Here is a 144,179-nt window from a genome sequence, read left to right on the forward strand (position 1 = left end):
ACCATATGAACAGGCAGTATGAAATAAGTACTCCCAAGGTAGTAGCTGATTCAGAATTGGTAGAAAAGCAATGTGGTTTGTTTTCAGAATAAACGCACAGCAAGTAGAAAACAGACACGCTTCAGAGCTAGTCTAGAAACTTAATAATTAAGCACCTGTCTGCTGTCAGCTGATGCCTTAAGTACAGGTAAGGCTGAGGTCAGGTGAGTGGGAAAGGCATAGGTAAAACATGGAGCGGAATCCTTACACCTTTACACCTCCCTTCTCTCTCCCCTTCCTGCCCTCTTCTTCTTCTCTCTCACTGTCGTCTTTTCACTTATGCACTCATCTGAGTGCAGTCATCAGGTATTCAAATATACCCAGCTCTGTGTAAAATTTATGCTGGGTACCCTCAGTGATATCGTTATATTAATGCCTGATGTATAAATTGTTAGCTTATACCTTGTCTGCATCACTGGACTCTTAATGCAGCTAACATTACTGATCGAGGGGACAAGCTCAAAATCGATGGACCGATATAATGCAATTAATGACAAGAGTAATATTTGCTGTGATACTATTCAGAGACTCATTTCCATTACCCTAACCTCTAACGATCACTGTGTAGTGATTTAACCTTACGATAAGGTTAGGACTCAAACAGTATGTATTAATTTATGTTTATGTTGTTCTAGTTCCATCACGCTGCAATGCTCAATGTTGTATAACTCTTGTCATCAAATAAAGCTTGTTTGAAGGGAAAAAAAAAATTGTGTTGGTTGTTGCAAAGAGTTGTGGATCTGGCCTTTAACTATTAAATACCTGCCTTCAGTATCTGCAATTCTAGATTTGTGAGTGAAGTTTACCGAGGAGTGAATGAGAATGTGTAGTGAATTGTTTAGCCCAGTACTTAGGGATTTGAGCTTTAACAAAGTGGGTCTCTTGGAGGAATATAATATTTGCTCGTAGTGCGTTGTATTGAAACATAGCTGTTCGGCTTTTCATATTGATATTTAAACCCCTTACATGTGTGAGATTATATGTAGTTTAGGAATCATGGTGGGAGTGTGTGGTAGTGGCAGAAATTCTAAATAGTATAAAATTGATAACCGGTGTGAGGTTTTTAAGTCTTGGTCTCTTATTTTCCTCTCTATTGACCATGTATGGATATCTACAAAATGAGGAAGAAGGGAAGCTGAGTCTTGGAGTCAATGAACAAGTTTATTTCGGAGCAGGCTTCAGGATGCAAGGTAAGCTCCTATCTTACGCATTTCACGCATGGGCACATGCGCTTCATTCATGTATGGATATCTGTGGGTCTTGGCATCCTTAAACAAAGTGCATAATAAACATAATAAAACAATTTGTGTATAAAACAAACAAGAAAAATTAGAGTCCCATAAGAAGGGATCCTTGATTAATGCATAAGGTTGCATTTAACAATTGGGGAGTGTCACAACAACAACAACAATCAACTTGAAAGATAGCTAATGGTGGGAGAAAATATGAATGATGAGTAGAAACTAGCATTACACATTTTACCTCATAAACATTTGATAGACATATAACCCATGACATAGTTTCACATTTTGGACAGATGAAGCATAAGACATTGTGCTCATGGGTTATAAGACAATAAAGAATACAAGTGGTGAGAGTGGTCAGTAAGGTTCTCAAATTAAGTGTGCCAGACCTTTATGGAACATTTTTATATGTCAGTCTCAATCTCTTTGATTTTTTCGATTCTTAGCTCTTTTGCCTTTTTCAATTGATCTTTGTCCATTTAGTAGCTGTAGATAGCTGCATCCGTTTTGGAGATTCTGAAGGTGAAGATAAGAAGACCGGGTAGGTAGCGTTGGAGTCTTCAATACCAGAATTTTTCAAACCTCGGGAACATCCTCTACTTCCCTGAGAATTATAATTCTGGTGTCTTTCTTAATGTGGAAGGCAAATGGAAAGCCCTATTTAAATTGTATCTGAGTTTTGGCAGCAGTGTCGTTAAAGGTCTCAAGGAGCTTCTACGCTGAAGTGTTCTGAGGCTAAGGTCCTGGTAGAACTGAACGTAGGGTTGTTCCGTGCTGCCTGTAGAATTTTTTCTTTGTCTTGAAAGAGAACCAACTTTATTATAACGTCCTTAGGGGGTGTTCCTTCTTTGGGTTTAGGTTTAAGGGCTCTGTGGGCTCTCACTATACCGATAGTAGTGTCTTTGGCACTTCCTGTTTTGTGGGTGAAAAGTTGAGATATATAGGAGATCTTTGGTGGAGATAGATTCTGGTTTAAGTCTGATGTTGTTTCTCCTACTCCTGTTCTCTAAATCCTTTAATTTCTCTTGCATGTCTGAGAGGAGTTCGTGCTGGGTTACTACAGTTTGAGATACTGCGTTTAAATCTTCTGTAAGGGTTTTATTATGTTCTTCCAAGGTCTCAATCCTGCCTCCCATATCTGCTATGTCTTTTTTGATCTCAGATAAGCTATTTGTTACTGCAGTTTTCATAGTATCTATCTTGTCCCACAATTATTCGAAGTTGGACGAGATATCTTATTTGGAGACCAAAGATCTTAGGTCATCTCTTGTCACAGGTGTCTGGTCATCCTCTGGGTGTAATGTCCCAGCCTCTGAATTCTCATCCTCCTCTGTTTCAACATTAGCCATGTTTGCAGACTTGTGAGTTTGAGGGGGTTTAAGAAAGGTTGACATAGTAGCTCCTTTGTAGGATCTATCCCCTTTTGTAGGTTTTCTGGCAGACATGACTCAAGTCTAAGGCTCTTTATAGTTGCAGATAGTTAGGTTATGTAGTATTGTCTTCGAGGAGTTGTGTCTTCCTTGGAGATATTATGGCAACTCTGAGTAATATGGGTGTTATAACAGGGATTGGAGTTTTAAGCAAGGAGACTCCTGTAGCTTGAAGGTGTTCATTCTAGGTCAGTCTCCTGCTGTTTATTTTTGGAGATAATTAGCTTTTTATGGGAGCAAGGAATCTTTTTAGGATCATTTTACCCTGAGCATCTGTTATATTCAGAATAGCTAAAGCAGGGGATCTCAGAAGGGCCTTTCGGGTGTTCTGCTCAGCTCAGATCAAATGTATGTGTTGTATTTCAGAACAGTCCTCAGCTTTGTCACTCTACTGTAGCTTTATTTCAGCATTTTTTATCCTTTTGGTCTGTAGATATTTTCAGATTATTGATATCTTTGTCTCATAGTAGATCACAGTGTGAAGCATGTAAATTACTTATTTTTTCTGTGACCTAATATATCAGGTATTGTTTACAGGCTGTCCATCTTCCCACCGTGGGTAATATGAGGCTTTATAAGCTATGGTGATATTTACTCACCATCAGCGAGTTGTCCATAATGACCTCTGGGTTGTCTAGTATTCCTGTAGCATTATTATACATAGGGAAAGTGTGGGCCGTTTATCTTTGACAGGTACCATGTTAGGTGTGGGTCAGTATACAGTTTTGGCCTACATGGTGTCTGATCTGTCCAGTAAAGCCCTGATGAGGGAGGCCTCCCTCAGTGTAGCCTGTGTAATCACCCTGTCAGCTTTTTCCTTCATCTAACATGACGCAATTTGGATTCGAATGTCGTCTGTTGGTCCCAGGCACTTTACACTTACGTCTTCAGCTCCTTTCCCCAAATGGGTCAGCGTGGGATAAAGGCATCTGGTGGGGTAAAGCTTAATTTTTTGAGAATTGTTGTGCAGAGCTTAGGATTCACACCGCCATCTCTGAGTTTGGTTAGGCCACACACCCCTCTGTTTCTGTTTAAATGTATTTTGGGCAAGTATTTCTCTGAAATTTCCGATATTGAAGGGGATAAAATGTAATTGTAATAGCCTCTAATGATAGTAACGATGCAGCGATTACTTAACAGTTTTAATTTACACAGGCCTAGATTTGGAGTTTGGCGTTAGCCGTGAAAACCAGCGTTAGAGGCTCCTAATGCTGGTTTTAGGCTACCGCCGGTATTTGGAGTCACTCAAAATAGGGTCTAACGCTCACTTTTCAGCCGCAACTTTTCCATACCGCAGATCCCCTTACGTCAATTGCGTATCCTATCTTTTCAATGGGATCTTTCTAACTCCGGTATTTAGAGTCGTGTTTGAAGTGAGCGTTAGAGATCTAACGACAAAACTCCAGCCGCAGGAAAAAAGTCAGTAGTTAAGAGCTTTCTGGGCTAACGCCGGTTTATAAAGCTCTTAACTACTGTGCTCTAAAGTACACTAACACCCATAAACTACCTATGTACCCCTAAACCGAGGTCCCCCCACATCGCCGACACTCGAATAATTTTTTTTAACCCCTAATCTGCCGACCGCCACCTACGTTATCTTTATGTACCCCTAATCTGCTGCCCCTAACACCGCCGACCCCTGTATTATATTTACTAACCCCTAACCTGCCCCCCACAACGTCGCCTCCACCTACCTACACTTATTAACCCCTAATCTGCCGACCGCAAAGCGCCGCCACCTACGTTATCCTTATGTACCCCTAATCTGCTGCCCCTAACACCGCCGACCCCTATATTATATTTATTAACCCCTAATCTGCCCCCCACAACGTCGCAGCCAGCTACCTACATTAACCCCTAATCTGCCGACCGCAAAGCGCCGCCACCTACGTTATCCTTATGTACCCCTAATCTGCTGCCCCTAACACCGCCGACCCCTATATTATATTTATTAACCCCTAATCTGCCCCCCACAACGTCGCCTCCACCTGCCTACACTTATTAACCCCTAATCTGCCGACCGGACCTCACCGCTATTCTAATAAATGTATTAACCCCTAAAGCTAAGTCTAACCCTAACACTAACATCCCCCTAAATTAAATATAATTTTAATCTAACGAAATAAATTAACTCTTATTAAATAAATTATTCCTATTTAAAGATAAATACTTACCTGTAAAATAAATCCTAATATAGCTACAATATAAATTATAATTATATTATAGCTATTTTAGGATTAATCTTTATTTTACAGGTAACTTTGTATTTATTTTAACCAGGTACAATAGCTATTAAATAGTTAAGAACTATTTAATAGCTAAAATAGTTAAAATAATTACAAATTTACCTGCAAAAGAAATCCTAACCTAAGTTACAATTAAACCTAACACTACACTATCAATAAATTAATTAAATAAACTACCTACAATTACCTACAATTAACCTAACACTACACTATCAATAAATTAATTAAATACAATTCCTACAAATAACAACAATTAAATAAACTAGCTAAAGTACAAAAAATAAAAAAGAACTAAGTTACAAAAAATAAAAAAATATTTACAAATATAAGAAAAATATTACAACAATTTTAAACTAATTACACCTACTCTAAGCCCCCTAATAAAATAACAAAGCCCCCCAAAATAAAAAAATGCCCTACCCTATTCTAAATAACTAAAGTTCAAAGCTCTTTTACCTTACCAGCCCTGAACAGGGCCCTTTGCGGGGCATGCCCCAAGAAGTTCAGCTCTTTTGCCTGTAAAAAAAAACATACAATACCCAAGCCCCCCAACATTACAACCCACCACCCACATACCCCTAATCTAATCCAAACCCCCCTTAAATAAACCTAACACTAAGCCCCTGAAGATCTTCCTACCTTTTCTTCACCTCACCGGGTTCAACGATCTGTCCAGAAGAGCTCCTCCGATGTCCTGATCCAAGCCCAAGCGGGGGGCTGAAGAGGTCCATGATCCGGCTGAAGTCTTCATCCAAGCGGGAGCTGAAGAGGTCCATGATCCGGATGAAGTCTTCTATCAACGGCATCTTCAATCTTCTTTCTTCCGGATCCATCTTGCAGACCTCCGACGTGGAACATCCTCTTCTCCCGACGCCTACTAGCCGAATGACGGTTCCTTTAAGGGACGTCATCCAAGATGGCATCCCTCAAATTCCGATTGGCTGATAGGATTCTATCAGCCAATCGGAATTAAGGTAGGAATATTCTGATTCGCTGATGGAATCAGCCAATCAGAATCAAGTTCAATCTGATTGGCTGATCCAATCAGCCAATCAGATTGAGCTCGCATTCTATTGGCTGTTCCGATCAGAATATTCCTACCTTAATTCCGATTGGCTGATAGAATCCTATCAGCCAATCGGAATTCGAGGGACGCCATCTTGGATGACGTCCCTTAAAGGAACCGTCATTCGGCTAGTAGGCGTCGGGAGAAGAGGATGTTCCGCGTCGGAGGTCTGCAAGATGGATCCGGAAGAAAGAAGATTGAAGATGCCGTTGATAGAAGACTTCATCCGGATCATGGACCTCTTCAGCTCCCGCTTGGATGAAGACTTCATCCGGATCATGGACCTCTTCAGCTCCCGCTTGGATGAAGACTTCATCCGGATCATGGACCTCTTCAGCTCCCGCTTGGATGAAGACTTCAGCCGGATCATGGACCTCTTCAGCCCCCCGCTTGGGCTTGGATCAGGACATCGGAGGAGCTCTTCTGGACAGATCGTTGAACCCGGTGAGGTGAAGACAAGGTAGGAAGATCTTCAGGGGCTTAGTGTTAGGTTTATTTAAGGGGGGTTTGGGTTAGATTTGGGGTATGTGGGTGGTGGGTTGTAATGTTGGGGGGCTTGGGTATTGTATGTTTTTTTTACAGGCAAAAGAGCTGAACTTCTTGGGGCATGCCCCGCAAAGGGCCCTGTTCAGGGCTGGTAAGGTAAAAGAGCTTTGAACTTTAGTTATTTAGAATAGGGTAGGGCATTTTTTATTTTGGGGGGCTTTGTTATTTTATTAGGGGGCTTAGAGTATGTGTTATTAGTTTAAAATTGTTGTAATATTTTTCTTATGTTTGTAAATATTTTTTTATTTTTTGTAACTTAGTTCTTTTTTATTTTTTGTACTTTAGCTAGTTTATTTAATTGTTGTTATTTGTAGGAATTGTATTTAATTAATTTATTGATAGTGTAGTGTTAGGTTTAATTGTAATTTAGGTTAGGATTTCTTTTACAGGTAATTTTGTAATTATTTTAACTATTTTAGCTATTAAATAGTGCTTAACTATTTAATAGCTATTGTACCTGGTTAAAATAAATACAAAGTTACCTGTAAAATAAATATTAATCCTAAAATAGCTATAATATAATTATAATTTATATTGTAGCTATATTAGGATTTATTTTACAGGTAAGTATTTAGCTTTAAATAGGAATAATTTATTTAATAAGAGTTAATTTATTTTGTTAGATTAAAATTATATTTAATTTAGGGGGATGTTAGTGTTAGGGTTAGACTTAGCTTTAGGGGTTAATACATTTATTAGAATAGCGGTGAGCTCCGGTCGTCAGATTAGGGGTTAATAATTGAAGTTAGGTGTCGGCGATGTTAGGGAGGGCAGATTAGGGGTTAATACTATTTATTATAGGGTTAGTGAGGCGGATTAGGGGTTAATAACTTTATTATAGTAGCAGTGCGGTCCGCTCGGCAGATTAGGGGTTAATAATTGAAGTTAGGTGTCGCCGATGTTAGGGAGGGCAGATTAGGGGTTAATACTATTTATTATAGGGTTAGTGAGGCGGATTAGGGGTTAATAACTTTATTATAGTAGCGGTGCGGTCCGCTCGGCAGATTAGGGGTGAATAAGTGTAGGCAGGTGGGGGCGACGTTGTGGGCGGCAGATTAGGGGTTAATAAATCTAATATAGGGGTCGGCGGTGTTAGGGGCAGCAGATTAGGGGTACATAAGTATAATGTAAGTAGCGGCGGTTTACGGAGCGGCAGATTAGGGGTTAAAAATAAAATGCAGGGGTCAGTGATAGCGGGGGCGGCAGATTAGGGGTTAATAAGTGTAAGGTTAGGGGTGTTTAGACTCGGGGTACATGTTAGGGTGTTAGGTGCAGACTTAGGAAGTGTTTCCGCATAGCAAACAATGGGGCTGCGTTAAGAGCTGAACGCGGCTTTTTTGCAGGTGTTAGGTTTTTTTTCAGCTCAAACAGCCCCATTGTATCCTATGGGGGAATCGTGCACGAGCACGTTTTTGAGGCTGGCCGCTTGCGTAAGCAACTCTGGTATCGAGAGTTGAAGCTGCGTTAAAAATGCTCTACGCTCCTTTTTTGGAGCCTAACGCAGCCTTTATGTGGACTCTCAATACCAGAGTTGTTTTTATGGTGCGGCCAGAAAAAAGCCGGCGTTAGTTTTTCGGGTCATTACCGACAAAACTCCAAATCTAGCCGACAGTTTTTAATAAATGGTAAATAGCTGTAAAATGTACTTCACATTCACATGAGAATTCTACAGAATATTTGTGCTTATAATAGTCTCATTAAATTTAGAAAATTCAGAGATTGATGATAATAAACATGTAGCACCATTTGACTGTAATTAATGAATTGTTGTATATTAGTGAAAACATTCATGCAAAAATGCAACATTAAAGGGACACTAAATCCAAATTTTTTCTCTCATGATTCAGACAGAACATGCAATTTTAAGCAACTTTCTAAGCAAGTGCTATCCAGGGTGCTGAAACTAAAATGGTCCGGGTCCTAAACTTTACATTCCTCCTTTTTAAATAAAGAAACAAGAGAACAAAGAAAATTGATAATAGGAGTAAATTATAAAGTTGCTTAAAATTGCATGCTCTATCTGGATCATGAAAAAAAAATTGGGTTAATTCAATAGTCCTATGTTGGAGTGCTTCCTGGGTTGTAACTGCAGCTTGCATAGTATCTATCTTGTCCCAAAGGTCCCAAAGAGCAACCAAAAGTTCTGTCCTCCTTTATTATAACTTTGCAAGGACAACCTGTTAATATTATGTGCCATTAAGAACTCTGGGACTTTTTGCAAGATTTTTCATGCACTCTTTAATAAAATATAGTATATTTCTGATTTTATCTTAGCATATTTAGGATAAACTTTATATAATTTTATATTTTATTGTTTGACAAGTTTGCTTTTCTGCTACTACCCTTCATTTATTGATAACAGAACAATTTGTTTTGTTTTTTTAGATTATTTACAATGATTGCTTGTTATATTTTGCAGCCCACTCTTGTGAAAACTAGAGTATTTACAAGCAGTTAGATTACGAGTTATGTGCGCTATAGGGAAATGAAAAAACGCAACAAAATACAGGGAGTGCAGAATTATTAGGCAAATGAGTATTTTGACCACATCATCCTCTTTATGCATGTTGTCTTACTCCAAGCTGTATAGGCTCGAAAGCCTACTACCAATTAAGCATATTAGGTGATGTGCATCTCTGTAATGAGAAGGGGTGTGGTCTAATGACATCAATACCCTATATCAGGTGTGCATAATTATTAGGCAACTTCCTTTCCTTTGGCAAAATGGGTCAAAAGAAGGACTTGACAGGCTCAGAAAAGTCAAAAATAGTGAGATATCTTGCAGAGGGATGCAGCACTCTTAAAATTGCAAAGCTTCTGAAGCGTGATCATCGAACAATCAAGCGTTTCATTCAAAATAGTCAACAGGGTCGCAAGAAGCGTGTGGAAAAACCAAGGCGCAAAATAACTGCCCATGAACTGAGAAAAGTCAAGCGTGCAGCTGCCAAGATGCCACTTGCCACCAGTTTGGCCATATTTCAGAGCTGCAACATCACTGGAGTGCCCAAAAGCACAAGGTGTGCAATACTCAGAGACATGGCCAAGGTAAGAAAGGCTGAAAGACGACCACCACTGAACAAGACACACAAGCTGAAACGTCAAGACTGGGCCAAGAAATATCTCAAGACTGATTTTTCTAAGGTTTTATGGACTGATGAAATGAGAGTGAGTCTTGATGGGCCAGATGGATGGGCCCGTGGCTGGATTGGTAAAGGGCAGAGAGCTCCAGTCCGACTCAGACGCCAGCAAGGTGGAGGTGGAGTACTGGTTTGGGCTGGTATCATCAAAGATCAGCTTGTGGGGCCTTTTCGGGTTGAGGATGGAGTCAAGCTCAACTCCCAGTCCTACTGCCAGTTTCTGGAAGACACCTTCTTCAAGCAGTGGTACAGGAAGAAGTCTGCATCCTTCAAGAAAAACATGATTTTCATGCAGGACAATGCTCCATCACACGCGTCCAAGTACTCCACAGCGTGGCTGGCAAGAAAGGGTATAAAAGAAGAACATCTTATGACATGGCCTCCTTGTTCACCTGATCTGAACCCCATTGAGAACCTGTGGTCCATCATCAAATGTGAGATTTACAAGGAGGGAAAACAGTACACCTCTCTGAACAGTGTCTGGGAGGCTGTGGTTGCTGCTGCACGCAATGTTGATGGTGAACAGATCAAAACACTGACAGAATCCATGGATGGCAGGCTTTTGAGTGTCCTTGCAAAGAAAGGTGGCTATATTGGTCACTGATTTGTTTTTGTTTTGTTTTTGAATGTCAGAAATGTATATTTGTGAATGTTGAGATGTTATATTGGTTTCACTGGTAAAAATAAATAATTGAAATGGGTATATATTTGTTTTTTGTTAAGTTGCCTAATAATTATGCACAGTAATAATCACCTGCACACACAGATATCCCCCTAAAATAGCTAAAACTAAAAACAAACTAAAAACTACTTCCAAAAATATTCAGCTTTGATATTAATGAGTTTTTTGGGTTCATTGAGAACATGGTTGTTGTTCAATAATAAAATTAATCCTCAAAAATACAACTTGCCTAATAATTCTGCACTCCCTGTATTTATCCCCTTATAGCGCAGCCATTACAAGTTTTTAAAAACCCGGCTTGTGTGTGCTCGATATGGTGCTTTTAAGCTCCATACCGCACAAAAAAACAAGCACTGTTTTGATATGCTCGTGCACGCTTTCCCCATAGACATCAATGGGGAGAGTGGGTCAGAAAAAAGTCATCTGCGATCGCGGAATGAAAAGCTCCATAACGCCGCCCCATTGATGTCTATGGGGATAAGAAAAGTTACGTTTAAACATAACACCCTAACATAAAACCTGAATCTAAACCTGAATCTAAACACCCCTAATCTGCCCCCCCACCGATATCGCCGGCACCTACATAATGTTATTAACCCCTAATCTGCCGCTCCCGATGTCGCCGCCACTATACTAAAGTTATTAACCCCTATTCCCTCGTACCCCAACATCGCCCACACTATAATAAATCTATTAACCCCTATTCTGCCACTCCCCGACATCGCTGCAACTAAATAAAGTTATTAACCCCTAAATCGCCAGCCCCCCACATCACAACAACCTAAATTAAACTATATTAACCCCTAAACCTAACCCTAATGTAACCCTAACCCTAAACCTATCCGTAACCCCAACGTAACCCTAACCCTATCATCCCCTAACTTTAACATAATTAAAATATAGCTAAATTAAAGTTACAATTATAAACTAAATAATACCTATTTAAAACTAAATACTTACCTGTGAAATAAAACCTAAGCTAGCTACAATATAACTAATAAATATATTGTAGCTAGCTTAGGTTTTATTTTATTTCACAGGTAAATTTGTATTTATTTTAACTAGGTATACTAGTTAGTAAATAGTTATTAACTATTTACTAACTACCTAGTTAAAATAAATACAAACGTACCTGTGAAATAAAACCTAAGCTGCCTTACACTAAAAAAATTAAAAAAACTACCATTACAAAAAATAACAAACGAAATTATCCAAAATAATAAAAATTATTCCTATTCTAATACCCTTAAAAAACAAAATTAAAAAAAAGCCTAATCTGAAATAAACTACCAAGGGCCCTTAAAGGGCTTTGTAGGGCAGTGCCCTAAAGTTAACAGCTCTTTTGCTAAAAAAACAAACAAACACCACCTAACAGTATACAAACCCTCACCCCCCTAACCCACAAAATAAAAAAAAAGTAAAACCTAAGCTAACCATTGCCCTGAAAACGGCATTTGTATGGGCATTGCCCTTTAAAGGGCATTTAGCTCTTTTTCCTGCCCTTAAAAGGGCATTACACAAAATAACAAACAAATTATCAAAAATAATAAAAATTATTCCTATTCTAATACCCATTTAAAAAAAAAAAAAACACCCCAAAATAAAAAACCTAATCTAGAATAAACTACCAATAGCCCTTAAAAAAGCCTTTTGTAGGGCATTGCCCTAAGTTAAACAGCTCTTTTACCTGAAAAAACTAACATTACAAACCATCCCCAAACCCACAAAATAAAAAAACTATCTAACAAAACCTAAGCTAACCATTGCCCTGAAAAGGGCATTTGTATGGGCATTGCCCTTAAAAGGGCATTTAGCTCTTTTACAAGCCCGAACCCTAAACTAAAAAAATCATCCAATAGAATAAGAGCTGCTTAAATAATATTGGCTGATTTGAACAGCCAATATGATTTAAGCAGCTCTAATTCTATTGGATGATTCATCATCCATTAGAATGAGAGCTGCTTAAATCCTATTGGCTGATTTAAACAGCCAATAGGATTTTAGCAGCTCTAATTCCTATTGCCTGATTCAAATTTTTCAGCCAATAGGAATGCAAGGGACGCCATCTTGAATTGTGTACCTTGCATTGAAGATTCAGTGTACGGTGGCGACCGTATGAAGAAGATGCTCCGTGCCGGATGTCTTCAGGATGGACCCGCTCCGCGCCGCCGGGATCAAGATAGAAGATGCCGTCTGGATGAAGACTTCTCGCCACCTGGATGAGGACTTTGCTGCCTGGATGAAGATAGAAGAGGCCGTCTGGATGAAGACTTCTCGCCGCCTGGATGAAGATCGTTCAAGCGGGACTTCAAAAACTGTAAGTGGATCGTCTGGGGATAGTGTAAGGTTTTTAAAAGGGTTTTTTGGGTGGGGTTTTTTTTAGATTAGGGTTTGGGCAGCAAAAGAGCTCAATGCCCTTTTAAGGGCAATACCCATACAAATGCCCTTTTCAGGGCAATGGGTAGATTGTTTTTTTTTAGAATTAGGATTTTTATTTTGGGGGGTTGGTTGGGTGGTGGGTTTTACTGTTGGGGGGACTGTGTATTTTTTTTTCAGGGAAAAGAGCTGATATGTTTGGGGCAATGCCCCACAAAAGGCCCTTTTAAGGGCTATTGGGAGTTTATTGTAGGCTAGGTTTTTTTTTATTTTGGGTGGGCTTTTTTATTTTGATAGGGCTATTAGATTAGGTGTAATTCTTTTTTATTTTGGATCATTTAGTTATTTTTCGTAATTTAGTGTTTGTTATTTTTTGTAATTTAGTCTTTTTTATTTTTTGTAATTAGATAGTTTGTAATTTTTAGAGTAGTGTAGAGTTTTACACAACAGATTTGTAACGTAAAACTCATAACTACTACTTTTAGATGGTGTTACGGATCTTGGCGTTTTAGGCTATAACGCAGTTTTTTTAGCCTCACCGCAAAACTCGTAATGGCAGCGCTATGGGACTCCCATGAAAAAACGTCATTTTTACGAGTGCGGTACTGACGTTGTGTTACAGGCTAAATGGCTTGCGGTACACCTATACCGACAAGACTTGTAATGGCTGCGGTGCTGTTTTAACACTGAAAATGCCATATTTTCAGAGTTAAAAGACGAACGCACAAACTTGTTATCTAGCTGAAGGTACCAGTAATTATCCAGACAAAGAAAAGCCCACTATGCATATATAAATATATTTATTTATATACACTTGTGTTCAAAAAGTTTTGGGTCTCTTAGACGTTTCTTTTTTTCCCCATGAAAACATACATGAAATTAGCTTGAATAGAAAATATAGTCATTGACAATGTTAGAAATAATGAATTTCAAGTGAAATAATAATCGTGTCCTTCAAACTTTGCTTTTGTCAAAAGCATGTGCAGCAATTACAGCCTTGCAGACTTTTGGCATTTTAGTTGTCAATATGTTGAGATAATCTGAAAAAATTTCACCCCATGATTCCTGAATCACCTCCCACAAGTTGAATTGGCTTTATTAGTATTTCTTGCTTACCATATAGTCAAGCTGCTCCCACAACAGATCAATAGGGTTGAGATCTGATGACTGTGCTGGACATTCCATTAAAGACAGAATACCAGCTGACTGCTTCTTCCCTAAATAATTCTTGCATAGTTTGTAGCTGTGCTTTGTGTCATTGTCTTGTTAATCGTAGGAGGACATTGGTTCTAATCATGCTCCATCCACAGGGTATGGCATGGCATAGCAAAATAAAGTGATAGCCTTCCTACTTCAAGGTCCCTTTTACCCTGTATAAATCTCCCACTTTAACACCACCAAAGTAACCTCAGATCATCAAATTGACAGATTGCGTCAAGCACTCCTCCAGCATCTTTTTATTTGGTCCGCGTCTCACAAATGTTCTTCTTTGTGATTCTAACACTTTAAACGTAGAGACTGGTGTTTTGTGGTAACTATTTAATGAAGCTGCTAGTTGACGACCTTTGAAGCGTCTGTTTTTTAAAACTATAAACTCTAATGTATTTGTTCTCTTGCTCAGTTGTGCATCAGCCCCCCCCCCCCCCCCACTCCTCTTTCTATTGTACACTTTGCGCTTTTCTGTGAAGGGATTTTCAATTTCTTGGCAATTTCTCAAATGGAATAGCCTTAAATTCTCAGAACAAGAATAGACTGACAAGTTTCAAAAGAAAGTTCTTTGCTTCTGGCCATCTTGAGCCACAATTGCTGATGCTCTAGATACTCAACTTGTCTAACGAAGGCTATTTTTATTGCTTATTACCTTTTGATCAATTACCTTTTACAACCCCTTAACAATCGCAATGTACTATGTACGTTGCTGGTCGTTAAGGTTAAGGGTATTCTTGTCTATAATAGCGAGGGTCCCCCTGCAAACAGTTCCTCCTTCCTGCTGGTCACCAGAAATAGCGAGACTGCGCTATTAATAACTCAATCCCCATAGAAAGATCAGGGGTTAAATGATAAACTTGGATTAGCAAACACAACATGCCATTGGAACACAGGACAGATGGTTGCTGATGAAGGGTCTTTGTATGCCTATGTAGATATTCACACTAGTGTATGTATATATATATATATATATATATATATATATATATATATATCCAAGATGTATGTTATATGCACTCTCACCAGCAAACATCAACTTGGGTGCTTTGATAAGGTATATGAAGTATCGAAAAAATTAAGCACTCTCTGGACTGCAGACATCAGTGACAAATCCAATATTTATTGAGTGACGTTTTGGTACAAACAGTGTTTCTTCCTCTGACAAACAACAAGTGTACAAGTGAAACATTTATAGACCTTCCTATTCAAGGCTACCAATCAAGGAAAGCCGTGTGCAAAAGCACCAGCAGTCGTGTGCAAAATATCGTGTACTGCTTAATTGGTACTAATATGTGATATATAAAAACAGTATATGTAACTGTGTGAGGTAGTGATAAAAATAATAAATAGATGTACATTACCTTGAGTTGACGATTACGCAAACATCACCGATCGTCATAATAATGATAAAACTGTTCTTGCTACATAATACTCGCATGGCAATCATAACAAATGCTCCCATTGGTACCAACTGATACCTCCCATCATCCGGATTGGCGGAGGGGTTTTAAACACACCCTCATTCAATGACTCACAACAGAGACGTCAATTGCCTCACTACTCAACAAACAGTAAAGGGGCATATCTTATTATCACAGTCATCTGTCATTAATGATTAGTCCGGAGCGATAATGCTTTCTCCCAAGGTCCGGGACCGATAGGGCTATAGGGCGCATAACCAGGGCAACCTCTGTAAACATGCCTACATACCCGTTCTATATCAGTAATCTTCCATCAATATATGTACGTCCAGAACCGTATAGACCAGCCACATAGTAGACCCCCACAATCTTAGCCCTAAAAACCTATCCAAAATATTTGCTAAGTTACAGTGCCATATACTCACAAAATGTTGTGTGACAATCACGCCCCCTCCCAGGGGCACCAACCAATAGAATCAGAGATATCATAATGAGCAACTATGGTAACCAACATAAACAAACTAATATGTGCCGACTGATTCAATGCAACCATCCATAACCACCAAAAACAAAATAACATGAGCATCATCTATCCAACTATCACATAGTTGTACCAAGATGACTAATCAACTAAAATAAATATATCTTAAATTATGAAACTCAAACAATCCACTACATTACAGTGCCAATACGCTCACACAGTGTCATGTGACAATCACGCCCCCTGCCAGGGGCACCAGCCAATAGGATCAACGTTATCGCAATGAGCAACCATAGTAACCAACACCAACTACCTAATATGTGCCAACTAGTTTAATATAACTATCTATGACCACCGCAAACAACATAAGCATAACCCATCCACATATCACAGTATTCTAAACAGAACAACTATTATATTAAAATAAATCCGTCATGAACCATGAGATCAAGAACAATTTGATCTCTCATCTGTGTACAGTCTGAACCAAAAAAAACAAACAAAACAAAATATGGTTGTATATAATGTAAATGTACATCTTTGAACCAATCTATTCTATTGGACGTATATCCTATCATTAAACCTTCTTAGATCAAGTGTCTTCTATGCACCTATATCGCTAGTTATGACAGAGTCCACCATTCCTATCCACCACAGATGGACCGAAAGTGACTCGATATATATTACTTACCGTAGCTTAATCGACATAGCAATCTTCTTTAGAACAACTAGAGACACCGGAGATAAACCACAGAGTGTATGTGCCCATATGTCCACAGGAACCTCCTATTGGAGATAGAAATCATTCAACAGAGGGGAATGGCATCATATCATATAAGTGTTGTGTTAATGTGATTCCATGAGTGTAAAGACACATATAGACAAAACCTGATTAAAAACCTCATATCACATGTATCATCCAATATAAAATATAAAATATGGATATCCCACCATAGATATACTGAATTGGGTAACATTATTCAGAATGCATGCACAAATGTAGTCAGGAATAAAACTGATATGGAGATAGTGAATGTATCCAAGGTAAACTAAAATAGTAAATCGATGGACTCTCATTACTCATAGGTATGCATCATACCACCATAAGAGGAAGGATGAGATCACATATTGCATAATATGAGAAAGTAGACTCTCTGGCAAAGAATTAGATCTGCATTCTATGCTCACAAAAAGCATTGCCAACCAGTCTGGACATTAAGACCCCTTGGGGCGAGGGTACACAGTTCATGTATCCATCTGGCCTCTTTTTGTAGAAGCATTTTGGCTCTGTTGCCTCCTCTTCTTGGGATTGGTTCGTGATCTATAATCCTGAAGCGTAGATCACTCACAGTGTGACCAGCCTCCAAAAAGTGGCGAGCCACTGGTTGTTCAGATTTGCCCGTCTTCAGAGCTGTCCTGATGCTGGATCGATGGTTGCCATCCTCACTCTGGCATCATCATTCGTCTTGCCTGTATAGAACTTGCCACAAGGGCAGTTGAGAAGATAGATAATATACTGTGTAGTACATGTCAAGAAGAATTTGATTTGATACTTCTTCCTACGTTCAGGATGTTGAAAAGTCGAGCCAGTATGCATGCTATTACACGTTACACAACTAGTGCATTTGAAGCATCCAATTTTCTTCCTGAGCCAAGATTCTTTTTCACTCTTAGGGGTTATATCTGTCTTCATCAACATATCCCTCAAGCTTCTCCCTCTGTGATATGCAAGTCTGGGCGCTATCCATTGGTTGAAAGGTAATGTAGGATCAGATTGCAGTAATTTCCATTCGTCTTTTATTGCTTTTGCAATGTGATGTTGTTCCGGGCTGTAGGTGGTAATGAACGTGAGCTGTGGAGCCCTCATTCCTTCTTGGGTGTTTCGTACCTCTCGTGGTTATAATGCTTGCTATTGTTTTTCCCGTAGATCATTCTTATTATATCCACGTTGTATGAAACTCTGTGTCATCTCGGATAGTTGTATCTTGGATTTATTCTCATCCGTGTTGTTTCTAATCACACGCTGGAATTGCGCTTTTTGAATATTTTGAATTAAGGCTGGTTGGTGACAGCTTCTTGCATGTAGGATAGAATTACGGTCAGTGTTTTTCCTGAATAGGGTAGTACCCAACCCGTCTTGGAGCTTGAACACCCTGACATCGAGATAATCTACTGAGTCAGCATTAACCATATATTGGAATCTAATGGTGCTTTCCATCTCATTCAGAGTGTCAATCCATGCTCGTAAGGATGTTTCACCATCTCGCCAGATTAGAAGCAAGTCATCTATATATCGACAATAGAATTTGATGGACTGTGACTCGTAAACCTTCATCTGTACAGACTCATATTCAGCCATAAAAAGATTTGCCAGTGATGGGGCCATATTCGACCCCATCGCTGTCCCTGCTATTTGCAGATAAAAAGTGTTTTTGAAACAAAAGAAATTATTTTCAAGACATATATTCAGAAGATCTACCAGTACATCTTCGGGTGGACCCACATAGGGCACCTGTCTCAGGTGATTAGTAACTGCTGCAATCCCTGATTTGTGTGGTATCACCGTGTACAGGCTACATATGTCCAAAGTGACCAACAGGTCAGTCGGTGTAATGTCACGTAGTTGGGTGATCAATTGAATACATATTTCGCAAGATTCACAAGGACGCAGCACAGCCCCCAGGAAGACCAATAGTCTCAGCCAGGGGATCATTACTTCAGCCACTGGCTGAATTTTTTGATCATCACTTGCAGCCTCTGGTGAAACAAATGAATTTCCTATATTCAGGACTCCACAGCCTTTATTCAATTGATCACCCAACTAAGTAACATTAAACCTACTGACCTGTTCATCAATTTGGATGTATGCAGCCTGTACACGGTGATACCACACAAATCAGGGATTGCAGCAGTTACTAATCACCTGAGACAGGTGCCCTATGTGGGTCCACCCGAAGATGTACTGGTAGATCTTCTGACTATAAGTCTTGAAAATAATTTCTTTCGTTCGAAAACACTTTTTATCTGCAAATAGCAGGGACAGCGATGGGGTCGAATATGGCCCCATCGCTGGCAAATCTTTATATGGCTGAATATGAGTCTGTACAGATGAAGGTTTACGAGTCACAGTCCATCAAATTCTATTGTCGATATATAGATGACTTGTTTCTAATCTGGCGAGATGGTGAAGCATCCTTACGAGCATGGATTGACACTCTGAATGAGATGGAAAGCACCATTAGATTCCAATACACTGTTAATGCTGACTCAGTAGATTATCTCGATGTCAGGGTGTTCAAGCTCCAAGATGGGTTGGGTACAACCCTATTCAGGAAAAACACTGACCGTTATTCTATCCTACATGCAAGAAGCTGTCACCAACTAGCCTTAATTCAAAATATTCCAAAAGCGCAATTCCAGCGTGTGATTATAAACAACACGGACGAGAATAAATCCAAGATACAACTATCCGAGATACAACATGGATATAATAAGAATGATCTACGGGAAAAACAAGAGCAAGCATTACAACCACAAGAGGTACAAAACACCCAAGAAGGAATGAGGGCGCCACAGCTCACGTTCATTACCACCTACAGCCCAGAACAACATCACATTGCAAAAGCAATAAAAGACAAATGGAAATTACTGCAATCTGATCCTACATTACCTTTCAACCAATGGATAGCTTCCAGACTTGCATATCGCAGAGGGAGAAGCTTTAGGGATAACCATCGATCCAGCATCAGGACAACTCTGAAGACGGGCAAATCTGAACAACCAGTGGCTCGCCACTTTTTGGACGCTGGTCACACTGTGAGTGATCTACGCTTCAGGATTATAGATCACGTACTGATCCCAAGAAGAGGAGGCAACAGAGCCAAAATGCTTCTACAAAAAGAGGCCAGATGGATACATGAACTGTGTACCCTCGCCCCAAGGGGTCTTAATGTCCAGACTGGTTGGCAATGCTTTTTGTGAGCATAGAATGCATATCTAATTCTTTGCCAGAGAGTCCACTTTCTCATATTATGTAATATGTGATCTCATCCTTCCTCTTATGGAGGTATGATGCATACCTATGAGTAATGAGAGTCCATTGATTTACTATTTTAGTTTACCTTGGATACATTCACTATCTCCATATCAGTTTTATTTCTCACTACAGTTGTGCATGCATTCTGTTTAGCTGCACACACAAATAATGTTACCCAATTCAGTATATCTATGGTGCGATATCCATATTTTATATTTTATATTGGATGATACATGTGATATGAGGTTTTTAATCAGGTTTTGTCTATATGTGTCTTTACACTCATTGAATCACATTAACACGACACTTATATGATATGATGCCATTCCCCTCTGTTGAATGATTTCTGTCTCCAATAGGAGGTTCTTGTGGACATATGAGCACATACACTCTATGGTTTATCTCCGGTGTCTCTAGTTGTTTTTAAAGAAGATCGCTATGTCGATTAAGCTACGGTAAGTAATATATATCGAGTCACTTTCGGTCCATATGTGGTGGATAGGAATGGTGGACTCTGTCATAACTAGCGATATAGGTGCATAGAAGACACTTGATCTAAGAAGGTTTAATGATAGGATATACGTCCAATAGAATAGATTGGTTCAAAGATGTACATTTACATTATATACAACCTTATTTTGTTTTGTTTGTTTTTTTTGGTTCAGACTGTACACAGATGAGATATCAAATTGTTTTTGATCTCATGGTTCATGACGGATTTATTTTAATATAATAGTTGTTCTGTTTAGAATACTGTGATATGTGGATGGGTTATGCGTATGTTGTTTGCGGTGGTCATAGATAGTTATATTAAACTAGTTGGCACATATTAGGTAGTTGGTGTTGGTTACTATGGTTGCTCATTGCAATAACGTTGATCCTATTGGCTGGTGCCGCTGGGAGGGGGCATGATTGTCACATGACACTTTGTGAGCGTATTGGCACTATAATGTAGCGGATGGTTTGAGTTTCATAATTTAAGATATATTTATTTTAGTTGATTAGTCATCTTGGTACAACTATGTGATAGTTGGATAGATGATGCTCATGTTGTTTTGTTTTTGGTGGTTATGGATTGTTGTATTGAATCAGTCAGCACATATTAGTTTGTTTATGTTGGTTACCATAGTTGCTCATTATGATATCTCTGATTCTTTGATTCTATTGGTTGGTGATTGTCACACATCATTTTGTGAGTATATGGCACTGTAACTTAGCAAATTTTTTGGATAGGTTTTTAGGGCTAAGATTGTGGGGGTCTAGTATGTGCCTGGTCTATATGGTTCTGGACGTATATATATTGATGGAAGATTACTGATATAGAACATGTATGTAGGCATGTTTACAGTGGTTGCCCTGGTTACGCACCCTATAGCCCTATCGGTCCTGGACCTTGGGAGAAAGCACGATTGCTCCGGACTAATCATTAATGACAGATGACTGTGATAATAAGATATGCCCCTTTACTGTTTGTTGAGTAGTGAGGCCGCAGGTATTTCATTTGCGGCTTGAGCTCCCGAAGGTTACAACTGTCATTGAATGATGGTGTGTTTAAAACCCCTCCACCAATCCGGATGATGGGAGGTATCAGTTGGTACCAATGGGAGCATTTGTTATGATTGCCATGTGAGTATTATGTAGCAAGAACAGTTTTATCATTATTATGACGATCGGTGATGTTTGCGTAATCGTCAACTCAGGGGAATGTACATCTATTTATTATTTTTATCACTACCTCACACAGTTACATATACTGTTTTTATATATCACATATTAGTACCAATCTGGCAGTACACAATATTTTGCACACGACTGCTGGTGCTTTTGCACACGGCTTTCCTTGATTGGTAGCCTTGAATGGGAGAGTCTTACAGGCCTATAAATGTTTCACTTGTACACTTGTTGCTTGTCAGAGGAAGGGACACTATTTGTCCCGAAACATCACAAAATAAATATTGGATTTGTCACTGATGTCTGCAGTCCAGAGAGTGCTTAATTTTTTCGATACTTTATATATATATATATATATATATATATATATATATATATTATATGGGTTTAAGACAGAGAAGAAATCCTGAGCCAGGTATATCAGGATGAAAGACAGGGAATTCAGCACTCTTTTCAAAAAGTATTTTATTTAGCTCAATAAAGTAAAATGGGGAGTATCCAAAAAATAAACTTACGTGGCCACAAGAGAGGACAATCTCTAGCATTTATTTATTTAGCGAGACATATTGTTTAAAAAACAGATACAATATGTCTAAATACTATGGACCAAAAATTGTACATACAAAAGAAAAAATATAAACACAAAATTATAATACAAACCTGACCGGTCAGGGGTTAGTGTGAATGCTTGAACATAGTACATATACTGACAAAGAGTTTCAAAAGGTATACCAATATTACAGCAGATAGCTTAATCTGCTGTGTTTTATCATGTCAGACAGAGATATCTCATTGTATGAACCGTTGAGTAAATGTATTTCATAGGAAGCCTTTGTCAGACTACTACACCCTGCTGCGAGCGGCACCTTCAAGTATAAGGTTAATTGCCGGGCAGGTATAAGAATGGGATCTAAGTAGATACTGACATTGCGCCCAAGAAAATATAGTGTAACTATGGGCAGTACATATAAGGCATGTGAATGTCGTGTACATACATTTATATGAGCAGTTATATTAGTGAGACACACTTATTAAACTACTACACCCTGCTGCGTACGGCACTTTATTATGTAAGGCTTAATGCCGTGCAGGTATATTAATGGGATCTAAGTAGTTATTAATAATGTATCTCAAAATATGTACATACGTCTGTTAATAAGCAAGTAGCAAACAGTATAAGCGTAAGCATAGAAAATAGCTCAGCAGAAATGAGTAACGGACAGATAGTAGCATATATTTCTGTTAGTTGCTAGGCAGTCTCGTGCAAGCAGTCTTAAATACATGAGGATGAAAAGTTCATGATAGGAATGGTAAGCATAAATGCAAAGTAGAAGACTGCATAGTAGTTTTGCATAGTGATGGTGTTGTTTAGAGACTTGCAGTTTTACCCTTACAACCGGGTAGCGATATCCAGATCATATGTGCCTATTTATCAGGCAAAAGTTATAGTAGCATACGACCTGTTTCCTGCACATTCCTGCACATTCCAAGGACTAGTAGATGATAAAAAGTCCTTTTTGGATCCCCACAGTCATCTTACAGGAGATCCTTCGTTAGCGTTAGCGTTTAGTTTGCAAAGCGTCTATGTTCAGTGGCGTTCACACAGACCACATGTTCCGTGTCGGCTTGTCCAATGCCGACGCGCGTTTCACCCGCTGGGTGTGTCGGGCTTCGTCAGGGCGTAATGACGTAGGGAGCTTCTCCTCTCCCTTTTAAGCTTAAGGGAATGCACGCCCCTATTGAAAAGCTATAGAGTTCAATAGTGCTAAACAGGATAATTAAAAACATGAGGACTCACTATATAATATTCAGATTCTGATATTGGTAATATTGAAAACATAGCAAGCCTAACTTTTAACCTAAGTGAAAAATTATATAAAACAAAATATGTACAAAATAAGTCATGATTTGGTCATGCATATTATATGAAAAATACAGAAAAGTTACCAAATAAAATTTACGCCAATAGGGGCCCTGAATTCAAAAAACTCAATTGAAAAATTGTATTATATTACAACAGTGTAATACTACTATGAAATTAGTACTCAATTGAGTAATTTTATTATATCACTGTATGGTAAACGAATGTCTGAAAACGAGAATGACAACCATGCCTTATAAAAAGCAGGCCATGTCTATCCTGTCATTCAACCCATTGGGTATCTGGGTTTGTAGGATCGTGATCCACCTACATTCCTTCTGGAGGAGGACTTTATCGTTATCACCCCCTCTGTTATTAGTAATACCTCTGTCAATACCAATGAATGAGAGGGAGTCAGGATTGCAGGCATGAATTTCTTCAAAATGTTTTGCCACATTACTCTTGGGATTTTTGTATTTAATGTCATCCCTATGTTCAGTTATCCTGTCCTTTATGGCTCTCCTGGTTTTACCCACGTAAAAACGTGGGCAACTGCAGGAGAGGAGGTAAATAACCCCTTCAGTACTGCATGTAATGTGGTGTTTTAATTTGTATATTTTGCCTGTGTGGGTTGAAAACACTTTAGTTTTTATCATGTATTTGCACGCCACACATCTTCCACAGGGATGATTTCCAGTGGACCTATGTGTGGTAAGCCAATCTGTTTGTTTTTTGAGTGATGTATATTGACTTCTCACGAATTTGTCTCTCAGATTGGGTGCTCTTCTGGCAGTGATTGTGGGGTGATCTCCTACCTCTCTAGATACCCCTTCATCACTCGTTAAAACGTGCCAGTTTTTCTCCAGTATCTTTCTCAGGGTTTTCCAGTGACAATTGTAGTCCGCTATTAATCTAATTGGACCCTGTTTTGCTTTTTGCTTAGGTATAAGAAGTTGCTCTCGATTAGAATTGGCTGCTTCATTTAGAGCTATATTGACAACTCTTTTAGAGTACCCCCTATTTAAAAAACGTTGGTGCATCTCTTTAGCATGCTCGTAGTATTTTGTTTTAGTGGAGCAGTTACGACGTAGTCTGAGGAACTGCCCCTTAGGTATCCCCTTCTTCAGATGGTCAGGATGATGGCTTGTCGCAAGAAGCAAACTATTAGTTGCAGTAGTTTTGCGAAAGTTCTCAGTGACAATAGAGCCCTGATTGAGGATAATCTTGATATCCAAAAAGGATATTTCCTCCTTACTGCTTTGCAGTGTGAGATAGATATTTTTGTTATTTTTATTCAGAGTTTCTACAAAAGCAGAAAGGCTGGTTTCTGAGCCCTCCCATATGAGGAAAATGTCATCCACATATCGAAGCCATATGTGGATGTTTTCCTCAAAGAGAGGGCTTTGATATACATCTTCCATCTCCCAGGCTCCCAAATGGAGGCAAGCGTATGTGGGGGCACATGTTGCCCCCATGGCTGTCCCCTGCTGTTGAACATACACTTTGTTGTCAAAAAGAAACACATTGTTTGTCAAAATGAACTCCAACAGTTCCATGACAAAATCAGTGTGCTGTTGTGTTTGTGTGCCTCTCATAGCAAGAAAGTGATGGCATGCCTTCAAACCAACATTGTGTGGGATGGACGAATATAGTCCTTCCACATCTAGACAAGCCATGATAGCACCTGGAGGGACTGACAGGTTATCAATTTTTCTCAAGAAGTCTGCCGTGTCCAGGATATAAGATGGTAATGTACTCAAAAATGGCCTAAGAAAGTAATCTACGTAATTGCCTAAATTTTCGGTTAGGCTGCCAATGCCAGCAATTATTGGACGGCCAGGCGGATGGTTGGCATTCTTATGTATTTTAGGAATACAATAGAAGACAGGTGTTATTGGATGCTCAGGGTAAAGATATTTCTGTTCATGAGTAGTGATCAAGCCATCATTCTTTGCTCTTTTCAATATATTAAAAAGTTTAAATTGTAGGGAAGATGTTGGATTAAATGTCAATGCTTTGTAATGCTTCTTATTCAGAAGTTGACGTTTTGCCTCTAGGACGTACATATTTTCATCCCACAGGACTAGGTTTCCACCTTTGTCCGCGGGCTTGATTAGGAACCCTTTTGCCGTGATGAGATCGGTGAGTGCTTTACGTTCAGGTTTTGTCAGATTATCATCAACAATTCCTGTAAAAGACAATCGATTCACCTCTTTCTCAACTTGTCTTACGAAAATATTGACAGCTGGCACCATTGATAGTTGCGGCATATATTTTGATTTTGCTCTAAAGTTAGAGGTGGTTTTGTTGAAATGAGGAAGATCCTTAATCTGGGTAGAAGCATATTGGCTTCCTTCATTCTCTTCTAATAGGCTTTGTAAATTTTCTAAAGTGGACTTATCCTCCAAAGTAATGGCGACATCGTCCACTAGGTGTTTGCTTTTGCCCTTCATTAATTGTGACAACACAATTTTACGGGCAAACAGGTGGAGGTCTTTTATAAAATTGAACTTATCAAGGTTATTCGAGGGGCAGAAAGAAAGGCCTTTTTTAAGTACCTCTATATGAGCGAGGTTTAACTTAAAAGAAGATAGATTTATTATCTGGAGGCCTTCTTCTGCTGATTTTAATATCCCCTGCGTCCCCGGAATCGCTGGGGTCTGCCCCTCACAAAATTCCCCCGATTTTGTTGTTGCCTCCGTTGTCTGGAGGGATATCTCCTCTCTCGTGAGTCTGAATTTTTCCCTCCTCCACCTTCTCTTCCTACCTCCTCTCCTCCTTCCCCTAAAAAATCATGTGATTTTTCTGTAGCTGATCTATGATGGTCTGATTCTACATCAGACACATCTGTGCCAGAGTCATAAGTCCCCCTTACTGCAAGATAGTTGTAAACTTTGTTGTTCTTGTAGTCATCATTGTCTCTGGACAGTTTCCTGCCTTTCCTTAGTTTAATGTCATTTTGTAACCTAGCAATCTGATCTTTGATTTCTTCATTAAGTTTTGCAAAGTTGTGATTATTAGAAAAGGTGTTCACTATTTTTAGGCATTCCTCTGCCTGTGTAATTGTCTTGTCCAATCTTTCTTTGTTACGTTTAACCATTTTACCCATCAAAATGATGGAGCACTCTGTAAGGCTGGAGTTCCAGTCCTCCATGAATGCTTCTCCTCCTTCATCTTCCCTTAGGTTGGTCCCGGGGTCTAGTCTCAATCGTAAACCCCTAGGTATGATGTTATTTTTGATGTAGTTCTCTAGGCTGGAAGTTTCAGCCCTGAGTTTGACCTGTTTCACTAAGAGTTTCTTATAATTCTTAAATGCCCCATATATATTAACTGGTGCATTATTCTCTACCTGACTCTCTTCCAGACCTGACATAGACAGTGATGCTGTTAGCTCAGCCTCCCAATTCTCATCAGATAGTGTAAAAGCCATATCAGTGATATAATTGAAAAACAGGGCTTAAATGCCAAATGATTCTCTGTCTCCTGTAGCCACGTAAGTATAGGATGCACCCAAGAGTTGTAAGCTCTTAGAAAATTAGTAATAGCAATATATGGTCACCTCTCCGGAAACCTATAGCTTGGTCATAAGACCCAGTAATATAGGTATTGTAATTTGAAAAAAATAGGGGAAATGACGGAGGGGACGCAGCTGCTGTGAGCTAATATAAAGTGACCCACCAGTTCATAATCAAATACTGGTATGGCCTTAAATATAACAGTAATGTGGTGCAGACCCTTAGAATAGATTATATGGGTTTAAGACAGAGAAGAAATCCTGAGCCAGGTATATCAGGATGAAAGACAGGGAATTCAGCACTCTTTTCAAAAAGTATTTTATTTAGCTCAATAAAGTAAAATGGGGAGTATCCAAAAAATAAACTTACGTGGCCACAAGAGAGGACAATCTCTAGCATTTATTTATTTAGCGAGACATATTGTTTAAAAAACAGATACAATATGTCTAAATACTATGGACCAAAAATTGTACATACAAAAGAAAAAATATAAACACAAAATTATAATACAAACCTGACCGGTCAGGGGTTAGTGTGAATGCTTGAACATAGTACATATACTGACAAAGAGTTTCAAAAGGTATACCAATATTACAGCAGATAGCTTAATCTGCTGTGTTTTATCATGTCAGACAGAGATATCTCATTGTATGAACCGTTGAGTAAATGTATTTCATAGGAAGCCTTTGTCAGACTACTACACCCTGCTGCGAGCGGCACCTTCAAGTATAAGGTTAATTGCCGGGCAGGTATAAGAATGGGATCTAAGTAGATACTGACATTGCGCCCAAGAAAATATAGTGTAACTATGGGCAGTACATATAAGGCATGTGAATGTCGTGTACATACATTTATATGAGCAGTTATATTAGTGAGACACACTTATTAAACTACTACACCCTGCTGCGTACGGCACTTTATTATGTAAGGCTTAATGCCGTGCAGGTATATTAATGGGATCTAAGTAGTTATTAATAATGTATCTCAAAATATGTACATACGTCTGTTAATAAGCAAGTAGCAAACAGTATAAGCGTAAGCATAGAAAATAGCTCAGCAGAAATGAGTAACGGACAGATAGTAGCATATATTTCTGTTAGTTGCTAGGCAGTCTCGTGCAAGCAGTCTTAAATACATGAGGATGAAAAGTTCATGATAGGAATGGTAAGCATAAATGCAAAGTAGAAGACTGCATAGTAGTTTTGCATAGTGATGGTGTTGTTTAGAGACTTGCAGTTTTACCCTTACAACCGGGTAGCGATATCCAGATCATATGTGCCTATTTATCAGGCAAAAGTTATAGTAGCATACGACCTGTTTCCTGCACATTCCTGCACATTCCAAGGACTAGTAGATGATAAAAAGTCCTTTTTGGATCCCCACAGTCATCTTACAGGAGATCCTTCGTTAGCGTTAGCGTTTAGTTTGCAAAGCGTCTATGTTCAGTGGCGTTCACACAGACCACATGTTCCGTGTCGGCTTGTCCAATGCCGACGCGCGTTTCACCCGCTGGGTGTGTCGGGCTTCGTCAGGGCGTAATGACGTAGGGAGCTTCTCCTCTCCCTTTTAAGCTTAAGGGAATGCACGCCCCTATTGAAAAGCTATAGAGTTCAATAGTGCTAAACAGGATAATTAAAAACATGAGGACTCACTATATAATATTCAGATTCTGATATTGGTAATATTGAAAACATAGCAAGCCTAACTTTTAACCTAAGTGAAAAATTATATAAAACAAAATATGTACAAAATAAGTCATGATTTGGTCATGCATATTATATGAAAAATACAGAAAAGTTACCAAATAAAATTTACGCCAATAGGGGCCCTGAATTCAAAAAACTCAATTGAAAAATTGTATTATATTACAACAGTGTAATACTACTATGAAATTAGTACTCAATTGAGTAATTTTATTATATCACTGTATGGTAAACGAATGTCTGAAAACGAGAATGACAACCATGCCTTATAAAAAGCAGGCCATGTCTATCCTGTCATTCAACCCATTGGGTATCTGGGTTTGTAGGATCGTGATCCACCTACATTCCTTCTGGAGGAGGACTTTATCGTTATCACCCCCTCTGTTATTAGTAATACCTCTGTCAATACCAATGAATGAGAGGGAGTCAGGATTGCAGGCATGAATTTCTTCAAAATGTTTTGCCACATTACTCTTGGGATTTTTGTATTTAATGTCATCCCTATGTTCAGTTATCCTGTCCTTTATGGCTCTCCTGGTTTTACCCACGTAAAAACGTGGGCAACTGCAGGAGAGGAGGTAAATAACCCCTTCAGTACTGCATGTAATGTGGTGTTTTAATTTGTATATTTTGCCTGTGTGGGTTGAAAACACTTTAGTTTTTATCATGTATTTGCACGCCACACATCTTCCACAGGTAGAGGTACTTAAAAAAGGCCTTTCTTTCTGCCCCTCGAATAACCTTGATAAGTTCAATTTTATAAAAGACCTCCACCTGTTTGCCCGTAAAATTGTGTTGTCACAATTAATGAAGGGCAAAAGCAAACACCTAGTGGACGATGTCGCCATTACTTTGGAGGATAAGTCCACTTTAGAAAATTTACAAAGCCTATTAGAAGAGAATGAAGGAAGCCAATATGCTTCTACCCAGATTAAGGATCTTCCTCATTTCAACAAAACCACCTCTAACTTTAGAGCAAAATCAAAATATATGCCGCAACTATCAATGGGTTGAATGACAGGATAGACATGGCCTGCTTTTTATAAGGCATGGTTGTCATTCTCGTTTTCAGACATTCGTTTACCATACAGTGATATAATAAAATTACTCAATTGAGTACTAATTTCATAGTAGTATTACACTGTTGTAATATAATACAATTTTTCAATTGAGTTTTTTGAATTCAGGGCCCCCATTGGCGTAAATTTTATTTGGTAACTTTTCTGTATTTTTCATATAATATGCATGACCAAATCATGACTTATTTTGTACATATTTTGTTTTATATAATTTTTCACTTAGGTTAAAAGTTAGGCTTGCTATGTTTTCAATATTACCAATATCAGAATCTGAATATTATATAGTGAGTCCTCATGTTTTTAATTATCCTGTTTAGCACTATTGAACTCTATAGCTTTTCAATAGGGGCGTGCATTCCCTTAAGCTTAAAAGGGAGAGGAGAAGCTCCCTACGTCATTACGCCCTGACGAAGCCCGACACACCCAGCGGGTGAAACGCGCGTCGGCATTGGACAAGCCGACACGGAACATGTGGTCTGTGTGAACGCCACTGAACATAGACGCTTTGCAAACTAAACGCTAACGCTAACGAAGGATCTCCTGTAAGATGACTGTGGGGATCCAAAAAGGACTTTTTATCATCTACTAGTCCTTGGAATGTGCAGGAATGTGCAGGAAACAGGTCGTATGCTACTATAACTTTTGCCTGATAAATAGGCACATATGATCTGGATATCGCTACCCGGTTGTAAGGGTAAAACTGCAAGTCTCTAAACAACACCATCACTATGCAAAACTACTATGCAGTCTTCTACTTTGCATTTATGCTTACCATTCCTATCATGAACTTTTCATCCTCATGTATTTAAGACTGCTTGCACGAGACTGCCTAGCAACTAACAGAAATATATGCTACTATCTGTCCGTTACTCATTTCTGCTGAGCTATTTTCTATGCTTACGCTTATACTGTTTGCTACTTGCTTATTAACAGACGTATGTACATATTTTGAGATACATTATTAATAACTACTTAGATCCCATTAATATACCTGCACGGCATTAAGCCTTACATAATAAAGTGCCGTACGCAGCAGGGTGTAGTAGTTTAATAAGTGTGTCTCACTAATATAACTGCTCATATAAATGTATGTACACGACATTCACATGCCTTATATGTACTGCCCATAGTTACACTATATTTTCTTGGGCGCAATGTCAGTATCTACTTAGATCCCATTCTTATACCTGCCCGGCAATTAACCTTATACTTGAAGGTGCCGCTCGCAGCAGGGTGTAGTAGTCTGACAAAGGCTTCCTATGAAATACATTTACTCAACGGTTCATACAATGAGATATCTCTGTCTGACATGATAAAACACAGCAGATTAAGCTATCTGCTGTAATATTGGTATACCTTTTGAAACTCTTTGTCAGTATATGTACTATGTTCAAGCATTCACACTAACCCCTGACCGGTCAGGTTTGTATTATAATTTTGTGTTTATATTTTTTCTTTTGTATGTACAATTTTTGGTCCATAGTATTTAGACATATTGTATCTGTTTTTTAAACAATATGTCTCGCTAAATAAATAAATGCTAGAGATTGTCCTCTCTTGTGGCCACGTAAGTTTATTTTTTGGATACTCCCCATTTTACTTTATTGAGCTAAATAAAATACTTTTTGAAAAGAGTGCTGAATTCCCTGTCTTTCATCCTGATATACCTGGCTCAGGATTTCTTCTCTGTCTTAAACCCATATAATCTATTCTAAGGGTCTGCACCACATTACTGTTATATTTAAGGCCATACCAGTATTTGATTATGAACTGGTGGGTCACTTTATATTAGCTCACAGCAGCTGCGTCCCCTCCGTCATTTCCCCTATTTTTTTCAAATTACAATACCTATATTACTGGGTCTTATGACCAAGCTATAGGTTTCCGGAGAGGTGACCATATATTGCTATTACTAATTTTCTAAGAGCTTACAACTCTTGGGTGCATCCTATACTTACGTGGCTACAGGAGACAGAGAATCATTTGGCATTTAAGCCCTGTTTTTCAATTATATCACTGATATGGCTTTTACACTATCTGATGAGAATTGGGAGGCTGAGCTAACAGCATCACTGTCTATGTCAGGTCTGGAAGAGAGTCAGGTAGAGAATAATGCACCAGTTAATATATATGGGGCATTTAAGAATTATAAGAAACTCTTAGTGAAACAGGTCAAACTCAGGGCTGAAACTTCCAGCCTAGAGAACTACATCAAAAATAACATCATACCTAGGGGTTTACGATTGAGACTAGACCCCGGGACCAACCTAAGGGAAGATGAAGGAGGAGAAGCATTCATGGAGGACTGGAACTCCAGCCTTACAGAGTGCTCCATCATTTTGATGGGTAAAATGGTTAAACGTAACAAAGAAAGATTGGACAAGACAATTACACAGGCAGAGGAATGCCTAAAAATAGTGAACACCTTTTCTAATAATCACAACTTTGCAAAACTTAATGAAGAAATCAAAGATCAGATTGCTAGGTTACAAAATGACATTAAACTAAGGAAAGGCAGGAAACTGTCCAGAGACAATGATGACTACAAGAACAACAAAGTTTACAACTATCTTGCAGTAAGGGGGACTTATGACTCTGGCACAGATGTGTCTGATGTAGAATCAGACCATCATAGATCAGCTACAGAAAAATCACATGATTTTTTAGGGGAAGGAGGAGAGGAGGTAGGAAGAGAAGGTGGAGGAGGGAAAAATTCAGACTCACGAGAGAGGAGATATCCCTCCAGACAACGGAGGCAACAACAAAATCGGGGGAATTTTGTGAGGGGCAGACCCCAGCGATTCCGGGGACGCAGGGGATATTAAAATCAGCAGAAGAAGGCCTCCAGATAATAAATCTATCTTCTTTTAAGTTAAACCTCGCTCATATAGAGGTACTTAAAAAAGGCCTTTCTTTCTGCCCCTCGAATAACCTTGATAAGTTCAATTTTATAAAAGACCTCCACCTGTTTGCCCGTAAAATTGTGTTGTCACAATTAATGAAGGGCAAAAGCAAACACCTAGTGGACGATGTCGCCATTACTTTGGAGGATAAGTCCACTTTAGAAAATTTACAAAGCCTATTAGAAGAGAATGAAGGAAGCCAATATGCTTCTACCCAGATTAAGGATCTTCCTCATTTCAACAAAACCACCTCTAACTTTAGAGCAAAATCAAAATATATGCCGCAACTATCAATGGTGCCAGCTGTCAATATTTTCGTAAGACAAGTTGAGAAAGAGGTGAATCGATTGTCTTTTACAGGAATTGTTGATGATAATCTGACAAAACCTGAACGTAAAGCACTCACCGATCTCATCACGGCAAAAGGGTTCCTAATCAAGCCCGCGGACAAAGGTGGAAACCTAGTCCTGTGGGATGAAAATATGTACGTCCTAGAGGCAAAACGTCAACTTCTGAATAAGAAGCATTACAAAGCATTGACATTTAATCCAACATCTTCCCTACAATTTAAACTTTTTAATATATTGAAAAGAGCAAAGAATGATGGCTTGATCACTACTCATGAACAGAAATATCTTTACCCTGAGCATCCAATAACACCTGTCTTCTATTGTATTCCTAAAATACATAAGAATGCCAACCATCCGCCTGGCCGTCCAATAATTGCTGGCATTGGCAGCCTAACCGAAAATTTAGGCAATTACGTAGATTACTTTCTTAGGCCATTTTTGAGTACATTACCATCTTATATCCTGGACACGGCAGACTTCTTGAGAAAAATTGATAACCTGTCAGTCCCTCCAGGTGCTATCATGGCTTGTCTAGATGTGGAAGGACTATATTCGTCCATCCCACACAATGTTGGTTTGAAGGCATGCCATCACTTTCTTGCTATGAGAGGCACACAAACACAACAGCACACTGATTTTGTCATGGAACTGTTGGAGTTCATTTTGACAAACAATGTGTTTCTTTTTGACAACAAAGTGTATGTTCAACAGCAGGGGACAGCCATGGGGGCAACATGTGCCCCCACATACGCTTGCCTCCATTTGGGAGCCTGGGAGATGGAAGATGTATATCAAAGCCCTCTCTTTGAGGAAAACATCCACATATGGCTTCGATATGTGGATGACATTTTCCTCATATGGGAGGGCTCAGAAACCAGCCTTTCTGCTTTTGTAGAAACTCTGAATAAAAATAACAAAAATATCTATCTCACACTGCAAAGCAGTAAGGAGGAAATATCCTTTTTGGATATCAAGATTATCCTCAATCAGGGCTCTATTGTCACTGAGAACTTTCGCAAAACTACTGCAACTAATAGTTTGCTTCTTGCGACAAGCCATCATCCTGACCATCTGAAGAAGGGGATACCTAAGGGGCAGTTCCTCAGACTACGTCGTAACTGCTCCACTAAAACAAAATACTACGAGCATGCTAAAGAGATGCACCAACGTTTTTTAAATAGGGGGTACTCTAAAAGAGTTGTCAATATAGCTCTAAATGAAGCAGCCAATTCTAATCGAGAGCAACTTCTTATACCTAAGCAAAAAGCAAAACAGGGTCCAATTAGATTAATAGCGGACTACAATTGTCACTGGAAAACCCTGAGAAAGATACTGGAGAAAAACTGGCACGTTTTAACGAGTGATGAAGGGGTATCTAGAGAGGTAGGAGATCACCCCACAATCACTGCCAGAAGAGCACCCAATCTGAGAGACAAATTCGTGAGAAGTCAATATACATCACTCAAAAAACAAACAGATTGGCTTACCACACATAGGTCCACTGGAAATCATCCCTGTGGAAGATGTGTGGCGTGCAAATACATGATAAAAACTAAAGTGTTTTCAACCCACACAGGCAAAATATACAAATTAAAACACCACATTACATGCAGTACTGAAGGGGTTATTTACCTCCTCTCCTGCAGTTGCCCACGTTTTTACGTGGGTAAAACCAGGAGAGCCATAAAGGACAGGATAACTGAACATAGGGATGACATTAAATACAAAAATCCCAAGAGTAATGTGGCAAAACATTTTGAAGAAATTCATGCCTGCAATCCTGACTCCCTCTCATTCATTGGTATTGACAGAGGTATTACTAATAACAGAGGGGGTGATAACGATAAAGTCCTCCTCCAGAAGGAATGTAGGTGGATCACGATCCTACAAACCCAGATACCCAATGGGTTGAATGACAGGATAGACATGGCCTGCTTTTCATAAGGCATGGTTGTCATTCTCGTTTTCAGACATTCGTTTACCATACAGTGATATAATAAAATTACTCAATTGAGTACTAATTTCATAGTAGTATTACACTGTTGTAATATAATACAATTTTTCAATTGAGTTTTTTGAATTCAGGGCCCCTATTGGCGTAAATTTTATTTGGTAACTTTTCTGTATTTTTCATATAATATGCATGACCAAATCATGACTTATTTTGTACATATTTTGTTTTATATAATTTTTCACTTAGGTTAAAAGTTAGGCTTGCTATGTTTTCAATATTACCAATATCAGAATCTGAATATTATATAGTGAGTCCTCATGTTTTTAATTATCCTGTTTAGCACTATTGAACTCTATAGCTTTTCAATAGGGGCGTGCATTCCCTTAAGCTTAAAAGGGAGAGGAGAAGCTCCCTACGTCATTACGCCCTGACGAAGCCCGACACACCCAGCGGGTGAAACGCGCGTCGGCATTGGACAAGCCGACACGGAACATGTGGTCTGTGTGAACGCCACTGAACATAGACGCTTTGCAAACTAAACGCTAACGCTAACGAAGGATCTCCTGTAAGATGACTGTGGGGATCCAAAAAGGACTTTTTATCATCTACTAGTCCTTGGAATGTGCAGGAATGTGCAGGAAACAGGTCGTATGCTACTATAACTTTTGCCTGATAAATAGGCACATATGATCTGGATATCGCTACCCGGTTGTAAGGGTAAAACTGCAAGTCTCTAAACAACACCATCACTATGCAAAACTACTATGCAGTCTTCTACTTTGCATTTATGCTTACCATTCCTATCATGAACTTTTCATCCTCATGTATTTAAGACTGCTTGCACGAGACTGCCTAGCAACTAACAGAAATATATGCTACTATCTGTCCGTTACTCATTTCTGCTGAGCTATTTTCTATGCTTACGCTTATACTGTTTGCTACTTGCTTATTAACAGACGTATGTACATATTTTGAGATACATTATTAATAACTACTTAGATCCCATTAATATACCTGCACGGCATTAAGCCTTACATAATAAAGTGCCGTACGCAGCAGGGTGTAGTAGTTTAATAAGTGTGTCTCACTAATATAACTGCTCATATAAATGTATGTACACGACATTCACATGCCTTATATGTACTGCCCATAGTTACACTATATTTTCTTGGGCGCAATGTCAGTATCTACTTAGATCCCATTCTTATACCTGCCCGGCAATTAACCTTATACTTGAAGGTGCCGCTCGCAGCAGGGTGTAGTAGTCTGACAAAGGCTTCCTATGAAATACATTTACTCAACGGTTCATACAATGAGATATCTCTGTCTGACATGATAAAACACAGCAGATTAAGCTATCTGCTGTAATATTGGTATACCTTTTGAAACTCTTTGTCAGTATATGTACTATGTTCAAGCATTCACACTAACCCCTGACCGGTCAGGTTTGTATTATAATTTTGTGTTTATATTTTTTCTTTTGTATGTACAATTTTTGGTCCATAGTATTTAGACATATTGTATCTGTTTTTTAAACAATATGTCTCGCTAAATAAATAAATGCTAGAGATTGTCCTCTCTTGTGGCCACGTAAGTTTATTTTTTGGATACTCCCCATTTTACTTTATTGAGCTAAATAAAATACTTTTTGAAAAGAGTGCTGAATTCCCTGTCTTTCATCCTGATATACCTGGCTCAGGATTTCTTCTCTGTCTTAAACCCATATAATCTATTCTAAGGGTCTGCACCACATTACTGTTATATTTAAGGCCATACCAGTATTTGATTATGAACTGGTGGGTCACTTTATATTAGCTCACAGCAGCTGCGTCCCCTCCGTCATTTCCCCTATATATATATATATATATATATATATATATATATTTATATATATAATGTAACCTCTGTAATTAGTACTAGATGAGCAAAAGGGGATGAGAAGGGCCATCCCTGATATCCCACTTCCGGAGGCATGTAGAGGCATACAGATATAGTGCGGTCTTGCCAGCAAGACCTGCGCTATAAACAAGCCTGATGAAGAGGGCTTGTTAAAGACCGCCAATGTACCCTGTATATCGGTGGCTGTTAAGGTATTAATTTAGTTTACACAAAGCTTAAGCACACTGCTTACTGGAAAAGGACATAAACGTTACATATATATGCTGTTTTGCAATCAAATTATGATAAAAACATGTCTACTACCTACACAAATGTTTACATGATAACAATATACAGAGTAATATAATATAATATTATATATATATATAGTTATTCTGTAGCTTTTATTTACATTATTATTATATATATCAAGTAAAACGTGTGTGTCTCTGTGTAAAACAGGATGTTAGAGCATTGTTTTCTGCTAACTACAAGCTTTTCTCAGAGGCGCTAATGCTGTTTAGGTGCCACTTGAGACTTATCATTCAAATGCTAATGTCGGTCTTGACTCAAATGAGATTTTCTATTTTTTTTCATAATATATTTGCTAGAAATGAAGTTTCAGGTGACGTGAAGTCCATGTAGATTATGTTTTTCTCTCAGTAATTCAAGTAGATTCTGACGTAATAGTACACATAACAGAGAAAACATTGCATCAAAATGTTTCAATAGGCTTTCTCTGAATGCAAATTGGAAGCAATGGCTGCATATTAAAGGGATGTTCCAAAGGAAATATTATAAGTACAAACTTGTTGTCTAATGTCATAAACATTGCAACTCCTAAGCAGAACACTGTGGAATGATCTCTCTGCTGTGCAATTGTTGCAGCTCCCAAAAACATGGTAGGCTCCAATCACTAATGCAAAACATGTCAGATGTTCTTACTTTTGCACAGTTTCATATGAGACCTCTTCAACTTTTCCTCCTTAGACAATGGTGCAAACAGTTTCACTCAACTATCTCATTGAAACCTATGATATCAGAATCTCTCTTCTCTTGGATAGTTTTCCAAACTGTTTCACTGGGGGCATCCTTTATTCCATCAACTTGGGAAATAAAGTCTGCAGATGCCATTCTCTTGGATTGGGGTTCAGTCTTGGGGCCCAGGAGTTTAGTTTCCTCATGAGGCAAGGTTACCAATAATTATCTTGGACATGTAATCTTTATGTCAATTTAAAGCTATCCTCCTTTGAAAGCAGAAACTTAACCCAGTTTTCATTAAAACAATGTTACAGCAGTTCCTTAGCAATGAAGGAAGTCTGAAAGTTTTTTTATTGGTCACAGAAACACAGCCCTTGCTAATATAGCCTACGGTGCTTGTACTATCTGGTAATAACTCTGTTAATTACCAACATGATACAAGCCCCACTGGTGCACAGATCAGCTGTAGTATTTAAAATGCTGGTACACTGAGAATATCTAGCTATGCTTTACATGCACATGCAGAGAAAAATGTTAACACTAAAACAGTGATAACTTTTACTAGAAGCATTTTTACCAAAACATGTATATTGCAAATGCTTCTTATCAGATGTGTAATTCATCTATGTGCATTTACATTTTGACCCTTTAACAAAAAAACGAATCATAAAAAATGAGGTAGCCTTGTCAGCTATAAAATAGTGAGACGCGAATGTGAGACAAGGTACTTCACAGGGAAATCTTGTCTTTATGAATTCTGCATGCTTTAAAAAAGGTGAAAAACCTTAAAGGGACACTGAACCCAAAATTTTTCTTTTGTGATTCAGATAGAGCATGCAATTTTAAACAACTTTCTAATTTACTCCTATTATCAATTTTTCTTGGTTCTCTTGCTATGTTTATCTGAAAAAGAAGGTATCTAAGCTAAGGAGACAGCCAATTTTGGTTCAAAACACTGGACAGCACTTGTTTATTGGTGGGTGAATTTATCCACCAATCAGCAAGAACAACCCAGGTTGTTCACCAAAAATGGGCTGCATCTAAACTTACATTCTTTCTTGCTTCAACTTACTTGCTTTTCAAATAAAGATACCAAGAGAATGAAAAAAAAATCTGATAATAGGAATAAATTAAAAAGTTGCTTAAAATTGCATGCTCTATCTAAATCACGAAAGAAAAAAATGCGGGTTCAGTGTCCCTTTAAGCACATCTCTAGAACATCCTCAAATGCTCATGGTCAGCACCTTCTCATGTTTGTGAGGTTTTCTGACACAATTCTTGTTCTATCCAGTGAGACTACTTTGCCATAATAAAACAAACATTTTACAAATACCAACATTTACAAAACATGCTTTGGAAATGTGTATCCTGAGTGTTGCCTTTGCAATTATTGTTTTCCTGCGTTTCTAAGTAGCTGAAACAAGGCTCACTGAATTTTGAACATGATCTCCTCTGAACAAAGAGGCCCATTTGGCGGCCTAACGAGCACCTGTGAATCAATCCCAATAAATTAAAAGATTTGAGCCAATAAATTGAAAAAGACATGATTTCATATGCTTTCAGCTTTCGTGATTAAATGGACAGTGTACTATAAAGCTGTTTTTACTTTTGCATGATGTACCAAGTCCACGGATTCACCCTTACTTGTGGGATATTGTCCTTCCTAACAGGAAGTAGCAAAGAGAGCACCACAGCAGAGCTATCTATATAGCTCCCCCCTTAACTCCACCCCCCAGTCATTCTCTTTGCTGGCTCTAAGCTGGAAGGGTAAAGAGAAGAGGTGTTAAACTGTTAGTTTTTATTTTATCTTCAATCAAGAGTTTGTTATTTTTAAATGGTACCGGTGTTGTACTATTTGCTCTCAGGCAGGACATAGATGAAGATTTCTTCCTGGAGGATGATGATCTTAGCATTTGAAACTAAGGTCCACTGCTGTTCCCACAGAAGCTGAGGAGTAAAGGAAAACTTCAGTGTGAGGAACGGTTTCTTGCTTTACAGCAATGAGGTATGTTCAGTCATTTTTTCTGCAGAGACTGTGTTAACTCAGAAAGGCTGACAGTTTTCCCGTTAGGGGAAGGGTAAAGGAAAGGAAAGGCATTACTAGTTTACATACAGGGCTAATCTTATGGGCACTCAGTTTGTGTATAATATATTGGGCAAACGTTTGTGTCTTCTGGGAGTACAGTCTTTATTTTTATGGGACTTATGTTTGAGGGTACACTTGGCTTATTTAAGGGGTTTTATAACCCACATGGCTTTCAAGAAAAGCTTTTTGTGTAGGCCCCAGCAACATCGAGTGAGAGGGGCGGGGCCTATTTTCACACCTCAGTGCGCACTTAGTTGATGCAGGCAAGCAGCAAGCAAAGTCCTCAGAGGTCCTGGAACTCTTCTGGGGCCCAATCGAAGCTTTATTCCCACAGAATCATTCCCTAAGGGCAGGTAGGGCCACAGCAGAGCTGTGGCAAGGTGCTGACAGGTTTTTTTGTACCGGTTTTAGACATTTGTCATTCGGTTTTTTTCATTTGGGGGTATATTGCTTAGATATTTGTGGTGCAATCTTACTATACCTTAGTGGGTGTACTGTAAAAATTTCGGAAAATTTGAGGCAATTTTAAGCATTTTTGCAGTTTCTGTATGTCTTTTTTTCTCTTAAAGGCACAGTACCGTTTTTGAAAATTGTGTTTTTTTCATTAAATAAAGTGTTTTTCCAAGCTTGCTTGTCTCATTACTAGCCTGTTCAACATGTCTGACCTAGAGGACACTCATTGTTCAATTTGTTTAGAAGCCATTGTGGAACCCCCTCTTAGAATGTGTCCCACTTGTACTGATATGTCTATGAATTGCAAACAGCATATTTTGACTTATAAGAGTTTGGCATTGGATGATTCTCAGACAGAAGGAAATCTGGTTTTGCCATCTAGTTCTCCCCATGTGTCACAACCAATAGCGCCCGCTCAAGAGACGCCAAGTACTTCTAGTGCGTCTAATTCTTTCACCTTGCAAGATATGGCCTCAGTTATGAATACTACCCTCACAGAGGTTTTATCTAAACTGCCAGGGTTGCAAGGGAAGTGCAGTAGCTCTGGGTTAAGAACAAGTGCTGAGCCTTCTGATGCTTTAGTTGCCGTATCCGATACTCCCTCACAATGTTCTGAGGTAGGGATGAGGGATTTGCTATCTGAGGGAGAGATTTCTGATTCAGGAAGGTTACTCCCTCAGACAGATTCAGATATGACGGCATTTAAATTTAAGCTAGAACACCTCCGTTTTTTGCTCAGGGAGGTTTTAGCGACTCTGGATGATTGTGACCCTATTGTAGTTCCAGAGAAATTGTGTAAAATGGACAAATATCTAGAGGTTCCTGTTTACACTGATGTTTTTCCGGTCCCTAAGAGGATTTCGGACATTGTTACTAAGGAGTGGGATAGACCAGGTATTCCGTTCGCTCCCCCTCCTGTTTTTAAAAAAATGTTTCCCATTCCTGACACCATGAGGGACTCATGGCAGATGGTCCCTAAGGTGGAGGGAGCTATTTCTACTTTAGCTAAGCGTACAACTATACCTATTGAAGACAGTTGTGCTTTCATTGATCTTATGGATAAAAAATTAGAGGGTCTCCTCAAGAAAATTTTTGTTCATCAAGGTTTTCTTCTTCAACCCATAGCGTGCATTGTTCCTGTAACCACTGCAGCTGCTTTTTGGTTTGAGGCTCTAGAAGAGGCTCTTCAGGTGGAGACCCCACTAGATGATATTCTGGACAGAATTAAGGCTCTTAAGCTAGCTAATTCTTTTATCACAGACGCCGCTTTTCATCTCGCTAAGTTAGCGGCAAAGAATTCAGGTTTTGCCATTTTAGCGCGTAGAGCGTTATGGCTTAAGTCCTGGTCGGCTGATGTGTCATCAAAATCTAAGCTTTTGACCATCCCTTTCAAAGGTAAGACCCTATTCAGGCCTGCTCTGAAAGAGATAATTTCAGACATCAGGTCATGCCCTTCCCCAAGATAAGTCAAATAAGACAAGGACCAAACAAAATAATTTTCGTTCCTTTCGAAAATTCAAGAGTGGTCCCGCTTCCTCTTCCCCTGCTGCAAAGCAAGAGGGGAACTTTGCCCAATCCAAACGAACCTGGAGACCTAACCAGGCTTGGAACAAGGGTAAACAGGCCAAAACGCCTGCTGCTGCCACTAAGACAACATGAAGGGGTAGCCCCCGATCCGGAACCGGATCTAGTAGGGGGCAGACTCTCTCTCTTTGCTCAGGCCTGGGCAAGAGACATTCAGGACTCCTGGGCCATAGAAATTGTAACCCAGGGGTATCTTTTAGATTTCAAAGATTCTCCTCCAAAGGGGAGATTCCATCATTCTCAATTGTCTGTAGACCAGACCAAAAGAGAGGTGTTCTTATGCTGTGTAGAAGACCTTTTTACCATGCAATTGATCTGCCCAGTTCCAAAAGCAGAACAGGGACAAGGTTTCTACTCCAAAAGAGGGAACCTTCAGACCAATTCTAGATCTCAAGATCCTAAACCATTTCCTAAGAGTTCCATCCATCAAGATGGAGACCATTCGGACTATTTTACCAATGATCCAGGAGGGTCAATATATGACCACCGTGGATCTAAAGGATGCGTATTTCCACATTCCTATCCACAAAGATCATCACCAATTTCTAAGGTTTGCCTTTCTGGACAGGCATTACCAGTTTGTGGCTCTTCCCTTCGGGTTGGCCACGGCACCAAGAATCTTAACAAAAGTGCTAGGGTCCCTGCTGGCGGTCCTAAGACCGCGGGGCATTGCAGTGGCGCCTTATCTAGACGACATCTTAATTCAAGCGTCGACTTTCCAACTAGCCAAGTCTCATATGGGCTTAGTGTTGGCCTTTTTAAGATCTCATGGGTGGAAGGTGAACGTGAAAAAGAGTCTCTCTTATTCCTCTCACAAGAGTCCCATTCCTGGGAACTCTGATAGATTTGGTGGACATGAAAATTTTTCTGATGGAGGTCAGGAAATCAAAGACTTTAACCACCTGCCGAGCTCTTCATTCCATTCCTCGGCTGTCAGTATGGAGGTAATCGGGCTTATGGTAGCGGCAATGGACATAGTTTCATTCACTCGCTTGCATCTCAGACCACTGCAACTGTGCATGCTCAAACAGTGGAATTGGGATTATGCAGATTTATCTCCTCAGATAAATCTGGATCAAGAGACTCTCTTCTTTGGTGGTTGTCACAGGATCACCTGTCCAGGGGAATGTGTTTCCGCAGGCCAGCGTATGTTATAGTGATGACGGACGCCAGCCTACTGGGCTGGGGTGCAGTCTGGAATTCCCTGAAAGCACAGGGTTTGTGGACTCAGGAGGAGGCCCTCCTACCGATAAATATTCTGGAATTAAGAGCGATATTCAATGCTCTTCAGGCGTGGCCTCAGCTGGCTTCGGCCGGATTCATCAGGTTTCAATCGGATAACATCACGACTGTAGCTTATATCAATCATCAGGGGGGAACAAGGAGTTCCTTGGCGATGATAGAAGTTTTCCAGGATAACCTGATGGGCAGAGACTCACTCTTGCCATCTATCAGCGATCTACATCCCAGGGATAGAGAACTGGGAGGCAGATTTTCTAAGTCGTCAAACTTTTCATTCGGGGGAGTGGGAGCTCCATCCGGAGGTGTTTGCTCAACTGGTTCAGCTATGGGGCACACCAGAATTGGATCTGATGGTGTCTCGTCAGAACGCCAAACTTCCTTGTTACGGATCCAGGTCCAGAGATCCTCAGGCAGTACTGATAGATGCTCTAGCAGTATCCTGGTCATTCAACCTGGCTTATGTGTTGCCACCATTTCCTCTCCTTCCCCGTTTGATTGCAAGAATCAAACAGGAGAGAGCTTCGGTGATTTTGATAGCACCTGCATGGCCACGCAGGACTTGGCATGCAGACCTGGTGGACATGTCATCTCTACCACCATGGACTCTGCCACTGCGACAGGACCTTCTAATTCAAGGTCCGTTCAAGCATCCAAATCTAATTTCACTGCGACTGACTGCTTGGAAATTGAACGCTTGATTTTATCAAAGCGGGGTTTCTCTGAGTCGGTCATAGATACCTTGATTCAGGCTCGAAAGCCTGTCACCAGGAAAATCTATCATAAGATATGGCGTAAATATCTTTCTTGGTGCGAATCCAAAGGCTACTCATGGAGTAAGATCAGGATTCCTAGGATTTTGTCCTTTCTTCAAGAAGGATTGGAGAAAGGATTGTCAGCTAGTTCCTTAAAGGGACAGATATATGCTTTGTCTATCCTATTGCACAAGCGTCTGGCTGATGTTCCAGAGGTTCAGGCTTTTTGTCAGGCTTTAGTTAGAATCAAGCCTGTGTTTAAACCTGTTGCTCCGCCATGGAGTCTAAATTTAGTTCTTAAAGTTCTTCAGGGGGTTCCGTTTGAACCCATGCATTACATAGATATTAAGCTTCTATCTTGGAAAGTTCTTTTTCTAGTTGCTATCTCTTCAGCTCAAAGGGTTTCTGAACTATCTGCATTACAATGTGACTCGCCTTATCTTGTTTTCCATGCTGATAAGGTGGTTTTGCATACCAAACCTGGGTTCCTCCCTAAGGTTGTTTCTAACAGAAATATCAATCAGGAAATTGTTGTTCCTTCTCTGTGTCCTAATCCTTATTCTAAGAAGGAACGTCTGTTGCACAACTTGGACGTGGTTCGTGCTTTGAAGTTTTGAGGTCAAAAGGCTACGACTACCTCTCTTTCCTTTTGGCTGAAAAGCATCATCCGTTTGGCTTATGAGACTGCTGGACAGCAGCCTCCTGACAGAATTACAGCTCACTCCACTAGAGCGGTGGCTTCCACATGGGCTTTTAAAAATGATGCTTCTGTTGAACAGATTTGTAAAGCTGCGACTTGGTCTTCGCTTCATACCTTTTCCAAATTTGACAAATTTGATACTTTTGCTTCTTCGGAGGCTATTTTTGGAAGAAAGGTTTTGCAAGCAGTGGTGCCTTCCGTTTAGGTTCCTGTCTTGCCCCTCCCTTCATCCGTGTCCTAAAGCTTTGGTATTGGTATCCCACAAGTAAGGATGAATCCGTGAACTCGGTACATCATGCAAAAGAAAACAAAATTTATGCTTACCTGATAAATTTCTTTCTTTTGCGATGTACCAAGTCCACGGCCCGCCCTATCTATTCAAGACAGGTGGTAATTTTTATTACAAACTTCAGTCACCTCTGCACCTTATAGTTTCTCCTTTTTCTTCCTTTGCCTTCGGTCGAATGACTGGGGGGTGGAGTTAAGGGGGGAGCTATATAGACAGCTCTGCTGTGGTGCTCTCTTTGCTACTTCCTGTTAGGAAGGACAATATCCCACAAGTAAGGATGAATCTGTGCACTCGGTACATCGCAAAAGAAAGAAATTTATCAGGTAAGCATACATTTTGTTTTTTATTAATGTGTTTCCAAATATGTGTTAAACCAGCTGCAGAGTATAAAACAAATGGGGGCCTATCTATCAAGCTCTGTATAGACCGCTGCTCCTTAACCTGTCCGCCTGCTCTGAGGTGGCGGACAGACATCACCGCAATTCAACCCGATCGAATACAATCGGGTTGATTGACATCCCCCTGCTATGGCCGCGAATCTGAAAGGGGTGGCGTTGCACCAGCAGTTCACAAAAGCTGCTGGTGCAATGCTGAATGCGGAGAGCGTATTGCTCTCCGCATTCAGCGAGGTCTGTCGGACATGATCCACAATGTTGGATCATGTCCGACAGGCCTTTCATACATAGGCCCCTTGATCTCCTTTAGATTTATTTTTGTATATTAAATAGTTGTCTTTGCACTTTGACAAATAATGACAAAATAAAGGTAGAGGAACTATTTGTAAATATTTTAATACACTCTTTCAGGTAAAATGGAACATTGGGAACACAGTAATGGAGAGAAAATTAAGTGCACTGTCCCTTTAAACTGCTTCCCCATAAATTGTTCATCTTTTAACATCTATATCACACCGGCAGGGCAATATACAAGGACGATAAAATGTGTCAAAGACTGCATTTGCACCCATGTGTAGATAGAATCCTAATAATCTAGTGTGAGTTGTTTGTAGACTGGAGCTCCCAGGATAAGAACGCCTACACAATTACTATTAATATTTCAGTACTTTGCATGTTGAGCCTTTCTATGTGCCTGCTCTGTGGTGAAGATAATTGTCTTGAAATCTAAAACAGGTTTTTACTCTAAAAACAGTTACACCTACGCAAAATACAGTCATCATCTCATTAAGAAAAAGAGGCAAACTGTTGTTTTTGTTAATATTATTACTACTAGTGAACTAAGTATCATTTACAAAGCTCCAACATGCCTGTAGAAAGGTACAGTACAAAACAGTTACATAGACAAAGGTTATGAGATTAAAACAAAAACAAATGCTGTGAGGACCATTTTACTATTGTAAAAAAAAATAATGGTCAATGTGTTGTTTGTACACAGACCATCTGCAATATATTGTTTAATCACTAACGTATACTGTACATACATATAAATATTATTTAATGTACTTTTGTCATTAAAACTGAACTAAGTAAATATAACAATGTTTCTGCTTAATATTAAATCTTATTTTACTCGTCAGGGAGCTCCTAATTGTTCTCATTGCTCTCTTCATAACAACAGTTTAAAGGGTAAGAAGCATTTCATTATATAGAGCTTATATATAGTAGATGGTTGGTAGTAAGCACTGGTATTTGATCTTTATATACTGTATGTGATGTTTACAGATTTGGTCATGTATCTCTGTAGAACAACCAGTTCCTGAATGCCATTTATGATTACTATTAAAAATTATAATTATAACATTATGCAGATTTATATGAAATTATTCATTACAAATCTCAAAATCCTGTATTCAATCACATTATATAGTCACCATCCATACCTGCTTGCTGGACCTTCTAACGGTTCTAGATTGTCTAGGACCTCCTAGTTATGCCCCTTCTCTGCATTCTCCCTTTACACTCTATTTGTCTCAGCCTTGTCCACTCCCAAAAAGCTCCACCATGATTGAGTGTAACCCACCCATAATTTGCCACAACTCCACCCCATTTCTCCCTAACTAAACCAACAGCCCCAAGCCGTATAGTCTCTGGGAATTGTAGGGAGTTATGTAACTCATAGATAATTTTGATTACTTATTGTGACATATCATCCGGCAACTGGTCCGAAAACTATAAACGTGTAAGAAGTACATAAAGCATTTAAATATTTAGCGTTTGTTAGGAGCAAAAATGTCCGCCAGGCTCCACCCCCTATTGCATGTATATTTTTCTACTCGCACATGTTGATTTGTGCATGTGCGATTTTAAATAGTTAACTGAAAAATATTAAACATGCACTGCTAAACTGTCATACAAGAAAACACATAACTGGACAAGAAGAAAGCTGTGGGCGGGACTTGGCGGCCATTTTCAGCTGCGAACAAATGATTATTTAAAAGTTTCATGTACTTCTTACAAGCTTATTGATGTGGAACCCCTTGCAAGATGGTTGTCTGTAACAAAAAGTAATAAAGGATATGTATTGGGTCTAGACTTTAAGATATTTTGCATCCATGTGTGTGTTGCAGAGACTTACACCCTGAGAAACACCTGCTTCTTGTAGTTTTGTGTGTATTTGAGTGTAAGAAATCCAGATCTGTTTGTTTGTCACATTTGAGTGACTCAAGTAGACATGCTTTTAATTATTACCATAGAGATGTAAGATAAAAAAAACTGCTTGAGGTTTAGGGGCCGATTTATCATGTCCGCCGCACATTGATAAATGCAGACAGCGTATTTATCATTGCACAAGCATTTCTCGTGAAATGCTTGTGCAATACCGCCCCCTGCACATTCACAGTCAATCCGCCGATAGCAAGGGGTGTCAATCATCCTGATCGTATCCGATTGGGATGATTGCTGTCCGCCCCTTCAGAGGTGGCGGACGAGTTAAAGAGGAGCGGTCTTAACGTCTGAAGGCTAGCACAGAATTAGCAGCTTGACGGGTTGATAAATTGACCCCTAAATGTTCTGATGGATAAAACTGGGGCCACTATGTGGAAATGTACCTGATAGGAGATTTTCTTTCCCTCTAGATTGGTTAAACAACGTTCTGCGGCATAAGATAATAGAGGCTGGGGCTAACAGGTGCCATCATGAAAGATTTACAAACAACGCGTCACAATATTCCACCATACTCAATGAAGAGGAAATGCATTTTATTTAATTTTGCCTATCATGAAATGACAACATAAGCATAGGTAAGTGATCCATTAAGTCTGCTGTAGACAGCACCATAATATAAATGCAACCAAATAATGAAAAAGAATGAGCTATTCGGCTTTCTTTATTCAGCCTATAATACATCAAACTTTTCTAATGCAGATGTATTTATAAAGAGCTTTAGCTGATATAAAGAATATGCTTGTGAGACTTGCAAGTCATATTTAATACAGAGAAGCACATGTTATAGAAATGAGCTGTAAATTCCGGCACAGCTCCCTCTTTATCTATAATTCCTGCACAAAGCTGCACATAAATACATTACATGCAGGCTAAATATATAATTCATGCAAATCTTCATAAGAAGGGTAAGGCTTCTTTAATATGACAGCCCTCACAATAGAGTCAGTCTTTGGGGCAATAAACAAATACATGTTATAGAATAATAAAATTAAAGGGACAGTGTACTGCAAAATAGTTTTTTTCCCTTACTGTGTTTACAGTGACTTGTGATACCAGCTGCAGAGTATAAAATGTATGAGAATGCTTTTTGTATATGAAATAGCTGTCTTTGTTCTGTGAACCTGCAACCATTAAAATGGGTTGAGCTTGCAGGGAAATCAGATCTTATTTTATCCCTTTCTGTACACACACATGTTTCTTTATATTATCTTTGTCTGTCTGTATACCAAAGCCCAATAATTAGAGAGAACAATTGAAAAATAACATTTTATTACTAATTTCTTCTTCCTTCCACTGAGAGTGTAATATTTGTCTGCTGGCAATGTTTAGACAGCCTTTCTTTAGCTTATACTTAAGTATAGAAACTTTCAGTACAGGTAGGGTTACCACAAGCAAAATCAGCTATTTCAAATGCAGATAATGATATGAAGGTAGATCAGCTATTTGTAAACAATTTAATACACTCCATCAGGTATAATGGATCACTGGGAACAAATCAAAGGATAAAAAATAGGGTATTCTGTCTGTGAGGGACTGAAGGGCAGTATAATCTATCATACATAACTTTGTCAAACCTGAATCCTTCCACAAATAATTTTAATGTAACTGGAAAATATTGGCAGGTGAAAAAAAATTAAAAAGTTGTAAATTTATAAAAAGAGAATAAAGAACGTCTACTACAAAGGAAAGTGCCATCTGGCAAGTGCCATAAACCCCCCCCCCCCCCAAAAAACATAACACAACAGAGACACACAGCACATCACAACAAAACACGTGTGTGACAACAAAAAACATGTCAGTTCCCCCACAAAATAACATGCAGCACTGACATTGTGTCAAAAATGCCCCACAATACTGACCCATAGCATATTACATCAAAACTGGTGCAGGAGGTTGGTCAGTCACGGCTCACGATTACAGAAGAGCACTAAGCTACAATGGTGGCATAAAATTCCATAATATTTCACATTGTTATTTTAACCCCTCCTCTTCTTTATCTCATTTTTGTAAGTGGAATCCTGTAACACATAAAAAAGTATTATCTTACAAATTCTGTCAGGTGACACCTTTGAGCTTTGGTGGTCATAGCATCCCCAGCACATGCTTAAACTACTCCCAAAGAGGTTTAGGATTTGGGTTTCTATCTGGTGAGTGCTAACCAAAAAAAAAATCTTGAATGATCTTCTTTCATAATGAGCAAAGAAGAATGAGCAACTGTCCCTTTAAGCATAAAACAGGTGATTTGTATCTAGGTTCTGAGTGATCACAAAGGATTACAACATCTAGTGAAAACTACACACATGCAGATCTCACGTCAACTAACACATTCCTAAACCACAAAAGTCTTCTCTAGTCTAACACATTTCTCCACCTTTCATAATTAAAGGGTCATTGTAAAAAAAAACACATGCTCTAATTTATTATAATATATCATTTTAAAACAAGCAACCCTGCATCTCTATGTGTTTAACCCTCGCAAATGAGTTAAACACATAGTAGAAGTTACACTCTGGACCTGCAGAGCACTGCTGGTCCTGAGCGGAAAAAGCCACCGGCCCAATCAGCAGCACTTGTCTCACGACCCTGCTGTTTAACTAGCACTGCTAATTGGTTCAATGGCACTTTCTGCTCTGTGAGTCCCAAGTGATACTTCTACTCTATGTTGAACCCTTTTTCGGGGTTAAATACATAGATGTGCAGGGTCAAATAGTCTTAGAATTACATGTTTTAATTAATTCATTTTTTTACTATAATGGCTCTTTAAGTGTACATTAATAGGAAAAATATTGTATTTAAATGAACAGAAATATGTGCAGCCTTAGCACAGTAAGTTATATATCTCTAAATTACAACCATAAAAACAGGTGTCATATTATATTATATTATATAAAAGACACATTAGCATACAAGGCACATAGATCATAGTGATCACCATCCTGTTTTTATTGTCTTTTATACCAAAAATACAGATTATAAATGATGTTTGAAATTAATTAGTTATGTATGAAGTATTAGTTAACAGAAATGCATTTTCAGTTTATTAAAAAAAAACTTCATATAAATATATTTATTTTTCTCAGTTAAACTTTTATTCAGAAAGAATAGATGTGTTGGTAAATTCTGTTAAGTCTGCAACAAAGAGAGGTCTTTAGTAATATAACACTTTTACATAATCAGTGAGAGCTAGAATACATGTGGTGTGCCAATTGTTGCGCGCGAGCAATGTCAGGTTTTTGCGCACAACAGAAATAGCGCTCGTATTGCAAGTTAAAAGTAAACATAGTCACAAGATTTAGGTCTAACGCGGTGTCAGCTTAGCACAGATTAATTATTTGTAATCTTAAAGTTCTTAAAATATTAAATATAAATATATATATATATAATAATAATTTTTTCATAGTTTATATTTAATATTTCAAGAACGCACTTTAAGATGACTAATTCTTCATGTGTGCTAACCCAACACCGCATTAGACCTAAAGTGAGAAACATGAAGCACATTACGCAAATGTTACATTCCTATGTTTTTAAAGGGACACTAAACCCAATTTTTTTCTTTCATGATTCAGATAGAGCATGCAATTTTAAGCAACTTTCTAATTCACTCCTATTATCAAATTTTCTTCGTTCTCTTGTTATCTTTATTTAAAAAGCAGGAATGTGATGCATAAGAGTCGGCCCATTTTTGGTTGAGAACCTGGGTTATGCTTGCTTATTGGTGGGTAAATGTAAGTCTCCAATAAGCAAGCGCTATCCATGGTGCTGAACCTAAAATGGGCTGGCTGCTAAGATTTACATTCCTGCTTTTAATATAAAGATAGCAAGAGAACGAAGAAAAATTGATAATAGGAGTAAATTAGAAAGTTGCCTAAAATGTCATGCTCTGAATCATGAACGAAAAAATTTGGGTTCAGTGTCCCTTTAACATAGAAAAAATTTAAAAAACATGTTAATGTTAAAAATATATCTATACCTATATATCTATAGGAATAGATATATAGATATAGGAATAGATATATAGATATAGGAATATATATATAGATATAGGAATAGATATATATATATAGATATATATATAAATATGTTTAAAATAAAAAAAAATTCTATATGTGAAGAACATCAGGTTAGCACAAAAACGATATGTGTAATGTTTTTTCTTCTGCACGCTGCATTGAAGTCTATGGGGAGACTAAGTTAACAAGTTCATGATATTCAAAGACCTTTGGTTAGCGCATGTCGCGTTTCGCTCATGCACAAACTTTTCACTTTCAACTTGTAATGTCTGCGCTACTCAACACACGTAAAAAGCTTACTTCTAGCGAAGCTTACACTCGATTGAAAGCACTAAATAGTGCACCACGTGTAATCTAGCTCTAAATGTGTATAAATGAAATAAAAAATGATTTTCCATTGCAGATATAGCTAAATGTAAAAAGTTGCAATGCAAAATACATTTGTAATGTGCAACATCTTTTGAAGCATGACATTGCAGCAGCTTGATATATATTTTAAGGCATTTTATGTGTAATATGGCTATCAGATAGCAAAACATGCCATGGAATACTGTATATTCAGCTCTGTAAAAATAATGTTGCATAACAGAACTGTAGAACAAAAAGAAAAAAAAACTATTTGGACCACTAAGACACAGAATCTTTTTTTTTTTTTTTACTATCACTTCCTATTGTGCTGGAGATTGGTTTGGCTGAAAGTCAACACCTACTTTCTGTTTGAGCTGCTAAATATATATATATAAGGACTAACATTATTCACCATTCAGTGCAGGGACTGAGGCACGTACAATCTGACACCACAAGCAAAGGTAAGAATATTTCATCAGGGGCTTATTATTCTGATATATATATATATATATATATATATATATATATATATATATATATATATATATATATATATATATATATATACAGTATATATATATATATATATATATATGTATATAAAAAACCTCTTATGTATATTTATTTATATACTATGTAATACTTTATTTTTCAGATATATAACCCCATATGATTGCACTTTAAAGTGTAGTCAAAATAGAGTTTTTTAGCTTCACTTTATGTGTTGTCTATATAAGCAGTTTATCAGAGAATTAAACTTTGCATACTTTGATAAATAGGCAAAAATACAAACCCGAGTTTCTAACTCCACTATTTATTTATTTTGAAATGATCTCTTGTCATATTTTACAGTAGTAAAGATAATCAAATCTAATAAAATAACTGAGTATAAAACTATTATCACAATGCATGCATTTTAATGATTCCCTGGTAGGGGTAATTCAAGGGTGTTAAGATTAAATATAGCAGAAATAGGATGTTCGCTTGCTAGGCAGTTTGTTTTTGTTTGAACGTTGCCATAAAAGGATGATAGTTTGTGTTCATTTACTAAAATGTAAAGTCAGTGCTGTTAGAAAGATTAAAATGACAGAAATAGATTGAACAGCTTTGTCTATATAAATTGGTTATCTTAAGTATAAGCATTTTCATGATGACTTATTGAGATGAGGAAGTGTAGCTACGTGACACTACACACACCAGCAAGGACGCTTGTCCATAACCTAAGCCTACAAAGAAAATTTTACTAACAAAACAGATAGGTTTGAGCCTGTGCAGTATAATTAAGAGCCTCAGGGTTTCTTGCACCATCACACAATGACTGGGTTACATTGTGGCTTTTTTTCTCTTATTTCATGGAAAGAGTAAGGAAGTATCTGCATATGTCACACCCTCACTCATTTCGTGCAATAGGAATTTTAAATATTTATCTTTTTCTAGAAAAAAAATTTGGAAACATTTTACCTCAAGAGTTGATTGATCACATGATAAATAAATGAAATTGTGGCAATGTGTGTAAATGCATAACTTGGTTAGCAGTGTGTAAAGCTTAATAGTAATATGATAGAAAGCAGTATGTGCATTTTTTAATGACTACAAAAACATAGTCTGAGCATGGGCTTCCACAAAAATGTTTTTTTGAAGGGAGGCCAAAAACATGTCATGAATATAATATCAGCACAGACAAACTTTGCCTTGGTTTATTTTTGGTGGAAAGGATTGTACCATTTTCCTGTCTACTTAATTTTATTTATCTTCACTTAGTCTCCAGTGGCTTATTTAATTATTCAACATGTTATATGCCATCTAGATGGTTTTGTTATCTCTCATTTGTAAGATAAAGCTGTTATCTTTTTAATAAAGTCTCATGGGTGCATACATTCCTTTTTACAGACAAAGACACAAAGATTCATCACCCTTCCCCTTTTATTTCTCTAAACATGGTGTTTTAAAATGACATAGACCATGTGATAGGTGTATAGTGCAGCCCTCCTAAGTGGAAACAGTAATAGGATAGTGGCTTGTGTTCTGACACCAGATACAATGCCTAGTGATTTTGCTGTTAAAGACTGCCTCTAATGTCAGTGCATTTTGACAGTTTTCAAGTTAGACACTGCTAGTTCATGTGTGCCATATAGATAACGTTGTGCCCACTCCTGTGGAGTTATTCAGCACTGATTAGCTAAAATGCAAGTCTGTCAAAACAACTGTGATTAGGGGGCAGTCTGCAGAGGCTTAGATACAAGGTAACCACAGACCACAGTAAAAAGTATATTAATATAACAGTGTTGGTTATGCAAAACTGGTGAATAGGTAATAAATTGATTATCTATTTTTTTAAACAATATCAATGTTCAAGTAGACTGTCCCTTTAAGGGACACTTCATTTAAAGGACTGTTAAATATAACAGATCTGCATAATCAACACACTCATAATAAGAACCAGTTCAACTAAATAACCTCCCTCTAATTAGAGGTGCTGCCATTTTGGAACCTAGGTTTCACTGCAGGTGTCTAAACTTGTCAGCACTGCAATATAGTGAAAGCTAGATTTCAACATGGCAGCACCCATGACTAAAGGGAGGTGGGGAAGAGCCTCAAAACTTATAAAATACATTTAGTGTTTAATATCCCTTTAAATTGAATTTCAGATGAGCAGTAATTTATTTTCTGACAAATTTAAAAGTTTCTGTTTATTTCCTTGCCCACAATGACAGACTCATACACATATATACTGTAAACTCATGCGCATGCTTCGAATAAGCTGGTGCCGGAGAAACTGTGAACATTAAAGGAATGCATTTATTACCCTAAACTTGGTTAGAAACGGCCAATTATCCTTCCAGCTGAAAGTGGAAATTGTCCTCTTCGCAATAAGAGACCACATGCCCCTCTATGTTCTAGACATGACAATGTCATAACTGCCCCTATCTGGCTTCAGAGGATATAAGATAAGGACTACAAGCTTTTGAACCAAGGATAATTGAGGTTACAACATGACTGCACCCATTACTTTATATAGCTTAAAACTTTACACTTATTTCTTCAATAATTAATTTTATATATATATATATATATATATATATATATATATATATATATATATATATATATATATATAAAATCACAAATAGCAGGGAAGGCACTCTCCGTCTACAACCACCTTTATTTTGGTATATATATATATATATATATATATGTGTGTGTGTGTGTTCATTTGTATGATACAATAAACTATTCTTTGCTTTTCATGCATCCTTATATTTTGCATTTATTTAGTATTTATTTTCACTGCTTATGTGCAGATATAAATGAATGTTTGCCATGAAAAGTGCATAAAATCTCTAAAACATAGTTATCAGTACATAATAACACCTACTGAAATACTTGAGCAAGTTGTATTATCATTTAAAATATAAAGATTAGAAATTCTTTAACCAACAATTATATATCTAAATAAATGATATCCGGCTGTAGATCTGTGGAATTTTCTGTTGTCCTTTTTTTTTTTTTTAAACTACATGATAGCTAGATAGATTAGATAGATAGATATACTTAGATAGGTAGGTAGATAGAAAGAATTAGATATATAGGTAGATAGATAGAATTAGATAGATAAATAAATAGATAAAATTAGATAGAAATATAGATATAATTTGATAGATAGATAAATAAAATTAGATAGATAGATAGATAGATAATAGATAGATAGATATTTAGATGATAGATACTTTGGATAAAAGAACAATTACATAGCTTATTCATTTATAATTGTATTTCCTCTCATTCTCTGTCAGCTAAATAAAGAGACAGCTGTTCTTTGGAAGCAGAGTACCATATAAAATTCTGGCGTAAACAGGCACTGCATATACTCACCTATTCCCTGCTAAAGTCAAGTTAATCATCAACATCATTTGTATGGAGCCTGCAATTTAGTAAATGTGTTGCTGCCATTACACTAATTAACACACCTTGTAAAATGACTGAAATATGAACCTAGTTCAAAGTCCTAGCGCTTTGTTGATTTCTGGGATAGGTTTTATCAGATGAGTTATGTCAGTAGTCTATATTCACTACACAAGATTTGCCTCAAGCTTTGGTGTTTCCTTAAAACACACCTGTTCAGGGCTGCATACACCCTGCATTAACCCATTTGTTTAATGTATCATCTACAATCATTTACCTTTTCTTAAAGTGTTACTAAACGTAATTTTTTTCTGTAATAATTCAGAAAAAGCATGCAATTTTAAGCAACTTTCTACTGTACTCCTACTATCAATTTGTCTTCATTCTCTTGCTATCTTTATTTAAAAATCAGGAATGTAAAGCTTAACAGCCAGCCCATTTTTTGTTGAGAACCTGGGTTGCTCTTGCTTATTGGTTTGCTAAATGTAGCCACCAATAAGAAAGTGTTATCCAGAGTGCTGAACCTAAAATGGGCTGGCCCCTAAGCTTTAAATTCCTGCTTTTAAAATAAAGATAGAAAGAGAACGAAGAAAAATTGATAGTAGGAGTAAATTAGAAAGTTGCTTAAAATTGCATGCTCTGTCATCTGAATCATTAAATACATTTTTTTCGGTTTAGTATCCCTTTAACAGTTTCCTTTTAACTGTAAATCATACACCTAGAGTCATTAGTGCTGTGGCGTATGTTGATGCATAATAAATAAATGATAATACTAATGACAGCTATATACTCTCCATAGTCAATAGGAACCAGTCGAGTGAGTTGCTAAGTTCCCAGTATCCAGTATCTTGCAGACAGTATAAAAAGATCTGCTGCAGCTCAAACCTGTTTTATGAGCATGTGCAACATTTTAATAACTTATATTTCCGTCTAGTTGTTAAAAACATTTGGACTTTTTTGACACTGATCAAATTATTGTTTTTGAACTATTGCCACTAGCTAAGAAAAAACCCAATAAACTCAATAATGTTTTATTGTTCATAAAAATAATGTAAGTAAAAGATGTTATATTGGAAATAACAGGAAATGCATATTTGTGCACAATGGATACTCAAGGATCTTTTGCTCATTGGCTGATGACAACTGCCAGAATACTGTTGCTCTGAGTTGTAGGGTTCTCCTGGATGCCTTAAAGGGACAGTCAAGTCCAAAAAAAGTTCACCAATTTTGCTTTGTTCTCTTGGTATTCTTAGTTGAAAGCTAAACCTAGGAGGTTCATATGCTAATTTCTTAGACCTTGAAGACTGCATTTTGACCACAAGAGGGAATTAGTTTATGTGTTTCATAGAGATAACATTGAGCTCATGCACGTAAAGTTACCCTGGAGATAGCACTGATTGGCTAAAATGCAAGTCTGTCAAAAGAACTGAAATAAGGGGGCAGTTTGCAGAAGCTTAGATACAAGGTAATCACAGAGGTAAAAAGTGTATTTCTATAACAGTGTTGGTTATGCAAAACTGGGGAATGCGTATCTTTCCTTTCAAACAACAACAATTCTGGTCTTGACTGTCCCTTTAATGTGAGAATCAGGTAGAACGTCTTTGTATAGATTTGGTTGCACATTTTGGTGACTGAGATTCTTGATCTTTACATTAAAACAGCAGAATAATAAAATAATAAATAAATCTTGGTGAACTGGCCTCTGTGAGTCTCTTGCAGTTCACAGATAAGATTGAATAATAGCATATTAAATATTACTACATACTATTTGCGATTTACATTAGGTGTTTAAGAGTGTAAAGTAAAACTGTTGATTAGGGTGGTTAATACTCTAATAAGCTGATTGTTTAGCTACTAAATGTCTGACAACAATTAGAGACAAGCCTAATTTGTTAGAGCATGTCATTTTATCACTAATGATGCAGCAAAGCTATTGTTTAACCCCTGCAAAGGTGTTAAACACACAGTTAAAAAGTAGTATTCAGGACGTGCAGAGCACTACTGGTCCAAAGCGAAAAAAAGAATCTGATCAAATCATGTGACTCCGATCCAAAAGAGTTGTGTGACTAGCGCTGCTTTGTCGCATTGCTAGTGATAAAATTACATGCTCGGGTGAATTAGAGCATTTAATTTTATTATTATAATGGCCCTTTAACATAAGATACATCAAGTACTGAAAAGTAAAAATGATTTGATACAAATGCAGCCTAATTAGTGAAATTAATATCTTGTGGGGGGAAAAAATAATATCTTGTGGGGAAAAAAACCCTTGTGAAATTCAAAAAGACCTTATACCCACTCATCATCACAGCCACTAACTGCAAGTTCAGATCCCATATAATCAGTGAAGTTGTATCTATTGTAACCAGTCAGTAATCACCATGCAGAACGCGTTCCATTGTCAAGTTGACTTCCATTACAAAAATCAGTTCAAAACACACAATTTAAACAGGAAAAAGTACATCCTCAATAAGTACAGATTTGAAGGGGCAGCACTTTGTTGTGGCTATATTTGTAACAAGCTTACAGTTATTTTAGAAGTAATTTAGAGGTATTTAATGGAACATTTTGCTAGGGGACTATAATAAGAGACAGCCAATTGAGCTTACAGTTTAGAGCAGAGCTTTCCAAACTTTTCATGTTGGCGACACACTTTTTAGACCTACATCATTTCGCGACACAGTAATTCAGTTGTACTAGCAAACATGAGGTTAAACTAACTTGTTTTAAGAGATATGGACACATACATAACGTATATAATAACAAAATTTATATACAAGTAACAGTATGTATGTGCAAGAATGGAAAAAAAAGTTTAATAACACCAATAGCTACTTACTATTTTAATGGAATGTATGTGGGTTATGGCTTGAACAGTTTCTGAATATTTAGTGGAATATTAGATAAAGACACTCACATTACATCAAGCATTTTTAAACTTCCACTTCCTATCCATATATCAAGAGCAGGAGCAGCAATGCACTACTGGGAGCTAGTTGCATAAAAAAAAAAACACTTTGACTTCTGACTTCCGCTCAGCGTTTAAGCTGCCACCCTCAGAGCTCTGTGAGTCTGACTGACTACTGCCCACGCTGCAAACACACTGCTGTCCCACTCACTGACTACACGTGCAGTCACGAGCCAATTGAGGAGACTACACGTGCAGTCAGGAGCCAATGTGCCGCCAATGGGAATAGTTTTAGTTCCCGCTAAGCTGCGCCAATAGGTTAAGATGATCTGTGACCCACTAGGTAATCAATCACGTGTCAACTACATGTTATGCATAGCAGATCTGTTGTCTTTAAGCACTTAGTATATATATATATATATATATATATATATATATATATATATATATATATATATATATATATATATATATATATATATATATATATATATATATATATATACAGTATCTCACAAAAGTGAGTACACCCCTCACATTTTTGTAAATATTTTATTACATCTTTTCATGTGACAACACTGAAGAAATGACACTTTGCTACAATGTAAAGTAGTGAGTGTACAGCCTGCATAACAGTGTAAATTTGCTGTCCCCTCAAAATAACTCAACACACAGCCATTATTGTCTAAGTGGAAGTGTCCAAATTGGGCCCAATTAGCCATTTTCCCTCCCCGGTGTGTCATGTGACTCGTTAGTGTTAAAAGGTCTCAGTTGTGAATGGTGAGCAAGTGTGTTAAATTTAGTGTTATCTCTCTCACACTCTCTCATACTGGTCACTGGAAGTTCAACATGGCACCTCATGGCAAATAACTCTTTGAGGATCTGAAAAAAAGAATTGTTGCTCTACATAAAGATGTATTGGTGTGTTGGGTTAATAAACTATGCGCTGTGGGGGTAAAAGCTAGGGAGTCTCGAAGAAGTAATCTCACAAACTTCAAAGTGGGGTTAAAATCTGGATTGGATGAGACTCTTAAGCGCTTGTGCTTAATTACCCAATAAGGAAAGATAGTCTTACTATGTAGTTGGATTCAATGAGATCTATTTATTTTTAGAATTATAAATACATACAATAAAATTTAAAACAATAGAAATTGATTCTTAAAACAAATCTAACTGGTTGGCCAACCATACAGTGTGAATAAAATGATATAATATGTTTTCCAATCCCTGTTACTTAGTGTGTTATACAAACATATCTGTATATTTGAATTTTTGAATTTTGGTTTAATTGCAGATATTTTTTATGGATTTGATATAGTGGACTTGTGAAGAAGTATGGTATCCACAAAGAATATTCGCAATATTAATTCTTAATTACCATATTTACCATATTCGTTTGTTTAAAGCTGAACATACATAATTAAAATAGCGTCAATGGTATCAACAATATAATTAAAATAGCGTCAATGGTATCAACAATAGTAACAAATAATAAAAGTGAAACAAAAATAAAGTGATACAGTAAAAATCGTATAAGTTATGAAAGATAAAGTCTTTCTGCCGTGATCGTTAGAGTAATTGTTAATTGCTTTTTGTTAAAAGCGCTGTTGTTAAGTCCTCCGTGGGGATAGTATGTGCGGGCGTGCTGCAACACGTTTTTATCTAATTGCTATATATATTGCGATTATAAGTCACTGTTAAGTAGTTTTGGTTATCTGTCCTTCACATTAACTTCCTTAGTTGGTGTAGGTATAATAAATCTTACCCGTTGTTTCTTTTGGGATACTTTGTTTCTGGTCTAGTTTCTTTTTGTACCCAATTCAATCTTTACTGTGATGAATGTGGATCGGAAGCCGGGATAGCCGCTGCCGGTGTTGTAGTGGTTTCAGTATGTCGAGTTGGTTTGTCTCTGCGATTACACACACTTGAAGAAGTAGATGCTGGGGTATTGTGGTAGTGTGCTTTAACCGTTAATCCTTTTGTCAGATGGCTGGGCTTTTTGCCTGGTTCAGGTTTTCAAAACCTCTTGAATTGTTGCGAATGTGTTCTGTTTAGATCCGTACTCTATTTGTTTCAGAGTATCCGATCTGCAGGTGTCCACAGGTTTCTTTAGGCCCAATTATTAGGTAAGGTATTTCAGTTGTTCTTGGCGGTCCTTTGAAAGGAGGACTAGGTGCTTTGAAGGTTGTTCTTGAACGCTTCAGAATATCTTTCAAGCGTATTTGTTGGTCCGTGGTTTCGGAAGAGAAACCCAACAGATTGATACACAACTATTAATAATGGATGTTTTATATCCTTGAACCAATACAATTGAAATGATGAATACCAAAAGATTAACCTGCTCTTCAACAAAAGATTATAAAAGAACGAACACTAAAAATAAATAAATTACAAAAATAGGAATAAAAATTCCAGAACCAATAATGCATGTTTCATATACTTGCACCAAAGCAATAATAATGGAAATAACGATTATTAATAAAAAAACTGCTTTTTAACAAACGATTACTAAAGATCAAACAAGAACACGCAAAATTGAAATTTCCCATTCCACTGTTATATTAAATTGCATCATCAAAACAAATGACTAAACCTCTAATTTACCAACCCTAGAATTGAACCAACAATAAAATATGAATTCTTGCACTAAAGGACTAAATAGAACATAATAAATATTCAAATTGGCATATACCAAAAACCTTATACTGACTCACAAACCCTGTAAGGACAGATTCTCTGACGTACAAAAAGTTATTTATGTTTTTATTATAACAATACATTCGTATTTGTGTTTACTACTGGAACAAGTTTTCATAACGTTTTATGCATTTACTTGGTCATCTGATACAAATAAGTGAAAATTCCCCCATCACCGTGATAAACTGAACCATTAATAGGTCACATGCTAAGGAATGACCAATCAAAAGCACCGACACAACAACCAATAGGATCACCAGATTGTAAAGATACAACTACCTAGGGGATCCAATAGAATCAAATCACAGAATACAAAAACCCACTGTTTACAACTGCAAGGATATGCTTGATAAAGGCTGTATTAATCAGCTGAAACGCGTTGCCTACTCCTTGCTACACTGAACATTTTCATAGTCCACTTTCGAAGTGGACCGCCAAGACTACATCAAACCACGGACCAACAAATACGCTTGAAAGATATTCTGAAGCGTTCAAGAACAACCTTCAAAGCACCTAGTCCTCCTTTCAAAGGACCGCCAAGAACAACTGAAATACCTTACCTAATAATTGGGCCTAAAGAAACCTGTGGACACCTGCAGATCGGATACTCTGAAACAAATAGAGTACGGATCTAAACAGAACACATTCGCAACAATTCAAGAGGTTTTGAAAACCTGAACCAGGCAAAAAGCCCAGCCATCTGACAAAAGGATTAACGGTTAAAGCACACTACCACAATACCCCAGCATCTACTTCTTCAAGTGTGTGTAATCGCAGAGACAAACCAACTCGACATACTGAAACCACTACAACACCGGCAGCGGCTATCCCGGCTTCCGATCCACATTCATCACAGTAAAGATTGAATTGGGTACAAAAAGAAACTAGACCAGAAACAAAGTATCCCAAAAGAAACAACGGGTAAGATTTATTATACCTACACCAACTAAGGAAGTTAATGTGAAGGACAGATAACCAAAACTACTTAACAGTGACTTATAATCGCAATATATATAGCAATTAGATAAAAACGTGTTGCAGCACGCCCGCACATACTATCCCCACGGAGGACTTAACAACAGCGCTTTTAACAAAAAGCAATTAACAATTACTCTAACGATCACGGCAGAAAGACTTTATCTTTCATAACTTATACGATTTTTACTGTATCACTTTATTTTTGTTTCACTTTTATTATTTGTTACTATTGTTGATACCATTGACGCTATTTTAATTATATTGTTGATACCATTGACGCTATTTTAATTATGTATGTTCAGCTTTAAACAAACGAATATGGTAAATATGGTAATTAAGAATTAATATTGCGAATATTCTTTGTGGATACCATACTTCTTCACAAGTCCACTATATCAAATCCATAAAAAATATCTGCAATTAAACCAAAATTCAAAAATTCAAATATACAGATATGTTTGTATAACACACTAAGTAACAGGGATTGGAAAACATATTATATCATTTTATTCACACTGTATGGTTGGCCAACCAGTTAGATTTGTTTTAAGAATCAATTTCTATTGTTTTAAATTTTATTGTATGTATTTATAATTCTAAAAATAAATAGATCTCATTGAATCCAACTACATAGTAAGACTATCTTTCCTTATTGGGTAATTAAGCACAAGCGCTTAAGAGTCTCATCCAATCCAGATTCTACATAAAGATGGCCTAGGTTTTAAGAAGATTGCCAAGACCCTGAAACTGAGCTGCAGCACGGTGGGCAAGACCATACAGCGTTTTCACAGGACAGATTCCACTGAGAATATTCCTCGCCATGGTCAACCAAAGAAGTTGAGTGCACGTGCTCAGAATCATATCCAGAGGTTGTCTTTGGGAAAAAGACGTATGAGTGCTGCCAGCATTGTTGCAGAGGTTGAAGGGGTGGGGATCAGCCTGTCAGTGCTCAGACCATACGCCGCACACTGCATCAAATTGGTCTGCATGGCTGTCGTCCCAGAAGGAAGCCTCTTCTAAAGATGATGCACAAGAAAGCCCGCAAACAGTTTGCTAAAGACAAGCAGACTAAGGACATGGATTACCGGATTCATGTCCTGTGGTCTGATGAGATCAAGATAAACTTATTTGGTTCAGATGGTGTCAAGCGTGTGTGCTGGCAACCAGGTGAGGAGTACAAAGACAAGTGTGTCTTGCCTAAAGTCAAGCATGGTGGGGGAGTGTCATGGTCTAAGCCTGCATGAGTGCTGCCGGCACTGGGGAGATACAGTTCATTGAGGGAGCCATGAATGCCAACATGTACTGTGACATACTGAAGCAGAGCATGATCCCCTCCCTTCGGAGACTGGGCCGCACAAAACCTAAATATGCGACTGCCTCAAAAGAAAATAGAAATGAATAACAAGGCATCCTTGCCAGCTTTTAAATAACAAGACAAGACGAAATGAACAATTAATCCTTACGCATCAATTGTGCCAAAATGCATTTCCTGCTATTTCAAATCAAAATCAGTTGAAATATTTATTGAACATTTATTATGAACTGTTATATTAAATATATGAACTGTTTTTTTATATATATTTTTAACATGTAAATGGACAAATGACAAGAAAAAACACAGGGACTTTATGAGAATGATGTTCTTTATATATATGCTCTATATGGAGCAAAGAACAAATTACATATGTAAATGAAAAGCACAGATTTGGTTCAGACTAAACCTATGTCATTCCCACTCCTAAGCAAATTGGTTGGTGCAGGAGCACAATCTGTTTTAGCTTATATAGGTACCACCTAGATCACCAACTTTAAAACCTGCTGTAAAAATTAAAGTATTGTAATTATTCTAATAGGCTGCCTTGATGTAACCCAGGGTAAATATAATACCAATATACCTCACAGCATTGAATCAGACAATTTGAGTGTGGCTTAGGCCCTGATGTTCGAAAGTTCTACAAGACGGCAAAATATTCAAAAGGGATCCATCGCAATGTTGAGAAAGCCGGAAAAGTATTCCAAGTGGCTGACATCAGTGTTTAAAGGCATCGCTGAGAGGCATTTTACTATACATCGCAATGGGTGGCAATGCAGACTATATATATATAGCAAGCAGCATCGCCATCTACATTGACAATGTAAAGTAAAGGATCCCTTTTATATATATCACTCAACCAAGTAAACGTACAGTAGCCTACAAGAATTATCACTAATCTGCCATAAGCCACCATTGCTCTTAACACCCTACACTATTAACCCCTAAACCACAATAACCCCTACACTATTTAACCTCTAAACCGCCATTACCCCCACCACAATAACCCCTACAGTACTTAACCCCTAAACTACCATTGCCCCCACCGCAATAACCCCTACACTACTTAACCCCTAAACCGCCATTACCCCCTTCACTACTTAAAGGGACAGTCTACTCCAGAATTTTTATTGCTTATAAAGATAGATAATCCCTTTATTACCCATTCCCCAGTTTTGCAAAACCAACACTGTCATAGTAATATACATTTTACCTCTGTGATTACCTTGTATTTAAGCCTCTACCAACTTCCCCCTTATTTCAGTTCTTTTGACAGACTTGCATTTTAGCTAATCAGTGCTGACTCCTAGGTAACTCCACGGGAATTAGCACTATGTTATCTATATGGCACACATTAACTATCATTGTCTAGCTGTAAAAAACTGTGAAAATCCACTGAGATTAGAGGCGGTCTTCAAGGGTTTAGAAATGAGCATATGAGCCTACCTAGGTTTAGCTTTCAATAAAGGATACCAAGAGAACAAAGCAAATTTGATTATAAAAGTGTATTTGTTTAAAATTGCATGCCCTATCTCAATCATGAAAGTTAAATTTTTACTTTAAACCCTAAACCGCCATTGCCCCCACCACAATAACCCCTACACTACTTAAACCCTAAACTGCCATTACCCCACCGCAATAACCCCTACACTACTTAAACCCCCCCTATTCTAAGACTCCTTAAGTTATAAAAAAATAAAAAAACACTACCAGTAAAAAAAACAACCTAACCTGTAATTTAGGGGGTCTTAGGTTAGAGGTCTTAAGGGAGGTTAGTTGTTAGGGGTTTAAATAGTGTAAGGGTTATTGCGGTGGTGGTTTGGGGGTTTATTGCTGTGGGGTTGTGGTGGTTTAGGGGTTAATAGTGATGGGGTTATAGCAGGTTTAATAGGGTAGATTGCGATGGGGATGTGGCAAATTATGGGTTAATACCGTGGTTAGGTTGAACTGGCGGTGAGGGCAGCTATATTTTTACTAGGAATTTTTTTTTTGCCTTTATAATCAAGGTAGTTCACAGACATGATGTAGATATAGGCGTTCTGTAGGAGTTTGCTGGGTGTTCCACTGGAGCAACCTGCATTTTAATGGGGTAACTTTGCCAGTAGTGCAATATATTCCAAGCCCTGCCCTGCAGGTTACGTACAGGTTTTCATCCATACTTTTGAGTGTTGATATTTTTCAGCGTGAGGCATGTAGTGTAGGTATAGTAAAATTACAGACACTCTATGGCAGTAGAATTTTCAACTATGTTTAACATTGCTTTAAATTTTGTTGCAAACACTGCTGCCAGTAACTCATCTGGAGTTACTATTTAACAAAGGATACCAAGAGAACTAATCAACATTGATAAAAGAGGTAAGATGGAATGTTGTTTAAAATCTCATGTTCTATCTGAATCATGAACGTTTAGTTTTTACTTTACTGTCCCTTTAATTGTGTGACTTAACTTCTTAAAGTGAGAAACAGTGTGGAAAGATATCTTAATAAATTAAAGGTAAATATTGTACCTTACCCAGATATAGTATCAGATTAATAGGTACACATTGAGATTGTAAAAAGTTATCTCCTTTCCTTGTAATTTTATTTTAGAAATTGTGGACTTTCCAATTTCTGTTAAAAGTCGAAGTGCAGAATACAGACTTCCTGCACAGTCATTGGCTGCACACTCTAGTAACCTACTTCTAACTGTCCTTAATTTGCCTCAGTTGAGAAGGAAACCTAGGTTGCAACATGGCAACACCAACTTTACACTTATTTTTTACTAATATAGATTTTAAAAAAAATACATTTGCATACTATTCTCAGGCTAATCTTTGCTGTAAACTTTAATTTTCTATGGCAGCAGTGTTTGTAACTATGTATAACATTGCTATAAACATTGTTGCAAACACTGCTGCCAGATGGCTAAAGGATAGCAAAGGATACCAAGACAACTAAGCAAACTTGATAATAGAAATAATGCCAAATTTATAAATGTTAAAGGGACACGGACTTCATGGACTGAAAACAGAAGTATGGACACATTTATACATGTTAAAGGGATATGGACTTCAGAAATGTAACTTCATGATTCAGATAGATCATACAATTTAAAATTTACATCTGTTATCAAATTTCCTTTTTTTCATTTGGTATCCTTTAGAGTAACTTAGCTCCCTTTCGCAAGAGTATAAAGAGGTTTATTTAATAACACCAGTAAATTAGATTTTTTTAAAACTGTAAGCTCTAGCTGAATCAGTAGGGATTCATTTTGGCTTCCATGCCCTTTTAAATATATAAAGTACCAATAATGAATCAATATGAAAGATGTCTGTGGCAGCCACACCCCTTTAAATCATCCCTGACGAAGTGCCTGCGGGCATGAAACGCGTAGGATTTATCTGACCTGCTGTACCACGTATGATGTGTTGCTGTTTACCCTGCAAAATAAATTGCGCAGCTTGATGATCACACAATCGTTTTTGTTTCATTAACCTTTAAATATACATACTGGTTTAAAAAGTTCAAATGAAATTTGCAACGGCTAAGGCCTGCACTATAACTCTTAATGAATGCTAGGCAATGTTTAACCAAATACAAACACATATCCCAATAATATTCTGGGGGACTTTTCACTGGAAGGGTGAGCTCACAGTTATTTGCTATATAGGAAAACACACTTCATTAATGATTAGACAAATGAAGGAAGTACAAAAATGATGAGAACAATACATGTTGACAGACAATAACATTTATGCAATAATGTTTTTATTAAATATTTTCTTGATATGTTCTCCCACTGCAGTATTATTAAGAGCACTGTGCAAGTATCTATGAATATAGCTTCTCTACCCAAAATTATTTTGTCTTCTGAAATAAATACTGATAACATGATGTATAAATGGTAATATTTAGTTCAGTAGTGGGAAACCTTTAGCATTCAAAGTGTCCAAAACTTCCCAAGCCCTGCACTTTACTTTTAACCCTTGCATTTGACCTATAGTAAAAGTACTTTAAATCCACTGCTTTGTATGTCTGTGTGTGAGTTGATCACTAGTGGGCAATCTGAGCCTCAGGGGCTATATGAGGCCATTGTAGATTTCCCTTGCAGCTACCACTTTTGTCTTGGAAACAGAGAAGAATGTCCCATTCCATAAAACACAAAACAGATGCCACCCTTTGATAGATGCCTCTTTTTTTTATAACTGAAGTAGATTAAATAAGTAAAATAGAGTGGAAAGGACTGTGTTGTCTGTTGTCAGGCAGTATTGAAGATACTTGTGTTCTGGTGGTAAGAATGCAGGACCTTAAAGGGACATGAAATCCAAAATGTTTCTTTTGTGATTCAGTTAGAGTTTACATTTTGAAGTTGAGCCTCTATTATATAATTTGCTTCATTCTCTTGGTATGCTTTGCTGAAAAGCATACCAATGTAGACTCAGGAACAGCAATGCACTCTTGGGAGTTAACTACCGATTTGTGGCTGTACATATATACCTCTTGTTAGTGGTTCAAACAATGTGTTCAGATAGCTCCCAGCAGTACATTGATGCTCCTTCAACAAAGGATACTAAGAGAATGAAGCAAATAGAAGTTAATTGTAAAGTTGTTGTTTTTTTAATTGTATGCCCTATCGGAATCATGAAAGTAAAAATTTGTGTTTCATGGCCCTTTAACACTACGTTAAACCCAAAAACTGGGTTCTCCCTATAATATTATTTTGTTTAAAGGTAATGATTAAATTGTGCATTTTGTAGTATAAATTTCACAGGCTATGCTCTAGATAGAATTTTAAGAATTTGAGAGTGTTTTCAAAGCTATTGTATGGTGATATGTACAGTATATTGCACAGAAAGAACTGTGCTTAGAGGCAAGTTAAAAAAGGCCCTGTAAAAATGGGACATTCTTTCACTGCTTTTAATAAACCAATGTGACCCCAAGAAAAGCCATTCATAGATCTATTTATAATGGCACTGATATTACTCCATATAAGGCATGTTGACTTGTTTTGTCACCAATATCGTTAATGTGCCTTATTTATTTTTACTATAAGCTATCTATACTATAATTTGTTTTGTAATGTCCGTCGCCATCGGCAGTTGCGCACTCATCTTCAAAGGAATGTTGGATGTGCGCACAGCCACCTCGTGGCGACGAGACCTGTAACATAACAGCTGAGACCTGGAGTTTCTGAAGCTTCAGGCATCAGCCGCATATGGAGCCAGAGCACGATCGGGCGGCTCAGCAGGGAAGGGGAGGCAGTAGGAGTGCCCTAATAAAAATAAAAAAATTTAAAAAAAAAGGACAGGGGGAGAGAGAGCAAAAGAGAGGGGAGAGAGAGCAAAAGAGAGGGGGAGATAGAGCAAAAGAGAAGGGGAAGAGAGCAAAAGGGAGGGAGAGAGAGAAAAAGAGGGGAGAGAGAGCAAAAGAGGGGAGAGAGCAAAAGAGAGGGGGAGAGCAAAAGAGAGGGGGGAGAGAGAGCAAAAGATAGGGGGCAGAGAGAGCAAAAGAGAGGGGGCAGAGAGAGCAAAAGATAGGGGGAGAGAGAGCAAAAGAGATAAGGGAGAGCACAAAAGAAGGGGGAGAGAGAGAGTAAAAGAGAGGGGGGATAGAGAGCAAAAGAGAGGGGAGAGAGAGCAAAAGAGAGGGGAGAGAGAGCGCAAAAGAGAGGGGGAGAGAGAGAGCAAAAGAGAGGGGAGAGAGAGAGCAAATGAGAGGGGGAGAGAGCAAAAGAGGAGGGGGAGAGAGAGAGCAAAACAGAGGGGGGAGAGAGAGGAAAAGAGAGGGGGAGAGAGAGCAAAAGAGAGGGGGAGAGGGAGAGCATACGAGAGGGGGGAGAGGGAGAGCATAAGAGAGCGGGGAGAGAGAACAAAAGAGAGGGGGGGGGAGCATAAGAGAGCGGGGAGAGAGAGCAAAAGAGAGGGGGGGAGAGAGCAAAAGAGAGGGGGGGAGAGAGCAAAAGAGAGGGGGGAGAGAGAGCAAAAGAGAGGGGGAGAGAGAGCAAAAGAGAGGGGGGAGAGAGAGCAAAAGAGAGGGGGGGGAGAGAGAGCAAAAGGGTGGTGAAGGAATCCACCTAGATGGATTCTTTCACCACCCTGCCTTTTTCGGAATCCACCTGGATGGCAGGGTGGTGAAAGAATCCACCTGGATGCAGTTCCTTTCACCACCCTGCCATTTTCGGAATCCACCTGGATGGCAGGGTGGTGAAAGATTCCAAAAATGTCAGGGTGGTTCCGTCACCACAATAGACTGCCCTTCTGAAAATGGCAGGGTGGTTCTCTTTCCACAATAGACTGCCCTCTGGGCAGACTTTCCCACTAGTATTAATATAAGCTGTTTCATGGCTGACATTTAAATAGGATAGCATAGTTAGGCTCTTACCATTTAAGTTGTTTGATTTGAATAGAAAAAAAAGTCTAAAAAACAATCAATATTATCATATAAAAATCTACTGATTATTCAAACACTTTGATGCTCTTTTTGAAAACAATGAATAACTATTTTGCTTTGTTGTTTTGTTTTAATAAGGCCTACTCTAACCCAACAACGGTTTAAATAACACGATGTGTCATGCAGATATTATTCAGTATGATGTTGCATGAGCTCCAATGTTATTTATACTTTCTATTTAAAGTCTTTAATATAACATTCAGTCTTTCATATGTCTCTTGTTCCCTAAAAATAAAGTAGGTTGCACAGCTATTTTTATTACTTTGAATTACACGTCTTTGCCTTGATAAATGTATTATTATTGATACTGTCCCTTGTATTGTACATGGGCTACATACAGATGCATATTAATTCTAATAAAGCCACATAAAGGTGAACTATGCTACATAAATACATAATGTTCCATACATTAAAGTTTAAAAGTGTATTTTAAACACAGTGCTTCATAATTCTAACATAGTAATATTTATCCATATGGATAGATTTAACAATGAGAGGTCAGACAAGGTTTACATGTTGTGAACCTGTCCTAATTTCATCCAAATTGTGGATGAATTTGCATTTGTTCTCCCTGCTCTTGTGCAACCAATTGCGTGAGAGCATGTCTTGTCAATCATTCCAGTCTAATGAGTCTGGACTCCGAGTCAATTTTTATCTGCCAACCTATGTTGGCAGAGAGGGTTTAGGAAGAGTTTAAACTGCTGCTCCTTACATATCAGTTGCAGGCTCAAATGAGCGAGCGAGCGAGCGAGCCTGCAACTGATTGGGGCAGTCACATCATGATAAATAAAGCCCATTATCTACCTATAATTTAAATTTGCTTACACTTGCCCTCCCTTGTCATTGGTCTAATACTTACCTTAACCCTATTTTTATGTCTTTAAATCCTAATCTATCTTACCCATATCTTGCATTATTTTACACTTTAATATGTACCTTACAGGCACATGTTAGTGCAATAATAATATGTTCTAATTTGTGATTTACCAAGGACAGGAACATTAGTGTAAAATTTAGGCCTGTACATTCGGCAGCTTCGTTAGCTGCCAAATGCAGAAGAAGGTGGCCACTCGCGGCCTTTGTTTTTTTTTTCGAAGACAGAGTTATTCTTGTGAAAGTGAAATACACTAAGATCTGTGCAAACCCAGATTTTAATGTGTTTCACTTTCACAAGAATAAATCCGGCTTTGAAAAGAGCCAAAGGCTGCAAGTGGTTGCCTTCTTCCACATTTGGCAGCTAACAAAGCTGCTGAATGCACATGCCTAGTAAAATTCTCTAAGAATGCTTTATGTTTTAACCACTGCAATGGGGTAAAAAACATACTTAGTCTTGATACCAAAATGTTGAAGCAAATAAAAGTGATTTAGTATAACGGTAATCCACTGTCTAGAAAATACCACCTGAATGTTTTCTGTAGCCACATCCCATTGTGAAAGAAACTTTAAGCAGCCAATCAGAAACCTAGTCCCAGGACTTGCAAGGGCAAGTGTTATTACCCTCCTCCAAGGAAGTTTACTATGACATTTTGCAAGAGTTCAGTGAAATTTTATGAGATCACAATAAAGCAAAGTATAAATTCAGTAGTGATGACACTTATTGGCAGTTTTTTTCCTACATGCAGCTGACAGTAGCTGAAGAATAACTGTTCATATAACACTCATATGAGCTAAATACATTTTGAGGTAAAATGTCATCCTTGTTTACATAGAGATGTTCATGTCATATTTTCTTTTCAGATTTTTACAGTTATGCTGCATCATTTTCAAGTGATTTAGCATATGAGTATTATGCCCCTTTAAACTTGAACACCAGGCATACTGCTAAGCCTATCCTAAGCAGGACACTACTACTGAATGGCAGTTGCCAGAGTCTGCCACTCCCGTTACACTAACATGTCCCTTTAAGGAACCTAACTCTCAAATATCTGTTCATAAACAACCAGTAATCATTAAGAGCATTAAAAACATTTTGGGAATAAGTAACAAAAAAAAAGATTAGTTTCATTCATTTCTAGTGCATTGTAAGTAACAGACTGTTAAGTAAATTTTAATGTGTCATAAAATAGTACATAGATCTGTTTTATTACTTGTGGAGACAAAGCAATAAAATAAAACCAGTATTTTGTATGACTGGTTGACACACTCAGTACCACCTGTAATATTGTCATTGTTTGTGGGGTGAAATAGTTGAATTGTCTGTATATTTATGTTCATAGAAAGATTTATTGTTTATTTCAATAAAATAAAGGTTTTCATTTAACGTTTGCTGTATTTACATCCTGTAAATGACCAATATATATATATGAGTTTCATTTTTACATTTAGATGTACTTGTTTTTAAAATAGAGACAGATAAATGAGAATTGCAAAACTATATATATTATTTGTACTTTATAGTAGTGTGCTAATGGGGTCTGCAGTGCTATAAAGGGGGCACAAAACCTAATGATAAAACAGAGAGAGAAAAACTTGGGATGTAGTTCCATAACATATCATCACACTAATAGGTCAAATCTATTTTTGTCAGAAAAGCCTATTATCATTAATTATTAAGTCATTTACAATATTCCACTGGAGTTAAATGGAGAAGTTTTCCTCTTTAATAGAATCTACTCCATATTGCTTATGTCATTACAGTGTATGGGAATGTCACTAAAATGCACATTTTTATAAAAGTTTGCCCATTTTTATAGATGTTACGCAGTGTTGCACGTGCCATTGGAGGAACAAGAACAGTTGCCTGGAGGAGTCTCTCTACCTCTAGTTCTCTGTCAGCCCATAAGGGATACGGTGAGTAATTAAGTCACATGTCACTGCCTTCCCTATTACACACATGTAGCTAAGAGCTCATTGTAAAAAAAATTCTCAGGTATCTATATCCATTTTTTTTGTTTTTACAACCTATTTGTTTTACTGCCCATTAAAAGAAATATAATCTCAAGAATTCACATAAAAGATATTCATTTGAACTTTGACCATAACTTCAACTGCGAAATGCTGTGTTTACAAACCCATTATAGAATGAGACAGTAAAGATGAAGCTTTGATTACAATAATCTGACTGCTGCAGTGGGAAAAAAAACATGAAGAGAGAGATTTTGATGATAGCTTCACAAAAGTGTGATACTATTTTTTTTATTTGGTGTTCCTTCTAGCAAAGATATCTTAGTTCTTTTTATTTTTATAAAGCATACCTTTCTATACTTTTAACACTGGATGCTGTGATCTAATATGGTAATTTGTGCTATTTCTCTTTAGATGTTCCTAGTACCACCGTTATGGATTTTACAAAACCCCAATATTGTGACCGCCGTGAGTACCCCCTGCCGGATGTACCATTTGTTTCTAACTTAACCCCAGAGCAAAAGGCCCTGAGACAGAAGGAAACTGGACCTTGGAACCAGCTAACCAAAGAGGAGAAACTTGCATGTATGTCATATATATTTTTCACGTGTACTATACACAATGAGGACTTTGCTCATTACTTTAACCCTTTAAGGACACAGCTTTCAGTTTGCTCAATTGTTTTATGACGGAAAAATTCTGTCATATGTCCTTAAGAGGTTAATGCAGTATGTTTTGTAGAGAAGATTTCTTTTATTGTTATTGTTGTCTACCAGCAGATATCTGTTTACCAGAAAATATATAGATTGTTTTATCATTTCCTTGTTTCCCTGCAACCAATAATGAAAATATGTCCTCAAGCTAAAAACAAATCTATAAATGTATTTTGTGTAAGTTTAGTCTGCACACAGAAAACAGGTGTTATGCATGAGTAGTTATAACATTTACTGTACAATACGCACACAAGTAGACAAACCTCACAAACAAGTAAACCTGCCTCACTATTGTCTGAGCTCCCCTGCTTTAAGGTGTTGTTTCAAGGCCGAAATTACAAACCAAATTTATCCATGAAATTATTAGTGAAAAAAATCAGAAGTAGATTAACTGGCAAGTACTAGTAATGATTAAATGGCCATAACAGTCCAAACATTTGCAGGGGGTAAACACACAGTAGTGCAGGGTCGATAGTCTTAAAATTACATACTCAAACAAAATAGAGCATATCATTTTTTTACTTTTATGGCCCTTAAAATAAGTAGTGGCCAAAGTGGGAAATACAACTGCAGATAATTAAAGATTCCAAAACCATAGTCAGAAAATCAACTACATAGATTTGAAGCTCAAATCTAACATTTGTTATACATAATACAGTTTATTGTGGGGGGGGGGGGGGAAACAAACATACCATAGTTTAATATCTGGTAATAAAAAAGCTGCAAATATATAATTTTGCAAGGGATTTAATAACTACTTGGTAAACATCATAGAGAGTTAGACTTTTCCTTAGTTACATGACTTGTGAGACCTGTTGTTCCCTTTTTCAGTGTATCGTCTCAGCTTCTATCAGTCCTACAGTGAGATGACAAAGGGATCTGGTAACGAGTGGAAAACCATTGTCGGAGCTGTGCTCTATTTCTTGGCTTTTGGAGGAGTAATGCTTTGGTGGCACCGTATATATGGTTAGTTTTACACTTTATTTCATTCTAGTTATAAATAATTACACGATAAGGAGAAGACATTCTAAAACGATTTATTGACTCTAATATATATAGGCTAGAGGAGAGAAGTTAGAGAGGTTACATAACAGAAATATCCCAGTATATTTAATGGTTTAATACAGCTTTTTCACAAAAACAACAATGATAGTCCTCATGTTCTGAAATTGAGTAGTATTGAGGAGTAATTTGTGGAAGCACTTCTTCTTTACAGAAAGGTTGGTTGATTCATGGAACGTCAAACTGTAGAGGTGATAAGTATGAAGACAGTAAGGAATTCAAGAATGTCTGGAATATGCATGATCGTCCTCAGAATTAATTCAATTTACATTTTATAAAGAAATATGGGCAGACTTGACAGCAGCTCTGTTCTTATATACTGACAAAATCTGTTTCTGTTTTTAGTTTATTTTTTTCTGATTTTGTAAAAAATAACATAAACAACAACATTACAAATACTCATTATAGTATCTACAGTGTGGGCTAGATTTATCAAGCTATGGCGAACAGGGCGTACATATGCGCCCCTGTCCGTTGCAGCTCACCTCTGGTGGCTGGCGGAATTCAGCATTGCACAAGAACGCTATTTTACGCTCTTGTAAGCAGGCAAAGCGTTTGATAAGTCAACCCCTATAAGACCCCCGTGTGTGCGCTAATTAGGTATGCTCCCTATCAAATGGTTATTCCCCTTAAAAATATCCTATGTGAAGGTTTAATAGGACAAACAATAAGAAAAGAGAGTGCTTACGCAGCTAAAACCTAAAATAAATATTAATTTGAAACATATTCAAACATCATATAAAGAATATTTATTGTATTAAAAATAAATATTCAGAGTGAAAGTAAAAAACTTAAGTAAATCAAACATTTAAAACAGTCAGATGTAATACCTAAAGTTGTCAATAACAGTAGAATTGTACCACCTATACAGTTTAAAATGAAAAACAAAAAGGTGTAGAGGTCTTCTACAAAAAAACTACTCTAAAATAACATACAGTTCCTTTGCTTAGTTACAATAAAAAGATATTGTGTATGGGGAAATTTCTTCAGAGTACTCATAATTAAACAATTGATTTGGATTTAAAGTTTCACGATTCAGATAAAGTACGCATTTTAAAAAAAAACTTTTAATATACCTCCATTATGTTTTTATATGCACACTTTCTGAAGCTCCAGCTACTACTGAGCATGTGCAAAAGTGTGCAGTACAAATGTATATGCCTTTTGTGATTGGCTGGTGGCTGTTACATGATACAGATGGAGGTAAAATGGGATTAGCTTTGAAATTTGCAAGAAAATATTCTACTGCTCGTTTCAAATTCAAAGTAAGTGCTATTGCATTGTCTTTTTATTGTGTCTGCTCTGTATCAATTATTCAATTCTACTGTAGTTAGTGAGTCCTTTAATTTAGTATTGATGTCCTTTTCTAGAATACAAAACACAATTCACATTGGATTATCATTGAAGGCAGATAGACAATTTCAAGATATAAAGAGTAGAAAGTAAACTAAATAGAAAATAAAATCCTTGAATCATAATGTGCATATTTTTTATAATTAAGTAAACTTTGATAAGATAACTCAACCGTTCATTTTTTGGTAGCTGATAATACACCATTATCCAGTGTAACTAACAAATACTCAAACAGTTTTAGATAAGGAGGACGAGGGGAAAAAAGTTACAAGCCCCAAATGAATTCTCAGAACATGTTTTTATAGAACAATAAATTGTTTCACTTTACTTGGCAGCTACATCAAAATCCATTTTAACAAAGATGTTAAGAGCTAGAAAACCATGTGCTAACAATATAAAGATCATATAATGTGCTCACACTACTGGCCTATTTCCCTGTCATTTAGAGCAATAGGATATAAGGAACATTCTCAGTAATATTTTAGCATATTCTATACAGGCTTATTAGCTCTCAGCAAATAATTAATAAACTGACAATGCTTATCTACTTATACCCACATTCTGAAAGGGACATTAAACACTGTAAAAAAAAAAGGTTTATATGTATATATTAAAATACTTTGCAATATACTATTTTTTTTAAAAATATGTAACCTAATATAACTGGAAAAGTACATCAACATATTATTTTCATTCTAAACTTTGCTTTGAATAAACAGTTCTATCTAGCATTTATTTTATGCGTGCAACGTATTCCTAGGAGCAAATTAAACATGGACTGATAAGGACATAAAACAAAAAATAATTATTTTTTTCCAGCAGCAATCATTCATTTATGTATTTCATTTTGAAATGTATTTTGTTCAGTTTGGTGGTGCAAGACATAGATGCCTCATATCCTTCTAAATAATAACTTTTCCATTGTGGCAAAAAGTATTCAGTCACAGACACCTTTGGGTTCCAGAGTTAAATAGATAGAAATATATAAGATGCAATTATTTGCTGACATGATTAACTGTTTATACAGTTTTGGAACAGTTTGCCTGACTTTTTTTTTTTTAAAACTTTCTAAAAACTTTACCTTACCTTGACCATGAGCATCTTGTAGGTTAAATCAGTCTAGGAACTCAAGAGTTCTGAATCAGAGGGGCAGAGCAGTGTTATTGAACCTGGCAGTTCCTACCAGACATGTGCGGTTCGATTCGTTCCGAATCGAAATTCGGACGAATTTGTTAAATTTGGAGATTTGGATCGATTCGAATTTCCGAATTACGTCAGTACCGAATCTACCGAATAAATCCGAATTAGTTCGGATTTATTCGTTACATTCGGATGGCCATGGATTACACTAGTATTGTACAGTATATTAGGTTATATCACTCTGCTATGGGTTACACCTAATAAACAGTACATAATACTAGTCTAAAACACAGCATATCCCACCTAACACATACCGAAATTCCGAATTTCTAAATCGAACCGAACCGAATCCAGCCGAATTTATTTGAATCCGAATGAATCCGAAATGAATCCGAAACAAATTCATTCAAATTTTTCCGAATTCGAATCGATCCGAACCGAAATTCAAAAACATCCAAATCGATCTGAACCGAACCAAAACAAATTTTTCCGCCGTGCACAAGTCTAGTTCCTACACCACTTGTATTAACTGATCCATGACTTTTTCACGTTAAAATAATCTACAGTCCATCTCTACTCTGAAGTTGTACAAATGTATTTCTTATTTTTAACCCAAATCCCACACTTATTCTCTACTTTTACCTCATCAGATATGCCAGAAGTGACCAAACTCACTACATCACTATTGTGAGAGGGGTGAGGGGCCTGTGCTCATCTAATCCTCTTGCCCTATAACCTGTAGAAAGTGGAATTAAGCAGGTGGCAGTAGGTGCAGGAAGACAATGGCCAAAACCAACATTATCAGTCATCTATGTTATGTAGTTTAATTCACTGCTGAAGGAGGAAGAAGGCAGACACTTGCGGCATTCAGATATTTTAGGAGCCGGTTTTCTACATATGAAAGTGCAACACACTAAGATCTCGATTTGCACATATATTAGTGTGTTGTACTGTCACACAAAGAAATCTGGCCCCCAAAAAGAGTTGAATGCTACAAGTGTCTGCCTTCTTCAACATTCATTAGAGAATTAAACTTCCAAATGCAGATACCTATTATTTAGGCTTTTTGGCCATCTTTATTTCCTTCATCTGTTGAGACTCAAACCATAAAGTCTAGAACAACTCCTGTTTGTGTCTGCTTCCTAAGGCCTAGTTTCCATTGCTGTTATAATCTGTGAAAACTGGTGGTAACATAAAACATTGCCGTAGACTTTGATGGAGATACTTGTTTTCACCAACAGCTGTTTACAACAGCAATGGACACAAGGCCTAAAACTCTTCCTTCATTATACTTATAGTCCTTTTGGGTCTGCAAATGTCTAAAGGCAAACAATACCCATAGCTCTGCCCTTTGACCCTATTCCCCTATGTACTAAGTACATAATATATGGTGCCTCTGTTATTACCACAAAAAATATATTAGGATCAAGTTCAAGCTTAAAGGGTCATGAAACCCCCCAAAAAAATTATTTAATGATTCAGATACAGAATACAATTTTAAACAACTTTTTAATTTACTTCTATTATCTAATTTGCTTCATTATCTTGGTATCATTTGTTGAATGAGCAGCAATGCACTACTTGTTTCTAACTGAACACATGAGTGAGCCAATGAAAATCGGTATATATATGCAGCCACCAATCAGCAGCTAGAACCTAGGTTCTTTACTGCTCCTGAGCTTACCTAGATAAACCTTTCAGCAAAGGATAACAAGAAAAGAAAGCAAATTAAATAATAGAAGTAAATTGGAAAGTTGTTTAAAATTGTATTCTCTATCTGTATCATGAAAGAAAATTTTTGGGTTACATGTCCCTTTAATACCTTCTTTCACATTTTTAAAAGGCAATGAAACCCAAATTGTATCTTCTGTTATTGAGACAGAGCAAACTTTCTACTTCTATTATTAATTTGTTTTCGTTCTCTTGGTATCATTTGTTGGAAGCAAGGACGTATGCTTAGGAGCCTGCCCATTTCTGGATCAGTATATGGCAGCAGTTTTACAAGAATGTTATCTATTTGCAAGTGCACAAGAGCGTAGGACTCCAGATGCCTGGAGCCCTCCCTACATGTTAGTAAATAGTGTTTGGATTTCATATCCCTTTAACATTGAAAATATTTCTCACCATGGATTTTTGCACTATAATGCTGTTTTGCAGTTACATTTGAATCATCTCTCACACAAACTTTTGCCACCTTACCACATGGATTCTTATTAATCCCCTTATGTTACAGTTTGACAAATGTAATATCCTATTTGGCCTACTACTCACATGACTTCATTACTCCAATTTATTTTTGAATGCTATGATTAGACCCATTGTACACCCCTATACAAATAAAATATTTCCTAACCTTGCATTTGCCATGAAGCTTTTCATTGAGGAGGGATTTTTTTTTTAATAAAAGAGGAGAAACTAAATTCTGCTGAGAAATATGATCAATGACCTGTATTTTAAATAGGCCTGTACTTAATAATAAATGCTTTCACAGTAGATAATTAATTCTGCATGTAAAACTAATAAATATTATATTTATTAGTTAGTTTGCAGTGCAGATTGCATGTCTCATTTCTCATAATTTTTAAGGGTTGTGTAATGTTTTAGTACTAAATGAAATCTATGATGTAACCTTACAATGTTTTCATTAAATGTATGCAACCTACTATGACTAATGCAGGTTATATAACCAAAATGTTATCTGTCTTTATACAAGATTGCCTTTGGAGAAAGTGCTAACCTTTATGAACACAAGATGGCAGTATAGACTTATGTTCTCCACTCAATTTAAAAAGCCTTTTTTCAATGGTATACTAGGTCCTGTTCAGTAATTGCTATAGGAAAAGTGAAAGTTAATGCTGTATGGCTATCAACAACGTCAGAAATATTTTCACTCAGCTATGTGATGCTCTATGGTAATATATGTGTCTAGATTTTCAGGACACAACTTCTTATTAATATAAAATATAATAATTAAAGTGGTATTCAATTCATTATTTTACCATTTAGTGAGCAAAACAAATTTTAAAGGGACATTAAACCCATTTTTTTTCTTTCATGATTCAGTTTCCAGTTTACTTCTGTTGTTGAATTTGCTTTGTTCTCACAATATTGTTTCTCACCTTGTCCTTTGAAGAGAATACAAAGGCAGGTAGTGTCTAGATTATTGTATGGCAGCAAACACTGCTGCCATCTAGTGCCCTTGCAAATGTATAACTATGTTATAAAATCACTACCATATATTGCTCCAGACATATGCACTTTCCTAAACATTCCTACCTGCTGTTCAACAAAGAATACTAAGAGAACAAACTAAATGTTATAAAAATAAATTGGAAAGTGTTTTTTTTAAACATTGTACACTCTTGTTTCAGTGGATTGTCCTTGTGGAGTCCTTGTATCTTTGTTTTTAGCCCTGCACAGTATGGTGTCCCAATCCAATCTGACAGTTTTTGATTAAAGCAAAACTAGGTTTGAGCGCCACACATATATCGATAATGTAGTTCTTGTAGTTCGTCTGGTAACGGACATCAATGAGCAGATCCTAAACCAAACCAGTACCAGACAGTGACAGTGCTCATTTTACCTATAATATGAAACTTTATAGCTTTTATTCGGTCCTTTACCGCCTTATCCCATACTAACACGGCCTCTTCTGCAACACACAGTGCACAACTGTAATGTATTAGCAGATTTTGTTTTGGTATTTTACTGTGGAGTATTACTTAGCAGCCTTCCACTTATATGGCCCTAAAAGGGTTAATTGGGTGAGGTTTAAATGCGCCCATTCCTGCTCTGACTCACCAATGGGGTTTGCTATGACCCTGACAGGTGAGCTTACACCTCTTTTTAATAGAAGTTTGGGGAAAGTACACAGGTATCTTTTTGTGTTATTGTTATAAACATTAAAAACTCTTCTGCCATATAGTCTTTAAGACATGTGCACGCTCCTGAGCTTACCTTAGTATGCTCTTATGGATAGAAGCTACGTTTAAACAAAGGAAACGAATATAAAGTTTGATAATATATTGTAAAGTTGTTGTTTTTTCTGTTTCATTTTTTTTATTTTATATTGTACTCCCCATTTAGTCACATCATTACCAAACCCTAAAGGTCACTTAGTTATGTATTTATGTGTTTCTTTATTTTTTTTATCAAACATTTTAACACTTGTATACCAAATAAAGGCTTGCCCTCCATATCTCTTTACATAGAAACGTACATACGCTTTATGTTCTATTCAAATAAGATTCTGTAGTTTCATTAATCCTCAGTATAACCTTATAGATAGTCTTTAATGTCTGTGCTGTTTTTATCCAGCCATCTCCCTCCCTCTATATTTGAATGTAATATTTTACAAAGGGACACACTGTGAAGATTTAGATCATGGGTGACATCCCATACAAGGAAAAATATTTCAGTTTATGAATGTTTCAGAGCATATTAATACAAAATGTCATAGGGATCTATGATCTTGAAAACAGGAGGTGATGATTTAAATTTGTATATGTTTCTCTGTTAATAGATGTTTTATTTGAAATGCATTACTCTGCATTTCAAACACAATTGTATGTCCCTTTAAAGGGACAGTCTACTTGAAAATTGTTATTGTTTAAAAACATAAATAATTCCTTGATTACCCATTCTCCAGTTTTGCATAACCAACACGGTTATATTAATACACTTTTTACCTCTGTGATTACCTTGTATCTAAGCCACTGTAGACTGCCCCTTATCTCAGTTCTTTTGACAGACTTGCATTTTAGCCAATCAGTGCTGACTCATAAATAACTTCACAAGAGTGAGCACAATGTTATTTATATGGCACACATGAACCAGTGCTGTCTAGCTGTGAGATAAGAAGCGGCCTTCAAGAGCTTAGAAATTAGCATATGAACCTACCTCGTTTTAGCTTTCAACAAAGAATACCAAGAAAACAAAGCAAAGTTGATGATAAAAGTAAATTGGAAAGTTGTTTAAAATTGCATCTATCTATCTGCATCATGAAAGTTTAATTTCGACTAGACTATTCCTTTAAGAAATATTTCAGCATAATAAATTTGGGTTGGTTATTAGTTTAGTAATCCAGAGATCCACCTAGGGTGTCAGCATGAAGTGCGGGGGGGATCTTACTCTGGAGCGGAAACCATAATACTGTGCCATAATTATGTAGCAAGGCTTTAAATTGAACTTTCTGATTGGTGGGAAACTGAGGGGTGTGTCTAAGCATGTATAAGAAACCACACCACCCTCTTTAACTTCAAAAATAAACTATCGAGAGAAGGAAACCCAAGAACTGTTTGTTGTGTGTGTCATTTACATTAGGGCTCTTCAAACTTTTTTCCCAAGACCCAGTGCAATGACACCACATGCATTTCCATCCCTATTTGTATACTTGGTCTGAAAATTTCTGAAGTAATATACAAGACAGCTGCAATTTTTGGCAGAGTGACTAAAATGTGTGCACACTTTATTCCTGATTGTAGTCAAACTTGAAAGTGTTGTAAAAGGTAATAACACACACTTTCATACAACACACATACATATAACACATACACACCACACCACACACACGCTCATACAACTAGCATACACAAACACTCATACAACACACTCTAATAAAACAAACACACACAATACACACACACCAGACATACACTCATAAAACACAGATCACACACACTCTCTTAAAACACAAACAGACCATAACAACACTCAAATAACGCACACCACACACACACTCCTATAACAAACACACAAGTCAAGACGAAGTAAACATGGTGTTGTGACCCAGTAATGTGTCCCGACCCATGGTTTGAATAACCCTGATTTACATAACACCAAACATTTCAAGTTCTTCAAGCTAAGACACAGGCATCCTCTGTATTTCTGAATTGGTATCTAGTACCAGGTCAGGAACAAAGCAGTCCAAAGGTAGAGACTGGTCATTCATTCATTCATTCAAAGGCTCTCTGGGGAAGGCTTTGTGCAGTATGGGGCCATAAAAAAGGAGGATATTTATAGAGGGACCGACCTTTAAATGCTGGATGACTGGAATTTCTGTGTTCACCATAAAAACTAGCACTATTGAGCAAACCAATTGTCTTAATTTTCTCATTGACTCTATAAACAGTAAAATAATGAGTTGTCACCAGAGATATGTGTGACATTGGTATTTCTGTTACATGTTGGCAGGACTTGAAAAGAGGTAGTTTAGAGATTTACTCCTGAAAAAGCAACTAACACCCACAACAGGGATAGTTGTAAGAAGAGCATTTAGCTTAGGAAATTCCCATAAGCCAGGTTCAGATCTGACACTGGGGCTGGCACTATTTGACTACCTGCACATCACGTGTATTGCCGGAAGATTGCATTGCGCAGATGGAAATGAAAAAGGTAGATTTACAAAACAAACGGCTCTGATGTAAGAGTGATGCAAGCGAATAGAAGGCTGGCAAGGACCACAAACAGCAATGAGTTGAGTCGTTTTGTTCAGCACATACCTTGGCTCACTTTCCCCTGAAATTTGTGCATAGCTTTTGGTATATTCAATGGCAATCCGCCCTTTCATTAAAGCATAACTTCTCAGTAGGAGGCCTCAAACAATTAACCCCTTCTATTCTACAGAACAATGCAATGCAGTGCTGAATAAAAAAGAATCGTAATAAAAAAGAAACTACAATTTTTCTGAGCAAGTAAATGTTGTTGATAGCATTTACTGTTAGTTTGTGTAGCTAATAAAACACATATGTTTAAACCAATGTTACAATGCTACTAAAATTCAAAGAATGCATCAGTATATTGTTACTTATGTAACACCCCTCTGTCTGTACCCAGCAAGTATGTGCTTCTCTGTGTGAGCCAGAGGTGCAGCCTATTCTTTGCCAAGTTAAATTGTGGAGTTAACCATGTGGGTACCACAGGTGTGCAACTCGGTTTTGTGAATTCTTTCATCCCAGGCCGATCTGAGAGATCAGAGTGAGGTTTGAAGAGTTTAGGTGATTGATAATATGTGTAACAAGAACACAGATATGCTGTGAGGTTTAAGGGAAGACTGCAGCTAATTAAAGCAGATTCTAAAGTATTCTATCACACAGCCAGAAATAAAACAAATTGTGTGTAGTCCAGACTGTCACATCACTACTGTTTGGCATTAAAACTGTATGGAATTAATTGTTATCAGTTGAATGTTTAAAGGGACACTGAACCCAATTTTTATCTTTCATGATTCAGATATAGCATGCAATGGTAAGCAACTTTCTAATTTACTCCTATTATAAATTTTTCTTCGTTCTCTCACTATCTTTATTTAAAAAGCAGGAATGTGATGCATAGGAGCCGGCCCATTTTTGGTTGAGAACCTGGGTTATGCTTGCTTATTGGTGGGTAAATGTCAGCCTCCAATAAGCAAGCGCTATCCATAGTGTTGAATCTAAAATGGGCTGGCTGCTAAGATTTACATTCCTGCTTTTAAAATAAAGATAGCAAGAGAACGAAGAAAAATTGATAATAGGAGTAAATTAGAAAGTGGATTAAATTGTCATGCTCTACCTGAATCATGAAATAAATCATTTGGGTTCAGCGTCCCTTTAATCTTTGTGCTGCCCTTGGCACTGGTAAATCTGCTGTCTCCTCCATCTTACAATTTTACCTCATATGACCCGAGACCATGAGTGTATAAATGGGTTTTGTATCAGTAGCAGACCATGGGGGGCATTTATTTCTAATAAAGAAAATAAAAGTATGAGAGTGGAAAGAGATAATACCAATGAACAAACCCTAAAATGAGAGTGGAAAGAGATAATACCAAAGAACAAACCCTAAAATGAGAGTGGAAAGAGATAATACCAAAGAACAAACCCTAAAATCCCCCCCCCCATGATCTGCTGCCCTATGCACAGGCCTAAGAAAATAAATCCCTGTAGAGATTAGCACACAGGCTTTAGCTAATAACCAAATAGCAGCTGATAAATAATAGCTGTAATTATTACACTGTGAAATCATAATTTGTTTTAATGACCTCACAAAGATAAAAGTCTTAACAGACTAGGTCAGTGGCTTTAGGTTACTGCAGCATTTCCTTTAATTAAATCTCTATTGAGGGGTAAAAAATAAAAATACAATTATGTATAGGACCTTTGGCATGTCTGTTTAGAAACAGCTTCTTAAATGGGCATTCTAAAACAAAAATGACATACTCTAATTTGGAGCATCACACAACTGATACTACTTTTTGGTTCACCAGTGGTTTCCTGTTAAGTTGCCATGCTTGTGGCTCCTGTGCAGGAATTTACCTAGGTGTTTAACCTGTTTATGGAGGTTAAACACAGACTAAGCCAGGGTCAGTAATGCGGAAATGGCATCCACTAATGCATTAGATCATTTAATTACAAAAAAAAAGAATCACAAATGATACATAAAATGTGATTACACCATTGTGGCTCTGATATATGTGGATATATTTCTTCCCAGCAGGGTCAGAATTTGGCATTGAAACTGTATAACACTATAAAAGTGGTTTCTATGAGTAAATCTATTTGTGCCTGAAATTGCTTTTCACCAGTATGGGACTCGATCACATTTTCTAATCTCAGACTTGGAAAAGTACACTGCAGGCTTCTCAAGGGTAACCCTGCTACATATTTTCCCTAATTCTTTTCATGCATTACCTCCTAACCCTTCATCACTATACACTCTGCTCATCCCGTCAACTTCATCTATTTTTTCCCACCTTTTACCCATTAAACATTTCATCACCCAGACATCCCCATCTGAACTCTTATCTTCCTCTTCTTTATTCTCTGCTCCTGAACTTTTTTCTCATAATTTAACGTCAATGCTTTCTTCTAACCGCCCATGTCCACACATTCTCCTCACCTCCCTTTATATCACCTCATTTTAACTCTCTCGCTCAGCTGCAGCCTGTAAAACTCTTAGGGGCCAGTTTGGCCCTAGGCTATGGGCTCTATTTAACAAGTTCCGTATGGAGCTTGATGGCCCCTGTTTCTGGCGAGTCTTCAGACTCGCCAGAAACAGCAGTTATGAAGCAGCGATCACAAAGACCGCTGCTCCATAACCTGTTCGCCTGCTCTGAGCAGGCGGACACACATCGCCACAATACAACCTGATCGAGTACGATCGGGTTGATTGACACCCCACTGCTGGCGGCCCATTGGCCGCAACTCTGCAGGGGGCGGCGTTGCACCAGCAGCAGACCTTGATAAATATGCCCCTATGTACCAATTAATGAAAATAGTTGATAGCAAGAAGCACCTGATCAGTGCTGCTCAGAACCAGTGGCTGTGAAGAATTATGTTATACAGCATGTGAAGCACTCTTTCTAAATGCTGCAAGGAAATAAATTAGTGCAATATGATGAAGGCGATGTGAGATTCATTGACTGTACAGACTGCAGTTCATTCCTGAGAATCCAGATAACAATTATCTTTTTGTGTATAAAAATGTTATGAGTATGTTTTGGTGTGTTGTGAGAATGTCTATAGCATAAATGGCTGTGTATTTTAGCAAAGCAAAAGGCTCATCTGTTCTTCCCAGTCACCACCTGTACATTTATTATTATTATTATTTATACAATGCCTACAAAGTCAAGCAGCATGAGAGAAAGGAGTGACAAAAAGATCAAAGTAGCAATATAAATTAAATGAAAAATGATAAAGGGGAGGGGGGCCTTGCACTTTACTTTACAAAATACACCACAGAGAGAAGCTCGTAAAACTTAAAGGGACAGTCAACACCAGAATGTTTGTTGTTTTAAAAGATAGATAATCCTTTTATTACCCATTCCCCAGTTTTGCATAACCAACACAGTTATATTAATATTCTTTTTACCTCTTTGATGACCTTGTATCTAGGAAACTTCTTCCAGCCCCCTGATCACATGACATTTTATTTATTATCTATTGACTTTCATTTTAGCCAATTATTGCAGTGTCTGCCACAATTCATAGGCGTGCTCACAATGTTATCTATATGGCTTACAGGAACTAGCTCTCCCCTGTTGTGAAAAAGCAAATACAAAAGCATGTGATTAGAGGTGGCCTTCAAGGGCTTAGAAATTATCATATGAGCCTTCCTAGGTTTAGCTTTCAACTAAGAATACCAAGAGAACAAAGCAAAATGGGTGATAAAAGTAAATTGGAAAGTTGTTTAAAATTACATGCCTTATTTGAAACATGAAAGTTTTTTTTTTACTTGACTGTCCCTTTAAGGGATAAAAAAGTCAAAATTTAAATGTGCATGTGTGGACTTCAATTTGAAATAGAAGCATGTTTGCAATATACTTCCTTTAGCAAATATTGTTTCAAGTAAAAGTTATTACTATTTTTCTGCAGCATACGCACATATCCTGTGAGGGCCTGCACACTACTATTCAGTCACTACATCTTCTCAGAGAGCTGCAGTGGTGTGTATTGCTTCTGAAGATGTAATTTGTGTCATGCAAACCGGTGCTGACTCTCTGAGGTGCAGTGTTTGAATTCCTTGTGCACGGGCCCTTACAGGATATGTGCGTATGCCACTGAAAAACAGTATTACATTTTACTAGAAGCATTTTTGCTAATAGGAGTATATTGCAAACATTTTTATATTTCAAATTAAAGTGCACCCAAACACATTTTATTTTTGACCTTTCTATCTCTTTAAAATCTAAAGGTGAGAGGTTTTGTTGAAAATCATACCTAGGTAAGGGAAGAAGCAGCAATGCATTACTGGGAGCTACCTGTTAATTGGTGTTTGCTCATATATGTCTCTTAACATTGGCTCGCCATATGTGTTCAGCTAGCTACAGATATTGCTGTTCCATCAACAAAGGCTACAGAGAATATTTAGACATACATTTCACAATAAATACACACTCACTGGGAATGTAAAGGGGGAGGAATGGAGGATATATATGTGGAACATTAAATACACACAATGGGAATGTAAAGAAGGGGGAGGATATACAGTATATGTGGAACAATAAATACACACTCACTGGGAATGTAAAGAAGGGGGAGGATATATATGTGGAACATTAAATACACACTCACTGGGAATGTAAAGAAGGGGGAGGATATATATGTGGAACAATAAATACACACTCACTGGGAATGTAAAGAAGGGGGAGGATATATATGTGGAACAATAAATACAAACTCACTGGGAATGTAAAGAAGGGGGAGGATATATATGTGGAACAATAAATACATACACACTCACTGGGAATGTAAAGAAGGGGGAGGATATATATGTGGAACAATAAATACATACACACTCACTGGGAATGTAAAGAAGGGGGAGGATATATATGTGGAACAATAAATACACACTGGGAATGTAAAGAAGGGGGAGGATATATATATGGAACATTAAATACACACTCACTGGGAATGTAAAGAAGGGGGAGGATATATATGTGGAACATTAAATACAAACTCACTGGGAATGTAAAGGGGGAGGATATATATGTGGAACAATAGATACATACACACTCACTGGGAATGTAAAGAAGGGGGAGGATATATATGTGGAACAATAAATACATACACACTCACTGGGAATGTAAAGAAGGGGGAGGATATATATGTGGAACAATAAATACACACTCACTGGGAATGTAAAGAAGGGGGAGTATATATATGTGGAACAATAAATACACGCTCACTGGGAATGTAAAGAAGGGGGAGGATATATATGTGGAACAATAAATACAAACTCACTGGGAATGTAAAGAAGGGGGAGGATATATATATGGAACATTAAATACAAACTCACTGGGAATGTAAAAAAGGGGGAGGATATATATGTGGAACATTAAATATAAACTCACTGGGAATGTAAAGAAGGGGGAGGATATATATGTAAAACATTAAATACAAACTCACTGGGAATGTAAAGGGGGAGGATATGTATGCAGAACAATAAATACAAACTCACTAAGAATGTAAAGAAAGGGGAGGATATATATGTGGAACAATAAATACAAACTCACTGGGAATGTAAAGAAGGGGGAGGATATATATGTGGAACAATAAATACACACTCACTGTGAATGTAAAGAAGGAGGAGGATATATATGTGGAACAATAAATACATACACACTCACTGGGAATGTAAAGAAGGGGGAGGATATATATGTGGAACAATAAATACAAACTCACTGGGAATGTAAAGAAGGGGGAGGATATATATGTGGAACATTAAATACAAACTCACTGGGAATGTAAAGGGGGAGGATATATATGTGGAACAATAAATACACACTCACTGGGAATGTAAAGAAGGGGGAGGATATTTATGTGGAACATTAAATACACACTCACTGGGAATGTAAAGAAGGGGGAGGATATATATGTGGAACAATAAATACATACACACTCACTGGGAATGTAAAGAAGGGGGAGGATATATATGTGGAACAATAAATACAAACTCACTGGGAATGTAAAGAAGGGGGAGGATATATATGTGGAACAATAAATACACGCTCACTGGGAATGTAAAGAAGGGGGAGGATATATATGTGGAACAATAAATACAAACTCACTGGGAATGTAAAGAAGGGGGAGGATATATATGTGGAACATTAAATACACACTCACTGGGAATGTAAAGAAGGGGGAGGATATATATGCGGAACATTAAATACAAACTCACTGGGAATGTAAAGGGGGAGGATATATATGTGGAACAATAAATACACACTCACTGGGAATGTAAAGAAGGGGGAGGATATTTACGTGGAACATTAAATACACACTCACTGGGAATGTAAAGAAGGGGGAGGATATATATGTGGAACAATAAATACATACACACTCACTGGGAATGTAAAGAAGGGGGAGGATATATATGTGGAACAATAAATACACACTCACTGTGAATGTAAAGAAGGAGGAGGATATATATGTGGAACAATAAATACAAACTCACTGGGAATGTAAAGAAGGGGGAGGATATATATGTGGAACAATAAATACACGCTCACTGGGAATGTAAATAAGGGGGAGGATATATATGTGGAACAATAAATACAAACTCACTGGGAATGTAAAGAAGGGGGAGGATATATATGTGGAACATTAAATACACACTCACTGGGAATGTAAAGAAGGGGGAGGATATATATGTGGAACATTAAATACAAACTCACTGGGAATGTAAATGGGGGAGGATATATATGTGGAACAATAAATACACACTCACTGGGAATGTAAAGAAGGGGGAGGATATTTATGTGGAACATTAAATACACACTCACTGGGAATGTAAAGAAGGGGGAGGATATATATGTGGAACAATAAATACATACACACTCACTGGGAATGTAAAGAAGGGGGAGGATATATATGTGGAACAATAAATACAAACTCACTGGGAATGTAAAGAAGGGGGAGGATATATATGTGGAACAATAAATACACACTCACTGGGAATGTAAGGAAGGAGGAGGATATATGTGGAACAATAAATACACACTCACTGGGAATGTAAAGAAGGGGGAGGATATATATGTGGAACAATAAATACATACACACTCACTGGGAATGTAAAGAAGGGGGAGGATATATATGTGGAACAATAAATACACACTCACTGTGAATGTAAAGAAGGAGGAGGATATATATGTGGAACAATAAATACAAACTCACTGGGAATGTAAAGAAGGGGGAGGATATATATGTGGAACAATAAATACACGCTCACTGGGAATGTAAATAAGGGGGAGGATATATATGTGGAACAATAAATACAAACTCACTGGGAATGTAAAGAAGGGGGAGGATATATATGTGGAACATTAAATACACACTCACTGGGAATGTAAAGAAGGGGGAGGATATATATGTGGAACATTAAATACAAACTCACTGGGAATGTAAATGGGGGAGGATATATATGTGGAACAATAAATACACACTCACTGGGAATGTAAAGAAGGGGGAGGATATTTATGTGGAACATTAAATACACACTCACTGGGAATGTAAAGAAGGGGGAGGATATATATGTGGAACAATAAATACATACACACTCACTGGGAATGTAAAGAAGGGGGAGGATATATATGTGGAACAATAAATACAAACTCACTGGGAATGTAAAGAAGGGGGAGGATATATATGTGGAACAATAAATACACACTCACTGGGAATGTAAGGAAGGAGGAGGATATATGTGGAACAATAAATACACACTCACTGGGAATGTAAAGAAGGGGGAGGATATATATGTGGAACAATAAATACACACTCACTGTTAATGTAAAGAAGGAGGAGGATATATATGTGGAACAATAAATACATACAAACTCATTGGGAATGTAAAGAAGGGGAGGATATATATGTGGAACAATAAATACACACTCACTGTGAATGTAAAGAAGGAGGAGGATATATATGTGGAACAATAAATACATACACACTCACTGGGAATGTAAAGAAGGGGGAGGATATATATGTGGAACAATAAATACACACTCACTGGCAATGTAAAGAAGGGGGAGGATATATATGCGGAACAATAAATACACACTCACTGGGAATGTAAGGAAGGAGGAGGATATATATGTGGAACAATAAATACAAACTCACTGGGAATGTAAAGAAGGGGGAGGATATATATGTGGAACATTAAATACAAACTCACTGGGAATGTAAAGAAGGGGGAGGATATATATGTGGATCAATAAATACATACACACTCACTGGGAATGTAAAGAAGGCGGAGGATATATATGTGGAAAAATAAATACATACACACTCACTGGGAATGTAAAGAAGGCGGAGGATATATATGTGGAACAATAAATACAAACTCACTGGGAATGTAAAGAAGGGGGAGGATATATATGTGGAACATTAAATACAAACTCACTGGGAATGTAAAAAATGGGGATGATATATATATGGAACAATAAATACACACTCACTGGGAATGTAAAGAAGGGGGAGGATATATATGTGGATCAATAAATACATACACACTCACTGGGAATGTAAAGAAGGCGGAGGATATATATGTGGAACAATAAATACAAACTCACTGGGAATGTAAAGAAGGGGGAGGATATATATGTGGAACATTAAATACAAACTCACTGGGAATGTAAAAAATGGGGATGATATATATATATGGAACATTAAATACAAACTCACTGGGAATGTAAAGAAGGGGATGATATATATGTAGAACATTAAATACAAACTCACTGGGAATGTAAAGAAGGGGGAGGATATATATGTGGAACATTAAATACAAACTCACTGGGAATGTAAAGAATGGGGAGGATATATATGTGGAACATTAAATACAAACTCACTGGGAATGTAAAGAAGGGGATGATATATATGTGGAACAATAAATACACACTCACTGGGAATGTAAAGAAGGGGGAGGATATATATGTGGAACAATAAATACAAACTCACTGGGAATGTAAAGAATGGGGAGGATATATATGTGGAACATTAAATACAAACTCACTGGGAATGTAAAGAAGGGGATGATATATATGTGGAACATTAAATACAAACTCACTGGGAATGTAAAGAAGGGGGAGGATATATATGAAGAATATTAAATACACACTCACTGGGAATGTAAAGGGGAGGATATATATGTGGAACAATAAATACAAACTCACTGGGAATGTAAAGAAGGGAAGGGGAGGAAATATATGTGGAACAATAAATACAAACTCACTGGGAATGTAAAGAAGGGAATGATATATATGTGGAACAATAAATACACACTCACTGGGAATGTAAAGGGGGGATATATATGTGGAACAATACATACAAACTCACTGGGAATGTAAAGAAGGGAAGGGGAGGAAATATATGTGGAACAATAAATACAAACTCACTGGGAATGTAAAGAAGGGAAGGATATATATGTGGAACAATAAATACACACTTACTGGGAATGTAAAGGGGGGATATATATGAATATTAAATACACACTCACTGGGAATGTAAAGAAGGGGGAGGATATATATGTGGAACAATAAATACAAACTCACTGGGAATGTAAAGAATGGGGAGGATATATATGTGGAACATTAAATACAAACTCACTGGGAATGTAAAGAAGGGGATGATATATATGTGGAACATTAAATACAAACTCACTGGGAATGTAAAGAAGGGGGAGGATATATATGAAGAATATTAAATACACACTCACTGGGAATGTAAAGGGGAGGATATATATGTGGAACAATAAATACAAACTCACTGGGAATGTAAAGAAGGGAAGGGGAGGAAATATATGTGGAACAATAAATACAAACTCACTGGGAATGTAAAGAAGGGAAGGATATATATGTGGAACAATAAATACACACTCACTGGGAATGTAAAGGGGGGATATATATGTGGAACAATACATACAAACTCACTGGGAATGTAAAGAAGGGAAGCAGAGGAAATATATGTGGAACAATAAATACAAACTCACTGGGAATGTAAAGAAGGGAAGGATATATATGTGGAACAATAAATACACACTTACTGGGAATGTAAAGGGGGGATATATATGAATATTAAATACACACTCACTGGGAATGTAAGGAAGGAGGAGGATATATACAATGCCTTGCTAAAGTATTCACCCCCCTTGGCATTTTTCGTGTTTTGTTGCCTCACAACCTGGAATTAACATGTATTGTTTGAGGATTTGCTTCATTTAATTTACAGAACATGCCCACAACTTTGAAGATGTTTTTTTTTTATTGTGAAGCAAACAACAAATAGGACAAAATAACAGAAAAAGTCAATGTGCATAACTATTCACCCCCTAAAGTCAATACTTTGTAGAGACACCTTTTGCAGCAATCACACTTCCAAGTCGCTTTGGATAAGTCTCTATGAGCTTGCCACATCTTACCACTGGGATTTTTGCCCATTCCTCCTTGCAAAACTGCTCCAGCTCCTTCAAGTTGGATGGTTTGCACTTGTAAACAGCAATCTTTAAAGGGACATGCCACCCTCATTTTTTCTTTTCTGATTTAGAAAGAGAATGCAATTTTAAACATCTTTCAAATTTACTTATATTATCTAATTTGTTTTATTCTCTTGATATTCTTTTATTAAAAGCATATCTAGATATGCTCACTATCTGCTGATTGGTTGCTGCGCATAGAAGCCTTGTGTGATTGGCTCACCATGTGCATTGCTTTTTCTTCAACTAAGGATATTTAAAAAATGAAGCAAAATAAATAATGGAAGTAAATTGTAATGTTGTTTAAATTTCTATTCTCTATCTGAATCATGAAAGAAAGATTTTGGGTTTAGTGGCCCTTTAAGTCTGAACACAGATTTTCTATTGGATTTAGGTCTGGGCTTTGACTAGGCCATTCCAACACATTTACTTGTTTCCCCTTAAACCACTCAAGTGTTGCTTTAGCAGTGTGTTTGGGGTCATTGTCCTGCTGGAAGGTGAACCTCCGTCCTAGCCTCAAATCACGCACAGAATGGTACAGGTTTTTCTCAAGAATATCCCTGTATTGAGCACCATCCATCTTTCCCTCAACTCTGACCAGTTTCCCAGTCCCAGCTGCTGAAACATATCCCCACAGCATGATGCTGCCACCACCATGTTTCACTGTGGATGGTGTTCTTTGGGTGATTTGATGTGTTGGGTTTGCGCCAGACATAGCGTTTTCTTTGATGGTCGAAAAGTTCAGTTTTAGTCTCATCAGACCAGAGCACCTTCCTTCATACATTTTGCGAGTCTCCCACATGCCTTTTCACAAACTCAAAACATGCCATTTTGTTTTTTGCTAAAAGTAATGGCTTTCTTCTGGCCACTCTGCCATAAAGCCCAACTCTATGGAGCGTACGGCTTATTGTCGTCCTATGTACAGATACTCCAGTCTCTGCTGTGGAACTCTTCAGCTCCTCCAGGGTTACCCTAGGACTTGGTGCTGCCTCTCTGATTAATACCCTCCTTGCCCGGTCCCCGAGTTTTGGTGGGCGGCCGTCTCTTGGCAGGTTTGCTGTTGTGCCATGTTCTTTCCATTTGGTTATGATAGATTTGATGGTGCTCCTGGGGATCATCAAAGATTTGGATATTTTTTTTATAACCTAACCCTGACTTGTACTTCTCAACAACATTGTCCCTTACTTGTTTGGAGAGTTCCTTGGTCTTAAAAAGGTGTGTATATGTAATGACAGATCATGTGACACTTAGATTGCACACAGGTGGACATCATTTCACTAATTATGTGACCTCTGAAGGTAATTGGTTACACCAGAGCTTTTTATGGGCTTCATAACAAAGGGAGTGAATACATACGCACATGCCAATTTTCTGTTTTCTATTTCTAAAAAATTGTTTTATGTATATATTTTTCTCATTTCACGTCACCAACTTGGACTATTGTTTTCTGATCCATCACATAAAATTCAGATTAATAAAACATTGAACTTAAGGCTGTAATGTAACAAAATAGGTAAAAAGTCAAGGGGGGTGAATACTTTTGCAAGGCATTGTATGTGGAATATTAAATACACACTTACTGGGAATGTAAAGAAGGGGAGGATATATATGTGGAACATTAAATAAACACTCACTGGGAATGTAAAGGGGAGGATATATATGAAGAATATTTAATACACACTTAATGGGAATGTAAAGGGGGAGGATATATATGTGGAACATTAAATACACACTCAATGGGAATGTAAAGAAGGGCAGGATATATATGAAGAATATTAAATACACACTTAATGGGAATGTAAAGGGGGAGGATATATATGAGGAACATTAAATACACACTCAATGGAAATGTAAAGAAGGGGAGGATATATATGAAGAATATTAAATACACACTTAATGGGAATGTAAAGGGGGAGGGTATATATGAGGATTATTAAATACACTCTCAATGGGAATGTAAAGAAGGGGAGGATATATATGAGGAAAATGAAAATACATTAGAGGTATGGACTGCAGAGAAGGAAAGAGTATTTCAAAGAAAAAAACATGTTGCACTAATAAATTGTAAGTAAATGTATAGAGAAAGCAGCTCAGAAGTAATGTAAGAAATGTGTCTTTGTTGGAAAGGATGGTTGATAAGAAATAGTAATGCTGCAGTAATTATACAATAAGGGAACTTAAATATGCCTGCAATATTAAGGAAAAATAACAAAATGAGATTTCAGGTAACAAAGTTTCTTGGTTGAAATACAAAGCTTTATCCCTGTTCTGGATAAATGTGCTGTACAAATGAAAATTAACATGAGCTACCCTACCCTGCCTGTTTGACCATCCTAGGGACGCCAATTTTGTCTATGAATTCCATTTCATTGTAAACGCAGCCGCATTTTGTCAGTTAAACTGACAGCAGAGATAAAAAAAAAGGGCCTGTGTGATTGTCTGTGTTGCACAATAAACCACCTTCGTCACTGATGAAATACTTAACGTCTGCCAGAAACTTTGTTTCTTCAACGAATTTCCTTTACAACTGCCAAAAAAGAGAACTTTATTTTAAATTATCCCCATCTTTTTCTGTCCATCCTGTTTCTCTGCTCTCCTAAACTGTCTGGAGTCTGTCAGGTGACACACCTTTGCTGTAGAAGATCCAGGAGATTTTACTTTTGTTTTAACAAAATGTGTGTACAGAAAGTTTGCTGTTGTATTTGTGTACAGAGCTTAGTTTAGAACAAATGGTGCCCATCCCACATTATGGCATGGGTGCCACCTTACTAATAGCATTGCTGAGAAAGCAAAATAACCAGGGACAGAACTAAACATTCCACAGTATTAACAAGGAGGGGGATATTCTTTAGTCAGGAAGGGTTAAAGAAAATATATACAGTAGGAGGTTACATATTAATATTGATTATAGGAGGCTATTACTCCCCATGGGAAATTAAAAGATTATAAATAGGTTAAACAGATAGGTAAAATCAACTCCAGAGCAGTAATACACTCCAGAGACCTGGCTGGTCACATCCAGTCTTAAAGGAATACCTTACTCAGTGAAACAGTTTATAAATGCTGCTCTGCCGAAATAAATAATGCCCCACTCTCAACCCACCTACCCTACATCAAACTGCCATGTTCTGATTTTGATTTTAACAACCCTAACCCCTTCAACCTCAATTCTGGGTTTTTGAGATAAAATGTTGGGAGGCATGATTAATATAAGACCTTTCATAATTAAAATTTAAAAAAAAACTAATTAGCAACACTTTTTTTTCCTTCTCTTTAACATTTGTTTTAATCATCAAACCTAATTTAAGCAGTTCTGTATAACACGGGTTGACTGTTTCATGGGGGTTGAGATCTGAGGAAACTGAAAATTCTGCAGGTCTGCAAGATCATTAGTTTTCTATCAGCTGTACTAGAACTGGGATTCATTTTCATTTTTCTCTCACTAAAGTACATTTCCCAAAACCAGCTTTGTAATAAGGGACTATGCAAAACTATAGAACAAATGTCCAAACAGATCTTTGTACACAGGCATAACTATTGTACAATACTAATAGCATTACAGATTGTGTGTCAGGATATTTCATGGCTACCTGGGAAATACTTGTCACATGGCAGTGTGTGTGTAATTGAGATATAACATTAAAATCTACAAACTATAAAGAAAGGCTATAAATTTGATGCTTCATCTTATCTAGAAACACTTTATACACAGATATCAGATACCATTCCCTTCCCTGGCCTATCTAAAAATGGTAGGCAAACTATTTTTTTGCAGATACCAGAACCCTATTCCTTACCATCTGAGGTGAAATAATTTGAATTACTGACAGTTTCACATTTAGATATGTAGGTTTGAAATGCATATTGGTGAATTTGAAAAAAATTTTTGTTTGCAAAAATTATTTTGTTTAAATGTTAACGTCCCATGCACACAACACTCTGCTGATACTGTACAACAGTGCAGTATATTACATGAGCACGCACAAGAGGCAAATTTATGTGTATGTGACATTACCAGGACTCAATGGATATACAGAAGACAAATGCACTGTGTCTCATCCACATTAAAATTATTATAATGTGCATTTTGAATTTGCCTTTTAAGAACATTTAGGTAAATCACCCATAATAAAAAGAGGAGAAAAATACCATAAATCTACTTAAAGTGATTGTAAATCCAAGTGTTTAACAAACGCTAGGATTTACCATCACTAAAAATCAAGGGGAGTTTCATTCATCAACCTTGTAAAAAAGGGTGCCGTTGCACAGCACTAAATTCAGTGGCGCAGGCTGCCCCCGGCACAACGATCCTTTACTAATGAGGTGCCACTTGCACTTCTGAACCAATAGCGGTGCATTAATACAGAAACCTGTCAGTTGACACCCACCGCTATTGGTTCAAATAGGCAAACGTCACCTCATTGAAGGAGATCATTGTGCCGTGGGTGGCCTGCGCCGCTGAATTTAGCGCTGTGCAACGGCACACAAAGGATGAGTTTAGCACCCTTTTTTACATGGTTGATGACTGAAACTCCCCTTGATTTTTAGTGATGGTAAATCCTTGTTAAACGCTTGAATTTACCATCACTTTAAAATCAATATAAACCAAACTGATATAAACACAAAAATAACCTTCTAAAGTAATAGTAAAACTCACATAGAAATAAATACGGTAATATAGCAATAAATGGGTAAAACCGAACTGTATAAAGTCAAAAAACATGCATCAAAAACCTGAATTAATAAATTATAACGTCCAAAGGGAAATGTAAAACATAATAATTAATCTATTAATGTAATTATTGGGTCAAATTATTTGACTGTTTGATTCTGAAACAAAGAAAAACATGGATTTTGTCGCTCATTTGAGCTTTAATACTATTTTTTTTTTTTTTTAATTTTTTTTTGTACTAACAGTTTTGCTTCTTTTTCATCTCCTCAGTGTACGGGCCTGTTCCTCACACCCTCTCTGAGGATTACATAGCAAAGCAGGCAAAGAGAATGATCGACATGAGAGTGAATCCAGTCACTGGCTTTTCTACCCATTGGGACTATGAGAAGAATCAGTGGAAATAAAAATGTTTTTGCAGAAATGACAAAATGTGCTTAAAAAATATATAAATACACAACTGTACAGAAAATCCCATCTGTTTAATACTATTTTTAATGTACTACTTGAAATACCCAATAATAAAATAAAATGATGAAATAACAAAACCATCCTACCTGGGAAATCAAAAAGTTTGCAAGTTTTAGGTTATATTTTGTTTATCAAAATCTGTGTAATATATCAGCATTGAATAATGAATTCTCATAAATCAATAACTGTATTTAGGTTCAAGCATTGTATAAATTGTATTTTTTATTTTAATTATAGCTATTGTTCCCGGCACCCAGCTTATTATTCTAGGTCATCATTTTCTGGTTACTGAGGTAGCTTTTAGGGCAAAGCAATCAGTTTCATTTTTCTCATCTCATTATTTTCTCTTCAGCTCAGACATAATTAATTCCTATAATTGGTACATATACAGCAATTCCTATACATTCTGATTATAATGACTACGTTTCTTCATTGTTTTATATTTTGCAAACCCATTACATAAAAATATACCTGACTGCTACTTAATGCACACAAATGTCATTAATTCAGCCTGGTCGTACCCATTTATCTTAAAGGGACATGAAACCCAATGATTTTCTTAGTCAGATAGACAAAACAATTTTAAAAAAAAAAGTTTAAAATTTACTTCTATTATCAAATTTGCTTCGTTCTCATGTTATTCGTTGTTGAAGAGATACCAATGTAGGTAGCTGCACATGCCTAAAGCACTGCATGACTGGAAATAGTGCTGCAATCTAGTGCTCTTGCTAATGTGCAACTGTTGCTAAACTGCTGCCATATACTGCTGCAGACAGATGCGCACTCCTGAGCTTATATTCCTGCTTATCAACAAAGGATAACAAGAATATGAAGAAAATATGATAATAGAAGTAAACTGGAAAGCTGTTTAAAATTCTATGTTCTATCTGAATAATATACTTTACTAAACTAAACATAAATGGTTAAGACGTCTTCCAGCTATGGATGGTCCTCTATATTAAAAACAATTGGTGCTATTACAGATAGCAAGACAATGACTTGACAAGGTTGTAACATGGTACTGGTGGGTAAACATTGTTTTTATTCTTGCTCTTATTTATTTATTTTAAAAACTTTGCCTTTGAGAATAGGGGTGATACTTCAAAGAATGGTTTGTGTAGCAGCCATAGCCATCCCTCTAGAATCACCAGAGTCTGCATGTAGATATATATTAGTACATCATTTGTATGATTCAATACTCCAAAAGTATAAGCCCAACCTTATAGTTCCAGCCCAATCCGAAGCACAGCCAAACCCATTTATATGAAAATCTATCACGGCTGTTTCATGGAGATAATCCAACTTACATCATTCATTCAAGGTCCAGAGTGCGGTCCTTTTAAGTGAAGACAGTAATAGGATAGAGGCTTGTAGTCTGACACTAGATAAAATGCCTAGTCTTACTAAAATTAAGTAATATGCTGTGAATTGAAATTGATGCTACTTGTAGGTTAGCAGCCCTTAAAAGAAAAGATATCACGCTTGTATAAAGGTATTTTTTCTATATTTTAAGAAAACCAGGTCATGAGGATAAAAGAATATAGGTAAAAAAACAAACAGACTTGGTAAAAGAAAGACTAATTTAAATGTGAACTTTGTAGCGAGCAGATAAACTAAAGAGAGTGGTAAAACTATCTAATGGCACGCCAGAAAAAACAGGAACAAATGATAGTGTCATAAAGCAAGTACAAACCTTGAAGGGTAAAATCTTCTCCAGAGTGTGTAATTCAGGGTGTGTTGAGCACATTTTATTGGATTGTTAAAGCGATATAGACAAAAATTAGACAAAGATAAGTGCAGAACAGAGGGTAGTTAAGATAGGTTCCACAATTATATCCTATGGGATTTATGTATCAGAAATTTGTGTGCATGTTTTTTTTTGTTTGTTTTTTAATTCATACCAGTTTACAAATGGTCAGAAAACATGAATTGTTCATCCTAGTCACCATTCAATAGGAAAGAAGTATGGTGGGTTTTAACCTAATTGCTGTTTTATGGAATGAATGAATGAATAATTTGAATCTGTCCCTCCTTCACTAAACATTGTTAACATTTAAGATATGGTATGAAAACAATATAAAATGTTGTTATGCAAATACTATATTTTAAAGGTATGCACATTCCTAAATATGTTACCCAGGCAGTCACATAAAAGAGACATCAGCAACTTGACAGATGAAATGCTAAGACTACATAGGAGATTTACAAAAATACTTTAGAGGTGACGTGGTATTGTTTATAGGGACAGTTTACCCCCAAAATTTCTCCCCTTTAATTTGTTCCCAATGATCATTTTACCAGCTAGAATGTATTACATTGTTTACAAGTTCCTTTACCCCTATTTGGGCATTTGAAATAGCTGATTTAGCTTGTGGTATCCCCACCTATACTGAACGTTTCTATACTGAAGTATAAGCTATTGGCAGGCTATGTAAACACAACCAGCAGAAGAAATTACACTCCCAGTGGGGTGCAGGATAGTTAAGTAATAAAATGTTAATTATCTATTGTTCTCTCTAAGTATTGAGCTTTGGTTTACTGACAAATATAAGATAAAGGAGCATATGTGTATACACAAAGTGATAACATAATGACATCTGATATTACCTAGAAGCTCAACCCATTGTAATAGGTTGTGGTTTAAAAGCACAAAAACAGCTCATTGAAAATACAGTAATGGAAAAACAATTTTACAGTGTACTGTCCCTTTAACTGTTCATTCAAATGATCTGACTGAGTGTTTAGTCTGAATGACATTAATGGTTCATGATCGATCGCTCAAGCCTAAAACATTGACTTCCCTAACAATGGAAAGCCAATTGCTACTGTAATGTGCATTAACACAGGAAAAACATTAAATAATAATGTTCTAAATATAGCAATTAAACATTTGTCCTTGAAATATAGAGTATCTTTAATTAATTTAGAACTTAAGACAGATTGGGCTTGATTAATTGTATCCTAGGGACTTCCCTCCTAGTTTAATTGGGCTGTTCCATGGATGGCAAGCGTGACTGTATTGTGCAAGACAGCTGTATCTGCAGGTATAATGAGTCCCTTTATAAAAAACATATTTTCAGTACCATCTATCTTCTCAAAGGGCCCTACTAAGGCATTATTCTTAACATATATTCTTCTCCATTGCTGAGTGTGTTAAGCAGTCATGAATATTATACTTCATATGCTTTTCCACTTTATAGTTTTGATGACAACTCATTTGTCGAACAAACAGATTTATTTATTTTTGTTCATGGGGGGGGGATTCAAGAAAAATAGAAAGGCAAAATTAAAAGAAAAGTTTAGAACAAAAGGAGATACTATGGAGTAAACAAGTAAAATAAATTACACGTAATTAGAAAAAAAGAAAAAAAAGTGCATAATCATAACAGTAACAGACATTTGGAGCAAAGTTCTAAAATAGGACTTTTAACAGAAAAACATAATTTATTTAAGAACTTACCTGATAAATTAATTTCTTTCATGTAATTGGCAAGGGTGATGTATGAGATATACAATCCTACTAGGAGGGGCAAAGTTTTCCAAACCTCAAAATGCCGATAAATACACCCCTTACCACACTCACAATTCAGTTTTACAAGTAGCCAAGTAGTGGGGTGATAGAAAAAGGAGTAAAAAAGCATAAAAAAGGAACTGGAAATATAATTGTGCTTTATACAAAAAAACATAACCCCCATAAAAAGGATAGGTCTCATGGACTCTTGCCAATATGAAAGAAATGAATTTATCAGGTACGTTCTTACATAAATTATGTTTTCTTACATGTAATTGGCAAGAGTCAAAGGGCTAGTGACGTATGGGATAGTAATACCCAAGATGTGGTACTCCACAGAAGAGTCACTAGAGAGGGAGGCATAAAAATAAAAACAGCAATTTTCCGCTGGAAAAATTAAATCCACATCCAAAAAATACGTTTTTCTCATAACTGAAAAGAAAAAACTTAAAACATAAGCAGAGGAATCAAACTGAAACAGCTGCCTGAAGAACTTTTCTACTAAAAACTGCTTCTGAGGAGGCAAATACATCAAAATGGTAGAATTTAGTAAATGAATGCAAAGAAGACCAAGTTGCTGCTTTGCAAATCTGATCAACTGAAGCTTCATTCTTAGAAGCCCACAAAGTGGAAACTGATCTAGTAGAATGAGCTGTGATTCTCTGAGGCGGGGCCTGACCCGACTCCAAATAAGCCTGATGAATCAAAAGCTTTAACCAGAATGCCAAGGAAATGGCAGAAGCTTTCTGACCTTTCCAAGGACCAAGAGGGAACAACAATTTCCCTATTAATGTTGTTAGAATTCACAACTTTAGGTAAAAATGTAAACGAAATCTGCAAAACTGCCTTATCCTGATGGAAAATCAGAAAAGGAGACTCACAAGCAAGATCAGATAATTTGGAAACTCTAGCAGAAGAGATAGCCAAAAGGAACAACACTTTCCAAGAAAGTAGTTTAATATCCAAAGAATGTATAGGCTCAAAAGGAGGAGCCTGTAAAGCCTTCAAAACCAAATTAATACTCCAAGGAGGAGAGATTGATGACAGGCTTGATATGGACCAAAGCCTGCTCAAAACAGTGAATATCAGAAAGCTTAGCAATCTTTCTGTGAAATAAAACAGAAAGAGCAGAGATTTGTCCCTTCAAGGAACTTGCAGACAAACGTTTATCCAAATCATCCTGAAGAAACTGTAAAATTCTAGGTATTCTAAAAGAATGCCAGGAGAATTTATGAGAAGAACACCATGAAATATAAGTCTTCCAAACTCAATAATAAATCTTCCTAGAAACAGATTTACGAGCCTGTAACATAGAGGTTTCTCTGATTCAGTGATTGATACTATGACTAAGCGTTCAATTTCCATACCTTCAAATTTAACGATTTGAGATCTAGATGGAAAAATGGTCCTTCAGGCAGAAGGTCTGGTCTTAAAGGAAGTGGCCAGGGTTGGCAACTGGACATCCAGACAAGATGCGCATACCAGAACCTGTGAGGCCATGCTGGTGCTACCAGAAACACAAACGCTAACGCATCCACCGCTTCCGCCTGAGGACCCCTGGACCTGGACAAGTACCTGGGAAGTTTCTTGTTTAGATGGGAAGCCATCAGATCTAATTCAAAATTTGCACTCTGACCTACAAAGCCCTTACAAATGCAGCCCCCCATACCTGTCCTCATTCATCAACAATATACCCCAGGCCGTCTCCTAAGATCCAACAACAATCTACTCCTTGCCTCTTCTACCATCACCTCCTCTCATGCTAGACTACAGGACTTCTCTCGTGCAGCACCAATCCTCTGGAACGCACTTCCTCGAGCTGTCAGACTTTCCCCTAACCTCTCCTCCTTTAAATGCTCCCTAAAGACCTTCTTGTTCAGGGAAGCCTATCACCAAATCAGTAACTAATGAATTCCACTTGCTTAATAGTTGCCCTCATCTAACTCCACACTGACATCATTCCCACCTTTGTAGTCCCCACCTCTTGTTTCTCACCCTCCTACCCATTTAGATTGTAAGTTCCCACGGGAACAGGGCTCACAATTCCCCCTGTATTTGTTTGTTAAATATTGTCTGGTGTCTCATATTGTGTTGTCCTTTTATCTTTGTTACCTATGGACAGCGCTGCGGAATCTGTTGGCGCTTTATAAAGAATTATAATAATTTCTGGAAGACCCCACATCTGAACAATCTGAAAAAAACACATATGGATGGAGAGACCACTCCCCCGGATGTAAAGTCTTGATGGCTGAGATAATCCACTTCCCAATTGTCTACACCTGGGATATGTCCCGCAGAAATTAGTCAAGAGCTGGATTCCGCCAAAGAAAGTATCCGAGATACTTCTTTCATAGTTAGGGGACTGTGAGTCCCACCCTGATGATTGACATATGCCACAGTTGTGATATTGTCTGTTTGAAAACAAATGAATGGTTCTCTCTTCAACAGAGGCCAAACCTAAAGAGCCCTGAAAATAGCACAGATTTCTAAAATATTGATTGGTAACCTCGCCTCTTGAGATTTCCAAACCACTTGTGCTATCAGAGATCCCCAGACAGCTCCCCAACCTGAAAGACTTGCATCTGTTGTGATTACAGTCCAGGTTGGACGAACAAAAGAGGCCCCTTGAACCTTACGAGGGTGATCTAACCACCAAGTCAGAGAGAGTCGAACAGTGGGATTTAAGGATATTAATTGTGATATCCTTGTATAATCCCTGCACCATTGATTCAGCATACAAAGTTGAAGAGGTCTCTTACAAAACGATTCAAAATTTTCAGATCCAGAACTGGCCTGAATTAATTTTCTTTTGTTGGGACAATGAATAGATTTAAATATAACCCCAGACCCTGTTCCTGAAACGGAACTGGTATGATTACCCCTGAAAGCTCTAGATCTGAAACACACTTCAGAAAAGGCTGAGCCTTCACTGGTTTTGCTGGAACGTGTGAGAGAAAAAAATCTTCTCACAGGAGGTCTAACTCTGAAATCTATTCGATACCCTTGAGACATAATACTCTGAATCCATTGATTTTGGACAGAATCTGCCCAAATGTTTTGGAAAAATTTTAATCTGCCCCCCACCAGCTGAGCTGGTATGAGGGCCGCACCTTCATGAGGACTTGGGGGCTTGCTTTGGTTTCTTAAAAGGCTTTTTGGATTTATTCCAACTTGAAGAAGGTTTCCAATTGGAACCAGATTCTTTGGGGGAAGGATTGGCTTCCTGTTCCTTATTCTGTCGAAAAGAACGAAAACAATTAGAAGCTTTAGATTTACCCTTAGATCTTTTATCCTGAGGTAAAACTCCCTTCCCCCCAGTGACAGTTGAAATAATTGAATCCAACTGAGAACCAAATAAATTGCTACCTTGGAAAGAAAGAGATAGTAATCTAGACTTGGATACCATGTCAGCATTCCAATATTTGAGCCACAAAGCTCTTCTAGCTAAAATAGCTAAAGACATAGATTTGACATCAATATTGATGATATCAAAAATAGCATCACATATAAAATGATTAGCATGTTGAAGCAAGAGAACAATGCTAGACAAATCAGGATCTGTTTCCTGTTGCGCTAAGCTTTTCAACCAAAACATTGATGCAGCTGCAATATCAGCCATGGATATAGCAGGCCTAAGAATGTAGCCAGAAAATAAATAAGCTTTCCTTTGATAAGATTCAAGTTTCCTATCTAAAAGGTCCTTAAAAGAAGTACTATCTTCCATAGGAATAGTAGTACGTTTGGCAAGAGTAGATACTTGGGGATTTTTCCCCAAAACTCCAACCTAACTGCAAAGAATACAGCTTTTTAAACCTAGAAGAAGGAATAAATCATATCAGAAATAGCATCAGGAACTGGAAAAACCTCTGGAGTAACCACAGGAGGTTTATAAACAGAATTTAAACGTTTACTAGTTTTAGTATCAAAGAGGACTAGTTTCCTCAATATCTAAAGTAATCAACACCTCTTTTAACAAGGAACGAATATACTCCATCTTAAAGAGATAAGTAGATTTGTCAGTGTCAATATCTGAGGTAGGATCTTCTGAACCAGATAGATCCTCATCAGAGGAAGATAATTCAGTATGTTGTCAGTCATTTGAAATTTCATCAACTTTATGAGAAGTTTTAAAAGACCTTTTATGTTTATTAGAAGGCGGAAAAGCAGACAAAGCCTTCTGAATCGCATCAGCAATAAAATCTTTTATATTCACAGGGATGTCATGTACATTAGATGTTGAAGGAAGAACAGGCATTGTACTAATACTGATAGATACATTCTCTGCATGTAAAAGCTTATCATGACAACTGTTACATACTACAGCTGGAGATATAATCTCCGCTAACTTACAACAGATACACTTAGCTTTGGTAGAACTGTTATCAGGCAGCAAGGTTCCAACAGTGGAGACAGGGTCAGATTGAGACATCTTGCAAATGTAAGAGAGAAAAACAACATATAAAGCAAAATTATCAATTTCCTTATATGGCAGTTTCAGGAATAGGAAAAAAAAATGCAAACAGCATAGCCCTATGAGCATTAAAAAAGGCAAGAGGCATATAGAAAGGGAGGTTTAAATAATTAAATTATTTGGCGCCAAGTATGCCGCGCAACGCAAAATGAAATTTTTTGGTGCTAACAACATCCGGAAATGATGCAACTCGCGTCATGGCAGACGCAACCTTGTGCAAGGAAACCTGGCGTCAACTAAGACGCCGGAAATGACGAATTTGCATCACCAAACGTACCTTTGCGTCAAAAAAATTATTTTGCCAAGAATGACACAATAAATATCAGCATTTTGCGACCTTGCGAGCCTAATTTTGCCAGTGAAAATTAATGAAAATGTAGTCAATTTGAAGAAAAGACTATACCCCAGGTAAGAAAAAATAACTTTCTAAATATGTTTCCCAATTTTAAAACTGATAGTCTGCAAAAGGAAATATACATAAACCTGACTCATGGCAAATAAAAAAGTACAATACATATATTTAAAACTTTATATTAATACATAAAGTGCCAAACCATAGCTGAGAGTGTCTTAAGTAATGAAAACATACTTACCAAAAGACACCCATCCACATATAGCAGATAGCCAAACCAGTACTGAAACGGTTATCAGTAGAGGTAATGGTACATGAGAGTATATTGTCGATCTGAAAAGGGAGGTAGGAGATGGATTTCTACGACCGATAACAGAGAACCTTTGAAAAGATTTCCCGTGAGGAAAACCATTGCATTCAATAGGTGATACTCTCTTCACATCCCTCTGACAAACACTGTACTCAGAGGAATCAGGCTTCAAAATGCTGAGAAGCGCATATCACAGAAGAAAATCAAGCACAAACTTACTTCACCACCTCCATAGGGAGGCAAAGTTTGTAAAAACTGAACTGTGGGTGTGGTGAGGGGTGTATTTATAGGCATTTTGAGGTTTGGAAACTTTGCCCCTCCTGGAAGGATTGTATATCCCATACATCACTAGCTCATGGACTCTTGCCAATTACATGAAAGAAATACAGACGTTTTTCATTGTATTTTTGTGTGTGTAGTTATAATGAACAGACAAAAAGGCTTTGAGGTATTAAATCAAATAAGGGCATTGGGAAGTAACAGTAAATATTATTTTCTATATTAAAGTGACGACATATCTTTCATAATTCGAGCAGAACATACAATTTATAACAAGTTTCCAATGTACTTCTATAATCAAATTTGTTTCATAATCTTGATATCCTTTGTTGAAGGAGCAGCAATGGTTTGCTGGGAACTAGCTGAACATATCAGATGAGCCAACAACAAGAGGTCGATATGTGCAGCCACCAATCAGTAGCTAGCTCCAAGTAGTGTGTTGCTGCTCCTGAGACTACCTAGTTAGAATTTTCAACAAAGGATAATAAGAGAACAAAGTAAATTAGATAATGGCAGTAAACTGCACAATTGTTTAAAATTACATGCTCTATATGAATCATGAAAGCTTAATTTTGATTTACTGTCCCTTTAATAATTATATGTAGTATTTATGTATATAATAATTGTATGACCGATACAACAGAAGTGGTTAGAACTGTGATGAACCATGGATCTGTTTTAAAATATAATACAATTTCTGTTCATGTACATCTGACTGAATGCTTCTTTAACAAATGTGTGTATTTGCAAATTCTTACAAATGTGCTAACTTCTAATGGGACACATGAATAGTATATTATAAAACAACAATTACAATGTATTTCTCAGATACATATTGAGAAATATGTTTCTTGGATAACAAAGACTAGTGTGCAGTATCCGTGGATCTTTCCTCACTGATTGGAAAATAATGTCTAACATCCACAGCTGTGCAAGATTACAGTGGGACATACCAATTTCACCATAAAATATATGAGAAAAGAGATTGTAAAACAAAAATAATGTGTGTCTGCAATGCAGCTTAAAACTCACAATACAACAGTGGTCAAATAAGAACTTTAATGTAATTTTTTCTCTGTGGACTGAAAAATAAAAATAAACTACACATTACTATTCAATACACGCACATAAACAAGCAAGATTTGGTTTTACATATTAATGCAAAAAAACACTGCTACATTGTACATTATTAAACATACATATATATGTACAAATACAAGTACACAAATACAGATGGCATTACACGGTATGGAAATGAAGTAAGATTACACAATATAAACTTACTACTTAACTGTTGAATCATTGCACATCATTGACCTGTATATTCTTCCCCCTGTACATTTTGATAAAGTTATTTTTAACACCCCCTTGGTTGGCAAAGATGGCTGAAATGCAATGCATAGCAGTGCACGGCAGCATTTTCTGCAGCCAAAGAGTTAAAAATGGTTAACATAAGGCACGCTACCTTAGAAAGGCACAAGCTTTGAAAGCTGAGTGGGTTATTTGTTTTAGGACATGTCTATGAACCGTCTCTACAGTTCAGTTTGCATTGCTAATGTTATCCCAGTAACCGTCATATGAAAATGAGATGTGTGGTTTTAAAAGCACATTCCTGCTCTGTGTACCACAAAAGTGATGAAGGAGATGGTATTAAAGCTGTCTGCAGGAGAGAGGAAATTAAGGCAGAAAAGTACTTGAGTCTCAGTGATTTTGGCTTTTAATTGAAACAGTTCCTTATGCTTTGTACTGGTACTTTGAAGCTCAGAGGTAACGATTTGCAGCAAAAGACAAAACATGTGCATAGCCAGAGAGAAAAAAAACACCTGAACAGGTGGCTCTATTTGTTTTGAATGATACACTATTATTATGATAAGATTTGACAACACCAACGCAAAACAGGATGCTGGAATATATCTGTTTTATTTCAGAAACACTTCAGCATAGTGCTCTGCATCATAAACATTACCTGGATCCGAGCAAAAAAAACCCATTATTATGTGTGTACATTCCTAACACTAATAATAATGTGTTCTGAGTCATATGAGAACACATTAATGACATGTTACATTTGAAAAATAAACACGTGCCCAGGGGCTATTTGTTACTCAATAAGATGTCTTCCTAGCTGGTCATGTGACAATTTCTATTACCTTAAAATCAATGTTCTGTACACTTGGCAATACAGCTAATCACAAGCAATGCTGGGGAATGGGTAGGTTCTTCTTTTGCAGATATGTAGTAACATAATATTTTAGTTGTGACATCACTAGATATTAGCGGGTAGCTTTGAAGTGGAGGTTTGTCAAGAACATGGTCTCTCTCCTTCCACATTGTCATGTATTTGTGTTAGAGTAAGAAATGATGACCAGATTGTGCTGGCTGTATAACACAAATATGTACTGGGAGACTATACCACACAGCACATCAACTGTTTGTGTATAAATATGGTCCCAGCTATATCCTTTGCATTTTTGTTAATAACATGACTCTGTGTCTATCATTTCAATTTAAAGCTGAACCTATAAATATTAAATGATATTTGATAAAAGAGAGGCTCATTCATAATCAGGGTGCAATAGGAAGGTCTATTTATATGTACCAAGGCATTTAGCAATTACATATATTAATTAAATCCTTTTTTGTGAAATGAAAGTTGATAACATAATTAGGTTCAAGTAGCCTCACAGCTACAACACTAGAAATCAATCAAGTTTTGTTTTCCTGATTTATAACTTTTAATAGAGATAATTATAGTGTTGTGTTAATAATAATTAACAAAGAACTGCTACTAGCATTGTAATTTTTTTAAATTTAATTTAAATAACAATAGTATTATTCAGCATGATATCACATTAGCATACATTTTCAATAAAAGCTTTGTGGTGTTGTCTGAAATAATACATTCATCATTAATTTAAAAAACAAAATCCTTAAAATGAATAGATAATTTGTAGACATTGAAGTGTAAGGATATCAATACATTTAAACAACCCAATGTATATTCTGCCGAAATAAAGGTAAAAAATATTAATACAAAATACCTTTTATAATAATTTAGTTTGGTATAATTAATTGTAAACCAGTATGTGTGCATGTGTGTGTATTATATATATATATATATATATATATATATATATATATATATATATATATATATATATTATATAACACACACACACAATATTTTCTGCCTTAATACCTCTCCATTTTAGAACTACCTTGACAATCAAGCAACTTAGCTACCTCTTGCATTGAGGGGCAGGCGATGCTTTGACGGATGGGTAATGAACAGATGGCATGGCTGGCAAGGGATGTGGCTTCAAAAACTTGTCCTAAATCCAAAGTGGGAGCACATATACAAATACCTTTGTCAGATTTAAAACAAAAAAAACAAAAAAAAAACAGGAAAAATAAGACAGTAGTTAATGATATGCTGAAGAAGGATGAATTGTTAGAAAAACTATAAACTATAAATCTTAAAAAAATGATGATAAATAAACAATCGGTTTCTACAAAAACGGTTACTCAAACAAACACATAATATATAGATGTTATATTAAAAACAGGGTGCATATAAGAATAAAATAAAAACAAGCCTGGCATTTTGCCACAGCTATTAATAAAGAAAATATTGTAATATATATGTTGTATAGCCCTGGAGATCAATGCAAAACAATTGCAATCTATATTGTTTTGCCTATGCAGAAAAGACTAAAAACTACACGGTTATCATCTTTCTTCAGGCAGAACACTACACCTGGGAGCCATTATCTCATATTACAAATGTGTTAAGATAGTTTACTCAGAACGGCGATACAGAAAATGACCGTAGAGGGCTTTCTTAAATAACAACCATTACAATAACAATGTTTCATTACCAGGAAGGCTGGAAAAAAAAACTGTTAATGACTTTAATTTAAAAATGATTTACATTCTTTTCTTGCTTTTTATTATTGATATTTAGCTAAGATATTAAAAATATAATATGTGCTCATGCACTATCTAGTTATTAAGAACATGAGATAAGGATCCTAATGTTAACTAATACATGTATAATGGTTAATAAGGTTATGTGATCCTCCAGAATGTGGAGTATTTTTAATTATTGCTTGCAATCGACATTCATTTTAAGGCCTAGAAAAGAATGAGAGCAAACTATTCTAGGCAATTTTCCCCTGAAGTATTATGTAAAATAGAATCTTCCCTCTTTGATTTTGGTGAGGTTGGTGAGATAATGATCTGTGTTTTCTCCTGAACAAAATGGCTCCCATTCACCAGTTATTAAAAAAAATAATCAATGTACTTCAAATTTTTTAATGTAAGCAGCTTTCCTCAGTTATCCCCGAAGAATATACATTAAAATCAATTTCAAATTATATTGGTACTTTAGCAGCACAGTTTACAAATCCTCTGCTTTATAAAACGTAACAAAATAAAGAACACTTTTAGACTGAAATAATTCAAGGATAAATAATTCTTAAGTTATCCTTCACCTAAGTGAGCAAGCTGACAAGATTCCTGTCCCTGCAGCATGTCATAAATACGGGCTATTATCAGTTCAGAAGGACCAGCCAATTAGCAGACAGCGAAAAAAACAGTCGCTGTAACTTGGGAAACCACTGTACGATGCAGCATATTGACGCCCTCAGGCAATGGGAAGAAAGTTACTTTTCTCCCCTAGTTTGTTCCTGAAACAATTCCAAACACTTGTACAGTAACCAAGATGGTAACATTTCAATTGAAAATGATAAGTTCCAACTCCTTACTAGGTCAGACAGGCCTGGTATCATTTATCTGTGAAGTAGCAAGGCCTTGACTCTGCACTGTCACACATGCCTGCAAAATGACTTTGTTTTAAATAAGTTGCAATGCCAGAGTCATTGGCATGAGCCTGTTCTTTGAGATTTCAGGTACATGCTGTATTAAAACCCCAACATATCAAAATTTTAAAAAGCTACAATCAAGAGGAATTCCAAGAATCCCAACTATTTCTAAACTTCAATTAAAAATAAAAAGAACAGCAACATTAAACATATGATTATAACCTTAACTGATATTTACATTTCTATCCCAACATTTCTGTGGTACACCTAATCTTTCTTAAAATATCTAAAAAAAATAAAAATAAAAAAAATAGGTATTGTAAACACAAGTAAAGGGCACTACTAAATAAAAAAGCAACATAAATCATGAGATGCAAACTTGTAAAAAGCAGCTTTTCTTCTACTAAGACAATATCAGAGTTACAACAAGATTACGTTCCTAGTCTGTTAAATCAACACTGCCAACACCATCACATAATCATTACATGCTAATTAGAATCTATATGTTACGGCGCTCTCTTTGTGTCATTAACTTTGTTAGATCAGAACCAAAAAACTGGTTTTGTTTGATAAAGAATGAACATTTCTTATAAGTCAGACATCTAATAACATTGAGGTGTAAATACAAGTTCTGTACACATCATGCACATTGTACAACCTACTGATTTGCTTCCTTACCTGTGTGACACAAAGACAAAGCAAGCTGAATGTGGACACTTTTAGCCTTGTTATACTTTGCATGGGTCAAATCATGTTGTTTTCACTTTTACATTGACATTCCAGGCCATTTGCAGTTGTACTTACCATGCAGATATAGTTACTTTCATACATTTTTAGTTGTAAAGTTAGAACACATAAGCCACTAACTACAGGTCACACAATGCCAGAGACAATGTTCCACAAGAATAAATACATAATAAAGTTCCATAAACTTTATGTGCTACTAATATAGATAAAATACCATATAGTACAAATACTTGTGGTATATGAACAAGTCCAGTCTTAGCATATTTGTTGTAATTTATTGCTCCTTAGAATTTTTTTTAATTTTTTTTGGTTTGGGGTTTGTATAACCCTTTAAGAAAAATGACCTTGGGTGAAATGACATCCCAGGTCAGTTTCATTACAACCTCCTACACATGCAAATGAAAGGAACTAAAGCCATTTAGATCTTTTTACTAAAAAAAACACTTTTTTTTCTATTTCTTTTAACAGTTTTTATATTTTTTTTAAACATATTTTAGTTTTGTCAGTTGGAAAATAAAAGATTGTTGCATATTAACCTCTATCCTACGTGTGATTACAGTATAGATGGCAAAGACTATATAGCAAGACATAAAGCACAGTTAGTTAGGTGTTTTATGTGCCTTTGACAAAGAACTAAATACAAGCATGGAGTTTTAAAGAACCCAGACGAGAGGATTATAATTGGTCTATTTCTATTCTATGGAAAATAAGTACAAAAACAGAGCTTTGCAATAGTACTATCTACTCTGATATTAAAAGAAAGAAAAATCAAATTTTAAAATTAGCATAGATTTAGATGGACATATAAGTAATCCTCTTTTGTGTCAGTCATTGGATTATTATTTTAGGTAATCTCCCATATTAAAACATCAATATATGTGTATGTTGGCATAGAGCTCTTATGTACAGTACATAGCTTTTTTTTGTCTTAGATTTCACTTTGGCCATGCATTTAGATAAATCTTTTTATTTGGCAACTAGAGTTTGGGCCAGCTAGGATTCCTCAGTTCCTTAGCTCAGTTGCAATACATGGTCGGTTGCATTTCAGTGAAAAAAGTACCTAGGGCAAACTGTGGAAACTACAATGTTTTGCTATTGAAACGTGGATGTACATTTTTTTTTTTTAAATGACAACATAAAAATTTAGTTTTTTTCAGTGTTATCTTCATGTGTGGAAGTGTGCAACATATTGGTATAAATAACTACAGCTACTTTTTGTGAAATTACCATCTCTACTCTTCGTTCGTCTAATAAAGCAGTTTTATGATGGGAGAGGGCACAACACTGAAATGAATAATTCTGCTCTTTGTGTGTCAGTGTTTGAACTGTTTTGTGTTAAAATCAATGTTTAAATTTCAGAAGTCAATAAACATTACTCAAGAAACCATCTTTGATAACACTGCTACAGAAAATGCTAAATATTTCTGCAAACCGGATGAACCAAAGATGATATGTGTAGGATTAATCATAGTTATACACCCTGGTTGAGATTCAGTGAAAACAAAAATATCTTGACTAATTTTTTTTCTAACAACTAGTAGTCAAGATATTTTAGTACTAATTTAAAAGTAAAACATCATTCTTAAGATTTAATCATGAGTGTAAAATGAATCTGTGAAAAAAATCAGGTAGATTCGTTCGTAGCACGTAAGCTGTCAGGATGGTGAGGCTTAGCTTGAAATGTAAAGAACTTTAATAAATAAAATAAAACCTTTTTTTTTCTTTTTTAAAATAAAGAACAAAAAAAACCCAATATGAAACCTCCTTTGGCAGTTATAGCTGATTTTACAATTGGTCCTTAAGTTCTACACATCAAATTGTCCTTTTCTTCATAACGTGTTCAGCTAGAGGATGTTCACTTGTGTCCAAGATATGCACCTAGAGTAATACAGGCTCCAACTACCGCAATACCTAATATCGTCTTGATGGATACCCAGGATGGATCGAATGGAGGCCTGACGCTGCTGCCGTACAATTCCACAAAAGCATCCTACAAAAAATAATTAAAAAAATGAGATTTCTCACAAACATTTGAAAACCAACATGAACAAGATACTCTACAATAAAACATGGCTTTTACACATCATGAGACATTACAGTTTTCTGTTGCTTAGAATTGCATCAAAAGTCACAGTAAACACTTTCAGATCGTAACATAAAATGTTAAATAATGTCAATTTAAAAAAGTAGTAAAATTGTATTATCTATTTGTACTATTTTCTTTAAATTTAAGTCTGAATTTTCTAATTCTGAGAACTTCATAAGCCTAACTTTGCTACATATCTTTACCTTATTGGCTTTAGCAAAGATAATAATGTAAAAACTAAATACAATAACGATTTTGATAACAAAATAACTATGGCTAGCTATGTCTACTCCAGGAGTTGCAACTCACTCCAAATAAGGCATGTGGTGGGTGGAGTTTGACTGTTGACATACAACGGCAGCAAACAAGGTGATAATGCATTGCAAACATTTTCAAACTCACCCAGTATGGTTTTTTCTTCTTCCAATAAACTAATATTAATTACAAAGTGTTTACTGTCCCTTTAATTTTATTGGATTGAATAGCTCTAGGGCAGTGATGTCTAACCTTAGCCCCCTTGATGTTTCAGAACTACATTTCCCATGATGCACAACTAGACTGCAGAGTGCATAAGCATCATGGGAAATGTAGTACCAAAACACCTGGGGTGCCAAAGTTAGCCATCACTAATCATCACTGAAACTATTATAAAATAAAAATTACTAATGAAAACCATACATAGACCAAGCTCCAAACACATTTTGCATAAATGCCATGGATTGATCATTAGGATTGCCACGTGCACAGGCAGATTTCCATATATTTAGGAGATCACACAAACTAAATACATTACTGATTTCACCATAATGCTACAGTGATATTCTTTTGTTCAAGAATATCCTCACTGATCAAATAAAGTATTTCCATGGATTTCATACACAACCATCCAGCAGAGGTCACAAGTGTCAACAGAAACCTCTGACCCTCTGCTGGATGCTAGACATCCTGTAAAATTTACTGTATGACAGTCTTATAGGAAATAGTAAAGAATATATAAATGAATAAACATGGCTCAGTTTCTATTATGTTGTAAATATTAACATCTATACATTAAACATTGTAAAAAATGTAATTGCAATAGCCAAGGACGAAAAACAGGTAAACCAATATACTAATCCAAATGGACCACAGGACTATTAAGCATCCATAATTTATTGTCTTTTTATTAACGTGATATATCGGATAAATATGCAATTACTCAAATCAGATACATTTGAAAATAATGATACAGTTCTACATGTTTTGACATGGGGTGAAAGTTCATTTAGAGTATTATTTAGTACAGTTAAATAGCTATGTCTGTTCAATAAAAATGAGATATGCATTTGTCCAATACTAATGAATAAAAAATAAATACATTTTTTCAACAAGAATTAGTACAAATAAATATGTAAAGTTGTAGACCAACATCTCAAAATTATTACTTATTAAAGTGAAAAAGAGAACATTATGTATTTTATTTAAAGGAATACATGGAACATTCTTTCCTGCTTCATGCAAAGTGCAGGGAAAGCCTTTAACCCCCTTCAGAGCTGGGGTTTGAGAGCTTCTTCTAGAGGCCATTATTTTGCTATTTATCCATCTGTCCTTCATTCCTAAGTGTAGATTTACAACACTAACACAGCTTTCATCTGATTTACTGTATGTTTCACTTTATTTTTGTTTTTGGATAAAGATATAATGCAATAAATCTGAAAAAGTTGTGTGTTTATCTATACCAGTGGTCACAAAGTACTGGCCCCAGGGCCATATACGGCCCTCAAAATAGTTTAATCTGGCCCTCCCTTGTTTAATAGGTAAACCATTTATTTGGGCTGTCAGATTTTTTTTATGGTTCTAAGAGGTGTAACTAGCTCATGTTCTATATAGGCACTCAGAAGAAAAATATAGACAAGTGTCCAATGTAGACTCCCACCATGCAATGCTTGGATAAATGTCACTTTTTACGTTGTTATACAGTTCCAGAATGATCACTTCACTTGGCACTCACAAGATAAATATAGACAACTGTGTATGTCTATTGTGGGCTACAACTCACACCATGCTCTACTACTTAGAGTAAATGTCACTTCCAGTTTTTAGTATATCCAGTTCCGGAGCACTTACTCAGTTCAAGCGGCTTCCATGGGAAAAAAAACACTTGGCCAGTGGCCCCCAGATACATTGGGTTTGATACCCCTGAGCTATACTATGCAGAATATATATTTAACAAATGCTATCCTCTCTCTGAAATTAAATGTCCTAGCTACTCTGAATATTCCAGCACCAATTATATGGAGAGGATATCATCTTATTTGTGCTGAATGTTTAATTTAACATAATTGGCTCTGGAAACCCACTTCCAGGAAAAAGTTAAATTAACATACTTGGCACTCTGGGGGATATATGGTCAATGCAGCCAATTGGTCCCCAGCTTTCTGCTGCTGCTACTGAACATTTTTTTTTTTCAATCCCAGTCATCAAGTGCTCCTAAGAGGAAATGTTTTTAGGTATTCCCTTGCTTCAGCTGACACTTGACTGAATCACTGAGATTTAGTTGTCTAGGCTCACTAATAAGAAATGCCCCACTCTTGCTCTTAAACATTTTTATTAACTGTTTGTACTTTCACCCTTAAACATTGTGTTCCCTGCTTTTCTGAGTTACTAATACAATTCATAAGTTGTTTATTGGTGTGTGTGTGTTTATACAATAGCCTAAATAGAGAACAAAATATGGCAAAAAAACTATTAAACAAAATGCTAAAAAAGGAATCTTTTGTATAATTGTTGTCTTATTTACCTTGAACATACTTCAAAAATAATGCCAAGTACTGTACGTTAAACAATATTTAGTGAAATCTGTTAACTGTTTATAAGATAATCTTATTAACAAAAAATAATGACATTACATTTCTGAAAACCATGTGGCTGAATAAAACACAATGATGGGATGATGTACTATTAGCTTATCAGCGTAAAAAGTTGACATTTTGTCTGCAATGTAGATTTCCCATTTGTAACTTGCCCTTCCTTTTTATCGATAACAGTCAAAATAAACTGTGTCTGAAGGGAAATAAGGTTGAGGTCAGATTTTCTCAGCAGTGCCTTTTAAACCAGATCTTGATGCAATGGTATAATTTGATGCTATAATCTTTCTCAGTCTTGCACAATACTTGGCCAACAAATATAATAATCCAAACATATTAAGCAATAACATTTAATAAGCCTTTGGAAATAATAATAATAATGTATAAGATGTCTGTCCAACAATAAAGACTTTACACATGGCACTAGGACTGTATACAACACAATTTTAAACCATATTAATAGTTTTATGTTATCTAAGTTTCCTATAGTTGTGACTTTTGTTTTTATTGGGCGTGTTACACTGCTAATTGTGCAAAATATTTCTGCGTCAGTGTAATAGAAATATATGTATAAAAATCTCAAAATATATTACTAAAATAATTTTCACTGGATACACCTCCATACACTCATACAGTGTATTTACAACGTTATAATTCAAGTGTAATAGTCAGTTTGGTTTCTCCAACAATGTCATAAAAAAGAAACAGCCATTGTTTCATATTAACAAGTGAATTTCACGATTCTCACAAACCAAGTGGTTACAAAATTATAAATTAATAACACAATAAAAGCACAACTTCATAGTCACTCATTTGTGGTGTATAGAGGGGTTCGACTCTAAACACCATCTCTGGGCAGATTTGAAATTACCTTGACAAGAAACAATTTGAGATCCTATATAATAAAAGGCCAGGTATGTCTGTCCGACGCAGTCATGCCCAGTAGAGACTGTGCAAGACAATGGATGCGCAGTAGAAACAAGCGCGAGACAAACATACCTGGCCTTAACCCTTTAACAACTAGTGCCGATGCACAGTAGAGACTGAGCAAGACAAACATACCTGGCCTTAATCCAATAGTCATGCAGAAATTCCCAAAGCAGAGAGGGATATTTTGTGTCCCTCTCTGCATCGGGCAGCGGTGGTGCCGCTCGTTAGTGGCGTGGGAGTGTTAGGAGGGAGGCGGGTGGGCGGCCCATCGCTGAAGGGGGGCGGGAGCGGAAGGGACTGCTGCACTACAGGAAAAAAAAAATGTTGGGAACGGCAGGGAGGGGGAAGGAGGGTGGATGAGGTAGAGGGGATCAGAGGGTAGGGGAAGGTTCTTGGAGGGAGAGGTGGCTAAATGAGGAAGGAGGGAGAGGTGGCTAAATGAGGAAGGGGGGAGGGAGTTGGGCAGCTACATACCTGGCCTTGAGATAAAAGTGCACAATGCCTCCTAAGAGGTATATTTCTTTCCTTACACATTTTGGCACGTGTACTTTATTGTTACAAACATACTAGGTTAGTTATCAATATTTTCTTTTTGTTTAATTGTTGCTTTTCCATAAATATTTTTCATGGAACTTTTTAAAAATTATGTGGGAAAATATATAGCTCAATTTGTAATGCAGATGACATATTAAAATTTAATAACCTTCTGGGCTGCTAAATGCATTAGTAGATACAAAGACCAAAAATTGTATTCACATAACACTTATTTATAACTTTTTTCCCAATGGGTTCACCTCAAAGTAGCCATATGAGTCATCTTATTTTATTTGCTACCCTCCCATATGGTTTGATAAACTCTTCTTTCACATACACTGTCACTTTTACTTTCTTAGACATCCTTATAGGGCAACTTCCGAATCAGGAAACATTGTTGCTGCTGTTTATCTTAGAATCAAAAATGTTTAGATCAACATGTGACTGGTTAAGGCACGAGTTGCAATGTAACTGCAATGTGTGTAACACAATTGCAGAGGTCTTCCTCAGGAAAATGTGACAGTTTAAAGGGATATGAAACCCAATTTTTTTCATTCATGATTCAGAAGGAGCATGTGATTTTAAACAACTTTCTAATTATTTTCTATTATCAATTTTTCTTAGTTCTCTTGGTATCTTTTGTTGAAAAGCAGGGATCTAAGCTTTAGTAGCCGGCCCATTTCTAGAGCACTATATAACAGCAGTTTTGCAAGAATGTAATCCATTTGCAAGAACACTAGATGTCAGTACTATTTCCTGTCATATAGTGCTCCAGATGCCTACTAAGGTATCTCTTCAACAAAGAATATCATGGGAACAAAGCTAAATTGCTAATAAAAGTAAATGCTCTGTCTGAATCTTATAACCCTTTAAGGGCAAAATTATGGGGTTTATACACTTTTGAACACTAGATGGCAGCAGTGTTTACACAATGCATAATATATGTTTTTTAAAGCATTGCTGCAAAACTGCTACAATAAGTGTTCCAGGAATGTGCACTTTTCTGTGCCTATCTAGGTATGATCTACAACAAAGCCTGTTTGTTTCATATAAAATGTATAGTACATTGTTGTTAGTTAAGGAAACTGAATGTACTTTATGATATCTATGTACCACTTTAATTCAAATTAGCAATATAAAGCTTTGGTATTGCTAACGCACTGGTATTGCCAAGTACTGGGCAGTGATCACACAAATTAGGTAAACAATGTAATGTTAATTGCAGTGTTTGCATTTAAAGGCTTATGTAACTATCCAATATATTTACTTATATTAAAAAAACAAAAAAACTTTATACGTAATTTTAAAAAATTCCAACTATAAAGGTAAAATGAATATAACCTCATACCAACAGATCTAAACCATATTGTAAGGATGAGAAATTGATTTTTAGTGTTCAGAAAACAATGGGGCAGTTTCCATTTTTGGTAAAAAAAATATATATATATATAACTACAGATAGGAGAAAAGTCCCTATTAAAGTCTAAGGCCTAGATTTAGAGTTGGGCGGTAGCCGTCAAAACCAGCGTTAGAGGCTCCTAACGCTGGTTTTTACCGCCCTCTGGTATTTGGAGCCAGTCATTAAAGGGTCTAACGCTCACTTTCCAGCCGCGGCTTTTCCATACCGCAGATCCCCTTACGTCAATTGCGTATCCTATCTTTTCAATGGGATCTTTCTAACGCCGGTATTTAGAGTCGTGGCTGAAGTGAGCGTTAGAAATCTAACGACAAAACCCCAGCCGCAGAAAAAAGTCAGTAGTTAAGAGCTTTCTGGGCTAACGCCGGTTTATAAAGCTCTTAACTACTGTGCTCTAAAGTACACTAACACCCATAAGCTACCTATACACCCCTAAACCGAGGTCCCCCCACATCGCCGCCACTCTATTAAAAATGTTTAACCCCTAATCTGCCGACCGCACGCAGTTGCCACCTAGATTATCCCTATCAACCCCTAATCTGCTGCCCCTAACACCGCCGACCCCTATATTATATTTATTAACCCCTAATCTGCCCCCCACAACGTCGCCGCCAGCTACCTACAATAATTAACCCCTAATCTGCCGATCGGAGCTCACCGCTACTATAATAAATTTATTAACCCCTAAAGCTAAGTCTAACCCTAACACTAACACCCCCCTAAGTTAAATATAATTTTTATCTAACAAAATAAATTAACTCTTATTAAATAAATTATTCCTATTTAAATCTAAATACTTACCTGCAAAATAAACCCTAATATAGCTACAATATAAATTATAATTATATTGTAGCTATTTTAGGATTAATATTTATTTTACAGGCAACTTTGTATTTATTTTAACCAGGTACAATAGCTATTAAATAGTTAAGAACTATTTAATAGCTACCTAGTTAAAATAATTACAAAATTACCTGTAAAATAAATCCTAACCTAAGTTACAATTAAACCTAACACTACACTATCAATAAATAAATTAAATAAACTACCTACAATTATCTACAATTAAACCTAACACTACACTATCAATAAATAAATTAAATACAATTCCTACAAATAAATACAATTAAATAAACTAACTAAAGTACAAAAAATAAAAAAGAACTAAGTTACAAAAAATAAAAAAATATTTACAAACATTAGAAAAATATTACAATTTTAAACTAATTACACCTACTCTAAGCCCCCTAATAAAATAACAAAGACCCCCAAAATAAAAAAATGCCCTACCCTATTCTAAATTACAAAAGCTCAAAGCTCTTTTACCTTACCAGCCCTTAAAAGGGCCCTTTGCGGGGCATGCCCCAAAGAATTCAGCTCTTTTGCCTGTAAAAAAAAACATACAATACCCCCCCCAACATTACAACCCACCACCCACATACCCCTAATCTAACCCAAACCCCCCTTAAGTAAACCTAACACTAAGCCCCTGAAGATCTTCCTACCTTGTCTTCACCATGCCAGGTATCACCGATCGTTCCAGGCTCCGAAATCTTCATCCAAGCCCAAGCGGGGGCTGGCGATCCATAATCCGGCGGCTGAAGAGGTCCAGAAGAGGCTCCAAAGTCTTCATCCTATCCGGGAAGAAGAGGCGATCCGGACCGGCAACCATCTTGATCCAAGCGGCATCTTCTATCTTCATCCGATGACGACCGGCTCCATCTTGAAGACCTCCACCGCGGACCCATCTTCTTCTTCCGACGACTTCCCGACGAATGACGGTTCCTTTAAGGGACGTCATCCAAGATGGCGTCCCTCGAATTCCGATTGGCTGATAGGATTCTATCAGCCAATCGGAATTAAGGTAGGAAAATTCTGATTGGCTGATGGAATCAGCCAATCAGAATCAAGTTCAATCCGATTGGCTGATCCGATCAGCCAATCAGATTGAGCTCGCATTCTATTGGCTGATCGGAACAGCCAATAGAATGCAAGCTCAATCTGATTGGCTGATCGGATCAGCCAATCGGATTGAACTTGATTCTGATTGGCTGATTCCATCAGCCAATCAGAATTTTCCTACCTTAATTCCGATTGGCTGATAGAAACCTATCAGCCAATCGGAATTCGAGGGACGCCATCTTGGATGACGTCCCTTAAAGGAACCGTCATTCGTCGGGAAGTCGTCGGAAGAAGATAATGGGTCCGCGGTGGAGGTCTTCAAGATGGAGCCGGTCGTCATTGGATGAAGATAGAAGATGCCGCTTGGATCAAGATGGTTGCCGGTCCGGATCGCCTCTTCTTCCCGGATAAGATGAAGACTTTGGAGCCTCTTCTGGACCTCTTCAGCCGCCGGATTATGGATCGCCAGCCCCCGCTTGGGCTTGGATGAAGATTTCGGAGCCTGGAATGATCGGTGATACCTGGCATGATGAGGACAAGGTAGGAAGATCTTCAGGGGCTTAGTGTTAGGTTTATTTAAGGGGGGTTTGGGTTAGATTAGGGGTATGTGGGTGGTGGGTTGTAATGTTGGGGGGGGGTATTGTATGTTTTTTTTTACAGGCAAAATAGCTGAATTCTTTGGGGCATGCCCCGAAAGGGCCCTTTTAAGGGCTGGTAAGGTAAAAGAGCTTTGAACTTTTGTAATTTAGAATAGGGTAGGGCATTTTTTTATTTTGGGGGTCTTTGTTATTTTATTAGGGGGCTTAGAGTAGGTGTAATTAGTTTAAAATTGTTGTAATTTTTTTCTAATGTTTGTAAATATTTTTTTATTTTTTGTAACTTAGTTCTTTTTTATTTTTTGTACTTTAGTTAGTTTATTTAATTGTATTTATTTGTAGGAATTGTATTTAATTTATTTATTGATAGTGTAGTGTTAGGTTTAATTGTAGATAATTGTAGGTAGTTTATTTAATTTATTTATTGATAGTGTAGTGTTAGGTTTAATTGTAACTTAGGTTAGGATTTATTTTACAGGTAATTTTGTAATTATTTTAACTAGGTAGCTATTAAATAGTTCTTAACTATTTAATAGCTATTGTACCTGGTTAAAATAAATACAAAGTTGCCTGTAAAATAAATATTAATCCTAAAATAGTATAATTTTTTTTTTTTATAATTATAATTTATATTGTAGCTATATTAGGGTTTATTTTACAGGTAAGTATTTAGATTTAAATAGGAATAATTTATTTAATAAGAGTTAATTTATTTCGTTAGATAAAAATTATATTGAACTTAGGGGGGTGTTAGTGTTAGGGTTAGACTTTAGGGGTTAATACATTTATTATAGTAGCGGTGAGCTCCGATCGGCAGATTAGGGGTTAATTATTGTAGGTAGCTGGCGGCGACGTTGTGGGGGGCAGATTAGGGGTTAATAAATATAATATAGGGGTCAGCGGTGTTAGGGGCAGCAGATTAGGGGTACATAGGGATAATGTAGGTGGCGGCGGTATATGGAGCGGCAGATTAGGGGTTAAAAAAAATATGCAGGTGTCAGCGATAGCGGGGGCGGCAGATTAGGGGTTAATAAGTGTAAGGTTAGGGGTGTTTAGACTCGGGGTACATGTTAGAGTGTTAGGTGCAGACGTAGGAGGTGTTTCCCCATAGAAAACAATGGGGCTGCGTTAAGAGCTGAACGCTGCTTTTTTGCAGGTGTTAGGTTTTTTTTCAGCTCAAACTGCCCCATTGTTTTCTATGGGGATATCGTGCACGAGCACGTTTTTGAAGCTGGCCGCGTCCGTAAGCACCGCTGGTATCTAGAGTTGCAGTGGCGTTAAATTATGCTCTACGCTCCCTTTTTGGAGCCTAATGCACTGAAAACCCAGCCATTCTGTGAACTCTAAATACCAACGGTATTTAAAAGGTGCGGGAGAAAAAAAGCACGCGTAGCTAACGCACCCCTTTGGCCGCCAAACTCTAAATCTAGCCATAAGTTTAGTGTTGTAGATAAATCCTTTTTAGCTATAAAGGAATACACAAGGTTATGTTAATTTCTGTGATAGATTTGTGTGTTTCACTTGCCTTTACACTTCCGTCAGATCATTAAAGGGACAGTCTACTCCCAAAAAATTATGGTTTATAAAGATAGATCATCCCTTTATTACCCATTCTCCAGTTTTGCATAACCAACAGTTATATTTATACTTTTTACTTCTGTAATTACCTTGTATCTAAGCCTCTGCAGACTGCCCCCTTATTTCAGTTCTTTTGACAGATTTGCATTTTAGCCAATCAGTGCTGACTTATAGGTAAGTCCACAGGAGTGATAACAATGTTATCTACAAATATTCCCCTTAACATTCGTAATGTTCATATTTGATTGTACTGATATTTTTCAAACGCTGGCATTATACGTTTGACATAGCATATTGCTGTAGAAAACTAAGGCGTAAATTGGTAATGTTGTTGAAAAGCTCATCACTAAAATTTATTTACAAATAGTCCCTATATATCGTACCCCTATTTTGGCATTGGCAATTAAAGGGACTAAAAATAAAATAAAAATCCAAAAGACTTCTATAATTAAACTTTTCTTTCTCTCTTGATATGCTTTGTTGAACAGAAGAATGAGTGTTCCCCATAAAATTTATTTCCCTTGACAACAAGATCTACAACAAAAGTTTTCTGTTTTTGCATTTCCCTATTTTCATTGTAACATTTGCTTTAATTAAAAACCAACAAAAGTGGGAAATGAAACACCTGAGTGTTGTTTCTTATAGACTTACACTATGAGGATCAATACTAGATTGTTACATTTACATGTCATACTTAAATGTTCTGTACATCAAATGTCACATTAAAATAGGGAAATGTATCATTTGTTTAAATGAGAAACAACAAATCATTTTAAGGTGGGCATATTATTTATGTGGGACTGGCCACTGAACTACACTGCATTATACGCACATCGGTGCAAACGATAACATCTCAGTACAAAATGAGATTATAATCAGATTTGTAGGAATTAGTTAATATTAATGAATTTATCTGTATATACTACTCAAAGTTACAAAATTTGTTACAAATACATATAGATAGGGACATGAAACCCATTTTGCCTGTCTCAAGATTTAGATAGAGCATACAACCTATTTTATCAAATTTGCTTAAAGGGACATGAAACCCAATTATTTTCTTTCACAATTTAGAAAAAAGCATATGATTTTAAACAAATTTCCAATTTACGTCTATTAATTCTTTTTATTTTTTGTTGTTGAAAAGGATACCTAGGTAAGCTCAGGAGCTACTGCACACAGTCATGGCCAAATTATTGACACCCCTGCATTTCTGTCAGATAATACACCACTTCGCCCAGAAAATTGTTGCAATTACAAATGGTTAGGCATTCTCATGTTTATTTTTGTTTGTTTGTATTGGTATGGCACAAAAAAGTGGAGGGAAAAAAAAGCCAAATCTGACACATTCCATGCAAAACTCCAAAAATGGACTGGATACAATTATTGGCACCTTCTTAAAACTTAAGAAATAATTGCAATCCAAGTCTGTGATGCTCCTGTAAATTTGTAATTAAACTCACCTGTATCAATTAACTGGAGCTGACAATATAGAAATCAAACTGGCAACCAGTTAAAATGGTGAAATATTGGCTCAACCTTGCTGTTGTGTGTCTCTGAGTGCCACACTGAGCATGGAAAAGAGAAAGAGCAGCAAAGAATTGTCTGAGGATTTGAGAACAAAAATTGTGGAAAGCATGGACAATCTCAAGGTTACAAGTCCATCTCCAGAGATCTTAATGTTCCTGTGTCCACTGTGCACAACATTGTCAAGAAGTTTACAGCCCATGGCACTGTAACTAATCTCATGAACGAAAGAGAAAAATTGGTCAAAGATTGAATGAAAGAATGTTCAAATGGTGGATAAAAAAACCTCGATCAACTTCCAGACAAATTCAAGCTGACCTTCAGGCACAGGGTACAAATGTGTCAGCTCACACTATACGTCACCATCTGAATAAAAAGGGACGCTATGGTAGGAGACCCAGGAGGACTCCACTGCTGACACAGAAACATAAAAAAGCCAGATTGGAGTTTGCCAAAACTTACCTGAGGAAGCCAAAATCCTTTTGGGAGAATGTGGTGTGGACAGACAAAATTAAATTACATCTCTTTGGTAAAGCCCATCATTCTACTGTTTAAAAAAATAAATAAATAAATAAATAAATAAATAAATAAGGCTTTTAAAGAAAAGAATACAGTCCCTACAGTCAAACATGTTGGAGGTTCACTGATGTTTTGGGGTTGCTTTGCTGCTTCAGGCACTGGATGTCTTGACTATGTGCATGGCATTATGAAATCTGAAGACTACCAAATAATTCTGTGGTGCAATGTAGGGCCCAGTGTCAGAAAGTTGGGTCTCCGTCAGAGGTCATGGGTCTTACAGCAGGACAATGACCCAAAGCACACGTCAAAAAGCAACCAGAAATGGTTTAAGACAAAGCGCTGGAGAGTACTGAACTGGCCAGCAATTAGTCCAGATCTCATACAGCACCTGTGGAGAGATCTCAAAACAGCAGTTGGGAAAAGGAACTCTTCCAATGTGAGAGACCTGGAGCAGTTGGCAAAAGAAGAGTGATCCAAAATTCCAGTAGAGGTGTAAGAAACTCATTGATGGTTACAGGAAGCAACTGATTTCAGTTATTTTTTCCAAGGGGTGTGCTACCTAATATTAAATTGAGGGTGCCAATAGTTTTGTCCCGTCCATTTTTAGGAGATTTGCATGGAATGTGCCAGATTTGGCTTTTTTTTGTGCCATACCTATACAAAAAAAAAAAAAGAAAACATGAGAATGCCTAAACATTTGTAATTGCAACAATTTTATGGGCGAAGTGGTGCATTATCTGACAGAAATGCAGGGGTGCCAATATTTTTGTCCATGACTGTATATGCCTCATGTTATTGGCTCATGCAATGCTTTCAGCCAGTAGTTCATTGCTGCTTGTTCTGCAAAGGATACCAAGAGAATGAAGAAAAATTAGATAGTAGAAGTAAAATGGAAAGTTGTTTAAAATTGTATGATCTATCTGAATTTTTGAAAGATAAATGTTTGGTTTCATGTCCCTTTAATTATCTTGGTATCCTTTTGTTGAAGTAGCAGCAGTGCACTACTGGGAGCTAGCTGCACACATTGGATGAGACCATGGCAAAGAGGCATAAATGTGCAGCCACTAATCAGAAGCTCGCTCATTGTAATTGCATTGTATCCATTTTATTTTAACATTAAAACATGAACTGTGTGAATTTAGTGAAAATGTTTATATGTAAATGTATACACTGTCTCCAATTCTGAGGAATGCTGAAGAATTATACTATTAGGGGTTTGTGGTGCTTTTAAAATGGAGGGCTGTCACAGATTGTGACCTGGTGCTCAATGGGATCTAGTTACACCCTTGACTTGAAAGGAATATTTTATGACTTCAAGCACCTGACACAGCCTAAAGTTTACCAAAACAAGGGCTTCAGAGTTTCAATGGAAGCAGAGTTTGAAAACATATACAAATGTGTTCTTTAGAAAGCTGTCCTAATGTTTAACACATTAAAGGAAAGAAAACAGTAACAGAATACAATATCACAGCATTACAAATGCAGAATATGTGGATTTAAAGGGACAGTCTAGTCAAAATTAAACTTTCATGATTCAGATAGGGAATGCAATTTTAAACAACTTTCCAATTCACTTTTATCATCAAATTTGCTTTGTTCTCTTTGTATTCTTTGTTGAAAGATAAACCTAGATAGGCTCATATGCTAATTTCTAAACCCTTGAAGACCGCCCCTTATTTCAATGCATTTAGCAGTTTTTCACAGCTAGAGGGCGTAAGTTCATGTGTTTCATATAGATAACTTTGTGACCACGCCCGTGGAGTTACAGGTGAGAGGGCACTGATTGGCTAAAAGCAAGTCTGCCCCTTTATTTCAGTTCTTTTGACAGTCTGTAAAGGCTTAGATACAAGGTAATCACAGAGGTAAAAAGTATATTAATATAACCGTGGTGGTTATGCAAAACAGGGGAATGGGTAATAAAGGGATTATCTATCTTTTTAAACAATAACAATTCTGGAGTAGACTGTCCCTTTAAATGTGTACCCCAAAATGAGGAAAAGTTATAAAGATGTATAATAATGAAAAAGAAAAAAAGGAAGGCAAATATACATGTATACTAAATGCAACACTTTGTGGTAATTTCATTACTACCTAAATTATTTTGTAATTAAGATATTTATTTTAGTTGCTTTAAACCAGTCTTTGCTGTGAATAGGAGAAGTATAAAGATTTACACAGCATACTTACTGTTATACAAATTATATTTGCAAATAAAAATAAACGTGTTGCTCTTCTTTAAAGGCACTTTTACCAAGATTATAAAAAAGTACTGCAGTATAAGCAAAGTGAGCTCCTTCCTTTATAATTAAAGTGGGGTTGTTATCTCCACAAACAGTAGCCTAGATTATATTCTAGTTAAAAACCTAACAACTGGTAAGAACATATTTTTTTTAGACTTCAAAAGAGATTTTTGTTGAAACTATAATTTGTTATCAGATGTAATATTATATACCCTATTGTCACCAGTGCACACAATTTATACTTCATGGGTTAGAAATCAGTGGGAAAAAAACAGAATTTATGCTTACCTGATAAATTTCTTTCTCTTGCGATGTATCGAGTCCACGGATTCATCCATACTTGTGGGATATTCTCCTTCCTAACAGGAAGTGGCAAAGAGAGGACCCACAGCAGAGCTGTCTTTATAGCTCCTCCCTTAGCTCCACTCCTCCAGTCATTCGACCGAAGGCTAGGAAGAAAAAGGAGAAACTATAGGGTGATTGAAGTTTTTTAAATAAAAATATACTACCTGTCTTAAACAGACAGGGCGGGCCGTGGACTCAATACATCGCAAGAGAAAGAAATTTATCAGGTAAGCATAAATTCTGTTTTCTCTTGCTAAATGTATCGAGTCCACGGATTCATCCATACTTGTGGGATACCTATACCAAAGCTTTAGGACACGGATGAAGGGAGGGGCAAGACAGGTACATTAAACGGAAGGCACCACTGCTTGTAGAACCTTTCTCCCAAAAATAGCCAAGTATCAAATTTGGAAAATTTGGAAAAAGTATGAAGTGAAGACCAAATCGCCGCCTTACAGATCTGTTCAACAGAAGCCTCATTTTTAAAAGCCCATGTGGAAGCCATTGTTCTAGTAGAATGAGCAGTAATCCTTTCAGGAGGCTGCTGGCCAGCAGTCTCATAAGCCAAACGGATGATGCTTTTCAGCCAAAAAGAAAGAGAGGTAGCCGTAGCCTTTTGACCTCTCCGCTTACCAGAATAGACAACAAACAATGAAGATGTTTGACGAAAATCTTTAGTTGCTTGTAAGTAAAACTTTAAAGCACGAACCACATCAAGATTGTGCAACATACGTTCCTTCTTGGAAGAAGGATTAGGACACAGAGAAGGAACAACAATTTCCTGATTGATATTCCTGTTAGTAACAACCTTAGGTAGGAACCCAGGCTTAGTACGCAAAACCACCTTATCCGCATGGAACACAAGATAAGGTGAGTCACATTGTAATGCAGATAGTTCAGACACTCTTCGAGCTGAAGAGATAGTAACAAGAAACAGAACTTTCCAAGATAGAAGCTTAATATCTATGGAATGCATGGGTTCAAACGGAACCCCTTGAAGAACTGTAAGAACTAAATTCAAACTCCATGGCAGAGCAACAGGTTTAAACACAGGCTTGATTCCAACTAAAGCATGACTAAACGCCTGAAGTTCTGGAACATCAGCCAGACGTTTGTGTAAAAGAATAGACAAAGCAGATATCTGTCCATTTAAGGAACTAGCTGATAATCCCTTCTCCAATCCGTCTTGGAGAAAAGACAATATCCTAGGAATCCTAATCTTACTCCATGAGTAACCCTTGGATTCACACCAATAAAGATATTTTCCCCATATCTTATGATAAATTTTCGTGGTGACAGGCTTTCTAGCCTGAATCAGGGTATCAATGACCGACTCAGAGAAACCACGCTTTGATAAAATCAGGCGTTCAATCTCCAAGCAGTCAGATGCAGAGAAATTAGATTTGGATGCTTGAATGGACCTTGGATTAGAAGGTCCTGCCTCAGCGGCAGAGTCCACGGTGGAACAGATAACATGTCCACCAGGTCTGCATACCAAGTCCTGCGTGGCCACGCAGGTGCTATCAAAATCACCAAAGTTCTCTCCTGCTTGATTCTGGCAACCAGACGTGGAAGGAGAGGAAAAGGTGGAAATACATAGGCCAGGTTGAAGGACCAGGGCACTGCTAGAGCATCTATCAGTACTGCCTGGGGATCCCGGGACCTGGACCCGTAACAAGGAAGTTTGGCGTTCTGACGGGACGCCATCAGATGCAATTCTGGTGTGCCCCATAGCTGAGTCAGCTGGGCAAATACTTCCGGATGGAGCTCCCACTCCCCCGGATGAAAAGTCTGGCGACTTAGGAAATCCGCCTCCCAGTTCTCTACCCCTGGGATATGGATTGCTGAAAGATGGCAAGAGTGAGTCTCTGCCCATTAAATTATTTTGGTTACTTCCATCATCGCTAGAGAACTCCGTGTTCCTCCTTGATGATTGATATAAGCTACAGTCTTGATGTTGTCCGACTGAAATCTGATGAATTTGGCCGCAGCTAGCTGAGGCACGCCTGAAGCGCATTGAATATCGCTCTCAGTTCTAGAATGTTTATCGGGAGGAGAGTTTCCTCCTGAGACCATAAGCCCTGTACTTTCAGGGAGTTCCAGACTGCACCCCAGCCCAGCAGGCTGGCATCTGTTGTTACTATGAGCCACGCTGGCCTGCGGAAACACATTCCCTGAGACAGGAGGTCCTGAGACAACCACCAGAGAAGAGAATCTCTGGTCTCCTGATCAAATCTGCATAATCCCCATTCCACTGTTTGAGCATGCATAGTTGCAGTGGTCTGAGGTGTAGGCGGGCAAAAGGAACTATGTTCATTGCCGCTACCATGAGTCCGATTACCTCCACTGATGGCCGAGGAATGGAATGAAGAGCTCGGCAAGTGGTTAAGAGTTTTGATTTTCTGACCTCCGTCAGAAATATTTTCATTTCTACCGAGTTTATCAGAGTCCCTAGGAAGGAAACTCTTGTGAGAGGGAAGAGAGAACTCTTTTTTATGTTCACCTTCCACCCGTGAGATCTCAGAAAAGCCAACATGATGTCCGTGTGGGACTTGGTTAGTTGGAAAGTCAACGCATGAATTAAGATGTCGTCTAGATAAGGCGCTACTGCTATGCCCCGCGGTCTTAGAACCGCCAACAAGGACCCTAGCACCTTTGTGAAAATTCTGGGAGCCGTGACCAACCCGAAGGGAAGGGCCACAAACTGGAAATGCCTGTCCAGAAAGGCGAATCTGAGGAACTGATGATGATCTCTGTGAATAGGGATGTGTAAATACGCATCCTTTTAAGTCCACGGTAGTCATATATTGACCCTCCTGGATCAGAGGTAGAATAGTCCAAATAGTCTCCATCTTGAATGATGGTACTCTGAGGAACTTGTTTAGAATTTTGAGATCCAAGATTGGTCTGAAAGTTCCCTTGGGAACCAGAAACAGGTTTGAGTAAAACCCTAGCCCTTGTTCCGCCTTTGGAACTTGGCGGATCACTCCCATGGTATGTAGGTCTTCTACACAGCGTAAGAACGCCTCTTTCTTTGTCTGGTTTGCAGACAATTGAGAAATGTGAAATCTCCCCTTTGGGGGGGAGTCTTTGAAGTCCAGAAGATATCCCTAGGACACAATTTCTAAAACCCAGGAATCGTGAACATCTCTTGCCCAAGCCTGAGCGAAGAGAGAGAGTCTGCCCCCTACTAGATCCGGTCCTGGATCAGGGGCTACCCCTTCATGCTGTCTTTGAAGCAGCTGCAGGCTTCTTGGCCTGTTTACCTTTGTTCCAAGCCTGGTTAGGTCTCCAGACTGGATTGGATTGGGCAAAATTCCCCTCTTGCTTTGCAGCAGGGGCAGCTGAAGCGGGACCACCCTTGAAGTTCCGAAAGGAACAAAAATTATTCTGTTTGGTCCTCATTTTATTTGTTTTATCCTGAGGGAGGGCATTGCCTTTCCCTCCAGTGATGTCTGAAATAATCTCTTTCAGTTCAGGCCCGAATAGGGTCTTTCCTTTGAAAGGGATGTTCAAAAGTTTAGATTTTGATGACACATCAGCAGACCAGGACTTAAGCCATAACGCCCTGCGTGCTAAAATGGCAAAACCTGAGTTCTTTGCCGCTAACTTAGCCAGTTGGAAAGCGGCATCTGTAAAGAAAGAATTGGCCAACTTAAGGGCTTTAATTCTATCCATAATATCCTCTAATGGAGTCTCCATCTGAAGAGCCTCTTCTAGAGCCTCGAACCAGAAAGCAGCTGCAGTGGTTACAGGAACAATGCACGCAATAGGTTAGAGAAGAAAACCCTGATGAACAAAGATTTTCTTCAGAAGACCCTCTAATTTTTTATCCATAGGATCTTTGAAAGCACAACTGTCTTCGATAGGTATAGTTGTACGCTTAGCGAGAGTAGAAATAGCTCCCTCCACCTTAGGAACCGTCTGCCAAGAGTCCCGCATGGTGTCATATATGGGAAACATTTTCTTAAAAACAGGAGGGGGAGCGAACGGAATACCTGGTCTATCCCACTCCTTAGTAACAATATTCACAATCCTCTTAGGGACTGGAAAAACATCAGTGTAAACAGGAACCTCTAAGTATTTGTCCATTTTACCCAATTTCTCTGGAACCACTATAGGGTCACAATCATCTAGAGTCGCTAATACCTCCCTGAGTAATAAGCGGAGGTGTGTTCAAGCTTAAATTTAAAGGCCGTCATATCAGAATCTGTCTGAGGGAGCGTCTTTCCTGAATCAGAAATTTCTCCCTCAGATAACAAATCCCTTACCCCTACTTCCGAACATTGTGAGGGTATATCGGATACGGCTACTAAAGCGTCAGATGGCTCAGCATTTCTTCTTAATCCAGAGCTGTCGCGCTTTCCTTGTAAACCAGGCAGTTTAGATAAAACCTCTGTGAGGGTTGTATTCATAACTGTGGCCATGTCTTGTAAAGTAAATTAATTCAACGCACTAGAGGTACTTGGCGTCACTTGTGCGGGCGTTACTGGTTGTGACACTTGGGGAGAGCTAGATGGCAAACCCTCATTTCCTTCTGTCTGAGAATCATCTATAGCTATATTTTTAAGTGCTGAAATATGCTCTTTATAATTTATAGACATATCAGTGCAAGTGGGACACATTCTAAGAGGGGGTTCCACAATGGCTTCTAAACACATTGAACAAGGATTTTCCTTGATGTCAGACATGTTAAACAGGCTAGTAATGAAACAAGCAAGCTTGGAAAACACTTTAATCAAAGCAAATAATAATTTTTTTTAAAAATGGTACTGTGCCTTTAAGAGAAAAAAAGATGCTCAAACTCTGCAAAACAGTGTAAAAAAGCAGTAAACTTTACGAAATTTTTACAGTAGCATCATAAAGCTTTAGTAAGATTGCACAGCTAGACAAATAAACAATTAACCCCTTAATGTAGAAACCGGATTGACAAAACGTCAAAAACCGGTAAAAACACGTTCAGCACCTTGCCACAGCCCTGCTGTGGAGACTACCTGCCCTTTAGGAAAGATTTGTGGGGGAAAAAACTTCTTTAAGCCTTCAAACAGTAGGACCCTCTGGAGAAGCAGCTGGGCATTTCTGAGTAAAAGAAACTGCGCAACTGAGGCGCAAAAATAGGCCCCTCCCACCTCACTCGATGTTATGGGGCGTAAAAGAAACACACCAGAGTGTTTCCAAACTAGCCATGTGGGTTGATAACCCTTAAATGAGCCACAATGACCCCTTAAGTCCCTCAAAAAATTTTATGTTTGCAATAAAAAAACGTTTTTTCCTAACAGTGTCACCAGTAACCAATGAGCCCTTTATGCAAGCTGGGATTCCTACTAAGTGTCTGAATACAGCTTACCCTTCCCTCATGGGGATATTGCCAGCCTTTATCTAGAATTATCACAGTCTGTCTAGAAAAAAAATAGTCTGAACATACCTCAATGCAGTTTAGCATGCAAACCGTTCCCCCAACTGAAGTTTTCCTGTACTCTTCAGCCCTTGTGAGAACAGCAGTGGATCTTAGTTACAAAGTGCTAAGATCATCCTCCTCCTTGCAGAAATCTTCATCCCTTTTCTGCCAGAGAGTGAATAGTATACACCGGTACCATTTAAAATAACAAACTTTTGCTTGAGAAAATAAAAACTAACATTTTTGTCACCACACTCACTTTACCGTCCTAGCAGTTAAGCAGGCAAAGAGAATGACTGGAGGGGTGGAGCTAAGGGAGGAGCTATATAGACAGCTCTGCTGTGGGTGCTCTATTTGCCACTTCCTGTTAGGAAGGAGAATATCCCATAAGTATGGATGAATCCGTGGACTCGATACATCTAGCAAGAGAAATAAACTAATGTGTTAGCTGATAAAATGTAAGAATATTAATATTCAGAAGACTTATTTGTAATAAAAATAAAAAAAAAGCTGGTGATAGTTAAAGTTTGCTGACAATTCATAATTAAAGCTGTTTTCATGCGTTTGGAACTTTGTATTAGATTAACTAATTTTGCTAAAAAAAAATGTAACCTTAGAGACTGTGATTATGGGGAAGTTTTAAAATAAACTGGTTAAATAATTTTGTAATTATTAAATGTTCAAAAATGTACTTTTCACTGCTGAGTAGCTAATGATTAGCCTGCGTACAGCAAAAAACGTTGCACTGTGACTGGCATACAGATATATTTGATTTCATAGCATGTGCTTTATTTTTGTTTGGTGAAATAAAATAAAGGTTTTAAAGTTTTATTCTGAGATATTTTGAAGCAGTTTGGCTGTGGGAGTTGTATTCGGAGATGCACACACACATACGCACTCACACAAGCACACACAAACATATATATAATTAATATACACAGCAGTCAGCATACTGACACAAACACATTTCCACAACACACACGCTCACAACATGGATATGCAAAAGCAAACATGCGCAAGCGCATAGATGCTAATCAAATGTAAAAAGAAATTGGTATTTTCAAAATTAACCATGAAATAATTTAATAATATATCTTCTTAGATGGGGGAGTTTTATATTGGAATTTCCATGCTTTGTAAGGTTTAATTGGGAACTTGAATTCTGACATTAACATAAAAATTGTTTTCCTTTAAATTACCCTATAAGATGCAGAGCTTTTTAGTTAAAATATCCCACAAAAACAGAATAGAGTTTTGCCATATTATGTGAGATAAGATGCTTTTAAAATGTAAGTAAAACCGTTTACATTTTAGGAATCAATAAACCACTGGCATGCTGGGTGATGGATAGCAATATAATATACTGACAACAATGGCTTCCTGCAGGTTTGTTGGCAGATGATAACTTAGGATGGAATTCCTTGGCAATTAATCCTCCATCAGGGTGTGTAGGCTCGGTCAGCAAAAACATACATTACTGCAGGGTCTGGTTTCCCTACACCTACTGTAATATATGGTAGAAATCTGACTCAACAAAACAAAGGCACCTAGCACTGCTATGTAGACTTGTCCATCTTAGACTTCAGTGTATGGTTAGACATGGCCATAATGAGCTGCGGTTAGTGTGTGAAGCCTGACAAGAATGATCTTCACGGATTGTAAAAAATGTAAATGAAAAGGGGAAATGTGCCTTCCTGTACTTCTGAAAGTTGTGTGGGTGGTAGGCAGGTCTAGGATGAGGAAGTAAAGACTTCCCTCCTATACCTGTGTAATACAGCTGCTGGGGAAGAATCATTACTTCCTCCACTGTCACTGGACAGGATATCCTCAGTAAGAATGTGCTGAGTGAGGCAGAGTAAGAGTTCCTATTCTAAAAACAATGACAATTCCCTAAATCTACTCTGAGCAAAGAGAACACAGAGCAGCAGAATGAAGGTTCCGTTCATACAGCATATTCTGGCATGTCAGAGATATACACGTCTGTGTGTAATACTACAATGCACTCCAAACCAGTGGAACCACTTCCCCAATGCACTTTCCAGACTTTTGACAAAGATAAAGAAGTTCAGTATTTCAGTCTTTCTATTAAAATATCTGCTTAACATAGCACTATGGTGATGACAGCCGCCTTTCAACAATAATCCCAGATACTGAGCTTTGCATGTTAAAGAGATATTGTAATCCTATTTGTTCTTTGTCACATAATGATAATGAAAAGTACAATCAGAAATATGATAAACTATACTTAGAAGGCTTAATCATTTGCTACTCTCTAAAGCGGTTTCTTATTTTAGTTGTCAGCTAAGATCACTAGGCACTTGTAGTTCATCTATGACAAATGGATTGGGCTACTAGACACAGAGGAGAGTTTCTAGGAAAAGGGGGTAAGAGAGAGGTCCCATGCTCCATTGGTATTGCAGTCACATGCTAACTAATCAGCGTTCTACTAGTTCCATTTTAAGGTGCTCGTCTCTAAGGGGACACTACTGCCCCCCTGTAATCACCAAAATGAGGATAAAAAACACTGGTTGTGATTTGATGGTGCTGTATGCTTATGTTTTATCTCACAGCATAACCAAAGCAGTAAACACCTTAAAGGGACATGAAACACAAAATTTTTGTTTTATGATTTAGGTAGAACATACAATTTTAAACAACTTTCTAATTTACTTCTATTATCTAATTTGTTTCATTCTCTTGGTATCATTTGGTGAATGAGAAGCAATGCACTACTAGTTTCTAACTGAACACATGGGTGAGCCAATGACAATCAGTATATATATGCAGCCACCAATCAGCAGTTAGAACCTAGGTTATTTGCTGCTCCTGAGCTTGCCACGATAAACATTTCAGCAAAGGATAACAAGAGAAGGAAGCACATTAAATAAAAGAAGTAAATTGTAAAGTTGTTTAAAACTGTATTCTCTATCTGAATCATGAAAGAAAAAATGTGGGTTTCATGTCCCTTTAATATTTGTATACAAAATGTTTAGTCATGCATAATGCAACACTTTTACAATATGTTTTCATTATTTAGTTGGCGCTCTTTTAATGTTATTTAGCTCTAAAAATTTGGCATTTTCTAATTCTCAGAACTCGGAATGCATCCTGCTGACATCTCAATGTTAACCCTGCTACATATCCTTTCCCTAATTGGTTTTAGCTGATAGCAACTAGAAAACAATTTACATTATACTAAACACAATGATATAGCATTGCTGACTCAAGCCTAGATAGGCTCCTCCAAATAAGGCAAATGGTGGGTTGAGATTGGTCACTGAAAAACAATTGCAGCAAACGTTCATTTGTTTTACAAATATTTATACTTGGCTGCTGTTATTCTATAGCAAGACAAAATAAATAACTACAAGGTGTTTACTATCCCATTAACAACCAATTTTAATAGAGGGAAAAAAAATTTATGCTTACCTGATAAATTTCTTTCTTTTGCGATGTACCGAGTCCACGGATTCATCCTTACTTGTGGGATATTGTCCTTCCTGACAGGAAGTAGCAAAGAGAGCACCACAGCAGAGCTGTCTATATAGCTCCCGCCTTAACTCCACCCTCCAGTCATTCGACCGAAGGTCAAGGAAGAAAAGGAGAAACTATAAGGTACAGAGGTGACTGAAGTTTACATTAAAAAATACTATCTGTCTTGAATAGACAGGGCGGGCCGTGGACTCGGTACATCGCAAAAGAAAGAAATTTATCAGGTAAGCATAAATTTTTGTTTTCTTTTGCATGATGTACCGAGTCCACGGATTCATCCTTACTTGTGGGATACCAATACCAAAGCTTTAGGACACGGATGAAGGGAGGGACAAGACAGAACCTAAACGGAAGGCACCACTGCTTGCAAAACCTTTCTCCCAAAAATAGCCTCCGAAGAAGCAAAGGTATCAAATTTGTAAAATTTTGAAAAGGTATGAAGCGAAGACCAAGTCGCAGCCTTACAAATCTGTTCAACAGAAGCATCATTTTTAAAAGCCCATGTGGAAGCTACCGCTCTAGTAGAATGAGCTGTAATCCTTTCAGGAGGCTGCTGTCCAGCAGTCTCATAAGCCAAACGGATGATGCTTTTCAGCCAAAAGGAAAGAGAAGTCGCCATAGCCTTTTGACCCCTACGCTTTTCAGAATAGACAACAAACAAATAAGATGTTTGACGAAAATCTTTGGTTGCCTGCAAATAAAATTTCAAAGCACGAACCATGTCCAAGTTGTGCAACAGACGTTCCTTCTTACAAGAAGGATTAGGACATAGAGAAGGAACAACAATTTCCTGATTGATATTCCTGTTAGTAACAACCTTAGGTAGGAACCCAGGCTTGGTACGCAAAACTACCTTATCAGCATGGAACACCAGATAAGGTGAGTCACATTGTAATGCAGATAGTTCAGAAACTCTTCGAGCTGAAGAGATAGCAACTAGAAACAAAACTTTCCAAGATAAAAGCTTAATATCTATGGAATGCATGGGTTCAAACGGAACCCCCTGAAGAACTCTAAGAACTAAATTTAGACTCCAAGGCGGAGCAACAGATTTAAACACAGGCTTAATTCTAGCTAAAGCCTGACAAAAAGCGCGAACGTCTGGAACATCTGCCAGACACTTGTGCAACAAAATAGACAGAGCAGATATCTGTCCTTTTAGAGAACTAGCTGACAATCCTTTCTCCAATCCCTCTTGGAGAAAAGACAAAATCCTAGGAATCCTGATTTTACTCCAGGAGAAGCCTTTGGATTAGCACCAAGAAAGATATTTACGCCATATCTTATGATAGATTTTCCTGGTAACAGGCTTTCGAGCCTGAATCAAGGAATTTATGACTGACTCAGAGAAACCCTGCTTTGATAGAATCAAGCGTTCAATCTCCAAGCAGTCAGTTGCAGAGAAATTAGATTTGGATGCTTGAATGCACCTTGAATCAGAAGGTCCTGTCTCAGCGGCAGAGACCATGGTGGAAGAGATGACATGTCCACCAGGTCTGCATACCAAGTCCTGCGTGGCCACGCAGGCGCTATCAAAATCACCGATGCTCTCTCCTGTTTGATTCTGGCAATCAGACGTGGAAGGAGAGGGAAAGGTGGAAACACATAAGCCAGGTTGAACGACCAGGGTACTGCTAGAGCATCTATCAGTACAGCCTGAGGATCCCTTGACCTGGAGCCGTAACGAGGAAGTTTGGCGTTCTGACGAGACGCCATCAGATCAAATTCTGGTGTGCCCCATAGGCGAACCAGTTAAGCAAACACCTGAAGTTCCCACTCCCCCGGATGAAAAGTTTGATGACTTAGAAAGTCTGCCTCCCAGTTCTCTACACCAGGGATATAGATCGCTGACAGATGGCAAGAGTGAGCCTCTGCCCATTGGATTATCATTGAGACCTCTATCATCGCTAATGAACTCCTTGTTCCGCCCTGATGATTGATATAAGCCACAGTCGTGATGTTGTCCGACTGAAACCTGATGAATCTGGCCGAAGCCAGCTGAGGCCATGCCTGGAGAGCATTGAATATCGCTCTTAGTTCCAGAATATTTATCGGTAGGAGAACCTCCTCCCGAGTCCACAAACCCTGAGCCTTTAGGGAATTCCAGACTGCACCCCAGCCCAGAAGGCTGGCGTCTGTCGTCACTATAACCCATTCTGGCCTGCGTAAAACACATTCCCTGGGACAGATGATCCTGTGACAACCACCAAAGAAGAGAGTCTCTGGTCTCTTGATCCAGATTTATCTGAGGAGATAAATCCACATAATCCCCAGTCCACTGATTGAGCATGCATAGTTGCAGTGGTCTGAGATGCAAGCGAGCAAACGGAACTATGTCCATTAGACCGATTAACTCCATACATTGAGCCACTGACGGCCAAGGAATGGAGTGAAGAGCTCGGCAGGTGGACAAAATCTTTGATTTTCTGACCTCCGTCAGAAATATTTTCATGTCCACTGAGTCTATCAGAGTCCCTAGAAATGAAACTCTTGTGAGGGGGGAAAGAGAACTCTTTTTTACGTTCACCTTCCACCCGTGAGATCTTAGAAAGGCCAACACTAAGTCCGTGTGAGACTTGGCTAGTTGTAAGGTCGACGCTTGAATTAGAATGGCGTCTAGATAAGGCGCCACTGCTATACCCCGTGGCCTTAGAACCGCCAGAAGGGACCCTAGCACCTTCGTGAAGATTTGTGGCGCCGTGGCCAACCCGAAAGGAAGAGCCACAAACTGATAATGCTTGTCCAGAAAGGCAAACCTGAGGAACTGGTGATGATCTTTGTGGATAGGAATGTGTAGATACGCATCCTTTAAGTCCACGGTGGTCATATATTGACCCTCCTGGATCAATGGTAAAATAGTCCGAATGGTCTCCATCTTGAAAGATGGGACTCTTAGGAATTGGTTTAGGATCTTGAGATCCAGAATTGGTCTGAAGGTTCCCTTCTTTTTGGGAACTATAAACAGATTGGAGTAGAACCCCTGCCCCTGTTCTGCTTTTGGAACTGGGCAGATCACTCCCATGGTAAAAAGGTCTTCTACACAGCGTAAGAACGCCTCTCTTTTTGTCGGGTTTACAGACAATTGAGAAAGATGGAACCTCCCCCTTGGAGGGGAATCCTTGAAATCTAGAAGGTATCCCTGGGTTAAAATTTCTACTGCCCAGGAATCCTGAACGTCTCTTGCCCAGGCCTGAGCAAAGAGAGAGAGTCTGCCCCCTACTAGATCCGGTCCCGGATCGGGGGCTACCCCTTCATGCTGACTTAGTGGCAGCAGCAGGCTTTTTGGCCTGTTTACCCTTGTTCCAAGCCTGATTAGGTCTCCAGGTTGGCTTGGATTGAGCAAAGTTCCCCTCTTGCTTGGCAGCAGAGGAAGAGAAAGTGGGACCACTCTTGAAGTTTCGAAAGGAACGAAAATTATTTTGTTTGGTCCTTGTCTTATTTGACTTATCCTGAGGGAGGGTATGACCCTTCCCTCCAGTAATGTCTGAAATAATATCTTTCAGTGCAGGCCCGAATAGGGTCTTACCTTTGAAAGGGAAGGACAAAAGCTTAGATTTAGATGACACATCAGCTGACCAGGACTTAAACCATAACGCTCTACGCGCTAAAATGGCAAACCTGAATTCTTAGCCGCTAATTTAGCAAGATGAAAAGCGGCTTCTGTAATAAAAGAATTAGCCAACTTAAGAGCCCTAATTCTGTCCAAAATATCATCATCTAGTGGGGTCTCCACCTGAGGAGCCTCTTCTAGAGCCTCAAACCAAAAGGCAGCCGCAGTGGTTACAGGAATAATGCACGCTATAGGTTGAAGAAGAAAACCTTGATGAACAAAACATTTTCTTTAGAAGACCCTCTAATTTTTTATCCATAGGATCAATGAAAGCACAACTGTCTTCAATAGGTATAGTTGTACGCTTAGCCGGGGTAGAAATAGCTCCCTCAACCTTAGGGACCGTCTGCCATGAGTCCTTTATGGTGTCAGAAATGGGAAACATTTTCTTAAAAATAGGAGGGGGAGAGAACGGAATACCTGGTCTATCCCACTCCTTAGTAACAATGTCCGAAATCCTCTTAGGGACCGGAAAAACATCAGTGTAAACAGGAACCTCTAAATATTTGTCCATTTTACACAATTTCTCTGGAACTACAATAGGGTCACAATCATCCAGAGTAGCTAAAACCTCCCTAAGCAATAAGCGGAGGTGCTCTAGCTTAAATTTAAATGCATATGTCATATCTGAATCTGTCTGAGAAAACATCTTTCCTGAATCAGAAATCTCTCCCTCAGACAGCAAATCCCTCATCCCTACTTCAGAACATTGTGGGGGAATATCGGATACGGCTACTAAAGCGTCAGAAGGCTCAGCATTTGTTCTTAACCCAGAGCTACTGCGCTTCCCTTGCAACCCTGGCAGTTTAGATAAAACCTCTGTGAGGGTAGTATTCATAACTGAAGCCATATCTTGCAAGGTGAAAGAATTAGACGCACTAGAAGTACTTGGCGTCACTTGTGCGGGCGTAACTGGCTGTGACACTTGGGGAGAACTAGATGGCGAAACCTGATTTCCTTCTGTCTGAGAATTATTTAATGCCAAATTCTTATAAGTCAAAATATGCTCTTTGCAATTTATAGACATATCAGTACAATTGGGACACATTCTTAGAGGGGGTTCCACAATGGCTTCTAAACAAATTGAACAATGAGTTTCCTCAGTGTCAGACATGTTTAACAGGCTAGTAATGAAGCAAGCAAGCTTGGAAAACACTTTATTTAATGAAAAAAACACAATTTGCAAAAACGGTACTGTACCTTTAAGAGAAAAAAAGGTATACACAAACTGCAAAACAGGTTAAAATTGCTTCAAAAATTCCGAAATTTTAACAGTGTACCCACTAAGCTTTAGAAGGATTGCACCACAAGTAAAAAAGCAATAGACCCCCAAATGAAAAAAAACGGATT

The 144,179-nt window shown here is 37.4% G+C and overlaps 2 protein-coding genes across 3 annotated transcripts in view; one reads left to right on the forward strand and one right to left on the reverse strand.

Moving 5' to 3' along the window:
* The first annotated feature begins 52,298 nt into the window (after positions 1-52,298).
* Positions 52,299-99,393, forward strand: LOC128659464 (cytochrome c oxidase subunit 4 isoform 1, mitochondrial). The gene is made up of 5 exons (XM_053713085.1): positions 52,299-52,357; positions 72,817-72,913; positions 73,382-73,552; positions 74,512-74,646; positions 99,119-99,393. The coding sequence occupies exons 2-5, from the start codon at positions 72,817-72,819 to the stop codon at positions 99,250-99,252; spliced, it is 537 nt and encodes a 178-aa protein (XP_053569060.1). The 5' UTR covers positions 52,299-52,357; the 3' UTR covers positions 99,253-99,393.
* Positions 99,394-114,064: 14,671 nt separating this feature from the next.
* BCL2 (BCL2 apoptosis regulator) overlaps positions 114,065-144,179 on the reverse strand; it is a 261,595-nt gene continuing 231,480 nt past the window's right edge. For both annotated transcript variants that reach the window (XM_053714641.1, XM_053714640.1), the window contains exon 3: positions 114,065-115,799. In XM_053714641.1, coding sequence (XP_053570616.1) covers positions 115,665-115,799 — 135 coding nt within the window. In that variant the 3' untranslated portion in view covers positions 114,065-115,664. The remainder of the gene's footprint in view (positions 115,800-144,179) is intronic.

Source organism: Bombina bombina, chromosome 5 (genome assembly GCF_027579735.1).
Source record: "Bombina bombina isolate aBomBom1 chromosome 5, aBomBom1.pri, whole genome shotgun sequence".
NCBI classification, from domain to species: Eukaryota; Metazoa; Chordata; class Amphibia; order Anura; family Bombinatoridae; genus Bombina; species Bombina bombina.

What these genes read in the sequence shown, in the direction of transcription:
- LOC128659464 (XM_053713085.1), top strand. Translation starts at nt 72,817, where the DNA reads ATGTTACGCAGTGTTGCACGTGCCATTGGAGGAACAAGAACAGTTGCC. An exon ending in GTCAGCCCATAAGGGATACG is followed by an intron (nt 72,914 to 73,381) that starts GTGAGTAATTAA and finishes ATTTCTCTTTAG; the next exon opens with ATGTTCCTAGTACCACCGTT. An exon ending in CAAAGAGGAGAAACTTGCAT is followed by an intron (nt 73,553 to 74,511) that starts GTATGTCATATA and finishes TCCCTTTTTCAG; the next exon opens with TGTATCGTCTCAGCTTCTAT.